The 140,379-nt window shown below is 50.8% G+C and overlaps 5 protein-coding genes across 6 annotated transcripts; 3 read left to right on the forward strand and 2 right to left on the reverse strand.

Moving 5' to 3' along the window:
- Nucleotides 1-1,103: 1,103 nt before the first annotated feature.
- Nucleotides 1,104-28,542, reverse strand: POLD3 (DNA polymerase delta 3, accessory subunit). The gene is made up of 12 exons (XM_035570391.2): nucleotides 28,350-28,542; nucleotides 26,986-27,041; nucleotides 24,711-24,813; nucleotides 22,128-22,167; nucleotides 20,377-20,509; nucleotides 17,349-17,613; nucleotides 15,941-16,013; nucleotides 13,412-13,574; nucleotides 11,989-12,101; nucleotides 6,375-6,475; nucleotides 5,556-5,637; nucleotides 1,104-1,955 (listed from the first exon to the last, which is right to left on the reverse strand). The coding sequence occupies exons 1-12, from the start codon at nucleotides 28,407-28,409 to the stop codon at nucleotides 1,750-1,752; spliced, it is 1,395 nt and encodes a 464-aa protein (XP_035426284.1). The 5' UTR covers nucleotides 28,410-28,542; the 3' UTR covers nucleotides 1,104-1,749.
- Nucleotides 28,543-45,442: 16,900 nt separating this feature from the next.
- Nucleotides 45,443-49,655, forward strand: LIPT2 (lipoyl(octanoyl) transferase 2). The gene is made up of 2 exons (XM_050714896.1): nucleotides 45,443-45,990; nucleotides 48,896-49,655. The coding sequence occupies exons 1-2, from the start codon at nucleotides 45,513-45,515 to the stop codon at nucleotides 49,312-49,314; spliced, it is 897 nt and encodes a 298-aa protein (XP_050570853.1). The 5' UTR covers nucleotides 45,443-45,512; the 3' UTR covers nucleotides 49,315-49,655.
- Nucleotides 49,656-51,759: 2,104 nt separating this feature from the next.
- On the forward strand, nucleotides 51,760-52,444 carry KCNE3 (potassium voltage-gated channel subfamily E regulatory subunit 3). Its single transcript, XM_035571344.2, is given in 2 exon segments — nucleotides 51,760-51,845; nucleotides 51,847-52,444. Coding segments are annotated over 2 exon segments (285 nt in total). The 3' UTR covers nucleotides 52,046-52,444.
- A 7,562-nt stretch (nucleotides 52,445-60,006) lies between these two features.
- PGM2L1 (phosphoglucomutase 2 like 1) lies at nucleotides 60,007-96,984 on the forward strand. 2 transcript variants are annotated; one of them, XM_035571341.2, is made up of 14 exons: nucleotides 60,007-60,327; nucleotides 70,698-70,865; nucleotides 78,459-78,565; nucleotides 80,754-80,838; nucleotides 81,729-81,812; nucleotides 83,411-83,604; nucleotides 84,562-84,751; nucleotides 84,972-85,069; nucleotides 85,867-86,047; nucleotides 88,069-88,162; nucleotides 89,241-89,370; nucleotides 89,903-90,092; nucleotides 90,188-90,321; nucleotides 92,417-96,984. In XM_035571341.2, exons 1-14 carry the CDS (start codon nucleotides 60,229-60,231, stop codon nucleotides 92,517-92,519), a joined length of 1,857 nt encoding a protein of 618 aa, XP_035427234.1. In that variant the 5' UTR covers nucleotides 60,007-60,228; the 3' UTR covers nucleotides 92,520-96,984. The 2 variants fall into 2 exon arrangements, with proteins under 2 accessions (XP_035427234.1, XP_050570862.1); XM_050714905.1 differs by lacking the exon at nucleotides 60,007-60,327 and adding an exon at nucleotides 60,748-60,921.
- Nucleotides 96,985-102,992: 6,008 nt separating this feature from the next.
- Nucleotides 102,993-104,262, reverse strand: TPBGL (trophoblast glycoprotein like; the record flags this gene model as incomplete). Its single annotated transcript, XM_035571348.1, has 1 exon — nucleotides 102,993-104,262. A coding segment is annotated over one exon (1,026 nt), but the record flags the coding sequence as incomplete, so codon positions are not given.
- Nucleotides 104,263-140,379: the final 36,117 nt, after the last annotated feature.

Consider the following 140,379-nt stretch of genomic DNA (forward strand, 5'->3'; position numbering starts at 1 on the left):
AAACACAACCCCACTTCTACCAAGAAAAACCAACACGCTACAGTGCTACAGTTTGGACCGGGCAGTGGTCTTCAGAAAAGTGAAAATAAAGCCCTTCATTATTTTTCCACCACGGCTCTCTGCTGCCCACGTCACTGAAACACACCTTGAGAACATCAAACCTTTTTCAGCGTGTGCAGCAGGCTCTGGCTGAGGATGGCTGTGGGTGCTGGCGCTGATTCTGCCTGCCCTCCCACATCCTCCCATTATTTTTCCTGGGAGCTTCCACTTCAAAGCCCAGAGTTACTCCATCTCTTAGCCTGAATGAGTGTCCATAGAAACAATTAGCTGGCCCTTTTACTGCCCACAGGTCAGAATACTTGCAGCTGGGCGCCTGAAGACATTTCTTCCTTGCTTCACACTTTTCAGACTTGCTCTACCTTTGCGCCAACCACGAACGCTCTCAATACCACTATGTATGCACATCTCAATACATACATTGCTCTAACACCACTCAGAAGTGAGCACCGGTGACAGCAGTTGCCCACATGAAAGCCCTCACCAGGCCAAGCTTCAGAAGTGCTGAGCATCCCTCCTCTGGAAAAAAAAAGGGCCTTTTATAAGATAGTCTATAAAATTTAGCACTAAAAAAGCAGAAGGCATCCAAAACGAGAAGTTATTTCTGACCAACAGGACTGCAGTGCTTTATTCACCTCCAATAACTTTTTTCTCAGAACCATTTGCTGCAACACTTCCTCCAGCAGGCAGCTGACTGGATGTCCTAGAAAACAACTCTTGGAGTGTCTGGTTTATGCCTGTTAAAAAACAAAAAAACAAAAAACACAACAACCTGCAGCAGGGAAACCAAATGAAAAAGCTGCGTGTGGTTCTTCACAGGCAAGGACACCTGACCGGGGTTATCGGAAGAGCCCTCTAAACACTGTCCCCTTTGACTCGTTAACTTTCAAGGTTAAAGAGACAGTTGCTTTCCCAATAACAGCAAAGCCTTCCCCCAGTTACACTGGAGCCAATTGTGTGGGAAGCCTAAGATGTTTTTGCAGAGACAGAGCACCAACAGTGTCCTCGTCTATAATTAGGCATCTGAGCAATTTACAGAGGATATGTTCAAGGAAGAAAAGAGTAAGAGAATTTTATATGCGCTGCTTTGTCCAAAAACAGATTATGAAAGGCAGAGCAAGAACTATTTTACCGGTCTTCGGGGGAAAATTAAATTAATTTCATTCAGTTCAAGCTGAAGCAGATGTTCAATATTTGTGTGTGTGCGCCTGAAGAGCTGCTACATTGCAGCTTCTAACCAACGTGAAGATTTAGATCGATCTGGAGAGCTGGGAGTGTAAAAACAGGGCAAAAAAAAAAAAAAAAAAAGATTCCAGAACTTGACTCCTCATTTAGTCAATCTACCACTCGTGGAACAGGCCTTCAGCACTGAGCTGGTAAAAAGCCCTATTAGAAAATAAAATTTCATGGAAGTAGATGAAGAGCCTTTCAAGAGTTCATTCTAGATTTTACATCTAGCTGGTGATTTTCATACAGCTTAGTAAAGAGGACTGAATTATTGCAGTAACAGATAAAACTTCTTTTTTTTTCAATACAAAATCTAGTCCAGAGGGCTTACTTACACAGTAAGCAAGATATCTTACTTAACACAAGATTGCATGTTGTTCTCCTCCAGTGCAGCAGCTTTCAGTAAGCCACTCGAAAAAGAGCACCACTCGCAAGCTGCCAAAGGGACCAGGGAAAAGACCCAGTTCATTTCTTCTGAAAAAATCCCATGATGGAGACCTGCTTGTTGGCTCTGCTGGCGGTGGCTGCCCCTTTCTTTGGGTTCTTCCTTTCTTCCTTTGGTTCTTTCTTCATAGGCAGCGCAGGCTGTTTGGGCGCAGCTGGTGGCTTGGTCTTGGCGAAGTCGTCCTCGCTATCTGTACAGGATTCGCTCTCGTAAACCTTCTCAGTCACTGATTAAAAGAGAAGAAGAACAGATGGCGATGGTTAAGGCTGCGTATTGAAGAGCAGCGACCTCCCCCCTGCAGCTCTCCCACTGCATTTCTAGGAACAAGAGTTCTGGGTTCAAGGAGTACATGCCAGGTACAGGAACCAAGCACAACGCTCGAGGTTACGCGCTAGATCCAGATGATTGCACTGGTTTTCTGTACATTGAGTCAGACCGCATCCCATCTTTCTTAAGCATAAGAGAGGCTAACGACCTGGGAGTGTTAACATCATCCCGCTCTTTCAAAATGGCCCGTGTCCTTACAGATGTTCATTCACGGGCTGTACGTGCGCCTTACACAGCAGCAGCCCAAGGCTCTGCAATGGGAAGGGCTCGAGAGGACAATTCCTGGTCCAAATCTATTCACGCGTTGCCCTCTTCTAGAAAGAAGGGCTGACTGTGCTGAGAAAACACAGCTAAAGCAGGTCCCTACCAGGGACTGGCCTGCAGCCATCAATTTAACTTCCCACAGGTTGACAAGCAGCTATCCAAGAGTGATGAACCTGAACGAAATCAAAACCCTTAGTATGGCATCCGAGGATGGGACGTCTATGTTACAATCAAAACCCATCATTCTGACTCGGTCTGATCTCAGCAGGAGCCCAAGCAATCAGATAGATTGTCCAGACTTTAGGGCAAGGCAACCCAGAGGAGATCTTGTCCTCCCTCACCAGCACTGCGTGCAGATGGCTGGGGAAAAATAAAGCCAACAAGGTGCACCTCTCAGATGAGAAAAGGAGCACAACGCTCAGGCGGCAGCTCCTTTCTACGCAGACAGGCAACATAAGAAATCCCTTAAAAATAAAACCGAACTCATCACCAAAATCAAGGACCGTTAACGAATGGGACCGCTGGCTCATTACTGTCAGTGTCCCACGATGGAAAGCTAAGAGACAGAAACCAGCACTTGCTGAACCGAAACTGGAGTCGGCTCCACGGATGAAAGCCATTATTAGATACTAGTAAACGTTGTATCAGCCTTCCCAGCAGTGCTCTGGTATTCTTCTAGTAAACCATTCTTCTTTAGCAACTGTACTCTTTTAAACACGTCTTAACTTCTCTTCTTCTGGGAAATTAGCTTTCAGTTGTATTAATGCGTCAAACCACGTACGGTTTTCTACGTAATCGGACGGGAAAGAGGAATGGTATGAAATCCTGCTCCTCGGCGTCAGTGGATGCTCGAACTGGGACTATAAATCTAAGCTAAAACTTCCCTCCAGAGGCAACTGGCTTTTCAGGGAGCAGTTTTAACAGACTGCTGGCCAGTTATTGAGCTTTAAAAAGTTATCGCATTGTCACCCTGGTGGTAACTGCTGGTAACACGAGGCGTGTGCTTAATCCCCTCCAATTACAAAATAACACAGCTTAACTTTCTTTTACTGAGATTGCAACTCAACTTAAAAATTCTGTATTTGCGGCAGCCACAAGCATACAAATGTAAAACAAGTTTGCCTACAACGCAGCAGACGTATTTACTCCAGAGCAGAAGTCCATGTGGACTTCAGCCTTTAGAAGGTGCAAGGTAGAAATGCTTTAGCTTAAACCTCACTAATTCCCCTCCGCAACAGACTAAGAAGATGCACTCACTTGTATCCGTGCTGATGCACGGTGACATGCCTTATGTTAAACTCCACGGATACTTTAATTGCTCAATTTCCCTCGGGGCTAATCCCTAAATTAGTTTTGCTTTTTGACACCAATTTCTTACTATTGCAGCTATTGTGAAAATGATCACTTAAAGTCACGGAGAAATATGAAGTACAGCCTAATCCTAATGTTTAACATTCAATTTACATTTAAGAGCTCTGTAACCTAGCCCTTGTTTAAAATAAAAAGCACAGCAGGGAGAGGAAAAAAAATGTATTTCCAAGAAGAACAACAATTTACATTAGCCTGGGAGATTTGCAAGTTATCTAGCCCTTAGATGATTAGGTTTGTGCACGGAAAGGGTGTGTAGAAGAGGGGAGAAACTGGACAATAACCAGACAGCAATTTCTGCCCAACAGACCACTAAGTGGTAAGTTTTCAGTCCGGAACGCAGCATCTCCTCCCTGCCCAGTCCCTCAGCAGCCCAGCTCCATCCCTCTCACCTTCCCAGGGGTGTCTCCCAGAGGCACAACAGGGGCTTGTGTTTCCCCTTTCAAAAAATGGGAGTGGATATGAACTGTAAAACCAAAGGTCTGGTGTTCACAAGAGACTGCTATATCTCCGGGGGTGGCGGAAGAGAGAGGCAATCCTCCCAAGCTGGGACATTTGGAAAAGGCTGAGCAGAAAGAAAAGCACTCTGCTGGAAGCTGAGCCCAGACCGGTCATTACTGTGAGCTCTGGACGTAGACCTTGTTAAACCCGAGTCCTCTGCTGGTGCTTTGTTGTTCCAGTTTCCTTCCAAGTGTTTTAACGGTTCTAGCAGGGGTGGGAGTGCCAGAGACCCGTAACACAACCAGCCCGGCCAGTCGGTAACTTTGTGCAGGTTCAGTGCTTTGACAAAAACCCAGTACTTGAGATTTCGGTTACTAGCACAGTGGCTTGCTGAGCTCTAGCTTTGTTTCTTTAAAGAAAATGCATGAAACTAAGAGGAAACTTAAGATACAACTATACAGATAGGTGCAAACAGGCTGGCTCACGCAGCTCCAGATCTGGACCAAGCAGGCTGCATCTCTCTACGTTTGTGCACAAGAAACCTGCACAACAGCAACAGATCTTCCAGAACTGGCTGAACTCCCTTGACATTTACTCGGATCATGAAGGCTGGAGAATGTTAAGCATCTCATACAGTTTAGCTGACACCAGCACTGCAAAAAAACACATTTCATCCTCCTAAATTTTTAAAACCTTTAAAAAAAAGGAAAAAAAAAAAGATTCTGAACTCCTACAGCTCTACTTCAGTGTCGGGATAGAGAGGAGGAAAGGAGCACGGTGGTGTTACACAGCTTTCTCCAGGTCACACGAGAAAGCAGTGTCCAGTCAGGCTGGAATTTGAAGCCTCTGGCTCTTGGTACTCTTAAGAACTGTCTTCCCTTCAGAGAGCAGAACCATCCTCATCGCAAACAGAAACCCTCTTCTAGGATTTAAACCCCAGCTTGTTCCTTGTTTATCTGGGATACTTGAAATTTATATTAACATGTTATCAAGCTGTGTTGCACAAGCTCTGTATTTATCCTCAAAAGATAAGTGGGAAAAAAAAAAAAAAAAAAAAAACCAACACACTTATCCCAGATAGAATTTATCCCAAAATTTAGACTTCTCTCTGCATCATTTTTAAAAGCTTTTATCTTTGGAAAGGAGAGCAAATGAAGGAGGTGCTCATGCTGGCAGGAGGGAAAGGAGAACTGAAGGAAAAATCTGTGAATAATCAAAAAAGAATAAGGATTCAACCACAGCCTCATAAACCCCTACCCAGGCCTTCACCAAAATGGTGAGTTACTGAGACTCGGAGCATGAGGTAGAAGCAAAACAAAGTGATGCTGTGAACCTCTTCCTCAGCCTGGGAGAGGCTGACCTGCAAAAACCTTCAACACAACTGCAAGAAAAATTAGTCCCACTGATGTATATGAGACAGTCTTACCCATGCAGCCTTCTTCTTCATCAACAAACATTTTGGATTTCAGCACACGCTTCCGTTTCCTCTTCTTCCCTCCAGCTGAAACCTGAAGGGCATTGCAGTACCGTGAGAAATCAAGAGTTAAAGTCCCGTGCACAGACCCAGGTCATAAAAGTGTCAACCCCAAGGGTCTCTCCAACCAAGCGGTGCATGATTTGTAAGTTCTGTCCCTTCTCTGGATATTCCAGTCTAAGTTTTGTGAATGCCACAATTCCCCCCATCCTACCAGGACAAGTTTTAGGGAGGCAGAACAACTTAAATCAGATAGCAATCTTTCCTGTCTGCCAGCACAAGGGGCACATTCCTCTTCTGGGCCATGTGAGGTTTTGAAATGTGTTTACTTATGTGAGGAGGTGGCACTGGGGTTGTTTCATCATTCCTCTGAATAACGAGGAAATAACAAGGTGTGCAAGATATCAGAACACGTGCTGTGATGAACAGCTGCGCTTCCAGTAACGCTACGTGTAACTTTTCAGCTCAGAGGTTGACTTCTTGCCAACCGCAGCCCACCACCCTTACGCAGCAGCTTCTCTGTGACACAAGGTTGAATGCTGAGGCTCTCTGGTTTCATTTCTGGCCCTGACTTGACTTCTGAGACCAAGATTTGAAAGGAAGGGGGGTTCAAATGTGAGCAACAATTCATAGAACCGTTAGCAGGGTAAAAAGAGAAGAAAACTGAGCTATGTCAGCAGAAAAACTAACCTCTATTTAAAGTTCTGTTCCAGAAAATAAACGAAATCACGAACACGACAGATTCTTTCAAGCTGGATAATATGCTCTTACCTCACTGGACGCAGGCTCCAACTCAGTCTTCAGAGCAGGTGCCGGAGGTGGTGGAGATGGAGCTTTCTCTTCCTCAGGTGTGGGAGACAGTGGGACATTGGCTAAGAAGGACAGAGGAACATCTTGATAGCACACCAGTCCAACATCCCCCTGTGGCTACCACTGCCTCAGATCATCTACCTTAACTCCGAGTAGTTGCTTGCAACCTGTATTTAGCTCGAGGTTTACAACTTGTAACTTAGATTTGTTTAATGCAGGTCAGGACAGTGAGTTCCAAGGCCCCAGCCAGGCAGCTCACCCGGCACAGAGGCGCTTCGTGCTGCGGTTCCTACAGAAAGGATGGCGGAGGGTGGGATAGGATGGAAGAAGGGCGGTTTTGGAAAGCCACGATCAGCTCCGCTAAGAGAAACGTGAAAAATAGGCACAGAAATTGGAATATTTTAACCATGTATTTCACTAATTCATTAAAAATAGGGACCATTACTTGTTTAGAAATTAGAAGAGTTTGGGTTAAGACTACGTATTCCCAAATCCCTGGATGACCTTAGTCTCTCTACCTCTCTGCCACTGGGAGAGCAGAGCCATTGCTTCACAAGCAGGGCTACAAATCCCAAGTGATCGATGCTATTAGCTTGAAACTCCCTTTGCTTCTTAATTCTTAATTCTTGATCCAAGAATGAAGTGCAATACTACCCACCCTAAAAGATTTTAAGGGACACCCCAGCCCCTCATTTGAGGAAAAAAAAAAAAAAAAAACACAACAAAAACGAAAAACCACAGCCAAACCACCCCCAAAAAAGAAGCCCATTTTCTCATCAGCAGGCACCATCTACGTTCCTTTTCATGCTGCAGATTGATGCAGTGACCGAGACCCTGGAATCCTTCCAACACCCAAACTGACCACAATGGTCGAGGCCCCCTTCACAGGTCTGTACGGAGCAAAGCCAGCTCTGGAAGCTCTCAGGGCAGTGTCAGCAGGACCTCGGTGAGTCTAGCAGGGTGTAAGAAAGCTGGGGTCACTCTTCCACGGGGCTGGCAGGAGGACGGAGCTCTGACAGCGAAGCAAACTCGGTGCAGGGCAAGAAGGGGGAAGGAGCAGCACCTTGCACCAAGCGGCAGGCACCATGGCTGATTTAAGCGATTTTAACAAATCCTCTCCGAGTCCAAGCGCGAAATACTGCCATGCGGGCCCTCAGCCGTGGGGGAGAGCTAGGAATGTGGGGGAAGAAACTCCTCATCTGACCTATTGCTTAACAATAACAATGCTGCTGCTGGACGGGAGGACAGAGTGCCTGCTTGGCTTCTCCTCCGGCTCTGCTGGCTGTAGCCCTGCATTCACGCTGTCGTCGTAACACGAATTCTGGATCTGTAGCTGTCCCAGCCGATTAGGTCAGTGTTAAAGAGTTATGACTGTGCCAGGCGTGCGGCCAACTGACCTTCATAGGTTAAGAAGGGCTCAAGTGAAACAGTGGTTGGCTGCCAACGCTAAATAATAAATTACATTCTTCAAACAAGGACTCAGCCTCCTAACTACTTCAGTAAGCGAGGCACAGAAATGCAAACAGAGTGGGATAACATGACTCGGTATTTCACCTTGCTCCGCAGAGCTGGCTCTGGCAGCTCCGCAGAGATAAAACTAAACAACGGATCTGCTCGAAGGTGCGAACTGCTGGGGCAGCCTGCGAGCGCAGCTGAGGAGCTGCAAGGAAACTCAAAATGCTCAATATTTATCCCAGTCTCACAGCAACTGCAGGCTGAAGCGCCCCGAGACTGCGCAGCACCGGACCTGCTTCGCAGACTACCCAAGCCGGTCACAACCTATTTTTAAGAGCGTACGCTAAGAGGGCTGAAAACCAGGCTGGGAAAAATCCTGCCAGCTCTGCCACGCTCGAGCAGAGCCTGCTAAGGGACCTTCAGTGGGTCAACTCGGCTGTTCTTGCTTGGGGGAAATTTGTTTTTTTGTTTGTTAGGTTTTTTTTTAGCCTCCTTAGAATGAGTTGCCCCAGCTTTGGCAGGCAGACGGCACCTTCTTCCCACGGCAGCGTGTTTCAGACCGCCATCGAGCTGCGTCTCTATTACTTTATTATCCTCCCCTAGCCAGCACAGCCCTCTGACATGTGATAACTCCTGAGTCAACCCCGAGCTGCTGCCCACAGTTTACTCAACAGCAACAGCTGCGTGAAATGGATACAAGTTGGGCAATTGGATGTACCAAAGATGTAAATCCCGGCTTTGTTTGGTTTGCTCTGACCCTGCCTGGAAAAACTGTGAGAAGCTTTAGTGCTTCTGCTGCAGCTCGCCGAAACTGATAGAGTTTGTAGGTCACAGTGCCACTGAAATCACCCTCCAAAGTGGCCGTAAAACACTTGTCAACACTACGAAAGTCTGCTTGTGTTGGTATAGCTGGAGCTGCCAAAACCTCCTGTCCTCTGTGGACACACTTGTGTAGTTTATTCTGGCACTGGGAGTAAAACAACCTGCAGTGACTAAGGCACCCTCAAACCAATATAACTTTTTAATGAAAAAAATCATTTAAATGGAGATGATTGTGCCTTGTAGCCTCTCTGTATTTTCACCTCGGTACAATGCGCTGACACTTGGGTAAGAAGAGCTTACTTGGGGCTAATTTCTGCGCATTAATTGCGGGCTAAGATAGAACGACTCAAAAGACTTGCCCTGACATCAGAGAGCTGCGCACCGGTCGTGCAGACCCAGCTTCAAACCCTCAGAGCGTCCCTGCGACCAGAGGAGGTCGGCCGGCTCGGCGTGTCAGTGGCAGCAGCAGCTCGGCTATTAGCCTCTGGTAACTGCCCCGGGGGGTTGGCTTCCCATCTTGCACGTTTAAAACTCACCTCTCAACTGTCTGTGGGTGAATTCTGCGGGTGCTGGATGAACCGTGCCCTGGCTGGCAGCGGTTTCCAAAGGCTGTGCAGCACACGGTGCCTTCCTCCCCGCAGGGATGGAGCGTGGAACATTGTCACTCCATTTCGCTCACTGATGCTGCTGATTTAAACTGCCCCTGCTCTCTGGAGGAACCTCTTTCCAATCCTTCCAAGGGTAAAAGCTCTCAAAGTCCAGCTGCTCTACATTTTTTAAAACTTGTTTTACCCAGCTTACATCTTTACTCTTGATTAGAGGATGTAACATTGCCTACATGATCGATTTGGCTTCAATCTGAGCATTTCAAAGAATCCCAATCTATCTTCTTTCGTCCAGATGGATTTAGGAGGGCAAGCAACAGAACCGAAGCACTGAACGCAGACCTAATCAGGGTGGTTTAGATGGTCATTAGCTTAAAAAGAAAGATGGAAACTCTCATTTCTATTCTTCCCCTTTTGAAAGGGGGAACAGTACAAAGCTAATCTGCGTAATACACAAATCCGCAGACACAAACTATAATTTGCATAAATTTACAATTCTAACGTGTAACACAAAGCCATTTCTCGACATAACGGAAAGAACAAAGAGGACTGTGACGCAGGAGGAGCAAGAGCAGCGACAAGAAAATCCTCCAAATGGAAAGCCAAATTTTCTGCATACATCTCCAATAGGTTATAAACGGGTAAAACAAGAACCAACCCTCCCCACGGAGCGCGTGGGGAAGCCTTCTTGCATTGTTTTTAATGACTAAAGCTACAGAGAGTGAGGTTAGTAAGGTAAGCGGGCCCCCAACCTGGCCAGATCCCTGGCTTCTATTTGCAAAACCAGTTAACTGACGTCTGAAAGCATAAATGAACCAAAGGAGAACGACTAAGAGCGTTTGGTGCGTGCACTGAGGCTAGGAGTAGACGCTAAGATTCTCTGGACCACGCCGTGAAATAAAGGAAAACACAAGGCATTGACTAGTCAGCATATGCTAACGTGACACAGGTATTCAACAAGAGACCGGAGAGCTCAAATACTCAAAACCAAAGGTGGGTGTGCAGCAAGCAGGAGTTTGGAGGACTCTAGAGAAGGTGCTCCTCTGTTTACGAGGGCTTTACGGCACTGCCCGTAGCCCCACGACACTACCAGAGCTCCAACAGAGTGAGAACAGGAAAACAGACTGGGGGGCCGCCCCTCAGCTCGCTGTGTGTTCAGGGCACCGCTGGGGTTCCCCAACTCGTGGCAGCAAAAAGAAAGCCAAACCAACAAGCTTTCACCCTTCAAATAACAGCCTGCCCGCTCGTCCCTACCACGTGCCTGAAACAAAGGCTTCGTTGCTGCCTGCTCGCTAGCAGAGAACTGATGAGCTGAGAGATTCCAGCCCGGCACGGAGCAGCGCTTCAAGTGGCTACGCGGGCTGATTTCAATCTTCCCTCTTCACAGCGAAACAACGCAGCTTGTCAGTAGGCTGGGTGATGAGTAAATGGAAAGACCAGATAACAGCTTACAAACATTTAAAGAAATAAATACCAGAGAGCGTGGGCATACGTATTTTTTTATGGCTAAACAGGGAGCCGCACACAGGAATGTGAAGAAATTAAGACCGATCGTGAAGAACGGCTTCCTGAGAGATTGATCGTTCTGTGGAATAGTTCGAGTAGAAGTGATGGATGCCTGATGACACAGATCACTTGAAATTATGCTGGGCAAGAGAGAAACCATGAAAATAGGCCTAAGGTGGCGTGGAGACTGCTACGACACCCAACAGTATTCGCATCCCTAATTTGTATTACAGATTCTCCCTGATTTGTATTACAGATTCTCTTCATCTCATGGTTATTTCTTGGGCTCGCCATATTTCTCTTGGGCTAGCAAACAGCTTCAGTTCTCCTGCTGGAGTCCCATCTCTTTACTAGTGCAACCTATAAGCTGTTTCACCTTTTTTGCTGAAGCTCTATATACCGTACTGGTGGTTTCAATTATTTGTCCATAATGATCTCCAAATTCTTTTCCCGACCAGCTCGTTGGATGACTGCTCCATTTAGCACGTATTCCCTAGCTCGGCTCCCAGCTTATTTTCCAGTTATCTATATTGAACGGCATTTGTCACCTCAATTATCCAAATTCTTTGGAATCTGGCTCTGCTGTTCCTCATTATAAGCCCAAATTTTGCGACGTTCTGGGCACCCTGCTCCTATCATAGCCAACAGCCACTGAGGAGACGCAGAGTCGCATCGGATACGGCTCAACTGTTTGCCTCCAGTTTCTCTATTATCTTTTTTTTTTTTTTTGGAAGTCTTGCTTCCAATGCTGTCGTCTTCCAAACCATTTCTATAAACAGACAGAATAAAGATACTAAAAATGACCCCGAGAGCAAGGAGGTCACTTTGTAAGTGTTTACTCACTAAATAAACTGGTTACGACCAGTCCTACAACTCTGGAAGGCGTAACAACTTTCACAAGAGATTCGAGAACCTCCTTTGCACACGTCAGTGTGACTGGCAGCACACTTGGTGAGGAGACAGCCAGATCTGAGCTAAGCTAAAACAAAGACTGAATGACTGAGGCATCTCAATGGTATGCTGAAGTGCATGCAGCACAAGAGAAACAGAAGACTCGAGCTACAGCCATTTGCACGGTCTGTAGTGCTCTGAACTCTTCCCTCGGCCACTGACCAGCAGCTTCGGATAGCAATGTTATCGAAATCAGGCCCCTGACCTACGCGTCTGGTTATTTACACTTCTTTTACCTTCCTCATCACTGCTGTCAGACTCAAGTTGTTTGATTCGCTTCCTCCTCTTCTTTTGATTTTCGGGTTCTCTTTCCTCCTCGTTATCTGACTTGTCCAACCTCTTCGTTTTACTGCCACAATGAAATGAAGAAAAAAAGAAAAGGGAATGAAAACATGCTATCCCTCGTGTGTGTGTGAAAATGTTGCACGCATTTATACAAGTATGTTCCTGATAGAAGTACTGCTAGCAAGGCAATCAAACACCTCTGTACCTCTCAGAAACACATGAGCATCACATAAGCTGAAGTATGCTTACCTATACAATCAGACATAGGTGCAAGAGCATTTTCAAGCCTCTCAACCTTACCCCTATCCAGTTCTCCAAAACAAGGAGGACTTCTTTAGCCCCTCTGCAGTTCAGTTTCTGCCCAGCACCTCACCTAGCTTGGCCACAGCAACCTGGCAAGAGCACATTCCCGATCTTGTCTCTCTAGCTCAGGCTCCCAAACACCAGTGTCCCCAACAGCATCGCTCAGAAGCTCTTTTGACAGACTGCTCGCCACTGACTGCCTATGAGGTAGTGTCTCAGAATCCTGGAGCCATTTTTAAAGACTACTGGAAAAATAAAATAGCTTCTTTCTTTTTACTGTTGGCGAGACGCGTCAGACTAACAAGCCTGGAGGCTAAAGGCCCACGTATCCTCACGGAGCTGGTACAGCCCAAGTGGCCTTCCCACCACCACGCTGCCAACACGCAGTTTCCAGGCCCCTTGCTTTTTGAGTAGGACTATCAATAAGCACTAACTGCGATGGTGGGCAGGGCGGCGCGCTTACCTATTCGGTTAAAAACGGATCGAGACCACCAATTAATTACTCACAGGCCACCAGAGAGCCATCAGACTGTAATGATTTTTTGTCCCTGTCAGTTTGGGTTGGATTAAACACAAAAGGGCTGAACTTGAAATTTACTTGGAGTTTCAGCCCAAAGTAAACCAGCGGCATTGAAAGCAGCAGCACATTAGCTATGGAAATCAACAAGCAGAACTTTGTGTGCTGGGAGCTGTGTACATATAAGCTTGGGAATATACTACCTTCCCTGCAGCACAGGTGCTCCTGCCAGCCCCCACAGACCTGTGGGGTCCACGCTAAGCCGGCTCACAGCACGAGGTTGTCTCACGAAACGCCGCCCCCCTCGCACTGAAGAGTACCTGGACCGTGGCCCTCCCCATTTGGGATGGCACAAATGGCCCTGAGGCATCCACGGCACTACGTGGAAAAGAAGTATTGAGAAAGAATTCTAAGAAAGATAATTTTAGGCACATTTAGTGCAATTTAGTAGCTGAAAACAGGAAGTAAGCCAACATCATATGACTAGCCAGCTTCACGCAGGCCATCAACAAACAGGTTAAGAGCTTACAGGGACCCTGAACAGTCTGACCCACCTTTTCTTGTCCTTTTGTTGAGTTTTAGCAGGCTCTGTTTTCCTCCCAGGTTTCTCTGCTACAGCGTTAGGGGATGACTCTGGTTCTGCTACAGGAACTGAAGTCTTGACTACTTCTTTTTCCTCCTTTGGCTGCTCAGGCACGGAGTTGACTTTGAGTTTATCTGTGAACAAACCATTAAAAAAAAAGAACACCGGGCATTCGGTACGAATGACAACTTACAAAGGAGTTGGCTAAACAAAGCGATGCACACCAAGAACACCGACAACACTGCAGATGATGCGTAAAAGCATTAAGGGATCTGCATTGACCAAGCTATGTCATATATACAAAAAGGGCACGTTTAAATTTCCAGCTGATTTACTGGTTTGCTTCCGTTGTTCCTGATGGCACAGCCCGAACGCGCCACGAGCCAGGTGTGCTGCAGCAGCTCATAAATTCTGCAAAGAAGGCTAAGAGGCGATGGCAGAAGCCTGCCTGGTCTCCAGGACCTAAGGCACCACATCACGATCGTGAGCCCATCTTCTACACGTCCCCCTTGGCATACCACCACATCCACCTTTATCGTCAGTTTACCCCTTCCAAATCATAGTTTTAAACAAGCACGAAAAAGTCCAGAAACAGAAGAATCGGGACTGATGAAAAGCAACGAGAGCTGCTTGCAGCCTCCGTAAGATTAGAGCCCACAGTCAGTATTTTTAGTAACGTAGCAGCTTGCCTCTTCCCCAGCTCCAACCTCACCAAGGGCCAGCCTCTTTTGCCTACACAGCACCACACACAAGGACAACTCTGTTGCAAAAGCCTTAATCTAGTACCAGAAAAGACATAGCAGGGAGGAGTGGTCAACAAATAATAGATTTATCAATCTGATAGTCTATGCTGTTAGCACAGGCACGTGCACAGGAAGAGACAATTTAAAAAACTGTATCGTCCCAAGCGTCAGATGCCTGGGTGAAGCATTTATCAGCGAGACCAACTACACTGTCAACAGGAACAGAGGCTGCTGAGAGGGCTAAGAGACTTCTGAGAGGGCTAAGAGACTTCATGCCAACACCTTTCTGACACTGCCTGGCAAACAGGCTGGCTGCTTCACCGAGCGAGGGAAAACAGCTCATAAAGAAGAATTTGAATGACAGCTATCATATTTATGATCAATAGCGTAGAGCTGAAGGACCCAATTACTGTTAAACTCAGGACTTTCTGGCAGCGGTGAAATCTTTGAAGCCAGGAGAGATGTATCAACATGTAGGGAATAAATCTTCCTCCTGGAATCACCCTGTATTTTCTATACGCATAATCATTTCCAGTTCTGCTCAATTTGCTCCCTCCCTGCGGTCACCCCACAAGTTTCAGCTCCCTGACAAGGCTCAGCAGAGGACCTAGCCCCACGGGAAGTCACAGAAACACATCCAAAGTTTTCTTTTGTTGCCACTGCATTATCTTTACCAGGCAATTTCCATTTCCTGGGTTTTTGGAATACGAACTTTGGTCTAGGGCTCTTCTCAGATCTTAAGAATTTAACGGAGCTAATTGCAGTGGCTGCCCTTAGACTTGAATCCTACGCTGAAAGCATCCTCAGTGAGAGAAGTTTCAACAAAGCAGGAACTCGAAGATGTCCGACAGTGCTGCTCACTGTGTGTTCTCTGACAACTGTATCCTGCAGACTTGACCAGTTGGTTCACAGAGAGTGCATTTTGCTGTTTGCTCTCACCTGGTAACTCTTTGAATTCTCCAGTGTTCTTTACAAGAGCATCTTTGAATGATTTCCGTCGTGTACTCAAAAGATTCCGCATCTTTTCCTTAGACTTGGACAATTTCAGCTGGAAGTGGCCTCCAGAGGCCATCTAGTCCAGGCCCTGCTCAGAGGGGAAGCCCACCCCTCACTTTTCTATGCTGATTATGAGCTCTTCAATGTGCAGTAAAGGAATTAACCCTAAATCTAGCTATAGACTCCTCAGTGGTTTGTGATGAAAAGCAAGCATCATTAACATGCTCTGCGTAACAGGTCTTGGCAAACGCTTTACCAATAGCTAATCTTCCAGCCAAAAGTACTCACTTTAAATCAGATTTCTTCTGCACTAAAAATCCTTCCTGGGTTAGTCTGCACAAACACGTCATTTTAATTGATCTCCACCCAGCAAGCTTGTTGTCTGAAAAATTCCACTCACAACTTTTCTCTAATTTTTGCCTTAAGAGCTGCATACAAAAAAAAGAAATTAACCCCTCTGAGTTCAAACAAATGACCTTAAGAAAAGAAGGGATATAAAGGAAATCCAGCAAGCCTCACGTCTTGAAGTTTGGGGGCAACAGAGGGGAAAGAGTTCTAGTCCTTTGTCTCTGTTTATGCCTCCCCATCACAGCTGCATAGCAAGACACCTGATATCACTGATTATTTTTAATTGTTACTTAGTGGAAAAAAATGATTTTCAATGTCCCTCAGGACTTTTTTTTTTTTTTTTTTAAACTACAGATGACTGGTCCCTGACCACAATGGTTTCTGAAAACTGATGCATGTTATAAAGCACTTACTCATGGCAGCTTTTCCAAAGAAGTTGTTCATTATGTTGCCCTTTGCCGGCGGTTTGCTGCTTACTGCAGACACCTGGAAGCAAACAGAGGTGTAACCACAGGAATTATTCATGAAACAGAGCCCTCAAAACGCATAGCACTGCTTCTGGACAAACAAAATAAATACGTATAATTAGCTGACTAGTCGGTGTCTTGGATTTCAACATCTGTTTAGGAGAACTTGAAAATACTAGATAATATGTGGATTGAAAGTTTGAGAGTAAGTTAGTTACCACCCCTTAAGCTAGGCCTTCAAATCTAACCTAGGTCACATTCCCATGTGATGGCTGACAGTGTTACTGAAATAAGTGGTTGGGATTTGGGTCAGTTCCCAGTAAAGAACTGTTCTTTTTACAAAATATCAGTGCCTCAATTCACAGTAACCGACAGGGGAAAGAACACAGATTGGCCAAACCATGAAGACTTTATCCAGCTACTCTGGCACACACGCTGTTCTGCTGAGCAGTTTGCAAAAAAATAAAATAAAATAAAATAAAAATATCACTGCTCTATTCCATTACTATAGCCACCACCAAAATGAAAAATCACACACAAAAAAGAAAGCCTGAAAGCTTGGCCTCCTAATCCCGTTTATTTTCATGCAAAAAACGCAACCAGACACTAAACTTTCCAAAGCATTCAGACCAGCACGTTTCGTCAGTTCTCAATTCACTATAAAAATCAGAAAAATGAACCAAAATGTACTCGATTGTTATAAAAAAAAAAAAGCTAAACCATATACAGAGAACATTACCACTTTAATACCCATTTACTGGCCAATCTGCTTCAAAAACACTTGTACTGATTAAAATTAAAACACAGCCCTATGCTGGAAAAAACCAGCAGCTGAGAAGATAAACATTTTAGTCTTGCACAGGTCAGGCTCTGAAACCTCCCTCGCAGACCAAGTTTAAACACCTTGATACTTTTAAGACCTGGACTTCTCACATTTCACTTATTGCTCAAAACAAATCCTTTTAAGCACAATAGAGAGCGCGAGATCCTCCACTGCTGTATATATTGGCATAAGTGAAGACAATGGAACAATTGTCTCAATGATGCAGCTATGCTGGTTTATACTAGCTGGAGATCTGGCTCAAGGCGGAACGTCAAAGTGTCAAAGTCACAGCAAATACACTTCTGCGGAGAGGTCAGGAGCGTGGCACAACGCGCTCCCCTCTGATGACGGAAGGCACGACTGTACTATACGGTTAAATACTTACAAGAGCGCTGCCTGAGCGCTCCCAGGGGACAGCAAGTTCAGCGCTAGAGGCGCTGGACGAAGCCGCGCTCCGGCTGGTTAAGGTTAGTGAGGTTGAATAAGCACAAAGCCAGAGGCTGTTAACCCAAAGGGTCTGAGGTAACTTACACCTGGGGCCTCCTTAGCCTCTGCTTTGGCTTCTTTACTCGTGTCCTGGGGTTTGGAAGCGGCTTTGGCTGCAAACAGCCCCATGATGCCCTTGGGCTGCTGCGAGGTCTGCTTGGTGGCCGAGGGACCGTGGCCGTTGACCGCGGGCACGCCGGCAGCACCCGTGTCACTCGGCGGCTGGGAACCCGCCTGCGCCGACGTCTGTGCTTGAGAAACTTCGGCGGGCGTCCGGGGGACGGCGGCAGCGCAGCGAATGGCACTAAACCTGTGCGACGGAGTGAGAAATTGAATTAGCCTTTTGACTTCTTAGTTTTCACCTCGGCTTCCTCCCCAGCAGCGCCGTACTCCTCGGGTTCTGCGTTCTCCTGTTATGGGAAAAAAAGAGCAATTTGATTTGTGCACGGGACAAGAAAGAGAGGCTGGCCCTGAGCGAAAGCGATGGAGACCTCGACTGAAAAGATCAGCTGAACCTGTCAGCAAGAGCCAGAGCATTCAAATGCAGAACAAGCTGTTTGCATTTCATGGAGGGGGGCGAGCCCATCTCCACACCCAGGGTGGGGATGGAGAGAACTGCATTTTATTCCTAAACTGGTTACGCTCTCCAAAGCTTACAGCGTAAATAGCGGTGCTGTCTGCTGATCTGAAACATTTACAGCTTTCAGATGCTTTGACGGGGTCCACTCTTGCTGCAGCAAGAAGCTGCAACCTCACCAGCCAGGTAAGTCAATCACAACTGCGACTGAACCACTCACAGGGCTCAGCAGACATCCACGACACTCAGTGACTTAACTATATAAAGGCATTTTCATGGAGTCACTGGTAGGCAGAGACGCATCTCAGCTTGCAGCAGTCTGAAACGTGATTGTTTGGGAATACTGAGATACAAGAATTAAACGATGTGCTCACAGTTACGAGACAATTCACTGAGAGTCAGGAATAGCTGTACCCAAAAATAACTGAATTCTGCTCCCCACTGTGCAAATCACAGGCAAGGCTTTCCAGATTTCCCACAGAAATGCCACAAAAGAGCACAGACTCACGCCTTCCACGCCAGAGAATTGCACGGCGTAATTTTTATTTGCGTAAGAAATAAATCAGTTCTCTGCCAATTAATCGCCGTGCCTCGGCATTAGCAGCTCACATGCAGTCTACTTGTGCACGGGTCAGAAACCGAAATGGATCAGCAAACACCACCTCTACAGCACTTCTGGGCTGCAGCAGCAATCCCTCAACATCCCAACCTTTAACGGAAGGAGAGGAGACATTGAAGGGAAATCTTCCTACTTTCCTTTCTACTTTCAGCCTGTTCTCAACACGGTCAACGCGGCACTCTAGATGGCCCTCGCTTCTACTCCAAACACACTCATGAGCAACACCAACAACTCCTCAGAGTACAACTAACGCCTTATTGTCAATGCCTATACTGACGGTGCAGTGAGCACACGTAAACCTTCCACATCCCAGGCCTCTGGGAAGTCACCTTGCCCTACTGCTGCTGCGCGACTACGGCTTACGGGCTCGATCCAAAATTCACTAAACAATCGCTGAAAAAACAAGCAATGTTTGGACTGTGCTCCGCAAGCAAGGAGCTGCTTCCGCTTGGAAAGCTGACGTGAGTAACATGCATTAAAGCCCGTTGTTTATGTGAGTACATCTCGCCACCTCCTCCGTCTTCACAGCATAAGAGGTCCCATACAGACACAGAAGAGAATAAAGATCCTTGCCCCAGAGCTTAGGAGATACATGGACTGAGAGGGAAACAGAAGAAGCCAGGAGGTTCTGTTTGCTGTAAACATGCACACAGGCAGACCTCTGTCTTGCGCAGGTACTGCAGGGATCTTGTCCCAGCTGTAAGAGGCGACTCACGTAGCTACCAAGTCCAAGGGAGAGGGAGCGTGGTCAGTTTGAATTTAGTTCAGCCAGGCCACAAGCGAAGAAGCTGCCTTCTTCCCAGTTTGCTTGGGAAACACCGCTCCAAATCCAGCCAGAGAATTAAACGTAGGCTTCAGAAAGCGATTTCAGAATCCGAATCGCCTAAACCTTGTACAAATCTGGAAGGCAGGCTCCCCTGAGGCACAAGTGTCACCATGCAGGGGTGCCTTAGCACAAACAGCAAGGAAACTACAGTCAAAGAAACAGCACACATCCTCCCTGAAGCTGGGTTTTCTAGCACGTACTGCGGTATTGACATTCACGTTTGAAATACAGCTTCGAGAACATTATTTTCTCAACCACTCTCTTGTGAGGGCAGCTACGTTTCTACTCTTCTATTCTATACTCTTCCTGTGACACGGCATTCAGGCACCCCGCTTCTAAACCAGATTGGTCACGGCACCGTACGTACTGATTATGTCAAGACGAAGCCGTCAGGGTGGAAACACGCATAAATGAAAAGCCCCAGCAGCCAGGCACCACTCAGAAGGCAAATCTATGTCCTCTGGAGACCAAAGTCCCTCTGAATTCTCTATTTCTTTCTCTATTCTTTCTCTATTTCAACCACGAAGGACACTTGTGCTGCTTGGTCTGTTTACACTCCAGGCTCTTATCTTAGATACGGAGAGCGGGTTTCTGATAGTCATCTTTTAGAGGTGGAAGAGACCAGTGGATGAAGGCACAGTCTCACAAAGCAGAAGGCAGGCTCAGGTTAGTGCTTTCCTGAACGCATCGCTCGTGTCTTTGTACGTCTGTTTCGATTTACTCTCCCTGTGTGACAGAGAACTGGATAAAGATGATCATGATTCAGCGTGGCCTGGAGATAAGAAAAATATTTCTAGCCATCAGACAAGAAAAGTACTGGAACACTGCTGGAGTAACAGAGCAAGTGAACCGACCGTAAGCCGGAGATAGCTCAGTTTATAAAGCAATGATACAATTTATTGTCTAGGGACAGGTCTGGCATGACTTCTTCTAGCTTTCTAAAAATTCAGGCATGTCTGGTAACCGCTGACTTCTGCTGAAGCGCACCGTGTAACAACATCTCAATCTCCAATCACGTAGCGTAAGAAGAAAAAGCAAGACATAAACTCACTTGCTGCAGCTGTGCAGGTTTGTTTTGACAATGTCATAGTCGGTGTTGTAGAGCGGCCCGCTGTCTTTGAGCAAGGCTTTCTGGATGCTGTAAACGTGCACGCTTGCAATCGTGGCGAGCTTAGACTTCATTGCTGAGCGGGGAAAAAGAAGAAAAGTCCTGTTAGCACAGCCTTTAGAGAATCAGGGGGCAACTTTAAGTATTGTGCTCTGCCTCTGACGGCAGAAACACTGACAGACAGTCAGTCGCCGTGACAGCAAGGACCTGCAAATTAAAATATGTAATTGTACCTTCTTCTAATGATCACTAACTGAGAATTCAAGGTAACAGACTCCACGAGCCTGTCAAATGTGTTTTCTACTGTACACACATGGTTTTACACAACTGAATTAAGCTGATCTCTCAGCGTTTACCTTCAAAACATCCAGTGTCTGGGATTCAGATATCCTATACGATTACCCAAGGCTGAGGAAGAAAATAGATGGCGATACCTCAACCCTGCTGCAACTGTTCCCTGCCACTGAAGCAGCACCTGCTGTTAGGACTAGTGTCGCAGTGTTTTCTTTCATAAGCTGCTGAAATCAATGTTTTATCTCCTCTATGCTGTTTAGGCTGCAATCCCCTTGAGACAAGAGCTGTTCTCTTCTTCAAAGCTGTTCTTTAGGAACTCTCTGTTCACTGCTCATATCGCTCTTTCCACACAGCCCTGGTTTGAGACAGAGCTTCTAGGCACTGCAAAAATACACACGGTAATCATTTCTTGGGGCCATTCCTAGACTGTGCAGCCCTGCTCCCATCACAAACCTCAGCCTCTTCCAAATCTAAGTCATACCCCTGGCCTGTCTTCTAATACAAAAAAACATAACAACCCTTTCCTCCACGGCAAAGCAGAACTTCACGCAGCACGCGTAATTCAACGAGCATGACAGGTGGTAGCTGCACTGCTTGACAATCTACTGCCCTGATGAAGACAACTCAGCTAGAAATCCACTTCAGGTTTCAAAAAGGAAAATACCACAGGTCTTTCAAAGTTAGTTCATTAATATCGATATTAAAGGTCACAAGCGCCACACTACGTTCTCAAATGCCAAAGATGTTACTTGAAAGTGATGAGGAGCCTGCAGACGTGTTTCAGTTGCCACAGGTCAGATCTCATTAGCAGGACCAGACGTGGAAAAAGACAGTAAAACGACTGAAAAATACATGGGGAGCAGTTTGGGACGCAGTGTTACAGTGGTGGGTTTTGATGTTGTTTGCTGCTGGTTTTGTTTTGATTTTTTTGAATACTTTTTCCTGCGAAAACAAATACCTCAGGCAAAAGCGGGAATATTCTCAGGGGATATTAAACTAATACCGAGATCTTGCATTTAATCAATGATCAGAATCATCTCCTTCAGTGTCCTCGGAAGCCCGAAGGCTCCCAGTTGGTCTAAAACGCTGTGAGACACTGCTGTGCACTGCTCATTTACTGCTGCCTTTAAGGAGGAGCCGCCTGTCAGCGGCAGGGAGGTGGAAAAGAATCCCTGTCGAGTAAAATGTGCAACCCAGAAATCAGACCCAAATCACAAGTCTGTAAAGTTACCCAGCTGTTGGCTCAGACACTCAAAATTCTGAGAAAAAGCTAGTACAAAAAGTACACACCTGAACCCGACAGCTTGACGAAGCATTTATGTGCAGATGGCAAGTTCTGAGCTTTACTCACTTCGCTGTTCTTTCAAAGAAAAAAAGGATAAGTTTCACGATCTGCTTACCTTCCAGTTTATCCTCTCTCACTACTGCAACCTTGTGGCACTGTAAAACAAATAAAAATACATTGCAATCTTAAAACTTGAAAAGATCTGTTGTAAGACTGGTATTTTCAGTTATCTATTGAATGAGAAAGCCTGCGGACTGTAGGTGCAGCTTCACAGAACTCTGCCAACGCCTTTAAACCATCCTCAGCCGTTAGTTTTCCCAGCTGTATCTTCCTACTTTCCTAGGGCACTGTTCCACAGATAAGAAGAAACGCTCGGTCCTCCGTTCCTGACACCAGGAGATGAGATATGGACGAAACGAGGACAAAACAATTGTGCAGCACAGCTGAGAAAAGCAAAGGAACGCAGCTGAAGACCAACTGCTGGGAAGCTGATGCAGTAGCCACATATATTAAGATTGCCTGTAAACTTTAACGTAGCATTATCTAGCACAGGCAGGGCACCAGAGAAGCAAGATGCAACGAAAAAGATAAGCATTAATTTAACAGCCAGAAACGAATGCTTCCAGAAGCGTGCTCTACAGCCTGTGCTTTTTCCAGTCTTCAAGGACTACACCTGCTCTCTGACATTTGACAGGCTGCAGTTCGTACAGAGAGCATCCAAACTGACAGGCTCGACAAAATCCATCCATTAATTGTGTGTGTAACTGATACCGGGCTATCCAGCAGAAGAACAAGAGACAAGAAAACGTAGGCGACCTGAAAAAGTAAAGACAGATCAGCAGTCTTGGTCCCCCACTGAGGCTGTATAAAGTGGCAAGCACACAGCGTGCAGTGCTCAAGACACGAGGAGAATTCTTTGTGACAGATTTCTAGTCCTGTCTCCTGACAGAGAGCTCTTGTAGCTGAATCCACAGCCTTGTGGCTACCCCTACTGACAGCAGACAGTAGTGCAGGGTGACCAGCAGGCACAGGGTTGGATCTGAAGCACTCTCATCCGTTTCCTCCCAATAACTGACTTGTGCCAGACGTTACCCATCTGCTACTCCAATGCCCGCGCATCTTCTGGAAGTATTTCCCAGATTTTCCAGCTCTGGAGAAGCCTCAGGCACCCAGTCTGGGGAGCACTGAACTCCTTCCGCGTGTCACTGCTGACCTTTGAATTGTTCCACCTCTGCCCCTACAACCCACTGCTGGAGGTCATCTTTATTGGAAGTCACTGGGACTGTAGGGTTCAAACCCAAGATATTTAAAAATGAGGTGGGGAAAAAGAAAAAGTGACCTTTAAGCATTTACCTTAGTAAACTTTTCTTGTTTTAAAAATACTGCGAAGACTGAGTATAAAAAAATAAAAATAAAAAACCAGTACCCTACGTATCCTATGTCAGAATTCACTTATTGCTATTCAGTTTGCCCTAAGGTGTTTAAAACTGTGTGTTTACGAACTTCTCACTAATTCTAGTGAGCCAGGAGCTGCTGCCTCGTTATTTCCAAAAGAAACCAGGGGAAAAAACCTGTTAAACTCAGGCTGTAGGTTGGCCACCACTGATACAGCTCTAAAAAAAAAATAAAATTCATTGTACATTGTACATTCGTTACACAATGAATAATTACCTTCATTTTCAGGCAAATTTGGAGATGCAGAGAGTATCCTATGCCTGTGAATCGGTTATTTAGAAAAACTGAAAAGGGTGGTGGCTGTTTCTCTCCCCAGTCTGCTGACAAAAGCCAGGGCACCCTGAGATGTACTAATCCTAAAAGACAACTACAGATTGCATTTTAAAAGATATTTGGGTATCTAGAGGTATGAATAGACACCTGGTGGAATGCTGAAGGCACTTAGTGTTCAGCTTATTAAACTCTTAGGAGAGCAAAGGGGAACAGGCAACCAATTCACTCATTTTCTTAAAAAAAAAAACCTCTCCTGAGGTACCTACCTGAAATTATAGATGACATTTTTGCAAATCTGACAAGCAGTAACAAGAAACAATAAATACATTGACTACAAGTAGTTAATGTATTTATTTGCTTTGCTTAGCAAGTCAAATTATTTTTAAATACAAAATGTTGTTTTTCTTGTACACCACGATAAATAGTTACCTTATTTAACAAGACAACCTTTAACTGAATTCCAAGCTCTCTCCAAACACTACTTAGCTCACTTCTACTCCACGGCAGATCCTGGAAAATGGATTAGCTGATCTCACAAGGGCCCCTCCAGACTATTTTCTAAAATTTGTCATCCTGTCGTAACTATAGGATAGAGAGATAGGAGTCTTAAGATTGATAAAGTCTTAATTTGATAAATTAAATTGATAAAATTCTTGATAAATCAATTCTTAAATTGATAAATTCTTAAGATTCTTCAGATTGATCAATCTTAAGATTTAAATTAGTTAAAACAAAACCCTGGTTCAGCGCTGTATTACTGAATCACGACCGACTGATCTTTCCTTCCCATCGTTTGTGTGTTGGGACAGAGACGGTGCCTCAGTTTGTACAGGCCCAGAAGACCCAGCACGCGGTTTCTGCTACTGGAAAACCAGAGCAAGTTCAGCTTCTGACCCAAAGATTACAAAAGGTTAGAAAACAAGGCAAGAACAAACAGCTCTTAGACACCTTCGAGAAATAAAACACTCACAACGTGTCCGTTTTGGATGAGGTTTCCTGCTACTAAGTAGGTGACGTGAAGCTGAGCTCCTGAGTTCTCCTTTCGTTTCCTCTCCACATAATCATACAGCATCCTGCACAAAAGAAACCAGTGTTAATCACCTAGACAGGAAAGAGCTCATCACCACCCCGTCTGCGAGGCTTACGTAAAAAGAGCAGAGCTAATCTGACATGGAAACATTTTACATGAACACGCTTATTTCAACCAGGATTAAATTAACCTTATTGGGGCACCTTCCTCCCCTGCCACCCTGAAGAATCTCACGGTCCAACAGCAACGTTAACCAAAGGTGAAACGAATTCGAGCTGTCAAAGCTTTAATACGTGGTTGCAGATCGTCTCAAATCCCCCGGGCAGCTTGTTCTGAAGTTTCCCCTTCAGAAATGCTGTTACGACCCAGCATTAGGAAACGCCCAACAAAGGAGCTGGTAATTTTGGTACTCGAGGACATTGCCAGGTGCATACATCCAATCCCAGCTATAACCGTGGACACAGCGATCAGAAACAAGAGGACAGAGCGTGACTAGTGATGAGGAGATGGAGCTGAGAATCAAGCTTTTAGCTCCTACCTACGCCAGTGATGTACGATGAGTGTCCCAGGTACAGCATCTGATGGAGATACCCGAATATCCTCACTGCTACAGAGTGCCCAAAGCCCCATCCAGCCTGGCCTTAAACACCTCCAGGGATGGGGCACCCCCAGCTCCTCTGAGCAACCTGTGCCACTGCCTCACCACCCTCAGAGGCAAGAATTTATGACTTATGTCTAATCTAAATAACCCCAACTCCCTCAGCCTGTCTCTGCAGGAAGGCTGCTCCAGCCCCTGAGCATCTTTGCGGACTCCTGTGGACTCCTCTGAACCTGATCCCTGACCACTGGGACAACGTCTCTGTATTCTTCCCAGGCTCTCTGTCCTTGCTTCCACCTTCTGCAGGCCTCCTTCTCCTGTCTGAGTTTGGCCAGGAGCTCCTTGCTCATCCATGCAGGCCTCCTGGCATTTTTGCCTGACTCTCTCTTTGTTGGGATGCATCGCTCCTGAGCTTGGAGGAGGTGATCCTTGAATATTAACCAGGTTTCTTGGGCCCTCTGTCCTCCAGGGCTTTGTCTTGTGGTACTCTAACCACGCAGACCCCCTGAGGAAACCAAAGTCTTCTCTCCCAAAGCCCAGGGTAGTGAGCTCGCTGTGCTGTCACCTCGTTGCCCTCAGGATCCTAAAAGGCACCATGTCATGGTCACTGCAGCCCAGGCTGCCCTTGGGTTTCACATTCCCCACCAGCCCCTACTTGCTGGTGAGAATGAACATCTCTTCTCGTTGGATCCTCTAACCTTTGGAGTTGTCATCAGTGCATTCCTGGAACCTCCTGGATTGTCTGTGCCCTGCTGGGCTGTACCTCCAACAGATATTGGGGTGGTTGAAGCCTCCTAATGAGGACCAGAGCTTGTGAACATGAGGCTGTCCATATCTGTCTGTAGAGGGCCTTGCCCCTGCTCTCCCCGTAACCCTGACCCCTCAGCTCTGCCAGCTCACCCGTCCCCAGGCAGAGCTCCAGGCACTCCAGCTGCTCACTGACATCGAGGGGACGCCCCCTCCTCGCCTCCCTGCCCTTGCTTCCCACAGAGTCTGTGTCCTTCCATCCCAACACCCCATCACGGGAACCATCCCACCCCATCCCCAGCTGCTTTGTTTCCAGCAAAGCTCTCCACCCAGGTCTGCACCGGCAGCGAAGCACAGTGAAGCACCCATCACCTAAATTGTTCAACACACACACACACTGAAAAAAGAGACCAAACAATCTTCCAGCACATTAGATGCTCAAGCTGATGTTCAAGCAGTTAGGATGAAACAGTTGAAGCTACACCACAAACGTTCCTTTAGGTCCCAGCTCTGGGTGGGAACAAGGAGAAAAAGTATTTATATTATGGGACCTGACGTGCTCATGCAACCTTCAGATCCTTAACTCTGCTTGGCCCTACCTGGCTGCGTAGAAACAACCCCAGAATCCTTGAGAGCTCGTACTTTGTTTTATGGAATATTTTAAAAGGTTACAGTAATTTTTACTCCTCAAAATATACCCGAAGTTACACATCTAAGCAAAATTTGGAGAAGCAAACAATATTCTGAGGGTACAGCTGATTCCCCATCATCCAGAGAGCTCATTTTCAGACATTAACCACAGACATGAAAACAGTAACGAGCAAGGCTCTGACACAAAAGCAAAGGCTTGCAGGATGCACCAATACCTACTGTTTAGCCTGGTTGACATGAACTCCCAGAGTATAGCTCAGCCATTTGTACGTCACCTGGGAAAGAAAAAAAGAAGAAAAAAACTTTAAGAAAACCTCACTCTTTTGACTGTTAAACCTCACATCCTCCCGAGGGTAAGTCAAACCCTTTAGGACCCCCCTCTCCAGGAAACCCACCACAAAAACCTGTCAGAAGTGAGAGCACGTGGACACCCACCCTCCTTCTGTGCTACACTGAATGGATCTAACCCCCAAGACCTGAATAAACTTCCGACCCAAAAAGGTGTGTTTTTATGAATATATTTTAATAGGTGTGTTTCTACGACTAACTTTTTGAAATGCCACTGCACAAACAAAGCCATTCAGTGCTCAGCTTCACAACAGAGAAGAAAATGAAACAGCGCAACACCTGGCCATGAGAAGCACTCGCCGTTCTCCCAAACCACCGAGGACTTCCCAAATTTCCCCGTCACCCTCTCCTGTCACAAGGGACCGGGGATCTCCGGCTGCGCACCGAGTCCAAGAGCACCACGTGCCAACCCTCCGGAGCCAGCAGCTCTACTGACTTGCTGCAGTGTTTGAGCAGGGCACATCCTCATACCTGCTCCTCCTCCCACACTGCCTTTTTTAAATCGAACCTCAGGCTAGGGCCTCTCCTGCCTCAAGCACGATAGTTAATGAAGTTGTTGTTAGTCTAGCAGTTTATGGAAATAAATTATAATGTCAGAAGCAGCTCGTGTTAGTACAACTACTTTGACAGCCGCAAAGATGCACCAACTTTACTGGGTCGGTTTCCAGGCTAAATTTTTATTTTGAAAGAAAACCAGACACACGTGGTTACTGTGTTTCTGAACCTTCCTAAAAGTAATAAGGGTTCAACATGCTACAGGTGATAAATAATAACTGCTTTTAGGCTGACCCAGCAGTAGCTGAAATGGTGGGCAGGACCGCCTCAATCCCTTCCTGGTTTCAGGCACTTCTGAGTTTTATTTTTTGAGGTAAAATATTACTGTCACCACAGCGATTTTTGTTTATTTGTTGAGGAAAACTAGCTTACGGAAGATAAGGAGTCTGGGGAGAGCTGCTTTTCCTGTGATATGAATAATACCATCACTGATTCCCTTCAGAGACACTAAACTATTATAGGAGGTTGAAAAATCCTGATATAAAAAGCATTTTTGGTCCCGTGGGAGTGGAAATCAGCACTGACGGCAACCTGTGGAGCTGAGACCCGTGGAAAAACTCCGTCACCACCAACTCCACCAGGCGATATTCAGCTTGAGGAGCTGAAACAGCTCCGGCTGGGGAGCACGGCCAGGGCTGGCAGGGCGACGAGGGCCCCCCGCCGCACATATCGGGACTCACCACGCGGTTCTGGTCGGTGACGAACTCGTCGATGTTCTCCAGGTACAGCTCGTCCTCCATGGCGGCCGGATGGGGGCCGGGCCCCGCGCCCTTCCCGCGCACCTCAACGCCGAGGCCGCCAGGCCGCCGCCATGGCAACGCGACGGGAGCCGCGCGGGGACACAAACATGGAGCCGGGCGCGGAGGCGCCGGGAGGGGCTTGGGGCCGTCCCGCCCCGGCGGGTCCCCGCCTCCCGTCCTGATGCTCCCGCGCCCTCTTTTAAAGTCCCCACCGTGTCCCCCACACGTCTCACAGCCTTGTGCTGTCCCCTCACATGTCCCAATTGTATCCCCTCACGTCCCCACAGCCTTGTGCTGTCCCCTCGCATGTCCCCATGCAGTCCCCTCACATCCCAGCTGCTTTGTGCCACCCCCACAGTGTCCCCTTATGGCTCCGTGGCCTTGCACTGTCCCCCGACAGATCCCCACAGTATTCCCTCACATCCCCACAGCCTTACGCTGTCCCCTCACATGTCCCCATGGCGACCCCTCACATCCCAGCTGCCTTGTGCTGGCCCCTCACATGTCCCCACTGTGTCCCCTCACATTCTCACAGCCTTGTAGTGTCCCCTCACACATCCCCATCGTGTCCCCACACGTCCCCACAGCCTTGCACTGTCCCCTTGCACACCCCCACCATGTCCCCTCACATCCCCACTGTCCCCTCACATGTCCCCACTGCTTCCCCTCACGTCCCAGCTGCCTTGTGCCCCCACAGTGTCCCCTTATGGCCCTGTGGCCTTGCACTGTCCCCTGACAGATCCCCACAGCATTCCCTCATATCCCCACAGTCTTGTGCTGTCCCCTCAAACATCCCCATGGTGTCCCCTCATATCTCATCTGCCTCATGCCATCTACACAATGTCCCCTTATGGCCCCAGGGCCTTGCACTGTCCCCCGACAGATCCCAGCAGTATTCCCTCACATCCCCACAGCCTTGCACTGTCCCCTCACATGTCCCCATGGTGTCCCCTTACATCCCAGCTGCCTCGTGTTGTCCCCTCACACATCCCCACTGAGTCCCCTCACATCCCTACAGCCTCGCACTGTCCCCTGACGTATCCCCATGGTGTCTCCCCCCATCCCCACAGACTCAGACTGTCCCCTCACACATCAAAGAATCAGAGAATCCCAGAATCATTAGGCCTGGAAAATCCCTCCAAGACCATCTGGTCCAACCACCCCCCTACCACCACTGTCACCCACCAAACCATGTCCCCAAGCACCACGTCCAACCTTGCCTTGAACACCCTCAGGGACGGGGACTCCACCACCTCCCTGGGCAACCCGTCCCAACGCCTGACCGCTCTTGCTGAGAAGAAATGTCTCCTCATTTCCAACCTGAACCTCCCCTGGCGCATCCATCCCCATGACATCCTCTCATGTCCCCGCAGCCTCACTCTGTCCCCTCACATGTACCCTCACATCCCCATGGTGTCCCCTCCTGTCCCCACAGCTTCATGCTGTCCCCTCATGCATCCCCACCATGTCCCCTCGTGTCCCTGCAGCTTTCCTGTCACCCCTCTCCTTGTCACCCAGCAGTCCCGTCCCCATCCCTGCTCTCAGTCAGGTAGGAGACACCCAGAGCAGGGAAAGATGAACCACAAACTTGTTGGAAATTACCAATTTTCCTTTTTTTTATCAGCCCTGCCTGGGGCCTGCCTGATCCTTGCTGGAATGCCAGAGGGGAACCAAGTGTTGGAGTCCTACCGCTCCCTGCCCCAGGAAAATGTCAGCGCTGAAGGGCAGGGTGAGGTGTTACTTGATGGAGATGCCTCGTGTTGGCGGTTTAAAACTGTTCTTAATCCAGGATAAACCCTCCCCAAATTTCCACTGGGAAATTTTCTTCTAGCTTTGCGTTGATGTCCGGCACTTCTCATAACACGTGCTAAATATTCCTCTGTGGTTTCTTCTATTTTGTTTTGCAATAAATACCAAATGCAGGAATACAAGGTTTCCCATCCCACTGCATTTACACCACTTTTGTAATACACCCTCATAGGAAGCTAAGGACTTTATCGATACATCGATTCCGATTTCCAAAGGCTTCTCCATAGCTGATGCAGTTAATTTAAAAACTCATAAAGTCTACAAGGTGGTTTTGAGGTTTTTTTGTTTTGTTTTGTTTTTTTCCTTTCAATGTGGATTATATTAAATTTTATTTGCTATGTTTCCTATTTACCTGTCCTGGCTGGGTTATAGCGTGGACCCACATGTGGATTAGCTGGGTCAGGGAGATTGCTGCTGCAAAGAAAAGGGATATCTGGCTTCTCTCACCCTCCCTGCATCCCATCTGCCTGAATCCCCCTGTCTCTGGTGCCCTTATCAGCCCATTTCAGCTTCCTGAACCGCTTCTTTTCTATATACCATCTACTTAGGTTAGTAAACTGTTACCAGTAAATTGAGTCTATGATTTAAATAGTCAGGAATAAGCTATAATGCTTCAAATCACCCTGAACCAACTCTATAGACCTTTTGCTGGGAAAACAAAACCATCATGGCTGGGACGCACAGAGTCACAACCTGCAAGGTCTGACACTGCATGCAGGTGGCTTGCTTTTCTTTGTTGTACTGAGAGTTAAAAGCAAGACAAAAGAAAGAACTTCTCAGCATCTAACAGTGCTACGACACCTGTTTCTGTGCGAGAGAAGTGATGCATGTTTCCTTCTGCTCTTAGCATTTTCAGGTGGGCCACAGCGCTGAGCTGAAAAATGTGTTTTTAGGGCCAGAAGCAAGTTCTGATGGAGGGATCACTGAATTATCACCTTTATGAGCACCGGGTCCTTTTCTGATTTATATTTTGTCTCCGGGGATACTGGCTTCAGAAAACTGAGAGGTCCAAGTGGAGTGCCATGTCTCACAGGACTGAACCATGCAGCAGGAGAATCTCAAATTAAATTTGGGTGTGTGAGATCTGTAACTCAAATGCATTCATTTATTGGTACTGAGAGCTGTAACAGAGAAGAAGAGAGATAGACATGGCTGCTTTGGAAGGAAAGATTGCAAAATTAGCCTTAACACTCGAGGAATAATGTTCCTTTGGGTGCCCAGGGTGGTGACACCAGCTCTAATATTAATGACGTTGCAAAGTATACATTTAATCAGCAAGAGCTGAGCAAGGACCTTTAACTCCCTGATGTCAGGCATTTTATTTCTGATTTTAAAAGGAGCAGGAGAAAGGTCAAAATCATTACCCACATATTGCTCTTTGTTATGGAAAGGCAATGATTTTTTGCACATTCTGGGACCAGATGAATATTTGTGTCAGTAGTATGAGAGGTCTCCAGGTCTGCCCAAAGCTGGTAAAGAGGCATTTTGCAATTTCATCTCGTGAATCAAATCATTGTGCAAAACGTTCCTATCCAATGGTGCTTGAAACACAGCAGCTGATCAACAACGAAATTAAAACTACAACCAGAAACCGAAGTACGGAACAGTTGAATATTAATGTCCTTTTACATTTTTCTTAAAGAAAAAAATAATGAAGATGTGACAGAGCCACTGAAACTCCCAAAACAGCACTGCAGAGATGGATGCAAGGAGACTTGGAGTAAGCAATGAGATTTCCCTGGGGATGCACATCAGGTCAGTACTGGAAGCAGGAGAAAGACCAAAGTGTGCTGATCTCATTTGTGACTTTATGCCCTGGATGCCCTGATTCCCCTACAAAGATTGCAGTCAACAGGGGAGATCAAACAGCCTTGTACTTTAAAGGCAGCCTGCATCACAGCTGCATGCTTGTTGTTCTCATAATCCAGCTGAGCTTACCAAAGACATGAAACCCGGCTTCTTGTTTGTGATCATCTCTCCTGTTGTACTTGGCCCTGGCAAATATTGTCCCTTTTCAGGTTGCACATAGTAGACCCAGAGTGTAAACCAGGGACATGTCCCTAATATCATTGTAGACAGCAGCGATCTCAGCTGTAAACTAATTAGGTACCGTCTCAGCCCTGGTGTTTTGGGGAGTCCCAGTTTATCCTCTGAGCATCTGGGTGCTGTTTTTTGTTTGTTTGTTTTATTTTTGTGAAATATCCAGAACAGCAAAGCTTGAAAGAAACGCAGCAGTGGGCACTCACACAAACCTTGCACTGCGCTCCTTGGGTCCCAGCAAATTCTCCTGAGTGTGCAGCAATAATCTTGGTAGTACACAAAACCCCCAGTTTTCAGCGCTAGCATCATCACCTGTAAAAGTACAAAATGACTTTTAAAACATCTCCTTGCAACTTTGATAACTGTTTCTTTTTTTCTTTTTTTTTTTTTCATGATAAATCTACTGAATGCTGCACTGATCTTGGAAACAGCATAAGGACTAGCTGGCAGGGGAGCTGCAGGGATCCTTCTGGTGCACAGCGACTGTTCACACATTAGTTCACACATTACAGGGGAGTTAGTTGCTCTACAAGAGCAGCAGCTCCTACAGACTGGCCCATGGAATTGAACAAGGGGCTGAAGACTCGAACTTACCCTGTCTCCTTGTCCTGGAAAGTAACACTTGTAAATGGTCCTTCACAGATGAAACACGTAAAATAATTTGAAGAGAAGGAAAAATGGGAGCAGGAGAAATATTCTCACTGTACTGCAGCAAACTGATAGATGTTGAAGGGTGTGTTCCTGGAATTCCTGTTGCATAACTGGAGATGTTTGAAGCACTTCCAGGGGGCATTGCTGTGAATCTGTCTAGGACACCTATTTTGGTATTGACCCTGAGAGGAGTCTGTTTTTCTTCAATGCCCAGAAAATGAATCTAGTGTAACCGCGTCAGGTTTAGACATCTAAATTTGTGTTTGCTGAAGGCAAGATGCATCAATCCTAATGCAGGATCTGAAAATACTTTGGGAGCATTCCCTTAAAAGACCTGATAATACTCTTTTGTACAGAATTTGCAATGCTCTCATACAAGGCTCTGACAAATGTAAGTTAAACGCAAGTTCCTCTTCCAAGGAGCAGATGAGGTTTATCCCCATTTCAAAGATGACGATGCTGAGACACAGAGAGGTTATGTGATCTGTCCAAGAATCTTTCAATACTCCCAGGTGTAAAGCCCAAGTATCCTGACTCTCAAACTTTCTTTCTCAGAGCTCTATAAAAGATTCTTTCAAACATTGCTTGTGTGTAACAAAATGTCTTGTACTTAGAGCTTCCCCCAGCCAAAACCACCAGCACCAGCAGAAACCAAGCCCAAAGGCTCATAATAATGGTTGTTTCACAAATGCTTTCCAAAAAGGCAAAAAAGAATGGGCAGAGTCTCTGGAAATTTATTATATATAGTAGCTGGCAAGCATCTGACTGAGGAGGAGTCTGAGTGAAAGGAGTTCTGTTGAAGTTTTAATTAATATCGTATGAGGGGAAACTTGAACAACCGAGCAATGCTGAAGGGAGAACAGGGACACAGAGACCTTAGAGACACAGAGAAGGGTGTCAAAGCACTGTTAATTGAATCTGTCCAAAATTCATCTAGGTACACACACCCGTTTTCCTTTTGGAGCTTATCAACTTACTTCTATCAGAGGCTCCTGAAGATCCAGTGTTCGGCTGGAAATGCATCCCATCTGAAGAGAAGCAGAGGATTTCAGTAATAAAGTAAAATCTGTAAGACATGCATATGGAGATACAGATTTTGATCCTCCTCTTTTCTTATACCAAGCTGCCTTAAAATAGCAGGGTAGAATTAATGGGGTCTTTTTGGTAGGAGTCCCGTGTGGTGGGTGAGCTGGATTATAGCCTCCTTCCTTAACCATACAAAATGCATAATCATAACTGGAGGACTTGGGATTAAACACTGTCAGAAAAGCAATCAGAATTAAGTTGTTTGTAGGGTTGCAAGGGACTGAATCAGTACAGGCAAGTCCATAAACTGGAATGAAAATTGCTCTCGTAGGAGATAGCTGCACTTCAGACAGATGCGTTTGTCTGCATGGCTTCACAGTCTTTTCTGTGTCTGAGACTGCTGAGACCTAAAAGAAGGTGTAGCTCCGTTGAAAGAAGGAAGCCCAGAAGGGTAGGAACACTCTGCCAGGGTGACATTTCTGGGTGCTGCCGGATTTGCAATGCGAACTAAGAAAAAGGATAAAAAGAAATAAATAATAATAATTAAAAAGCTTTTTGCAAAAAGCAAAATGCAGCACATGTAGTGCAAGAGGATCAAACACCCTGCCTATTCACAACCAAAAACCTTGAGATGCTCAAAATGCGAGGCAGCGACAATGCCAACAAGGGAGAGGCACCTGAAAAACTTCTGAGATAAGGCTCAGGGGAATGAAGAATACCTAAACAGGATTGCATCCCCCCTCTGACAACCAGCAGAGAACCATAGCGTGACTGCTGACAGTCGGTTGCTGTCTATCTTTGTTAGTCAAATCACTCCTGGCACCGCCAGCAGTGCTGGCTGCTGTCTCCCCCAGTGGCACAGAGTTTTAGACACCCAGCATAAGTGGAGACACCTACATTTAAGTGTCTTCATCTGGAGCTGGTTCCCAGTCCACTCGCATGTTTTATGGCACATCACAGCATCGCGCATCTTCAGGGGGAGAAATATTTTATGGTTAATGGTACGAACAGATAGATTTCTTTCACTTTCGTACCTTGCACAGCCTTTTGTGCCTAGATTTCTTGCACTTTTGCACAAAGAGTTCCTTCTCGAAAAAATACAAATGTAAGATTTAAGCACTGTAGTTGAAAAAAAAACAACATGTAGCCATCTGGGAATGTGTTGGCAAAAAGAATATAATCTTTCCATACACCAAGTACAAGTTGTCACGTCTTAAAAAAAAAGATGATTTACATGAATGGCTTCAAAAGCATCAGGAGAATTTCCCATATTGAGCCACGTTGGTAGCTGGCATTTCTCACTTCAGGTTATTGACTGATGTCCACATCTCACTCTGAGTGTGTTCTTGGGGCTGTTTGCATGGGGAGATTGATGGAATGCTTCCCCTGTGGACTCCTGTTGTTGATGTCTTTTATTTCAAGGTAATTAGTGTGCCTCAGCATGGATTATTTGACATTTATTCAATAGCAGGATGGGCACAGAAGGAGCTGTGGCAGAACAGCATGTTTTCTAGCAGCTATGCAGATCGGTTTCCCCAGCAGACAGGCTATTAAAGAAGATAAACAAGAGTAGCAGCTAGGAAATAATGACAATTCTCTGAAGAATAACTATGGGTAAAACAGAGATGAGAACGGGCAGGAAAGCATCTCCCCAAAACCAGCATGGTGCACAGCCGCAGCATGCTGAGACCGAGCAGGGAGGGAGATACGGGGAAAAATGTATGCATCAGCTCAGCCACACCACTTTGTGTGTCCAGGGTGGGAAAACTCCTTCCCTCCTCCCTCCTTGGTACCCCAAAGAATGCAACACCAAAGTTTAAGCCGTGCCTTGCGCTGCGAGGTCTGAGCTCTGCGCGTCGGCAGAAGACGGGGTCCTTGGAGGAGGGCCGGCACCTTTACTTAGGTGCTAGCTAGGTTTGACTTTGAAAAAAGGCAGGTTGGTTGATTTGGGGGAAAATAACCCCAAAAGGATTTGGTTAGTGGTAGGAAAAAAAAAAAAAAACAAAAAAAAAACAGTTGTGTAGAAGCCACTGTGGCCGAGCGAGGCGTTCAGCCCCTGCAGCAGAGCTCGCCAAGGTGCAACCACGGTTGCGGCCAGGGAATGAATGCCTGCCCAGGGGCACAGGCACCACGTCTGCAAAACCTTCCCTCTTCGTGCAATTCCCAGCCTCGGTCAGCAGGTGCCAGCTCGGCACCACGCCTGCCGGGAAGCCCCAAGGCTTTAAATCCTGCTGCGGGTGCTGGGGCGAGCAGGGGCAGCGGTGCAAGGCAGAGCTTCTGCTGCGAGCAATGCCCCGCTCTTCCCCCGCTTCCCACCGGCCACAGCCGGCCCCAGGAGCTGGGGGAGCGGTGGTCCCAAGCTTCAACCCCGCAGCAGCCCCTGCAAAAGTGGGGCTGGAGTGGGGCCGCTGCCCTTCGTCCCCATGGCACGCTGCGCCGGCACCGCCGAAACCCACCGAAACCCACCGCGGTGGTTTGGGGAGCAAAGCGGGCCAGAGACTAGCCCAATACCAACAAAAAAATGGGGTTTGGCTGCACAGGGCTCAGGGAGAGCCTTGCTCAGCTCCATCAGGTGCAGAACCCCAAGGATCCCCCATCGGGAGGATGCTGCCAGCCCCATTGAACAGGGGAGCACCTCGCCCCGCGGTGAAGTCACCCGCCCCGTGCAAGCTCCAAGCGGATGCAGATCCTCGCTCGAATGCGTCAATTTTTCACCTGGCAAAGGTCAGGGAAGGAAATTGCACGCATTCGATGTGTTAAAATCAGCTCACGTGACGCACGTGGCCCTGCGGCGTGCGGGGGTGTCTCTCCAGCCGCCACAACAATCGCCTTACTCAGCTGGCATCGTGTTTGTTGGGCTGCTGACAAAGCTGCTCGCATCCTCTTCCTCCTGCGGTCCCGTGCACCTTCTCCCACACTGTTTCTCTCTTTTTATTCATGTCACCGTAGCTATTCTTGTACCGTGACATTTTGCTTTCGGCTTGACATTTGTGTTTGGTTTATGGCAAGGGCAGTGCAGGTCTTAATACATTACTCACCGTTTTGCTTTAAAAACGTCTCTTTTCATCTTTTTGTTTTGTTTTGTTTTGGTTTGGTTTGGTTTGGTTTTGTTTCCTGCCTTGAGCATTCTGGATGATTTCCTGACGTAGGTTGAAGGGCCTGGGAACTGTAAAATCACACTTTTCACCTTCAGAGCACAGTATGTCCTGGTATCACCGACTGGTCTTAGGGTTAGAACGAGCTTGTTGAAGGTCTTCTAGCTGAGGATTTCTTCTCTTTCTACAAAAATGAGGAACGGGGTCTGGTGCTGCTCTCACTCATGCCTGCTTTATACTCCGAGGTAACTAGGTGGGCCTAAGCTGAAACAAGAGAGGTTCAGACCGATATGAGGAGAAGCTTTTTCCTGCAGTGGGCAGGGCTCCAGGCAGGCTGTGTGTCTCCGTTCGTGCAGGTTTTCAAGACCTGACGGGATAAAGCCCTAAGCAACCCGGCCCAGTCTCAGGGCAGACCCTGCTTTGGGCAGGAGGTCAGACCTGAGGCCTCCCGAGGTCCCTTCCAACCTGAACCTTTGTCCCACGAAGTCCCCAGTACCCAAGATGGAGAAGAAAGATGCCTGAAGGTTGGTGCTGTTGATCTTAAAAAGGCCTTGAAGATACTGAGCACTGCTAAACATTTTCACCATGTTAAAGCCCTTTCCATTCAGAATCTCAAAGCCTTTAACAAACAAAGCCTAGCACAATCGTCCCCACCCCACACGCGATTAAAGGAGGCCCACAAAGCCAAATGACTTTTACCAGTTCTCCATTTACTTGCCTCCTGCCCAGACCGGGTCCCAAATTCCGACAGCTCCCCCCCCTCGTGGCTTATTCTCCTCCCTATGTGCAGTTTTCTGATCTCTGAGCCCTGCTTTAGCCCTGGTTTGGCGACCAAGGCAGTGTTTTATCACGCCGATGCAAGCCCCCCTCTCCTTCCAGTGACACTCAGACACGAATTGCGTGGGCAGCATAAACTGAAACCTGCACCTGGAGGGAGCCGAATGCAGCCCCTTTGATATTCTGAAAGAATATTTATTGATTTAGACATAGCTAGAACAGCAGCTGCTGTACATCCATGTGTGCCAGTGAAAATGGAGCGGGTCTGTGCGATGTCTGCTGCAAGAAAAGTTCCCTTCTGGCTGCTGCAGCTCACAGCTCCTGTCCGGAGACTTAAAGGTTCATCTGCCCCTTGTCACAGGAGGCAAAAACACCAGGTCTGACCCCAAAGAGTGGGAATGGATGGTGTTTTTTTGTTGTTTTTTTTCCATTCCGGTGTCTGAAATAAGACCTTTTAGAAGAACCAGCTGCTTCCATCAGAAATAACTCGCTTCTCCTGGGAGATGAGTCTGTGAAAAACATTCCGAACTGGCAGGTTTTTGGCAGCAGCAGGGAAAGACAGAAGGAAAAGCCATTTTTACCATCCCGACTGTCACTTTTCACATTTTTTTTCCATAAAGCACAAAGAGAACAGCATCTAGTCAACAGTTCCCTGAAATTCATGTCAGATAGAGATGAAAGTGAGCAGAGAATTGGGCGTGAAGACCTCTGCGCATCACGACGGTGACACCGAGCCAGGTTCAGGTCCAGGCCCTCTTCTTGGCCCTGGGTTGTTGCAGCACGATTCCTCTCTGCCTCTCCTTTCCCACTGCTGAAATGGATCCTGATCTCCCAGGTAGAGTATTCACAGGTCTGTCAATAGGCAATGCCATGGGCGCTCACCCCACCTTTTTCTTCCTCTGTCGTGCTAAAAACAACGCTTGAGTTCCAGCTCCCCCTGGGTATGAAAAGCAGAGTCAATAAAACAGGGTTTTTGCAGGTGCTTGAAAAGAGCTGAGTCCCTAAAGGTCACACAAGGCTCCTAAAGGGCACACGAGGGCGAGCGGCTCTGCCTCCCGTGGCAGCTGAGCACCCCTCTGAGCCTCTTGAGCACCCCTCGAGCCAGAGGCCCCGTGAAAATGCAGAGAGTTTCGGTCCCAGGGCAGTCTGGGGCTTGGCCTTACACGCAGCGTGTACCGCAGCATTTGGGTCAGGTAGCTGAGACACAAGTTATTTAATGTGGCAGGTGAAATTTGGTGGTGACTTTACATTAGCAGGTCTACGACTGAGTCCCTCGCAGGTGGCACTGCAGCCCCTGAGGGGTGTCCCCAGCGCCCCGTCTGGGGCTGCTGCCTCCAGGGACCTGCCAGCACGCCAGCCTGCTCCCTAACTCGTCTCTTTTAGGGGATTTCTCGTAAAAAGGGTGCTCTGGTGAGTGCTCAGCCTGGCTGGGATGGTTTCAGCGGGACTGGCTGCATGCAAAGCTGTGCCAGCAGGCGAGCTGGCAAGCAGCTGGGGACAAAGCGGACATGGGGACATCTCCACCAGCATCGACGAGGGCCAGGCGGTGCGTCTGAGCTGCATCTCTCCTTCACGAGCACAAACATCAGCTGGAGAGCCTGGAGGAGCAACGCAGACCCCGAGATGGGTCAAAGGATGACTGCAGCTGAGGGAAGGCAGACGGTCACAGGGCCTGGCACCGGCTCCGACCCCGATCCCCAGGCGCGGCGAGGAGCTTCCTTAACTACTTCCTAAATGCACCCCCGGTGCGTGCGGCCCGCAGCACAGCCTCACACGTGCATTTCCTTGTTTTTCTTCCCCTTTGTCACAGCCTCGGGAGCGTTTCTTTGAGTCACTGGATACATAAGCGGGGCAGGAGCGGTTCTGGCTGTGGGTCACGTCCCCCCGAGATCCTGCCTGAATGAGCCGGGGACATCAGCTCGAGTGAGAGGTTTATTATGGAATGAGCCGGAGCGAAAATGTTCATCCTTCAGACAACTGCAGGGCTGGTGGGCTGTGCTTGCAGCACGTGCGTGATGCCGGGGTCCTGTGTGGGGACCTGGCTGGCCCTTCTGAGCTGCCACATGGGGACCTGCGGGCACACAGCTGGTGTGGGTATGAAGGAAGAATGAACCCGTGGCTTATGGCTTGCCAGAACCACCACCTTACGCACCAAGCCAGGAGGCCTCTTCACCTCTGGAGGTCTCTGAGACCCATCTGGATGCCAAGATCGATCCCCCCGGGGTGAGGAGGTGATCTCTGGGCTCCTTCCAGGCCGATGGATGAACAGAGGCACATGGTGACGGGTCCAGAAGCAAGCCCAGGATGTTCCGATTTTCTTCGGGGTGGGATTTTTCTTCTGAGCTTGTGCAGCCCCGAGCAGAGCCGGGCTCCAGCCCATGCGCCAAACTCCTGCACGCTTCAAAAAATTCATATCATTACTTAATGTGAACAGTTAGCACCCGTGCTGGTGTGGCCCTCGACACAAACCTCAGGAAGAGGAGCCAGTTTGGTACAACCTGCCTGAAAAAAATGGGGATTTGCTTGGGGAGGGGTCTCCATAGCCGGCGGTGTGAGGGGCACCCCAGGCCGGGCACTTGGCTCCTGGCTCTGCCCTTGACACCGGGACAGCTCCGTCACCTCTCCGTGACATCCTGGCCTTGCCAAAGTCAACAGGAATTTTGTCACGGGCTCGCCCGGAGCCAAGACGCTGCCCTTTGCATCCGCCCGTGGCTCGCTGCGGGCTGCGCGCGGCCCCCCTCCTGCCAGGCACCTGTCTCACAGCCCCCACCTTTGTCCTCCCCTCCCCTTCCTGCCATTAAAGCCGGCTTGCCTTAGCTCCAGAGCTCCCCGAGGGGTAATGTCCTTCAGCCTCCTGCCAGAAGGACGGGCCCTGCCTGCTCCTGCAATCAGAGGAGTCGGGGAGGGTTCAAAAAGCTCGGCTGCGGCGAAAGGTGTCCCGGGGAAAAGGTTAACACAGAACAGTGTCACGAACAAAAAGCCTTTAACAGTGATAAGAGGATAAAACCTGAGCCACGTGCGGCTCCTTTCCACGCAAATTTCTCCGTATCCTCCCCGCTCCCAAGGCAGGATGCTGGCAGGGAATGCCCCGCGCTCCTTTCTGTTGTCCTGTTTCCGAGGATCGCAGACCGACCGCACACGCTTCTCCCCGTCTTACGCAGGCAGCGCCGCTGCCCGCCAGAAATGAAGAGCGTTTGGCTTTGATGTCCCAGCGGGAGCTCGAAGCTCAATCACACGAAAAGGAAATAGCCGGATCCGCACACAATGTTGGTGCCGAGCGCCAGCCTCCCCTGCCAAGGGCGGGCGCCGGCAGCAGCGGCAGAGCCCCGAGCGGCTCTCCCCGACTCGGCGCGGCGATCCTGCCCGAAAGGAGCTGGTAGACAAAGGAAACGCACCCACGAGGCGCTGACACAATGCCCTGGAGGGTTTTATGGTGCTGTTTCCCAGGCTGTCCGCGTTTTACAAGCCATCGTGGCGCTCGCTCCTTTGCATCGAGCGAGCGAGTGAACAGGGGAGCGCGCCTTGCAACGCCGCCGTCGGCTGGCAGCCAAACTGTCAGGGACTACAAAGGGCGGCCTCCCAGCCAGGTGCGTTTTTGATAAAAAAAAACGGGTTTATTAGCACAGCCGATTGCTCTATAAAATCGAAACGCACGTATCAAGACTTTCACACGCTTGATCTCGCCGACAACCTGCGCCGGCGGCGCTCCGGGAACGGATTGCTCGGTGGGAGCGGTCGGCTCGGGGGCGCTCCGGCAGGACCCGCGTTATTTTCCACGTTTGTCATAAAAAAAATTAAATAAAAAGCGAAGGTGGGGAGGTTTTGTCGCTCTCAAAGCCGCGGCGTGATTAATCTCAGCAGGCTGTGCGCAGCCTCCTTTCCCGAGGCTTTATTCCCGAGGCCTGACCTTGCGGTGCCACCCCGGTGTCCCGGTTTGTCACCAGCGCTCCCAGCAGGTCCGGGGGAGCAAACTGGGGCAGGATCCCCCCAGGGCTGGGTACGGCGAGCACGGAGCCGTCTGCTTTATCCGACAAAACAACCACAAGGAACGTGTTTAGAACAGGAACTGTGCATTTCCCCCGTGTTCCCCACCCTATAGGTGCTGTACCCCATAGCCCTGGGCCCTACCGGCCACCCCCATGCCCCATTCCCCGTCCCCGTGCCTTATCCCCCATCCCCAGACCCTTTTCCCGACCCCTGCCCCCTATCTCCTAGGCCCTGTCCCCTGTCTTGGGATTCTCTCCCCCCGGTCCTTGGCCTGTCCCCTGTCCCTATTTCCCTGTCAGCACAGGACCCCAACCCACCATCCCCTATCCCAAGACCCTGTCCCCGATGCCTGTCCCCTGTCCCGTCCTCTGTCCCTCCTGCCTGCCCCTTACCTCCCCATTCCATCCCTGGGTCTGCCCCTGGCCCCTGTCTCCCGTTGCTGACCCTATTCCCTGTACCTTGTCCCAGGCCACGTCCCGTGTCCCCAGCCCCAACCCGCCACCCTCCATCCCCCCGTTCCTGGCCCCTGTCCTCCACCCCTGTCCCCTACCCTTGTCCCCGGGCCCTGTCCTTTATCCCCAACCCCCCAACCCCAGCTCCTATGCCCTGTTTCTGCCCCGTTATCCTCCATCTCTGTCCCCTAACCCCTGTCCCACGTCCCCAGGCCCTGTCCTCCACCCCTAACCCCATCTGCTATCCCGTCCCTGTCCCCTATCCTCCACCTCTATCCCCTGTACCCTATTCCTAGGCCCCGTCCCCTGTTCTTGATCCTCTGTCCCCAAGCCTGTCCCCTATCTCCCTGTCCTGTTCTCTGTCGTGCACGGCCCCTGTCCCCTGTCCCCGTCCCTTATCCTCTACTCCCAGGTCCTATCCCCTGTCCCCACGCCTGGCTCATGGCCCTATTCCTGGTCCCCTACCCACATATACCTGGGCCCCGTCCACTATCCCCGGGCCCTATTCCCTGTCCTCGATCCCCTGTCCCCCTGCCTGGCCCCATGCCAGGCCCTATTCCCTGTCCCCGTGCCTGGCCCCTAGGTCCTATTCTAGGTCCCCTTTCCCCTGTCCCCGTGCCTGTCCCCTGTCCACATATAACTGTCACCTGAGCCCTGTAGCCCTATATCCTATTCCCAGGCCCTGTTTGCTGTCCTTGATCCCCTGTCCCCATGCCTGTCCCTTTTCCCTGGCCCCTTGTCCCCTGTCCCTGTGCCTGTCCCCTTCCCACAAACACCTGTCCCTCGTCACCTACCCCCTATTCTCAGGCCCTACTCCCCGTGCCTGTCCCCATGTCCATCCCCTGTCCCCATATACCTGTCCCCTCTGCCGTATTCCCAGCCCCTATCCCTGGTCCCCTGTCCCCGTGCCTGTACGCTGTCCCCGTGTCCATCTCCCGTCCCCATGTACCTGTCCCCTTTACCCTATCCCCATCCCCTGTTCCTGGTCCCCTGTCCCTATGTCCGTCCCCTGTCCCCATGTACCTGTCCCCTCTGCCTTATTCTCAGCCCCTATTCCTGGTCTCCTGTCCCTGTCCCTGTCCCCATGTGTGTCCCCTGACCCCATGTCCATCCCCTGTCCCCAAATACCCGGCCCCTCTCCCCTATCCCCAGCCCCTATTTCTCATCCCCTGTCCCCACGTATGTCCTCATGTCTGTCCCCTGGCCCCATATTCATCCCCGTCCCCATATACCTGTCCCCTCTGCCCTATTCCCAGCCCCTAACCCTGGTCCCCCATCCCCTGTCCCCATGTCTGTCCCCTACCTCATATACCCGTCCCCTCTCCCCTGTACCCACCCCTATTCCTGGTCCCCTGTCCCCGTGCCTGTCCCCTGTCCCCATGTCTGTCCCCTATCCCCATATACCTGTCTCCTGTCCTATATACCCGTCCCCTCTTCCTGTCCCCTGTCCATCCCCTATCTCCATATACCTGTCCCCTCTGCCCTATTCCCACCCCCCGATTCCTGGTCCCCTGTCCCCATGTCTGTCCCTTGTCCCCGGGTCTGTCCCCTGTCCCCATATACCCGTCCCCTCTTCATGTCCCCATGTCTGTCCCCTGTCCCCATACACCTGTCCACATATACCTGTCCCCTGTCCCCTATCCTCACCCCCTATTCCTGGTCCCCTGTCCCTATGTCTGTTCCCTGTCCCCATGTCTGTCCCCTGTCCCTGTATAACTGTCCCCTCTTCCTGTCCCCACGTCTGTCCCCTGTCCCCACGTCCATCCCCTGTCCCCATATACACATCCCCTCTACTCTATCCCCACCCCCTATTCCTGGTCCCTGCCCGTCCCCGGTCCCCATATACCTGTCCCCTCTCCCCTCTCCCCACCCCCTATTCCTGGTCCCCTGTCCCCGTGCCTGTCCCCTGTCCCCACATCTGTCCCCTGTCCCCATAACCCCTTCCCTCTTCCTGTCCCCATGTCTGTCCCCTGTCCCCATATACCCGTTCCCTCTTCCTGTCCCCATGTCTGTCCCCTGTCCCCCTGCCTGTCCCCTGTCCCCACGTCTGTCCCCTGTCCCCATAACCCCTTCCCTCTTCCTGTCCCCATGTCCGTTCCCTGTCCTCATATACCCGTCCCCTCTTCCTGTCCCCATGTGTGTCCCCTGTCCCCTATCTCCATGTCCGTCCCCTGTCCCCATACACCCGTCCCTTCTCCCCTATCCTCACCCCCTATTCCTGGTCCCCTGTCCCCACGTCTGTCCCCTGTCCCCGTATACCCGTCCCCTCTTCATATCCCCATGTCCGGCCCCTGTCCTCCTGCCTGTCTCCTGCCCCCTGTACCCTGTCCCCACGTCTGTCCCCTGTCCCCATGTCCGTCCCCTGTCCCCATGTCCGTCCCCTGTCCCCTGTCCTCATGCCTGTCCCCTGTCCCCACGTCTGTCCCCTGTCCCCATGCCCGTCCCCTGTCCCCTGTCCCCATGTCTGTCCCCTGTCCCCACGTCTGTCCCCTGTCCCCATGTCCGTCCCCTGTCCCCATGTCCGTCCCCTGTCCCCTGTCCCCATGCCTGTCCCCTGTCCCCACGTCCATCCCGTCCCCATGCCTGTCCCCTGTGCCCTGTCCCCATGCCTGTCCCCTGTCCCCACGTCCGTCCCCTGTCCCCATGCCTGTCCCCTGTGCCCTGTCCCCATGTCTGTCCCCTGTCCCCACGTCCGTCCCCTGTCCCCATGTCCGTCCCCTGTCCCCTGTCCCCATGTCTGTCCCCTGTCCCCACGTCCGTCCCCTGTCCCCATGTCCGTCCCCTGTCCCCTGTCCCCACGTCTGTCCCCTGTCCCCACGTCCGTCCCCTGTCCCCATGCCTGTCCCCTGTGCCCTGTCCCCATGCCTGTCCCCTGTCCCCACGTCCGTCCCCTGTCCCCATGCCTGTCCCCTGTGCCCTGTCCCCATGTCTGTCCCCTGTCCCCACGTCCGTCCCGTCCCCATGCCTGTCCCCTTTCCCCACGTCCGTCCCCTGTCCCCACATCTGTCCCCTGTCCCCATGCCTGTCCCCCATCCCCATGTCCGTCCCCTCCCCACACACCCGCCCCCTGTCCCCCTGTCCCCCTGCCCGTCCCCTGTCCCCACGTCCCCCCCCCCCCCTTTCCCCCGGCCCCCCCCCGGTGCCCGCCCCGCGGCGCTCAGCGCCCGCCCCTCGCGGCTCCTCCCAGCGGCGGCGGCCTAACGCGGCCTCCGCAGCCGAGCCGAGCCGGGCCAAACCGAGCCGGGCCGAGCCTCCCGGCGGCGGCCATGTCGCGGGGCGCCGTGCGGGTGCTGCGCCTGGGCCCGCTGCCTTACGCCGAGGCGCTGCGGGTGCAGGAGCGCTGCGTGGGGGCGGCCCGGGCCTCATCCTGCCGCGGTGCGGAGCCCCGTCCCCACCTTCCCCCGGCGGCGGAGAGCGTGGTGCTGAGCGAACCGGCCGGCCCCGTCTACGCCTGGGGGCTGCGGGGAGCCCCGGCGGCGGAGCTGGCGGCGAGGCTGCGGGAGAAAGGAGCGGGGCTGGCGGCGGTGCGGCGGGGGGGCCACGTTACCTTCCACGGCCCCGGGCAGCTGCTCGCCTTCCCGGTGCTCGACCTCCGGCGCCGCCGCTTGGGGCTGCGGGGCTACGTGGGGAGCTTGGCGGAGGTGGGGGTGAGGCTGTGCCGCCGCCTCGGGCTGCCCGCAGCCCGCGCCCTGCCGCCGCCGCTCACCGGGGTGTGGCTGGGGGACGGCAAGGTGGGCGCCATCGGTGAGCGGGGGGGGGGGGGGCACCTGGGGGGGGGGCAAGGGGGAAGTATGGGGGGGGGGCACCGGGTTTGTTGCAAGGGGGGGGTGCAAGGGGGGGGCACCTGGGGGGGGTGCAAGGGGGGGGGGCAAGGGGGGGGGCACCGGGTTTGTGTGTAATGGGGGTGGTATGGGGGAGTGTGCAAGGGGGGTGTGCAAGGGGGGGGCACCTGGGGGGGGGTGCAAGGGGGGAGTATGGGGGGGGGCACAGGGTTTGTGTGTAATGGGGGGGGTATGGGGGAGTGTGCAAGGGGGGGGGTGCAAGGGGGGGGCACCTGGGGGGGGTGCAAAGGGGGGGGTGCAAGGGGGGGGGGCACCGGGTTTGTGTGTAATGGGGGGGGGTATGGGGGAGTGTGCAAGGGGGGGTGTGCAAGGGGGGGGCACCTGGGGTGTGTGCAAGGGGGGAGTATGGGGGGGGGCACCGGGTTTGTGTGTAATGGGGGTGGTATGGGGGAGTGTGCAAGGGGGGGCACTGGGGGTGTGAAAGGGGGGTGGGGGGGGGAGTATTGGGGGGGCACAGGGGGTGTGGGCAAAGGGGGGAGTATGGGGGGTGGTGGCACACGGGGGGGGTGTGTAATGGGGGGGGGTTACAGGGGGTGTGTGCAAGGGGGGGTTTGCAAGGGGGGGGGGCAAGGGCACCGGGTTTGTGTGTAATGGGGGGGTGTATGGGGTTTTTAGGACTGTGTGCAAGGGGGGGTGTGCAAGGGGGGGGGGCCGGGCACCCTGGGGTGTGTGTGCAAGGGGGAGTATGGGGGGGGGGGGCACCGGGTTTGTGTGTAATGGGGGGGTATGGTATGGGGGGGGAGTGTGCAAGGGGGGGGAACTGGGGGTGTGCAAGTGGGGGAAAAAACAAAAAAAAAAAAAGGGGGGGGGTTGTGCAATGGGGGGGGGGGGAGTGTGCAAGGGGGGGCACTGGGGGTGGTGAAAGGGGGTGTGCAAGGGGGGGTGTGAAGGGGAGGGCAAAGGGGGGGGGGGTGTGTGCAAGGGGGGGCACTGGGGGTGTGAAAGGGGGGTGTGAAAGGGGGGCACATGGGGGGGGGCACGGGGGGCGTGTGCAAGGGGTGTGTGCAGGGGGGGCACAGAGGGGTGTGCAAAAGGGGGGGCACAGAGGGGTGTGTAATGGGGGGGGCCAAGCGGGGGTGTGCAAGGCGGGGGGTATGGGGGGTGTGTGCAAGGGGGGTTGTGCAAGGGGGTGTGCAAGGGGGGGGGTTGGTGGGGGCACCGGGGGTGTGCAAGGGGGGGGGGGGCAAAGGGGGTGGCACCGGGGGGGTGTGAAAGGGGGGGCGTGGCTGCAAGGGGGTGCACCGGGGGTGTGAAGGGGGGGCGCAGGGGTGTGTGTAATGGGGGGGGGAAACGGGGGTTGTGGGGCAAGGGGGGGGCAAGGGGGGGGTGCAAGGGGGGGTCACGGGGTGTGGGTAATGGTGGGTATGGGGGGGGTGCAAGGGGGGGTGTGCAACGGGGGTGTGTGTGTAATGGGGGGGGTGAAAGGTGGGCCACGGGGGTATTGTGTGGTCAATGGAGGGGCACGGGGCAGAATAAAAGGGTGGTTGTTTGCAATGGGGGGAACACCGGAGGTGTGGGTATAATGGGGGGGCATCGGGAGGGAAAATACAACTGGGGGTGGGGCACAACGGGGGTGTGTTGCAAGACAATGGGGGGGGGCAACGGGGGGGCACTGGGACATGGGGGAGGGGATGCGCACGGGTGGTGTGCAAAGGGGGGGAGGGGGTAACGGGGGGGGGGTGGTGTAAATGGGGGGGGAGAATGGGGGGGTGTGTGTGCATGGGGGGGGGCGGGGGGGCATGGGGGTGGGTGTAATGGGGGGGGGCCACCGGGGACGTGGTAAGGGGGGGGGCGCTGGGGGGTGGGGGGGGGGCACCGGGGTGTGGGTAAAATGGGGGGGGGGGACCGGGGGGGGCACTGGGGTGTGTGTGTAATGAGGGGGGATATGGAGGGTGTGCGTAATGGGGGGGGGGGGGGGATCTGGGGGGCACCCGGGGGGTGTGGCAAGGGGGAGGGCACGGGGGTGGGCACCGGGAGCGGGATGCATGGGGGTGTGCAATGGGGGGGGGCCAGCAGGGGGTCGTGTGCAATGAGGGGGGACGGACGGGGGTGTGCAATGCAGGGGGAAAGGGGGAGTGCACAGTGGGGGGGGCGCCGGGGATGAACACTGGGAGGGGAATTTACATAGGCGGTCTCCATGTGTGCTGGGGGGGGGCACGGGGAGGAGGTTTCATAGGGGTGTGTGCAATGGGGGGGCCCTGGAGATAGCAGGGGTGTGTGGCAATCTGTTATGGGGGGGGGGCACCAGTGGGGGGGTGGCCATGGGGGGGGGTGGCGTGTTGATGGGGGTGGGGGGCACCGAGAGGGGGGATGTATGGGGGGGGGGGGGTGGGGGGGACACACACGGGGGGAAGAAGGGGGGGGTGTGATGATGGATGGTGGAAAACACAGGGGGGGACGGGGCTCCCAGGGGTAGAGGGGGGGGGGGGGGGGGGGGGGGGGGAGGTGTGTCGCCGGTAAGGGAATGCATGGTGGGGGGGGAATCAGGGCGGGAGGGGGGATTCGGGGGGGGTGGGGGGAGAAGGGGGGGGGAGGGAGTGGCAGCCAAAGCCACGTGCACACTGTGGGGGGGGGGACACGGCACAGGGGGGGAAGCATATGAATTTTTGGGGGGGGGGGGGGGGGGGGGGGGGGATGCACCAGGGGTTGCACGCAGCAGAGGGGAGGGGGTTGTGCGTGGGGGTGGGGGGGGGGGGCATGCAGGGAGCACCGGGGTGTGTGTGTGTGGGGGGGGTCATACGGCCCACCAAGCAGCACCTTTGGGGTGCTGACAGGTGCCTGGTGTTGGTCCCCCCCCCCCACCCCAGGGGTGCACTGCGGGCACTACATCACCTCGCACGGGCTGGCGCTGAAATACTGCTGCACCGACCTCGCCTGGTTCGAGCACATCGTGCCCTGCGGGCTGGAGGGGAAAGGCGTCACCTCGCTGAGCGCGAGCTGGCCGCCACGTCCCCGTCGACGAAACGTCCTCGAGCCCTTCCTCGACTGCTTCCAGGAGGTCTTCGACTGCGCCTTGGTGTTTTCGGAGGAACCGAGGACTAGGAGGGCGCCCGGGGCTGGGGGGGCGGCGGGGGGGGTCCCAGCTGCGAGCTGGGGGCTCGGCGGCGGCGAACGCCGCATCCCGACGGGGCTGCCCCGTGCTCTGGTTTTGGGACAGGAGGCCTGGCTTTTGGGGCTGCTGGACGGCCCGAAGTGCTGTGGGGGCTGCCCGACCCCGGCCCTATAGCTTCTCAGGCACCCGGGGGTGCTGTGGGGCGTGCCGATGCTGTGAGGCCCCCGTGGTCTGGGGGGGTCCGGCTCCTGCTTGAGACGCTGTGAAAATAATGCTGCTTTTTGGTCGGGGGCCGGATCCTGCGCGCCTCAGCCAGGGGCCGGTTAGCGCCGCGGGAAGTGCCCCAATGACAACTTTTGTGGTGGCTCTTCCTCTCTTCCCCCAAAAATCCAGAGCTGGGGTGGGTGCTTGCTCACCCCCGGGACAAGAGGGAGAGGCTGGGGTTGCTGAAGCGTCCTTCCTTGCTGCCACCGCACAAAAACCGGCAGATTCTATATAAAGAGAGTGTCTGGGAATGGTTGCTGCTCCTTCTGTGTGCTGTCCCCACGGCGGTGTGGGACCGAGCGGGCTGAGAAACCGCTGATGAGGGGCTGAAGGCTGCCGGGATGGTGCTGATGTGGTGGGGAAGAGCAGGGAGAGGGGACAGAGGGCGCCCCGCGGCACCTGCGGCCTTCGTCACCTCCGAAACCGCTGCCCTGCCTGCAGCATCTGTCCCAGGGCCCCGACGGCCTTGGGCTTGTGGTGGCCTCCTGAGGGACGTGGCCGGGCTGGGGAAGGGGCTGCAGGAGCCGGGGGGGGGGGCGGTCCTGCCCCGGGGGAGCTCCCCCGCGGCTGCCGGGGCCTGCGGGGAGCTGCGCAGAGGCCGGAGCCGGGCTCTCGCCAGGGGTGCCCAGGGCCAGGAGCAGAGGCCCCGGGCCCAGCCTGGAGCCCGGGAGGTGCCCTCTGGGCCCCAGGCAGCACTGCTGTGCCGGGCGGGCGCCGGAGCCCTGGCACAGGCTGCCCGGAGAGGGGCTGGGGGCTCCTCCGCGGGGTCTCCAGCAGCCGCCGGGACGTGGGGCTGGGCGAGCGGCTCCGCGGGGCCCCGCTGGGGCAAGGGGGCGAGCGGCGGCACCCAGGGGTGCCCCCCGGTTGCTGATTTCTGAAAAACCCATTTCGCAGCGGCCGGCTGAGCTCCAGTGGTTGGGGACGGGAGCATCCCGGGCAGGCTCGGTGCCCGCTCTGAGGGCTCGGGGACGGCGGGGATGTCCGGAGGAGGGACAGGAAAGCGTGACCGGCAGCGTGCGGGGAGGGAAGCGCAGGATCCGGCTGGGTGGCTCTCCCGGCCCCATAAAACCTCTTGCATCCGGGCTCGGGGGCCACGGCGGGACCTGAGGGGCTGGGGACAGGCTGGTGGCCCTGTCGGGGCTGGGTGGCTTTGGCAGGTGGCTCTGCCCCGGGAAGGGGAGGAGGCTGCGGCACTCCCAGCCCGGCTGGCGGCCGCGATGCTCCAGTCCCGGCTCAGCCTGGCAGCCGTGCAGGCACCGAGAGCACCCGGTGAGTGCGACCCCCCCGCCCCTTGCCTCCCACCCCTACACCCCCTGTAATATGGGGACCCCCAGTGCTGCACCCTTCTGTAGCGCTCTGTGGGTGAGAAACCCTATTTTTATGCTCGAAATCCCCCAAATTCAGGCTTCCCCTTGATTTACAGGTGGTTGTAAAGACAATGGGGTCCAAGGGTGCCCCCCCCATCCCCTTCCACTTCACAGCTGTCCCAGGGGATGCACCCCACATTTGGGGGAGCCTTTTTTTAGGGGGGGGCAGCTGCCTGTGCAGGCAGAGGGCGCACGGGGGTGTGGGTTGGGTTGGAAGAGGGGCCCCGTGTCCTGGGGGGGCTGGAGCGGGGTCCGAGACCCAGCTTGTGTGTGGGGATGGAAATTCCAGGGGGTTTGGGGCAGCAACCTCTCAGGATGGGTCCACTGGGGACATGCAGGGATCTGTGCCCCCCTGGCTAGGGCTGGTTGGGTGATTGGTGTCGGTGTGTGGCAGGATCAGTCCCAAAGCTGTTTTTTAGGGTGGGGGACCCCAGGCAGGTCCTGGCAAGGGCTGCAGCTGGGGCTGGGGGGACCCCAGGACATCCCTTGGGCATGAAGGTGATGCCAGCCCACGAAGGTCTCGGGTCGGGACCTATTTCTGCAGGGGAAGTGCCTGGCTGGGTCTCGTCCGTCTGTCTGTCCGTCAGAGGATGTCCGACAGGCATCCGTGCACGTGCACCGGGTGCTTAATCCAGATTGCCTTCAAGTGGCTTTGATCAAAAGCATTAAATGCCCTTACTCAGATTTTGGGGGGATTTATCTCAAAGGGACCAGCACCGAATTAATGCTGCTTTCTGTCTTGGGAGGGCATGGGTGGACCCGAGCTGAAGGTGTGCTGGGTGCCCCCAGCTCCCGTGGGTGCCAGCTCTGCCGATGGGGACGGGGCCGGATTTGGGTTTTCTTCCTCCACCAAAATATTGCTGGTCCCCTGCTCCTTGCGCTTCAAGGACCATTTTGGGGCTCACCCCTGGGTCCATCCCCGGCGCCATCCCAGGGCATCCCCACCGCGGGGGCTGACAGCTCCCACTCGCGCAGGCTCGGCGAGGAGATGGAGGATGACAACCGGACGGAGCCGTGGCACCGGAGCCTCCAAGCGATGCTGGATGCCTTGAACCAGACGCTGCACGGGGCCATCCTGCGCCCCGCCGCCCCGCGCGACGACAGCGCCCGCGCCGGCCGGGACTGACAACGCCTACATGTACATCCTCTTCGTCATGACGCTCTTCGCCGCCACCGTGGGCAGCCTCATCCTGGGCTACACCCGCTCCCGCAAGGTGGACAAGCGCAGCGACCCGTACCACGTCTACATCAAGAACAGGGTCTCCATGATCTGAGCCTGGCCCCGACGCCGCCTGCAAAGCCCCGCGGTGCCCAAGGGGTGCTGAGCCCCCCGGTGCGGGGCAGGAGCTGGGCTCCTTGTGCCTGGCACGACCCACAGGCAGGTCCCGGTGCCGCAGAGCCATCCCGGCTGGGGACATGGGGACACGGGGAGGGCAGAGGCAGCTCCTTTCCCACCATTCCCATGCCCTGCTGAGTTTGGCAGGGGCTGTGAAGAAGGAAAATTTGCCGCTTCCCTGCTCGGACCAGCCAGCATCGCCCTCCAAAGCGTGCCGTGGGGTGCCAGGAGCTTAGTGACGTGGGCTCGTGGGTTTTCCTGGTGCTAAAAGCTGTCATTTTAGAACGGCGTTGGGCCACCCTTTGCTGGCGGGGAATTAAAGGAGATGCTGGTTCCCGAGGGCTTGCGTCTGCTGCTTCTCCGAGCGTGGTGCTCCTGGTGCCCCTCGGTGGCTCTGCGGCAGGCCAAAATTGCTTTGTGGTGGGACTTGCGGGGTGATTTGGCACTGCAGCCCGATCCCACACCCAAGATGCTTTCTCCCCAGCCGGCCAGCGTCGCTCCAGCCTCGGGTGCACGCTGCGAGCCCGGCCGGAGGCACCCGGCTTCATGCGCCCCCGAGGGTCCGGCCGGGCTCTGGCCGATGATGCCGGAGCTTTTCCTGCTTCCTTCCTGCGGGGTGCTGCCGGCTGTAGCTTTGGCCTTTTGTACCGCAGCTCCCAAATGTGTTTTCCAAGGGGCAAGCGCGTAGTGGCAAACGGGAAGGGGATGGACTTGGGCCCTCCTGGGCTCCTTGGCTTCGTCCCCTGCTGTTGAAGCGGCCGGGTTTGGGGCTGGCCCACGGGGTGGCCGGTGGCCAGGAGGGCGAATGTCCCCGTCCTTCCAAACAGGCTGCCTGCCAGGGCCGGCGTGGGGCAGCACCAGCCACCCAGCCCCGGCGCCCGGAGCGGTCCCTCGGACATCTTAATCTGCTTATTATGGCTTAATTAATGTCTAATTGCTGCCAGACCGGCTGGCCCGTAGGGCACCTTCCTCCGGCACTCAAACACCGCCGCGGCGCCTGCGCCCACGCCCACGCCGCCAAACCCTGACCCAAACCACAGCGTTTCAGGGAGGGCCGGCAACCTTGGCACCCGGGAATTTGGGATTTCCCGTGCCTTCAGCCCTGCTCTGGGCATGAAACCCGATGCAGGGGTTTCGGGGGTCCCTGGTGGGCTGCGTTTTGGGGGCGGTTGCCGTTTCTGGGCTGGGCACGTGGTGCAGGAAGGGTTTCTGCTGGAGCAAATGCCACTGCTGTCCCTTGGCACCGGGTGCCCAGCCTAGGCAGGAGGGGGCTCGAGAGGCTCGGCCGTGTTTGCCTTGTGGTTACAGTGTTGGGAAAGGCAAATAAGCCCTTTATCTGCAAATAACTCAGGGGAAGCAGACCGGGCGGGCACAGCCGGGATGAGATCCTCCTCCTCCGGGTGGATTTGTGCTCTGTTTTTCTCCACCTCCACGGTGTTTATCCTCCCCTAACACTCAGAGCACGCCTTGTGCCAGGGCTGGCATGGGGTCCCCGGGATGGGACAGCCTGGTGGGCACCCCGAAACCCCCCAGGATGTGGCCTTCCCAATGAAGGGAGGACGCTACAAGGGGAAAAACCCTCCTGAAAGAGCAAACTCCTACAGAGGTTGTTATCCTCCCGATTTCCCCTCCGTTGGCAGTTCCTCCACCTGTCCCCATAATTATATTCGGACCAGGGCCTGTGGAAGGCCAAGGGGGGGCCCTGGGTGCCCCCACCAGCCACTGTCGGGCTGGGTGACAAGGTGCCAGTGCCACCTGGTGGCAGTGGCCTTGGGGCCCTGCTGCAGCCGGGCACGTCCCCATGGGACCCACGGCTCGTCCTCGGTGTAGGTTGTGATGGGCTTTGGGGGATGCTCGGAGGGGTACGGGGACGTGGGGATACAGGGGAAGGTTCCCCAAATGGGTTTGTTTCAGCTGCCAGGGGGAGGATTTGGGGGCTAATTAGGGGCTCGTGATTATGGGTAATGCTTATGGGGTTTGACAGCACAGAGGTGCACTCGCCTGGGCACAGAGCAGAGCTGGGGCAGTGCTGGCTGTGGTGAATTACTAAATCAAACTGCAAATTGCAGCTGACTACATTAGGGTTTGCAGCCAGAAAGACACGGGGCTCGTGTGAGGCCAATATATTTAGTTGCTTGTTTATTTTATTTTATTTTTATTTTGTTTTTCTCAGCACGCAGAAATGAATCACAGGTGAGATGACGTCTGCAGCAGTCTGCCTGGTCCTTGGGAAAGGTTGTGGAAACATTACGTGCATGGGAAGCTGAGGCTGACCTTGTTTTAAGGCAGCTTGGGGTGCGGTGATATGGTTGTGGGCATCGTGTAGGTGAGAATTCGATGAGAATTGCACCGGTGAAACGGGAGGGATCGACAGCGATGGCATCTGATGTCCTCCTGCGAGGTGACTCAGCCCTGCCCAGAGACAGGGGTTTGGCCACAGCCAGCGCTGCCCTGCGGAGATTTCTGGGGGGTGGTGAGGTGGTTATTGTGGGAACGGGGCTCCTGGACTCTTCCCTCAGTGTCCACAGCATCCATTTCTCCTAAATACATCGGTTCATCCCAATAAAGACACAGCCCGTTCCTCCAGCTGGTGGCCCGGTGGCAGCATGGCTGGGTTGACACTCTGGTTTAGAGGGATGAGAGAAACTAAAGTGACCTAAATAAGAGAAACTGACCCATTAGGAAGCTGCACAGGGATCACCACGCAGGATCGGAGCAGCTGAGGGTGAGCTGGGAATCCTCTTGTACCCCGCTGTGGGTGGGCACGGCTGCAGGGCAGTGTCTGGCAGTGACAGTCAACAAAACGCTGGCTTTGTCCCCCAGGGTCTCCCACCCCCGGGGATTTTCAGGAGAAAATTAACCGCACACCTGTAAGGATGAGCGAAATTCAGCTGAGCTTGCTTCAAGTCCTCCGTGGACCTATTTTCACCATGACCCAGATGTGTTGGATATCCATGTGTAGACGTGGGAATCCAAACATTTCGCCCACCCACCTCAATTTTCTATGGCTGAGCTGGCCCCCCCCCTCCCTTGTGAGGCTGAATTTTCATTCTTAAAACCCGCCCCGACGTTTCCCTCTTCTCGAAAGCAGATCCCGTGCTTTCGCCTTTTGCTGCTGCAGCGTTTTCTGGAGTTGCAGAGTGCTTGACAAGCACCGGACCCAGCCCAAAGAAGCCATTTTACGAGTTTGTTTTAAATTCCCTGATGGAAAACGCCGCTTTCCACCAGGAAAGCCACCCAAGAACACTTGGTTGCGCTGGGGTGAGTCCCGGCTGGATAATCTGCATGGGCTGGTGATAAGCTGCCGTGAACTTATCACAAGCCTGGCCATAAAACCAACCGTTGGGACTGCGATCGCGGGGCAGTTCAGCTCAGGTTGCCTACCACACGGGTACCTGCGGGATCTGCACCGGGGGGTTAAAAAAAAACCAGCATTTCTTAATAAAGCTCAAGGCAGCATTTATTCTTACAGACAGCTGGGAAATCCCAGGCACCTGGGATCTCGTGTTCTCCCCTTACAGGAAGTTTTCTGTACAAATTTTCTCAGTTCCACGCCATTTATGCCGTAGTTCGAGATTAAATGAAGGGATAAACTGGGGTGAAAAGCCTGACCCACGCTCCTGTTCTTGCTCTCCCATCGGAGGGGATGGGCCCGGCACATCTTTTCCACAGATGGATGTGGCTGAACCGTTCAGCAGAGCACGCATGTGGGCTATTAATACCTAGCGGGGAGGATTAAAAATAACCAGGTCTGGTTTGGAAAGGACAAGCTTTGATATACGAGGGGACTGGCGTCTGAAGCCAGCCTCCCTGGGGTGCTGAGACCTGAGCGAGCAGGAGGTGCCGAAATTTCCCCCACGCTCGCCGCGGCTTTGCCACCTCCTTCACCGAGTCTATAAAATGCGCTTTATCAGATCGGACGACAGGTTGGGGTGGGGAGAGGAGACGAGCCTGAATTTCTTTGTGTTTGCTGATCAGACAGGTGCCTGCGGGCAGAACCGGACCTGTCGTGTGTTTTCTGCACCGCGCTGCGCAGTACAAAACGTGTCACACATGGGGGGGCTGTGGCAGGGACTGTCACCCCAGGATCCCAGCCCTGCTGTTGGGCTGAGAGCAGAGGCTTCTGGCAGCTCTGAGCTGCACGGTTCTGGTTATTTAGGGCATTTAAGCCTTCAGCAAACCAAAGAGGACGTTGTCCATGCTGGAGGGTGCAGGATCAGGCCCCCCGAGGGCTCACATCGTGAAGCACCAAGCCGCGGACTGCTTCCCAGCCTCGGTGGTTCCTGCTGTGTCCTTCCCTCCTGCCAGCCTGTGCTTCTTCAGGACAAAGACTTCAGCTGCTTGGACCCCAGGTCAGGTTAAAAGTGGCATTCGGGCCCGGAGAGGCACGTCCCCACGCAGCACCCTATCAACTGGCAGGGGTGTTACCGCTGCCTGGGTTTAGGGTTGCGCTGACTGCCTGGCAATAGGGTGCTCCGAGAGAGGCAAATAAAAGGATGGGAGTTGCTGCATTATTACCAGGTAACCCAAGAGGCACAGGGTGTTCAGGATACATAAATAATAAAACAAAAGCCGTGCTACAGAGCAAGGGCATGTGGAGTGCCCGCCGAGCGAGCTGGAAGGACGCGCTGGGTTCATCCCGCGTGACTCGTCTCACTGCAGGAACCGGGGGCAGAAAAAACAGCCTGGAATATCATTGGAAGGAGCCGTGGGCCCTTCGGAGGCTATTTGGAATAAACTACGTGCAGCAAAATTGCCATGGAAACACCGCACCTTCTGGGTTCAGCCCTGAGGCTCTCTGGCGCGGGGCTGGGCAGCTCTGTGTAATCAACAGAGCTAATCCGGGTTGTTGCGGGCGAGGATTTGGTCTGCGGTACCAGGTCACTGAGGATGCTAACACGACCGTACAGATGGGTTTTATTTCTGCTTTGCAGTGACATCACCCTGTGCTCAGCCATTCTTCTGCTGAAAAACACGGAACGCGTTGGCAGGAGCGAAATATGCGCACCATTGTTCGGGGGTACGCTACTGAGACGCTGCAGACCCAGCCCTGCTGGGCTGACGGGTACATTTAACCGTCTCTACCCCTGCACTGCGTAAAAGCAAACCCCAAACAGGAGCTGTGTGTTATTAGCAAGTCTCTTTTAACTTGCATTAATTTGTACGTGTTAAAAGAAGACTCTCATTCTGGGGGACACGGGCAGTTATCTGCCATTCCGTAGCTGCAGTTATGCTACGTGGGGGCACTCTGGGTGTCAGAGCAGTACGGGGAGCAGTGCCTTTCTCTGAAAACACACACACAGAGCTGCACATATGCACATGTAGATGTGCATTTTGGCTAGGATGAAGTCATTCCCTCCAGCTGAGCTCCACCACGGTCCCTGCTGGCGCTGGCAGCTCCCAGCACAGGAGATCCTGCAGAGAAGTTTCAACCCCTCCACACCATGGTTATTCCCACAAAAGAATTAACACGCAAATATTCTTATCTTCTATGAGGCTGCTTTATCTTTCTTCAGGGAAATAATCACGGAGGATCACCAATAACTGAAGGACTGATAATTCTCCTATTTAAGTATCAGTGATTAAGGTCAAATCCTGCTTTTAATTGTGGCTAGGAAGCTGAGCACTGATAACGTGAGGTGCGGGCATGGCTGTCACTGTCTTGTGTGAAACTGCTTTACGAGATTCAGGGTGCCATATAAAGAAACAGCCTGCTTGCTCTGATGGCAGAAAACTACTCTTCAGAATAATTTAAAGCTCTCATTAAGAGTATAAGGAAAAAAAAATGTAGCCACGAATGGAAGCATTTGAAATACGAAGTTTAATTTTAACAGTCTCTCTTACTGCCTTTCCAAAGAGCTACAGAGTTCTTGTAAGAAACGTTACTGTTTGGCAGGCTTTAGAGAGGCATTTAACGTAGGCATTGTCCTTTTTGTGGGAAAATGAAGTTTTTATAGACTGGAGCTTCTGTTGTGCTGGGCTCTGGCCTTTCCTTGAAAATAAAACACAAAGGAGCAGAAAAGAGCAGCAAAGATATGAAGAGCAGAAGCTGTGCCTCGTGTTGACTATCATGTGCAAATTCCCTGAAGGAGCCACCCTTGTCAGCTATTCTGAGATCTGGAAAAATGTGCCAGCATCTGGCTGCTTGGGACACTGCTTTAACTGGGCTCAGGATCACATCAGAGCTGCTAAGGATGCCATCTTTTTATGCGGAGATATGCAGAGAGAGAGAAAAGGGGAAAATGAGAAGGGGAGAGGAAATAACATGAAGAAGTGGGTGGCATGGGGTACATAAGCCTGCAGGGTGATGCCGAAGCTGGTGGGAAGCATGGTGCTGAGCAGTCTGCTCTCAGGTTGGGCTGGCAGGCTCACCTGTGGCTCATCGTGTGGCAGCTCTGGTCGCAGAGCCCTTTCCTACTGCCGCACAGGCTGCCTCCTTCTCCGTGCATCAGTACCAACAGATGGATTCCCCACATCCATCCAGAGAAGGACTACCTCACCCACTGACTGTTGGATTCATCTGTTATGTGTGATTTCCTCGCTCTATCTTCTTCTCCTTCTACACCGTAAACAGCCGTAGGACAGCCCTTCAGTGATAACAGGTTGATTTATTTCTGTCTTCTTTGTATCTTCTGCTGCTTACCAGCAGCCCCGTGTAACAGACCAGTTTACAGGTTCATCTCCCCATACCAAGTCCGTCCTCCGGACCAGAGGATTTGTTTGTGTCTGCAGCCAGGAACCAGGTCCCTTCAAGACACACCTGAGAGCTTCAAAAGGGAGGGATATTACAATCAGATTTCTAAGCTTTTATAATGGACTGTTCCCTTCTATAGCTTACAAGAGCTATGCCGTGCTGCTTCAGTACCCCAGGCTGCGTCCCTGCATCTTTTCATCCCTCCATTGCATCCTCCTCACCCATCAGGTGTGGGGTGGCCCACCTCCCCAGGGGCCTGTGCTGCTCCCAGCCTTGAAGCCCCATTGTTTCACACCTCCCTTCGCTTCCAGCATCCCCTGGGCAGCGGTCCTATTCCCCTACGGACCCCAAAGCCTCGCATCGTGGTCCCATCGCCCTGCGGACCCCGAAGCCTCACGTCAGGCCGCAGTGCCTGCGATCACTATGGCAACCTCAGCAGAGCTGCTGGGGATGGCAGCAGGGCTGAGCACAGATGGGGACAACCCGATTACAACTGGGGCTGACCAGGAGGGGGGTGAGGGTTGTTATTTCCCTCCTCATGACAATTTAACTGCTGCTGGAGCCCGTCTGGGAACACCTCAGACTGAGGGGCTCATTGCCCAAGGACGGGCTGATGCCATTTTCCTTCCAGAGGGAGAAGCGAGAAGCTTGGAAGCTGGCTTGGGGCTGACAGAGGCACAACCAAGGAGATTTTTAGGTTTTTAGGTTTTTGCTCCTATGCATCACCCTGGTGGATTGGTGCATCTCTTCAGTGGGGCAGTACGGGATACCCTAAATACACACACACACACACACTTATTGATATATTTTATTTTATTTGTAAGTGAAATTTATTTTTATTTATTTATTTATTTATTTATATTTATTTTTATATAAGTGGAAACAAGGAACACCAAAGGTGCCTCTTCTGTCCCCGATGCTCCATCGCTGTGTGACACCAAGGGACGCCTGGAGGCGAGGCCGGGCCCTCAGCGGCGCCGCTGCCCCCTCAGGCCGTTCCACCCCCTGAGGCACAAGGCGGCGCTCCGCGAGGGCTGCCGGGACTTGTAGTTCCGCACCTCCCACCAACCCCTCCCCTTTGCTGCGCGCTCTGCGCGGACCGGACTACATTTCCCGACAGGAAGGTGGAGGGCGGGAGAGCATTTCCCCGCCCCCCCAGCGGCAATCCCGTGCTTTGATTGGCGGGTGGGCGGCGCGGGGGCGGGGCCGCGCTGTGGAGAAGCAGCGGTGGGGCTGGGTGGGGGGGGCGCCGCGGCGCTGAGGGGAGCGGGCGGCAGCGGGCGGCGGCTGGGGCTCGGCAGCTGCTGTGGCCCCCTCAGGTCCCTGCGGCGCCCTCCCGGCGATGCCCGGTGCCGCGGAGTGAAGCCGCCGCCGCCGCTGCTGCTGCCGCCGCTGCTGCCGCCGCCGCGGCTCTCCCCTTCCCCGAGATGGGCGACGTGAACTCCAACGTGCCGCTGACGGCCGCCCGCAGCACCGGGGACGCGCAGCTGGACCGGGCGGTGTGGCAGTGGCTGAGCTGGGACAAGGTGCGGGGACGGGACCGGGACCGGGACCGGGATGGGACCGGGACGGGGCTGCTGAGGGCCGGGGGCACGATGCTGGCAGCCCCCCCGGTACCCCCTGGCCGAGCCGAGGCACCCACGGCCCGGCGGCGTGAGGTGCCCCCGGAGCCGGCGTTTTGACCGTTTTCACCTTTATTTCCCCCAAAACCTCCCGGTTTTAGCCCCCCTCAGGGGCTACGAGGGGCCGAGAGCCCACCCGGCGGGCTGCGGGTTGGGTTAGCGCGGTGCGAGCCTCCCCTGAGGAATCGGGTCTCTGATAACGCCTTTTTTTTTTTTTTTTTTTGCGTTATTTTCCCCAACCCGCTGCCGAAAGGCTTATTTATTTATTTATTTATTTTTTGCTGCTTTGCCAAAACGTCACGGGCTGGGCTTAAAAACAACGCCTGGGGGTGGGGAGGGATGCAAACACCCCCGCACGCTGCTGCGCCTCGCTCCTGGTGGCTTCGTTTTGTTCCTGCCCCAGCCAGCTGCGTGACACAGGGAATGTTTTGGGGCTCTTCTCCTCCCTTGCTATCTGCCCGTCCTGCAGCCGGAGCCGTGTCTGGGAGCAGCGAGGAGGTGAGGAGTGCAGGAAGGAAATAATATCTGCGGTAACGCACCCGATAAGCCAGGCCGAGCTCCAGCACCGAGGGGTTTTGGAACCTGGCTTTGGGTTAGCGTGGTGAAAGGCTCTTCTTAAACAGCTCAGTATGTGCTGATCCCAAAAGGGTATGAACTAGGAAGATTTACGCCTTTTAAACTTAAGGCTACCACGGGAAAAAATATTTTGGTTTAACCCAGCAATGGCAAAATATTATTGTTTCTACAAACCGAAATTAGCCAGCCAAATAGCAGCTGAAGAGGCACCTGTTTACCCCAGCTTCCCTAGGTGACAATCATGACGCTTCCTACAGGGCTTGAACTTGATAATTAGAGAGGTCTCGAAGGAGCCCTGTGAATTTTGGGGGCTCCAAACCGGCTGGAGGAGGGCTCAGAGCAGGGCCGCTGCAGCAGGAGGAGGCTGGGCACGGGCAGCGCGGCGGCACCCGAAGTAAACAAAGGAGGGGACGGAGGGAAAGCTGCGAGGAGAAACTCCTCGTTTCATCGTGGACCCAGGAGATGAGGCCTCTGGAGGCTTGCTGTTATCACACAACGTGACAAGGTCTCTGTCTCACCCCCAGCTTCCTTAGCCCTGGGGACTTTCACTGCCTCCGATCAAAGCAAAATGCGTGTGCTATTTTTCCCCGCTCTATTTAGCTGTGGGGAGCTTTTGTCCTCAGACTTAACTGAAAATTGCTCGCTGTAATTAATTAGAGCCGCGCTCGCCGTCCTCTTTGGTTTGGGTGCGCGTGCTAACCTCCTCTAAAACTGGAACTGTGATTAAGGGCTGGGGCGTGGGTGGAGGAGAACTGCCTGCGTGACGACCGCTCTGCTGCTCTCCTGTCTCACCACTGCTGTGCATCTTCCTTAATGCTGCTAGCGACTGGCTCAGAGGAGCCTCGCTAACTAAATCTCCCTTCTCTCCCCTTGATCGCTGCCTTTACTTTTTGCTTTGAGACACCAGGCACGTGCTTTTGTTCCCACGGCTTACGAGTGAGGGCTGAAGGATTAGTCGTTGTTCTCTATTTTCTCCCTTTAATCCCTCTTCATTCACTCTCTAACTTTGTTATTGTCCTTCCGTAACTGTCTCGAGCCTCCTAAAGGCGTCTGTCGTGTATGGAAAGCTGTGTCAGAGCGGCTGTCTCCAAGAAAACCGCTTCGGTTTAGAGCAGTTTTGGAAATCGGACCTCGATTGTAGTAATAGGCAGCTTTAAAGTGGCCAGCACATGCCGCACGTAGAGCGGCACCGAAATGAGGCGTGCTCGGCGCAGGAGCTGAGCGTTTGTCGTGCACAGCAGAGGAAGCTTTCAGGGCAAGTCTGAGGATCGGATCCCGGCTTAGCAGCTGGTGGGGTTTCACAGGGAGGGCCGTGTGATTAAATAGATCAGGCTCTTAATCAAATACCGCGGTCTCAGGCATAGATCCGCAGCTGTGCCCACACGATCGCACTGACACGCGGGGGCGGAGTGGATAACGGGTGCCCTCTTGCTTTCCCTCGGTCACTCCTCGCGCTGTGAAGACGAAGCTGAAGCTGCTGCCTCCTAAATTCCCTCTGCAGGATCAACAGGAGCTGTTCGTGTGCCCTGAGCGCGCTCAGCGTCGCCTGGCTTTGCCTACAGGCACTGAAGTCAGGGAGGAATGCTTGTGCAAAACTGTTTGTGGGCTGTGCTGGTCGTGCTGGAGCTGATTTGGGGGAATGGGAATGGGGATGGTCTGTGGTTATCACAGCAGGGGGTGTGTAACGGGAATTGGTCCTCTCAGCTCGGTCCTGCTTGCTAGCAAGGTGGCTTGGTTAGGGGCTTTTTTGCAGTGCTCCTGGCTGCTGCTACGTAATTTTTGTGGCTTTTGAGATGTTTGAAGAGGAAATGGACTTGGTCATTACAGACCAATGACCTGCTCCCGTCATTCAGCTCGCAGTTTTTATTTTTATAAAGCCGTCACCGTGAATTTCGAAGAATAAAACTGCGGAGAGTAAAGTCTAGGAAGTGGCCACGAATGAAAAGAGAAGCTCTTCAAAACTACTTGCATTCATTACAAGCTCTAACGTTAAAACCTGTCGGGTGAAATCGCGAGCTATGGGAACAGCTGATTCCGGGTGGATGGGTTTTGTGCCAGCACGTTAATTGGGGCGCTTTGGGATGAAGGCGAGAACTCCCCCTTCAGCAGCAGTGGGTTATATAGTGCACGGAAACTTATTCTGTGGGTAATGCCCTTCATAACGTGCTTTGACTCCTGGTTAGGTCTTCGTGGGTCCCTTGCGACTGAACTATTCTAATATATTTAGAAAGACTTGCCGGAAAGACGTGTAAAGGAGCACTTCTAAAAGTATTTTTGCTTTATTTTATGTTGGGCCAGCGCAAAAGAGGTGGCTTCCCCGCTGGGCTGTGCAGCTGGCTCCTGGGGAGCCCTGCAGCGCCCAGCCCCGGGGCTGCCTGCCTCTAAAGAGGCTAAAAGAGAACGACAACAGCAGGTCCTGTTCCCTTGCCCCTTCTTAGATTTGCCCTGCTGCTTGCTGCTGAGGTTTGTGGGTTTGAAGGGCAGACTCCGGAAGAAAGATGCTCGTGGAGCTGACTGAAGGGGCTGTTTCAGACCTTGGGAATTAAAGGCATGCCCAGAAGGTGACCCTGCGTCCCCCAGCTGCTGACACGCTGGCGATGGCTCGGTGTGAGCTGCAGCGCTCGTGTCTTGTGCTGTTCAGCGGGGAAAAGCCTGGCTGGGTGGCCGCGGATGGCCTTCGATCCGCTCAGCGGCCGGTCGCCCTGTGGTGTTCCCCAGGGCCCGCTTCTGGGGCCTGTTTTGTTTGGGATTTTTGTCGATGGGATCGAGCGTGCCCTCAGCAGGCTCACAGATGACGCCAAGCTGGGCGGGAGCGTTGATGTGCTCGAGGGTGGGAAGGTTTTGTGGACGTGGTGCTCTGGGCTGTGGTTCAGCAGTGGGCTTGTGTCAGGCGGGTGGTTGGATTTGATGATCTTACGGGTCTCTTCCATCCCAGGTGAAGCTCTGATTCTGCAGTCTGTCCGTCCCTGGTGTGAACCAGAGATTTCGCCAGGAGCTGTCAGGGACTGTGGCACAAATTACGAGTTTCCGGGTGTTAGGGTGCCGTGAAGAGAGGGGCTGATGGCTGGGATGCGGCACATCAGCAGCACGGCCTGCCTGTGCTTCCAGCAGCCTGGCGTGGCTGTTTTCAAGCTGCCTGTGCCCTGGTACCCTCCTCTGGGGTGAATCGGCACTATTTATGCTGGGTAGCGCTTGTCTGAGGTCATGGAATCATTTATCTTGGGGAAAAAAGCTTGGGGACAGCGTTGGAGGGTTGGGTTTTGGTACCAAGCCTACCTAAAAGCCTACCAAAAGAAGCCTGCTTGTCCAGAGGGGTTGCAGTTTATTGTGGGACCAGGATTTAGGAACGAAGCAGAAAAAGGCAAACCAGGGGTGTAAGTGTACCCCGCTGTGCTGGCACAGACTACCCTGAGCATCATGTCTACAGTCACCCAGCCGATTTTCACGTCAAAATGTTGGTGCCATCGCTGGCTAGTAAGCAAACGTTTCCTGCGGAAGGAGAGGAAACGAGAGCCTGAAATTTTTAAGGGAAACTGTAAATGAGAACTTGCTGCAAGTGCCTTAAGTTACGTCTGTGCGGTGATCGGCTACGCCACAGGCAGCGCAGCACCTGTGTTGGGAAGGGGTTCCTCCAAAGACGTGCTCCAGTGGGTTTGGATCTAAGGGGCTGACCCTGATTTCATTTGGGAAAAAAAAAAAAAAGCTTAAACTAATTGCTGATCCAAAAGCAGAGACTGGCTGGCAATGCTTGGTGCACTTCGTTTGTGGCTGTCAGCTTTCTGACTGCGAAGCAAATCTGACTTCTCTCTCTTTTTTTTTTTTTTGCCCCTTTTTCCAGGCAAAGAGTGCCTGCAACGCCGAGATTGCTCGGAGGGAGAGCTGTAAACTGCAGCTATTTTGACAGGACCTTCGCCTTGAAATCTAACCCTGGCAGCAAACGCATTATTTACGTGATTGGGAGTGAAACAAATCAGTAAGAAATACTCAGCTAGTGCCCCTGCACCTTAATTCTGCAGTTGTTTCAGATTGTGTCCCACTGAGCTACAGAACGGGGGTGCGGTTCTCTTTCAGTAGGCAGTTGTGCTGTACAGGGAAGCTGAAGATAAAGGAGGATAACGATGACTTCAGCAGAAAATATGCTTTTTTTTTATTTTAAGTAAAACTCCCAGCCTTTCTTAAACGTGACGTGGCAGAGCGTCGACTGCTGTGGGACTTGACCCCAAAAGTTCTGTCGTACGTACGATTCAGGCAGAAAATGTTCGTAGGAGGCTGTTGAAGCTGTACCTCGCGTCCCCAGCAGGCTCATCCCCTTCCCTCTTAAAATCCACTGCAGCCACTTTCAGTCTTGGCTCCGTGGGACTCGCAGTGGAGGTTATGAGAAGTTCCTGACTTGGAACTAAAGTCAAAAGCAGATAACTTGCAAAAAAGAAAAAACGTTTTATGAGGAAGTAGCCCTGACTTTCTGGAGATGGCACCTCTGTATGTTAGTATAATGATTTTGTAGGAAAACATAACGCAGAACTTATTTTTTTTTTTCTGATGCTCACGCGGGTGCAGAACTGTGTTCAGGCCCTTACCATAGTATGGCCTGTCTGCCTCTGTCCTAAATCCTTCTCGTTTCCACTTCTGTGACAATCTGAAATACTGACAGAGCTCCTGACAGCCCCGTTCTCCTTAGTTTTAGTTTCTCTTTTAGTTTTGCCTGCTGGTAACGCAAAGCCTGTGAGAACGAGATAATTCCCTGAGCGTCCTTGGCGGTCTGCTTGAGGTGGGATAAGAAAACAGTGCCTGGCTCCGGTCGCTCCTCGCTTCCCACGTGTCAAATTGCAAGGCTCCAAGCCGCTTACAGACTAAGACTTCACAAGTTCCCATCTTAGAGGGGCGGATTAGCGCGTCTGAGGGCGCTCACACCGCGGTTTTGGCTGCTGTGGCTGAGGGCAGAGCTGCGGGGGGAGCGGAGCAGCGGGGAGGTGGCACTTAGCAATGGGAAGCTGCGCTCGGGCAGCAGGGAGCCCTTCAAACTGGCACCAAGATGGTCTGGGGGCTGGAGCGCTTGCCCTGCGAGCTGGTGCTGTTTCTCCTGCCTGGCCTCTCCGCCCCTCCGTGGCAGGGCACCTGGTGCCCCTGTGCTTGCCCCTGTGGGGCAAGGCTGGGAAATACAGGGCAGGAAGGACCAAGGGGGGAGAAGGGGAGGAAAAAAAAACACGAAGAAAGGTAAGAGGCACACTCAGAAACCCAGCTGTAGCCCTGTCACCAGCCGGAGGCTCCTCTTCCCTTCCCTGGCCTTCTTTCAGTGCATTTTCAGCCTCTTCCCTCCGGGGCCCTCCAGGCTGCTCTGCCCTTATCTGCCGCCTCCTTGTGCCACCTTATCTGGTGCTGCTGGGTCCTGAGCACCTGCCCTCTGCCCCTGGCACGTCCAAAAAGCTGTGGAGGCTTTGGAGGTGAATTAAGGGTTGGTTTTTGTGAAACAGCATAGCTTATTTCTGCTTCAATGGCAGGAGGGGGCTTCAGGCAGTCTGGTGGTGGTGTTACGGGGTTTGGTTTGTTTTTTTTTTTTTTTTAAAGGATATTTAGAGAAGTCCAAAGGCAGCGCCTGCTAATTGTGAAGGAACTTCTCTGCGCTGGGACTAACGGAGCTCGCAGACACCGATCCAGGCAGCGGCTAAGAGGGGGCGCTTCAGGTGTTGAGTTTGTGTTTCTAAAATGATTGAATTTGCTGCCAGCGCTGTGCTGCCTCCCTGCTTGGCTTCCGAAGCTCGAGGAAAGCCTTTTCTAAGCAGGGGTTTATTGCAGTTATTTTCACGCACCTCGGTGAGCTGCTGAGAGCTGCTGGTAAGCCTCACACTTAGCGTCGCGTCACGGCATCCTGGGACTGATGGCGTTTCTGTGACGCTTAGAAACGCCCCGGGATGCTGAATAGCTTGGTTTTAGCCTGATGTGCTCTCCTGGTGCCCCCTGCTTCACGTGGCAGGCGAGAAATATTAGAAATATTAATATTTCCGTTCTGTGTTTCCACCTCGCGACAGTTCTGCTTTGGAAAATGAACCTTTGTAGGAGCTGCTGTGAAACTTCCCGGCGCCTTGCTTTATTGCATAGCTGTCAAGCAAACCAGCAAAAAAAAAAAAAACAACTTTTTTTTTTGTTGTTGAGAATTTGCAGTAGAATTAAACTTCAACCAGGGCACCTTCGGGAAGCAGGAACCGATGGAAAGCTGTCAGGATCCTGCCACGCAGCCGTGATAACGGCTGGCCGGAGGTCACACTGCTAGTGCCACTGCACGCGCAGCACGAAGCACGTCGTCACCGAGTCTGAATTTACATCAGCTCTTGTAAATTTTTGCCTTCCTGCTGCCCGGGGAGTTTCAGGTCCTCTCTTGAAAGCTTTAGGATCTTTTTTCTTTACCTCGTAGCTTTTCCTCCCCCTTCTTTTCTTTTCTGACTGCAGGAAATTTTAGCTACCCGATGTTCGGGTGCTGTTTTTGGCTGACTCATTTTTGTTCCCCGGGGAATCAACGAGGCAGCTTCCGTCAAAAAAAAAAAATTAATCTATTTGTAACGTGAACGTTGGTGGTACGGCTTCAGGGAAGCCTTGCCTCAGCCTCGCGGAGCTCAGGGCCGTGAAACGTGTGGTGTCGCCTCCTCTTCTTGGAGGTGAGCAATACGGTGTATCCTAAAAAGCTATTAAGGATGCTGAATAACCTTATTTTAAGGCAGAACCGTGTATTGAATTGTGGTGGCGTGAAATGAGGCTTTCAAGCACTCTTGCCTCAAACTCTTTCCGTGTTAGTCATTTGTTTTCTGGCTGGCTGCCTCCGAGCAGCTAAAAGAGGCTTTCACTTCTGGGATCTCACAGTAGTTGTGCCCCATTGTTTTTGTTTTGGGGCCTGTTTTAGCAGTGCTGTGAGTAATGGCTCGTTCTGGTTGCGGAGCCCTCCGAGAGCCCGACCAGTAGTGGCTTGCCTTTTATTTTAAGGCACCAATACGTTAAAAGCTAACTTAAGCTCACGTATCTCATTTTGCTAGGATTCGAGACCTGTTGTCCAGCAGTGGAGATAGTTTTGCGTTTGTGTACCAGCCTCACAGAAGCTTTTCTTCCCCAGAAGAGGCGGTGTGGGTGATACCAGCAGGCTTTTCCCAGCGCTTCCAAACCCTCCCGAAGATCTTCTCTCCGTGCGGAGCAGGTTCCCCAGCGCCGCAGAGGCAGGGTGGGAGCTGCCGCTGGCTGACCTCTACTTTAAATGTCAGGGGTGTTTCACCCTCGCCTTCCAGATTCCGTTTGCCTTCTTTAACCCTTGTGTAGGGCTCTGCTCGAAGCAGGAGGTTTTAGAGAAGCTCTCATGCAACCAGAGCTGTCCCGCAACCACGGCTGCCACAGGGGTTGTTTTATGCTCCGCGTTGATCGCTCTGCCCGGGCTGTGTTCTCAGCAAGCCCCCCCCGGGTTGCAGAGTGCTTACGGGGGCTGTGTCCTGGCCAAACTGGGTGCCAGGAGACGGGACTGAGTTTCTTGATGCCCAAATGAATTCGTAGAGCCCTCAGAATCCCCCCAAATTCTCCTACTTATTTATCCACTGCTTCAAGACAGCAGCCGATGGGTGAGTTGCTTCCAACAGCAAGCAACTACTAAAAGGATGCTCCAACAGGTTCGTCTTGTAAAAGGACAGGCACCAGTGAGTACTCTTCTGTCCTTGTTCTCTTCGTCCCAGGGGACTTCCTCCTCTCCTAGGCATGCCCAGGGCACTGGGATTCGTGTTACTGTGGCTGTCTAATTCTCATGACCACAGGTAATTAATATTAAAGCTTCCCTCCTTGTCCCCCTAGCCTCGGTGTTAGCTGAGGGTGCAGGTTAACTACGAAGAACAAACGGAGTGTGTGTGCGCGCGCGCTTTGTGCCCTTGGAAGTTCGTAGCTGTGATAACGCGAGGTAAGAACGGTTCTGTAGGAACCGAGGGAGATCTCAACAATGGGCATTTTGTATCCCGCCCTGCCCCGTGACGTACCGGGAGCTGCATGTGGCTGACTTCAAAGCGTTTGTAGGATTGTAGCCTTCCCTACTGTGTGGACCTGAAGGTAAATATTTGAAGTCAGCCTTTCGGAGAAATATCTGATCGCTCCTTCAGCTGGACTACGAGCAGCAGTAAATGTACTTCCTATACGTGAACCAACAAAAGCTGCCGTTCCTTGTGAATGCAATAAATGTTGAACGATGAGTAGGTGTCAGATCAGAAGAATTGCTTCCTACTGTTTTATTTAGCCAACCTTTTTCCTTCTCAGGTGCCCGTTCCTTTCAGTCTTGGGTTTTAGATGCTGAAGGCACGGGATGACAACTTTCCTAGTGTTCAGTCCTGACTCGGGTGGTGTTTGTATCCCCTTTGTTGGTACAAGAGGCCCTCTTTGCAGGTCAGGAGCTCCCTCCGTAGGAAATAGTTCTCCCTCGAATCTTCCTTGAGCTTCCTGCTGTCGTTGTGCCATCCCTGTGCCTCTTTCCAGGCTCCTCCTGTGTCACGGCCCTTGAAGGTACCCGCAGAGCAGCTGACAAACAGCCCCTGTCGCGATACCCCGTACCGACAGCACGGAGCTGTTAGCGAGCAGAGGTGAAGTGCAGTGATGCTCGGAGAGCGATGAGAGGAGAGAATTGCTCTCTTCTCTCCGAACCCTGAGGCTGCTTATAGGTTTTTCTACGTGAAACGAACTGATGCACGTATTTTGTTTTTAAACTCTTCCTTTGAGCAGGTTAGCAGGTTGTACGTGTTACTGGTTTTGGTCAAATCATAAAGAAATTGCTGTTTTTATGTTCTCTAAGATGAAAAAAAGGTTCCCCTTCACTGATAGGAGTACTGCTTTGGGGGGTAGAATTGGTTTTTCTTCAGAAAGACGCTAGCTCTTAAACCCCATGACTTCTCTGCTTAGTGGCTGTATCATGTACTGTGTGCTAAATGTGTTTTTTTCTGAGCTTTTAAGTAATTGTAGAAGTTTGTGGAGTTGTTTTAATTCTGTTTAACTGACAAAATTGAGACCCTCCTAAATATAGTTGAAAAACCAAGTTTGGGGAGTAGCAGAAGTCGCTGTTACAGCGATGCATTGGGGCATTTACCTTCTGATGGAGCAGCACTCAGCTTTCCGCAGCCCCATCGAAAATGGCTGGGCTTTTCTGGCAGGGAAAACGCACAACTTTTTAAAGAGTTTGTGACAAATGGAGGCTTTGACTCTCTTGTGCCTGCCTCGCTAAATGTTAATGTAATTGAGAAGAAGACGAGCTTTATTTTACAATGTCAGCTTTATTCTGCTGTGCTTGTTTGCAGACCTTTCCTGCAGGTGGGGAGGAAGGAAATAGGGCTTCGAAATCAGGATTTTTGTCTGTCTTCCAGCAGCACGGATTGCTAGTTAACTTGTGCTGCCTGCCTTGGAAAAACCTGCTCTAAAGTCTGTGCGCCCCACTTAGAGGCTTGATGCGGCTGGAAGGTGTATTGATAACTGAACATCAGCACACCGATGGCTGCACGTTTTATAAACAAGGATGAAATAGAAAAAAATAGAAATAGAAAACACATGATGGAAATGAGAGTTACAATGTAAGTTCATGCAGACAGGGTTTTTATAGGGTAGGAAGGACTTGTCTAAGAACTCGTTAAAAACAATACGCGTATAGTTTTGATCCTGACTTCAAGTACTAAACGAAGACCTTGAATCTTCTTTTGCAGAACCAAAAAACTAAAGAACAGATCGAGAACCTGTTACAGAATGGGAAGCATAAAGAGTTACGGGATCGTCTCTGCTGCCGGCTGACCTTTGGGACTGCCGGGCTCCGCTCTGCCATGGGAGCGGGCTTCTGCTACATTAACGACCTTACGGTGATCCAGTCAACGCAGGTAAGTCGGGTAGGTGCATAGCAGAGAACTGAACAAGTTCACAGGAAGCTTTTGGGTCGTGTAATGTTGCCCTGAAACACAAGCTGGAGCCGAAACACAGCAGCCATAGTGATAGCGTGGAATGTTTTAGGGCTGGAAGGAAATAAAATAGCTGGAACAGGTTTAACTGGACATCCTAGTAGGCAGAGTGTAATCCCTTCGGCTGGAATTTGGCCAGTAGCTAAAGTCTGTTACGCTGCTCTGAAGGTGGAAATCATTAGCTGTCATGAGAACCTTTAGTGTTCTGCAAAAAATACCCCAGCACACAAAAAAAAAGAGGGGGGGGGGAAAAAAACGACCCCAAAAGCATAACCACCCCCGACCAAACAACCCTTTTCTTCTATTTTTAGCCAAATTTGTGATTAAGTATGCAAAACCAACAGGCTTTGCTAGAGAAATGAGTAAGAAGTAAGACGAAAAAGCAAATGTAGGCTGACTGAAGAACGTGTGTTGTATATTGCTTCTGGGATAGCCTTTTCTTAGCAGTGGTTGGTAGTGTTACTTACAGTGGGTTTGAGTAGCTGTAGAGGAGTATTGTGGTGAAGTGCACCTCCGTTTCTGTGGCTCTTGGAAAACTTTAAAAGGGAGAAGTAGGAAATTAATTTGAATCGCAGAACGAACTGAACCTCAAATTGCAAATCTTACGTTACGTACTACTTCAAGGAAGTTGATGTTTCATGGTTTATCTATGATCTAATACTTATTTGGATTAGATTTATCACTATAGAATTATTTGCTAAGAAAACATTGCAAACAGATGTTGATCTTCCAAAGTTTGGAGCAGAGTGTGTTGGGATGGACTTCTTGATATCAGGTATCAGGGACAGGGAGATCTTGGAACTCGACTGCCATTTTGATAGGTGTGTGTTGGGTTCAAGGAATGCAGTGCTGTTGGAAAAGGTCTTATAGGATGGGCATGTATATGGGGTAAAGTTTTGGCCATGGAGGCTTTAGTCCTAATTTCCTCTTCCTCTGCTAGAGATTAAGCTCAGTAATGGAGCTGGGAGTGTGTTTAGAAGGGCACAAAAGCTGATGCGTGGAGTTGAGGAGCTGCCTAGAGGCTGCCATGGAGTTGTGGATGATAGGAGTGCTGTGGTGGTGAAGACTGGTGGCAGAGACTCCTCGCTTCTAGAGCATCTTGTCCTTGAACCGGTTTTAGGTTGTTTTGACTAGCAGTACAGGTGTACAACTTCTAGACTTGTTCCTTCAGTGTCTTGTACCATTTTTTGTGTTGATTTTGGTCTTGCATGCCAGAAGAGGGATGGATAATGATCAGACTCCTCATTTCCATCCCTGCTTCTCTTTCAAGCAGTGTTTGAGTTGTATGCATTGATTGTCGAAATACATTAATCAATAGGTTGATTTAAGGTTTAACCATCTTTGCCGTTCTTTGCAGCACTGTTTTGTCCAAGAGCAGATGAAATATTCTTTCTCAATGAACTTGTTTCCCTGTTGTCTGTCTCCTGGAAGGAACAGCTGATGTTGTTTTAGTTATTGATCAAAAGTGCTGTGCTCCTTTTCCTTATTGCTGTCTCATAGTGACTTTATTCTTAAATGAGCTCGTCGTCCAGTACCAGGACCATTCTCAGCTGATGTGTTCCCCTGTCAGGTTTTTCCTCCAAACAGGTAGATGAAATATTTAATCTTCACAACTAAGCTACATAAATAATTGAGAATACGTTTCAAATCGATCTGCCGTCGTGCTGATTTCAAGCTTGTATAAGACAAGTCTGAACACTGATTTATCAAGAGCTGTAGTCGTGCTAAATTCCTGGCTTTGACAGTCATACTTTTGCACATTCTTTATGGTGTTAATATTAAACAAAAAGCACTTGGATTCTTAACCTGCAAAACCTTGCTTTCTGGCACCCACTGAAGGTGGTAGGAGGCAAGGAAAGAGAAGTACTGAATCTTCTTGAAAACAAATAACATGAGTCAGAAAATGGATGGTCCATATTTCCTTTCCTTATGAAAATATAAAACGAGTAGGTTTGGACTGCGTGTATTAAATATGCTTAAATGTCTTAGCTGTCCCTGCCTTTACTCGTGAGTACTGAACATGAAATGAACTGATGCGTTTGTCGCCATTTGTTGTTCTCAGAACATCAGTAACAAGTTTTGTTACGAGAAGCCTGTTGAAACTTGTCTACTTTGACTGCTTTTCGTAAATGGTGCTTCAGCCGTAGGATAACAGGTATTTTATTACCTGATTTACAGAGGGTTCCTAAATTCTCCCATTGTAATACTGTGTACTCAAACATTTTCAAGTAGCCCTCTCTTTGCAAGCTAATTCTCAGACACACGTCCCTCAGCAGCAGACATGACTGAAATCACTTTGTCTGTTGGCTCAGGGCAAAGTGAAAGTGCTTAAAGCTTGGAAAGCTGGGGCTCGCTTGAACATACTGCTGATGTCCCACTTGTGCAGCTGGAGCCTGAACTTTTGTGGGGAAATCCATTCTAATGGCTCATCATACAGGCTTTTAAAAGCACGGAAGTAGCATGTTGGAGCTTATCTCTGGGGCTCGAAGCCTGACCTTATATCTGATGGTTTTTCCTTTTCAGTTTCATTTTTCAGTTTTCATCTTAGGCTCAGAAAGCTTGCTTTAGGTCTCTAAGCTCGAAACGGGACACAGCTTAGGATGGTGCTTCCTTCAGTTCTGGCGTCCTGTATGCCCAAGTGGTGAGCTGTAAGTGCTGTAATGGGGTGAACAGAGCTGTATGGTGGGAGTGAGCTGAAGAGATGAAGAAAATAGTAGTTAAAAACCTAGTAATGTGTTGTCAGTGATGAAAATGATAAGACTAGTTAAGCTGTTTAAACAATCCCCTTTTTTTTTTGAAGCAGGGTAACCACCTAAATAGTGCAGAGGAAGTTAATAAAAGTCACCTTACTTCTTGGCCAGTGCACTGTGTTGAATTTGGAGTCGGTCATGCTCCAAGCGCCTGAGAATTGCATGCTGCCTTTGTGTTTTGAGCCTCGTGAAAGCGTGACTGAGCTCCGATCGGCTAGCTGATGCACATTGTTGGCAGAAAGTGGAAAGTTTTGTGTTGGTCAGCAGGGAGTCTGTTTGCGAGTTCAGTTTCAGGGGCCTTACGCCTTTCTGAAGAAACTGGCCAGTAGTCATTTGCTCCCTCAGCTCAGCTTCCATTTTCGGTTATTCATCAAAGCCACGTATCGAGTTAGAAAAAAACATCCTGAGAATCAGGTGAAAACTTATTTCTGAAGTAAATTGCATCATGTTTAATCTGTTCATCTGAGTACTTCCAGTGGTCTTGCTCCAGAAGCTACCGGCGTTAACAGAGGTTTGCTGAACCTCACCAGAAACGGGCAGCCCCCTCTCTCTAAATCCGTCCTTACGTGCTACTACAGGCTGTCCAAAGGAGACCTCAGTGTAATTCATTCATGACTTCACTTACTTGATTGTATTGGTGTCATCAACAGCCAGCTACAAAAGGGCATAGATATCCAGGAGTTTCTTTTGACTCTTCTGAAGGTCATTGGTACTTAACTTGTGCATAAAGCCTACATTTTCCTGCTCAAATATTGCTACCGTCCTTTCGAATCGATTGCTTTTATTACTCACTGTCACTGACCTCAACAGGGACAAAAATAGTGTCACCTTTGCATCATTGTTCTGAGTTTCCTCCTGCTGTGTAAGAAAAGCTAAATATAAGAGCTGAAAGGCTTAAATAGTGGACTTCATAAAGCCGTTACTATGTCGTGAATCATCAACCCAAAATTTTTTCCTTCCTGTTCTTGGTACCATCACTTTTCCCTCACTTTTTATGAAATTGATCATAGGGAATTGGACAAGCAAGAGGATTATTTAAAGCATGGCAGCGGAAGCAGACTAAACCCATCCTCATAAAAGGGAATCACCTGAACCATGTAGCTATAGAAATTGTAGTATTTAGTGCGTCCAAAGAGAATTTGTCAGGTCCACAGGGAAGGTTATACATTCCTATGTTGATGCTTGCTAATGAGTTATTAATTATCACCAGGTGTGTAATGGCAAGGTGTTGACTCGGATGTCTTTAATTTGGTGGCAGCAGCAACTATTCAGATAGCCCAGGAGAAGGTAGATGAGGACACCATCAAAACCTGAGTCTGGTAAAAAGGAGATAGAAATTCTTTAAATTGGGAAACTTGCTAAAGAAAGGACTTATCCCAAGAGGTTTTGGACTTGCTAATTGCCTCTGAAGAAGGGAGAATCAGATGTGGAAGAAAATGTGTGAACTTGAGTAGAGAGGGAGAGTTTCCAGCAGGACAGCTGGCTGCCCAGTATAACAACTGGTGAGGAGCCACGGTGTGCTGGTAGGTACGGGGAGGTGGGCTCTCACTTGTAACTGACAGTGCTAGGGTGCAGCTGTGTGGGCTCAAAGGGGAATCCCTGCTCTGAGAGCCCATAAAGCCCTCGCGTCCCTGTTGGAGTTCTTGGTGTGATGTTGGACTTGTTGTGGGGCTGGCAACCAGAGGCCACAAATGTCCCAAGGGGAGGACGCAGGAGTCTGCCTTGTCCAGATGCTGAAGGAGCAGCAGAAGGTTTGTGTGGCCACTAATGTGTGGGCTGAATGCAGAGTGGGGAGGTCCAGGGCAGGGTAAAAGTGAAATTCCTGGAGTTCAGACTCTGCATTCACTACTTCTTGCCGTCTTCCCCCCCCCCCCCCCCCCATTTATTTATTTGCTGTAATTCTAGCAAGGTATTTGGACAGTAACAAGTCTGGTAGGAGAGCTCAGCCGATACAAATTTCCCCTGAAGGATCTTTGGCTAAGTTTAAAGTATTTTGTTCTAATTACTGCATGTCATTTAGTGTCTTAATTTTAAGTAAAACTTCTTCAGGGAAAAAATGTAAAGACATAAGACACAAAAAATCTTTGATCTCTGTCAAAACATGAAGCTGGTTTAAGAGGTTCTAGGAAAAATTCTGCCTCGCCCCTGAGAGGGGTGTTATTTAGATTGCAGCGGCACCAGTAGCTACCCGAAATGCTCAGGCAGAAGTAGCTGGCTTGAGGCACAGGGGAGAAAGTGCAGAAGATCTAACCTCTGAAAGATCGATAGAGGCCCTTGCTCTGCAATAAAAATAAATCAGCTTCTCCGTTTGAGGAGTGAGGGATGTACAACGGGGAGACAAGCACGGGTGCTGGCATTAGAGGCTGCCGTGTACTCAAAAAGCCAAGAGATCTGTGGTGTTGGTCACTTGGAAGGAGAAATTTGATGTGTGGGGTCCTAGAACTGCCAGAAGAGAAGGTTCGGGGGGTGCAGGAGGGAGAGGGAAAGCTGCTGTGGGGGTTAAGTATGAAACAGAAACACTACCAGATGGTTTTACATTTGTAAACAGTGCTTTGGGCTTTGTAGCATCACGCTTTCCTATGTGCATAAAAGTAGCAGTTGTTCTGTCGGAGCTTATCTTGATGAAAGAGTTTACATGCCCTGTTTGTTTCCTGTTCCTAACCAGCACCGCTTTGTCTAATGTGCTGCTGCTTCGTTTGTAAATCTTGGCTTCGTTGTGCAACTTCCTGGTGCTTGAGGAACTAGTTCAGAATAAACCCTGCGGCGTGCTCTGACCTCAGGATAGATTCCGCTAGCCTGAATGAGGATATCTCGATAAGAAACCTGCCATTCATCTCCTTAAATGTTACTCAGTCTGTTCACGTCGTGAACAAGTTTTTCCCATTCCTCCGTCTCATATCTGCTTACAACTGGGAGTGAAAGTTCCTGAAGTTATCAGGGCAGCGTGTTTGATACACGTGTTTGTGTATCAACGCATCGGCCTGCTGGGAAGGTGACTTCAGCTGGCGACCGTGCCGTCAGCCGGCTTCTGGCTCCAGCGGCATGCCAAGAATTGATCCAAGTGTTTCTCTCTCTCCGTGAATCCCTCTATGGAAACACTGCAGCTGTGGCTGAAACGGTTCTCTTCAGAGAACCCTGTGTTCCTTGCTGCAAAGGGCTGTTCATTAATGCTTTTATTTAAAGAATTCAGCTAAGCCGAGTTTCACAGGTAGGAGTCAGACCGGCTTTCCCATCAAGAGCTTGCTCCTTGGTGAGAATGAGTCAGATCCAGGTAAGGGCGTAGCAAAGAACTGCGCTTTGTAGTGGGGAAAAATCCATTTGAGTCTAGTTCGACGTCCCCCCTTTCTCCCCCACGGAGAGGGAGCTTGTCCTAATAAGAGGTAGCTCTGTCAAGATAAGCTTGGCTAAGATATGCTCACGGCCATGTGTTTGCTTCAGTGAAGGCTGCCCTCTGATTGTAATGAGCTGTAGCACACGGAAATTCTCGCAGATAACCGGTGATAGGACGAGAGGGAATGGCCTCAAGTTGTGCCAGGGGAGGTTCAGGCTGGAAATGAGGAGACATTTCTTCTCAGCAAGAGCGGTCAGGCGTTGGGACGGGTTGCCCAGGGAGGTGGTGGGGTCCCCGTCCCTGGGGGTGTTCAAGGCAAGGTTGGACGTGGTGCTTGGGGACATGGTTTGGTGGGTGACAGTGGTGGTAGGGGGGTGGTTGGACCAGGTGATCCTGGGGGGCTTTTCCAACCTTAATGATTCTATGAAACTTGTGCTAACAGCAGTGCTTCCATCTTCTTGTCTAAAACTGCTGCTCAGAGAAGGTTTGGATATCCTCCCTTGTTTCTGTGGTGGAGACTCAAAGTGGGAAGGGAACGAATGTGAAGGTCCCATGGAAGGTGAAGCTGGAACTAATTCAGAGAGCACCCATACCTTCTTGTTTTGGAAAAGAAAGAGCTGCTGGCTGAGAGGCTGTTCGTTTTCCTCCTGTGTATGTTCCAGGGCATATTTCTTCTCACCACCGATTTTTAAGAACTTGAAAAATGTTCAACACACTCAGGTTAAAACAAAGAAACTTGCTTCCTTCATCTATTCCCCGTTCTTCTCCCCACACCTGGGTCTTCTCTGTTATCTTGCCATTGGAAATGTTCTGCTGTGATGTACAGGAGACAAGACAGCCTGTATTTGTGCTGCACTATCCGCATATAAATGGGCGATTTTAGTCGAGTGGAGCAGGTCACAAGCCAAAAACTTCCTTTTGAAAATGTGGGTAAGGATGAAACATCCATTTAATGCAAATTTAGGACATAGACTTTAGAATCAGCGCTGAAAGATGCGTGACTTGTATTGTGAACAAAAGGATAAAGGCAAACACAGACTAACGCTGTCCCTGTATTGTCTGAGTGGATGGATTTTCAAAAACTGGATTTTTTTTTTTCTATTGGGCCTTTAAAAAGGTAGTTTGGAACCAAAAAAAAAAAAAAAGCATGCTACAGAGTGAAAGCAAGCGTTTGCTGCTTGAGGATTTTACTGGCTATTTCTGAGGTTTGGTCACTTACTGCACTGCTTGTATTCCCACAACTGTTTGGTTGCTTTCTTTGTGTGAACGCTTTTTTTTTTTTTGAGGGGGAAGAAATGCGTTGCTTTTGTGACTGCAGTTTTTGCTGAGCCATATTTTGACTACTGACAACGTACATCGTATGTGAAAGATCATCTTTAATGTTTGTGTACGCTACTCTACAGCTAATTCTTCCCATCTCTTTTCTCTTTCCAGGGGATCTACAAGTATCTCGAGAGGAGTTTTTCAGACTTTAAGCAGAGAGGCTTTGTTGTTGGATATGACACACGAGGTCAGGTGACCAGCAACTGCAGCAGTAAGAAGTATGAGTATTGATTACATTCGCAAGACTAGAAATTAAACTGTGGCTTTGAATGCGTTCCGTTCTGTCAGAACATTTTAATGTCGTGAACTGTGCACGCTTCCCCCTCCCCTAGCCCATGTAAATAGTAAGGAAGAGAGGCATGGACTAAAGCCTTTTGTAATACCAGTTGCTGTGCACATGTGGGATCTCAGGCTAGTCGCCTCGCCAAAGAATTTACGGTCTAAATGCACAAGAACATTAGGCAGACATAAAGAAGTTGATAAGCCTGAAGAGAAATTTAAATGTGAAGGTAAATTCAGAGTACTAACATCTGGCTTGAAGTCACTAAATGTTAATGCGCTGTTGTTAAAACTGTCTCTCTCTTGCATTACACATCTGATTTAAACTGGTTTGGGGAAGAAGAGTTCTATCTTCAGCCTGCTGTAGCCCTCTATTTTGCTGCCCTTTTGCTGCTCTGTGATCTCACTATTTCCACACTGGGTCTACCTTACACGGGATGATTAAATATAAACTTCTAGTGATGTCCAATTGAGCTGTTTGCAGGGAAAGGGGAGGGATGATGCCTAAAAACTGCCTTCTAAATTCAATAAGGAATCATAGTCCCTTGTCATTAGGGCAACAAAGCATGTAATGGCATGGTTTACGAAAGAAAACAACGCTGTAGTTAATTACTATTTAGTTATAGTTTGTTATTGTAGTTCATGTGGTTACTGTGGTTAATTGTTTTAACTATTACGGTTATTTCTGTCCACATTTAACATTCTAGGAATGTAAAAGTTCTTGGTATAACAGGGCACAGAAACTAGTGACTCTTCAGAGAAGCAGCCATCTTCTAAGAGTTTTCCATTCCCATGAAACCTGCATCTCCACACCTTTCTGTCTGACACGGAGACGTGACATTGGCATTAGGGTTTTCAATTGACCTGTTACCTAATTTGCCTCTATTGTACACAATTTAAAAATGTGGAAGTGTAAGGAAAACGTTCTTTTTCAGCCACGTAGAGCTTGGAATTTGGACTTGATGGCGGCACAGTCTTAATGTTTCATGTGTCAAAGGAGCAAATCAATTCTCAGTTATGTTTCCTTTGTCCCCTTGAACTGTCTCGTAGCTACAATCATTCTAAAATCAAATTAAACCTCCCCAAAAGGGTGTTTTCAATCCAATCAACGTGCTCATCTGGCGCTACGTGAGCAGTAGTGCACCTTTCTTTGCATCAGTTCCAGCATCGAGGGGGGTGGCAGGAGTTCTGATGGTATCTTGTAATTAAGTTGATGGACGTTATTGTGTTACAGGAGCAAAAGTTCAGTGGCTTGAACTACATGTTTAGCTCTCAAACTTTTAAATGGTATCAGGTTATTATCAGTGGAATTCTGAGTACCTGAAACAGGCTTACAGTATACCCACCATGGGAAGATAAGGAAGCAAGTGTTAGTGCTTGTTTGTAAATAAATAAATAAGTGAGCAAAGACAATGTGTTATTTAATCTCTCGTTGGTTTTGACTCAGAGCAGGACTTCCCATTGTTAATTGTTGAGCTGTGTGTACCTGCCTCGAAAAGAACAGCTTCATATCAAACTCTGCTTCGTGAAAGAGAATGAGTTTCCCTGCTTTTTGAAAGGAAAAGTTTAGTATAAAGGCAAAGCGTAAAAACACAGGTTCATTTACTTTCTAACTTCCTTGAGTAAGAGCATGCTGGTTTGCAGAATTATGTTTTAGGAATAGGTCTAGTTTGTGGAAATAATCTGGAAGTGCTGAACAAGGCTGGCAAACCAGCTTTACTGTGTGGGTTACTGAGTTCTTTTCTTCAGAATTTGCTGTTGCTGACATTTGGCACTTTGTTTCTGGGGGATTGGTTCAATCCTTGAATTAAGGAAAAGTGTCACTCCTCCAGTAGGCTCTGTATTTTTTTTTTGGAGGGGATATCACTGTTTTATTTACATGGTTGACAAAAGTGCCTAGCACTCTTCAAGCAATAAATAAAAGTGCTCTCTTGGATTCTACAGCCTGAAAACTGTATGACATCGATTGTACGAACTGTAGGATGCAACTATTTGTGTAAGCAAAGGACAAACAGTAGAGGGTTTCTTAAATAGAAACAAGTGAAATGAAAAACACAATAATGCCCTATAGCTATTGGTTGTCATGGGGACTTGAGTTGACTGACTATTTTATTTTTATGTTGGTAGGCTTGCAAAGCTCACTGCAGCTGTCCTCCTGGCTAAAGATGTACCTGTATACTTCTTCTCAACATACGTCCCTACACCTTTTGTGGTGAGTCATGTCCTTCATTTTGTTGAACCCTGCAGTTAAGGGAGTATTTAAGTTTACTGAAAACGTGAACTAGCAATTATCTTCTCAAATTCCAGCACTTAAATGGAAAAACAGAGGATGCTCGGTACACTTGGCTCTTCAGGGAGACTGTAAAAAAAAAAAATGTTGCTGAATTCTGAGTGCAGATAGTCGCAGTCACATCTCGCCCTAGGCTGCTATAGGTGAAGCATTCGGCTGTTCTCTCACTCTGTGCTTAAACATCTGAGCGTGGTTAGGGATCCAACATATTTGTGTGTGTGTGACTATATACACATGCATAGGGACTGTATGCTTAAAAACATAAGACTTCCACTGCTTAGAGCAGAAGAAATGGACTGTCTTCACTTCTAATATCTCAAAAAATGAAGCTTTCTGTTCTAGTCAGAGAAGCTTTCTCTTACAGAGTTCTAAATCTTTTTGTTTTGCAAGCTCTTCTAGTCTGCTATGGATGCTGTTGATCTAGTTTCTAGCTCCAAATACTTGTTTTTCAGCAAGTTCTTTGGTGAATTCCTTCATTCTATTTCAAACTTCTTTTCTTTCGCAATACTAATGTAATCTAAGTGTAGACTTTCTTCAGTTGGCCAGTTAACAACTGTGTTTGTGGAGTTGGGAAATAGAATCACATTGTTGTGCAACAGCATAGAAATATTCTGAACAATCTTTCTCTCTGTTGCTAGCTGCAGAGAACAGAATGGTGAGCATTTGTTTACATACTTTTCAAATAAGCTGGTGAAACATGAAAAGCTATTTCTCCTGTAGCATCCTTTTGCATAACTCTCCTAACACTACAATGTTTTTGTGCCAGCTGCAGAATTCTTGGGTAAGTCGACATTTCTGGCTGTCTTTTTCAGCCCTATGCTGTTCAGCAGCTGAAAGCTGTTGCTGGTGTGATGATCACAGCATCCCACAACCGTAAGGAGGACAATGGATATAAGGTAAGGCTTAACCCTGAAGTTTGTAGCACATCACACTTAGCTGCTTTCCAGTAGTACCTGGAAAGTAGTACCTGTGTGCCTTAGGTGCACTGGGAGGCATTCTGGCTTCTTCTGAAGCACGTGTACTTGTGCATTAAAAGGAAAAACAATTTCAAGTAACTCATCCTTCTCTACCCTTCCGAATTATGTGCATTTTCTTCTGAGACTAGAGCCAAAGACCTCACTGCTTACGTGTCTTGAGCACAGGTGTGTTGTGGCATTGTGTAGAGTCAAGTCAGCAGCTGAGGGAATGCCTAAACAGCTTGTTATCAGTCCCCCTCTCAGGTTTAAAAATGAACTTAAAACTGAGCTAGAACTTAGGTGAATTAGTTAATGCAGTAGGTAACTATGCTGAAGTTGGGGACGGTTTAATATTTGATTAATTAATAACGCTGTAGTAGTTTGTGCTCCCTGCAAGGTTGTTTTACTGGGCAGTGAGACAGATGGCTTCATTTTGAAAGCTTAGAACAGCATAACAATCGTAATAGAAAGTCTGCTTATACAGTATTGTAACACGTTACTTCCTTTCTTCACTTTATAAGAATCTAAACTTTAAGATTAGCCTTCTGGGAGCTCAGTAGCAGCTCAGTGAGTAATGACAACGATAGCAAAAGCAGTGTTACTGTGCGCAGAGAACTCTCGGAGGTGATTGTACTGCACTTGTCCTCTGCGGAACAAGCTGCAAAGTACTTCAGCCTTTACTTGTGCTTAGTTCTGCCAGTGAATAAGAAAATAAGTCTCATTGCTTTTCTGAGTGGTTAGTATATCAAGAAGCTATTACATTTCTGTCTTCTGATACAAAGTATTTTATTTTTCAGCAGTGTTTTTTCTAGTCCGTCACAATTTTTTTTTCTTCCCATGTTTCTCCTGTCAATTCAAGCAACTTCTGAAGGTTTTGGGCAGTTTTTAACCAAACTTGATAAAACAGTAGTTTTGGAGATGCTGAGTACCTATGGGCTTCATGAAAGCCAGTGAACAAGAAAAGAGACAGATTGGTCTGAATAGAAAGTCTACACAGTGAATCCAACCATGCTGTTGGAAAAACTACAGGAAAACAGTCAGCTATATAATTCTTTGACAGAGCCTTTCTTTTAGTTCATGGTTTGATAGTCTTTCTAGCTGGAAAGATTACAGTTGCTCAGTTATGGGAAGAACAGGTACCTTGACACAGTGCTTATCTGTTTTTAGTTTGAAAACAAGCTGTTTTTTCAAAAGGAATGCCAGGCTATGCAGAAGATAACATTTGTTTTTCTGTTCCACTTAGTACAACAGTATTAAATGTAGGCTTCCCAGTTTTGTTTTTCCACATCGTGAAGATTTCAGTCATAATAGCTGAATAACTTCTTTGGAAAACAGGTCGTTTGCTTAGAAACAATCGTTACATAAATGCGGTCATAAACTGTGTGATCCAAAATGACTTGAGAATTGGATGAGTCTGATTCTACGTTTTTATCCGTGATTTCAAGACACAAAATATGTGGAATGCTATAGATAAGAGAACTTACGAAGTTAATAATATTTGTAAACAAACTGTCTTGTTTTCTTTAAACTCGTACCAGGTTTATTGGGAAAATGGAGCACAGATCACGTCTCCTCATGATAAAGAAATTATAAAATGTATAGAAGAGTGCGTAGAACCATGGAATGGCTCTTGGAATGACAATCTAGTGGATACCAGTCCTCTTAGACAGGATCCTCTGAAGAAAATTTGCGACTGTTACATGGAAGATCTGAAAAAGATCTGTTATCATAGGTATTGTATAAGAATAAAATATACTTAAATTATGTTTTTAAGTAAGCTCTGGATTACCATGTGGAAAATTGAGCGCTGACAGGTACGACTCATACTTAATGATATAACATGGGCTGCTGCCATACATAAACATTTTTTAGTGGGGAGATGTGTAGGGCATGGACTGTCTTCCAAAATTTTAATGGTTTTGGACTTGGAAGTAGCAATTGTTATTGTTGTAGATCAGTAGCTTGATTTCTGCCTTTATGGTTCGCAGAAATTGGGTGTTCCACTCTGCCACAGACATCCCTGCCTGCTTGAGGCCACTGTCCCGTGCTTTTCATGGTGGAAAGAATTTTATCTCTGCATTTGTGTCTCATCCAGTCCCTTCTACAATATGTCACTAAATTAGGTGATCATGATTAGAACAGAATCATGTAAAGCAGCTAGCTTCAGACACGAGTCCGGTCACTGCCTTTGAACACTAGGCTACAATAATACACTCTCATGTGAGCCATTTTATTTCATGCTCAAAGAATGCTGAAGAAAACACAGTAATTCAGAGTAAAGAAGTGTACGTGTGTGAAATGGAATAAGGTGATTAAGTTTAAAGGTTAGGTGGGACAGAAGATGAGTAAAAGGAGGAGGATGAGTAACCTAGGTGAAGTAGAGCTGGAGTAAGATCTTCAGGATGGTGGAAGGGTTCGAGTTTGATGTAGAAACGAATGGTTCAGCCTTAGGAGATTTTCAGCCAACTCAGCAGTAGGTAAATATCTTAACTTTCCAGGAGGGGGGGAGCTTTAAACCAACAATTTTTAGAGAAAGTCCAAATGGGCACTTTTTACTCTCTTTAAAATTAATGCAGAAATCAGTGGAATAGGATAAAGCGTAATTGTATTTTCTTGTGTTCTTGCTTTGACATGAAAGTGGTCTTGTAAAATAACTGCAATCTTACTGAATTTCGTTTTTCCTTACTAGGGAACTAAACATGCAAACAAATTTGAAGTTTGTTCATACCTCGTTTCATGGAGTTGGACATGACTACGTGCAATTGGCTTTTAAGGCCTTTGGCTTTCAACCCCCCATTCCAGTACCTGAACAAAAAGATCCAGATCCAGACTTCTCTACTGTCAAATGCCCAAATCCTGAAGAAGGAGAATCTGTGCTGGTATTTCAGTTTCTACTTCATCAGATTGATGTATTTCTGGGGATTTTCCTTCATTTAGATGAAAAATGAATTGGGGAAGGAACAGGGAGTACCTGGCTTTCAACTGTGTTTACGGACTGGGTGATCTGTATGATTTTCTTTTTTATGTGTTATGTGTAAATTAACTAAGACTGCATTTATTTCATTTCCTGCCCCCCCCCCCCCACCTTTCTCCCACTAGGAGTTGTCACTGAGGCTTGCAGAGAAAGAAAGTGCTAAAGTAGTAGTGGCCACCGACCCAGATGCAGATAGACTAGCAGTGGCAGAACAGCAGGAGAAGTAAGTAATGGGACCTTTTATTTCTCTTAGTGAGGTACAGGTAGTGAATGTTGCAGAATGACCCAATGTGGTAGACACATACCTTAAACCCACCCTTTCCAGTTGTGCCTTAGCTATGTGGGTATTTTTCATGCTAGCTTCATGTTCTAGTATAACTCTACCTCCAATAATGTATTTTAAATAAAATCGGTTAATACAGGAAAAAAATTAGGTGAAATACTAGTGTTACAGCAAAAAGGCCAAGTAAAACTTAAGTGAAAAGTTGAGTGGTTGCTAAAGATAGAATCCGAACTGGAAAAAGTAGTTTCTGCTTTTTCATTTCTAGTAGGCGAATAAATGTTACCTTGGGACAGTTAGCTGTTTTTTTTTTTTTTTCCTGGCTTCTTTATATTGAATATAAATTATTTTTCTTCCACTAACAGGCCAAAATGCCAATAATTGTGTAAGTAGTAACTGTCTATAGTGCACAGCTGTGCAGGCATTGCCTGACTGCAGTGCGTAGACTGTATAGATTGCTATACTTCCGTCCAATAAATTATAAGGTGTTTGCAAGTTGATAGTAAGGAAACTTAATTGATATCTTTTGCTTGCAAAATAGAATGTACTGTGCTTGTAAATCATTGAGATGTGATAAATGTGGAGTCCTGTTTAGTACGGTGGCTTTGTGTAGAGCAGCTAGTCAGTAGTGTGCTCAGATTCTGGTTGATCCAGTGACTGCAGAAAACATCTTCCCCGGAGTGCGTGCTTCTAGGAAACTTGAAACAACACTTATTTTCTATTTTCTGTTCTGTTTGCAGTGGCTGCTGGAAGGTGTTCACTGGCAACGAGCTGGCAGCTTTGTTTGGGTGGTGGATGTTTTCATGCTGGAAGGAAAACTGCTCCAAAGATGCTGATGTGAAGAATGTTTACATGTTAGCGACCACAGTTTCCTCAAAAATTTTGAGGGCAATTGCACTTAAAGAAGGATTTCACTTTGAAGTACGTGTGGGTTTTACTGATGCCATTTTGCAGAGTAAAATCTGATTGCTGTACAACCTCTCTCTCTCTCTAGCCCTTCACTACGATTTTATGAAATGAAAAATAGAAAAATAACTTCCAGCCTCTTGGCTGGGAGTATTTATGCATCCCAATATGCAGAGAATAATGTCTTTACCTAGACAAGTCTGATTTCAGTATTAGGTACACTAGCACCTGCAGTTTGTTTCTCAATGCCCCTTACAGTGAACGCAGGCTATGGTATCAACTTCTGCTAATCTGCAAGTAGGCTGTAACAGGCAACGCAAAACTTTAATTACATATAATGAAATGGTTTTTCTCTTGGTTCTTGTCCTATATATCTGGACCTATCCAGACCTAATCACCTTGCACTGATTCATAGAATCTCAGAATCGTTAGGCCTGGAAAAGCCCTCCAAGATCACCTGGTCCAACCACCCCCCTACCACCACTGTCACCCACCAAACCATGTCCCCAAGCACCACATCCAACCTTGCCTTGAACACCCCCAGGGACGGGGACTCCACCACCTCCCTGGGCAACCCGTCCCAACGCCTGACCGCTCTTGCTGAGAAGAAATGTCTCCTCATTTCCAGCCTGAACCTCCCCTGGCACAACTTGAGGCCGTTCCCTCTGGTCCTATCAGTGGTTACCTGTGAGCAGAGGCCGACCCCCAGCTCCCCACCCCTTCCTTTCAGGCAGTTGCAGAGAGCCATAAGGTCTGCCCTGAGCCTCCTCTTCCCCAGCCCAAACCCCCCCAGGTCCCTCAGCCGCTCCTCACAGGACTTGTGTCCCAGGCCCTTCCCCAGCTTCGGGGCCCTTCTCTGGACACGCTCCAGGGCCTCGATGTCCTTCTGGTAGTGAGGGGCCCAAAGCTGAACCCAGCACTCGAGGTGCGGCCTCACCAGAGCAGAGCCCAGGGGGGATGATCACTCCTCTGGCCCTGCTGGCCGCACTACTCCTGACACAAGCTAAAAAAGAAAATGAGGGCTGCTCCTGCTGAATGACAGTTATTATTTTAGTTCCTGCATTCAAAGTAAGTACTTGTTTTGATTACTGAGGCTGTTGGATGTTAGCCACGAGATGCAAATACTCTAAAGTTTAGCACAAACATACTAAGATTCAGGTCTTATTTAATACACATGTTGAAATTAAACCTGTTAGGAAAAAATGTTTTGCCAAACAATGTGGAATTAAAAACTAAAACAATGCTGGAAGCTATTTTGTTTGACTTTCCAGATAAGATTAATCTGGATGAGTATCACTGCCTTGAAGAGGATCTCATTATCTCACTAAATACTGTTCATACTATTTTTCTAGCAAGGAACAGATTTGTCTGGAAAACAGCTGGGAATTTATAGAACCCCTTGATGTCCTCTGAGAGCTTCCTTTCTATGTACTTTCCTTTTCTTTGAGATCAGTTTCTAAAATTTTCACTGCTTTTGCTTGATTTGAGGAACATAAGTGCTTTTCCCTTCCACTACCCCCAGGCTGCTGTAAGTTTTCCTTTACGTGGTTGTCTCATATTATAAGATCTTCCTTCCTGTAGCACTTATCAGATCTCAGAGATAACAGCAGTCTCTTAAGCACGCTTATTCCTTGACTTAGTATTCAGATCCCAGTTGAGTATTTACTAGTGAAATAATGCTATCTGGTGTCACTTTGCCTTAGATTCGTAAGCTAAATGGAAGGTCTGACCTGTGTGCCGTCCCTATTCTGTTGATCAGTTAATGAGGTTTAAATTCAGGAAAACTATTCATTAAAGTAGGAAAAATGTCTTCTAGCTTTAGCATATTGACTCAGCAGACTTCCCCATTGACTCTAAAATCCTGAATGCATCCACTTTTTTTCTCCGCTTCTCTGAACTTCCAGGTCTGACACGCAGGATTGCAATTCAAGGAAGTATCTTGGAGGTGAAGGGACCAGTGGTTACACTTGCTTGTTTGACTTGAAACTAAGTAGAGAGTTTGTACACAGTGCAATCTTTTTTCCCCTCTGTTTCAGGAAACACTCCCTGGTTTTAAGTGGATTGGAAGTAGAGTAAAAGATCTCCTAGATAATGGAAAAGAAGTTCTCTTTGCCTTTGAAGAGTCTATCGGTATGTATATGACCATCACTCTAAAATGTCAAGGACTGTGCAGCAGAAATGTAACTAAAAAGGAGTGGTCTTAGTTGTGAAAACAAACACACGAGTACTGCTTGTTGTCTGTTCTTCTTGTTACTAGTATTGGTATTTTGCTCTCATCAAATCAACTTGACAACTATCATAGTAAATGCTGTTAAATACTTATGATCCCATCGGATCTCTGGTCCTGATTACTGTTCTTGTGCAGTTCCCTGACGCACACCTGTTCTAATAAAGGTCCCAAGAGCCAAACTACTGCTGCTTCATAGCATTTTAGCCAAAGTTAATTTATTTCCTACTTCAGAAACAGCCTGTAGGAAATCTAGCCATGGGCAGTAATGGCGTTAGCTGCCTTATGGAGCTGTGTGAATATTCCTGCTGACCTTGCCTTGCTCTATTTGCCTTGGTAAGCTTGCTGACACCACTCATCAGTACAGAACTGCACCGTGAACGTTTCAGCTGTAGGGATTCTCCACTTCTTAGGACGAATGGCAGCTTTTTAGGATAGCATATTCACATGCAGTAAGTCATTTGAAAAGGAAGCCTTTCCTGAAGGGAGTGTGTATTCCGTATCGGTTTCCTCCACTAGTCATAAAACTCCAGAAGCTTTTAACAATGAGGGGTTAAGATCTTGCTCATGAAGCCCTTCAGAAAGAAGACAGACTGGCAGTACTGTGGAGCACTGTTTTTTAGGTTACCAAATCTGTATCAATAGGGATTCCTTTGATTCACATTACTGGCGAGACTGTTTGCAATATTGCTGGGCTTGCACAGAACAAGGAAATTGATATGTTTAGCACTGTACTCTGAGAGATCCCCTCAGACAACAGATGTTATCAGTCCGGATTCAATTGATTATAGTACATATCTTTCTATCCCTTTAACCCTAAGTTAACTGGATTTCTTGGAGGAGGGCAACAATATGCAGTAATAAAAAGCTTACATATATTGGCCAATATTCATTTATGTGAAACAGGGTTAAAATTTCACTCGGTAAATCAGAATAATAGTATGTCAACTTAGTTTTCCACAATCAGGTTTTTATTTCTAGGCTTCATGTGTGGCACATCAGTGTTGGATAAAGACGGTGTAAGTGCAGCTGTGGTGATAGCTGAAATGGCAACCTACCTGGAAAGCAAGAACCTGTCACTGGCGCAGAAACTCATTGAGGTATATGAAACGTAAGTTGTGTTTTTCATTAATATGTTTTATCTAGCTATTCTGGACGTGGTGGCATGAGGGGAGGTTCAGATTGGACACTAGGAAAAAATTCTTTACTGTGGTGGCGCTCGAACAGCGGAATGGGCTTCCTGGTGAGGTGGTTCATGCCCCATGCTCGTCATTGTTCAAGAGGATGATTTGGATAATGCCCTTCGTAGTATGCTCTAACTTATGGTTAGCCCTGAAGTGGTCAGGCACTTGGACTTGATGTTTTTAGTTCAGTTGAAAGGGACCCACAGTTCTGTCTTAAACCGTTGGCTTTTACTTCTTTGTAACTGAAATCTGTACTGGAATTTAAAAATACCTTGAGATGTTCTGAGTAATGCAAAAAATCTGCTTCAGAGGCCAAATATTTCCCTATAAATATGTGTTCCCACAGCTGTGAGAGCTGAATTCTTTTTCTGTTGTTTTTCCACACAGGGACTGACTTTAGATACCAAACATGCAGGAAACTTCTGAGTCTTTTAACTGAAAAAAATCATTTTCTTGTAGGTATGGCTATCACATATCAAAGACTTCCTATTTCTTGTGCTATGATCCTCCTACTATCAAAAGGATATTTGAGAAGCTTCGGAACTTTGATGCCCCTCAGTCTTACCCAAAGTTTTGTGGTATTTACAATATATTACACGTACGAGATATTACCACTGGCTATGATAGCAGCCAGCCGAATAAGAAATCGGTGAGTTACAAAGTATTTTTGCAGGAGAGGTTCTGTTTTTGAAGGGATTGGAAGTTAAATACACCCAAAGTAATACAGTTTTGTTGTTCGTGTAGGTGCTGCCGGTGAGTAAAAGCAGTCAGATGATCACTTTTACATTTCAAAATGGTTGTGTTGCCACCCTTCGGACAAGTGGAACAGAACCAAAGATCAAGTACTACGCAGAGATGTGTGCGCTGCCTGAGCAGAGGTCAGTAGCAGGACTGTGTGCGTGTGTTTCAAGGTGCCTTCGGGCTGAAAGGACAGCACTGAGGTATCAATTCCTCTGTGGAGAGGGATTCTTCTGCTGCTGCTGCTTCCTTAGAGGCCTTAGCTGGCTGTTCCAGCCTCTTAACTGGCCAGTGATGCACGTTCCTGCTCATAAGAGATCCCCTCCATCTATAGTGGATAAGCCAAAAATTGAATTTTAAGCATCTGCTACTGTAGGAGACTTCTTTTATTAAGCCAGTTGCTCATTCTCTTGGAATTAAAATGTAAGGAAGTTGTGCTGCTGCTGACAAGTATACTTAAACCCAGGTGGATTCCTGTTGCATTTGGGAATCTGCTGTGTTGCTTCAAGGTACTGGATAGTAATTAGAGGTCTGTCCCCTTTTGATAACCACATGGCTTTAGCTTCTTCGGTTAAAAAAATGTTTTTGAAATCATACTTTTTTTGAAATGCTGTGAACAGAGGTGCAGATAAGTATCCTAGGTTCTCAGTCTAGCTGAGATGGAGCAGAGAACTTGAAAATAGCACAAAGGAGCCTCTAATTCAGTATTTGTTTCTACTTATGGGCAGGAATTCAGGATGAACGTATTTTTATCACTGCGTGTTTTGGTCAGATAGAGGCAGGCAGTGGATAATGGAAGTTTGGCTTTGCTTGTAAAAATATGGATGTGAGTGGATGCACAGGTCCATGCCTAGACAGGTTTCCAGAGGATGCTGAATTATCCTGTAAAAAAAAAAAAAAAAAACCTGTTGATTGCTACATGAAGTGTCTAACACAGCTAGAGCCCATCTTCTGAATCATCTTTTTGAACTGAGTATGGAATAACAGCAGAAGTGGTAGTTCTACACCCCAGTTTTCTGAATGGCAGCTCTTACCCAATAAACACAAGCTTCTGGTAAGAGCTTGCTGATCGTCTGCTCTAGGAATGCGCTTTGTTTGTGTGAGCAGGGAGACTCTCAATGCAGTTGGAACATGCTTCCATAAACCTGGAAGCAGGCAAGGTACTATCTGATGTCAGTTGCTGAAGAAAAGGTAAGATATGGTTGAGGCAAACAGCTGCACCAACAAGGAAGAAATGAAGGCTGGAAATACTGCCCCTAACCTAACAGAGGGCCAGGTAAGTAGGAGTAGTGGATAGAGAACCAAAGTGTTCGTGGTGCTTTGATGCATCTATTGGGCTTTTGCTGTTAGTTCTGGTAAGTCAGCAAAATACAACGACCTCTAATTTCAGTAGTGCTGCTGGTTAATGGCAATCGTGACCTGGAATGTGGAATTGAAAAGCTTTCAAGCTTCCCCGGTTCAAGGCATAAAATGTTCTTTAGGTGCTTCAAAACGTACTTCTCTCCGTAATTGCTTTGCAAGTGTTTCTGAGTTTCTGTTTATCGATTATTCCTAAAAGCTGAGCATCAGGAAAGTCAGTTTTGTTGCAGCATTTGGGGTGTATTTTTAAAAGGAGGTGGTGACCCGAAGGGCATTGATATATTGCAAGTTCTGTATGTGAGCAAAGCCCATGTAAATAAAAAGCCTGTTTTGCCTCTTTAAAAACAGGCTGAGTTCCCCTTCTTCCTGTGAGACTTCCAGGGTAGGAAAGGGAGTATACAGCTTTAAATTGGGAAAGTATCAGTGTGGTAGGGTGTTGTATTGTGAGCAGTGACACTTCACCTGAGTACTCTATCCCCTTAATTTGAATTTCAGTCAAAATACAACCACATATCCGTGAAGGGTAGCTGAACTCTGTAGAGAAGAATATAGGGCACCTACCTCTTCTATTAGTAGCTCGTTCTGACTTTTTAATCAGTGGATAATCAGTGTCTTAGCAGTTTTGCATGGGCTTTGCAGCAGTTAGTTCCTGTGCTCTCTTGGCTGGGAAAATTATCACCCTCTAGTGGCGATTGTCAGAAATCCACCAGATTTACCAAGCTACCGGAAAGTAGCTTGTTAAAGCAAGCAGGTTGGAGTCTTTCCGTGTAGGAAACATAAGAAAACTACTCCATCACCGTCAGATCTTGCTATTTTTTAATTTATATTTTAAATAGATGCTTGATGTTAACCTTTGACGTCTTATTCCCTTTCTAGTGACAGAACCGTGCTGGAAGAAGAACTTCAGAAGCTTATTGGGGCTTTGATTGAGCATTTTCTTGAGCCTGATAAGAACGGACTGATCTGGCGCTCCGCTTAGGTCTCCTGGTTAAAGACGTGACTGCTTGCACTGCGTTATGTCAAACAAAGGAACCAAGAACAGGACTTGATTGAATACGTGTGCGTGTGTGTGTGTGTGTTTAAACAAGCAGCTACACTTTTATTCTATAACGAAGAAGCATCCTTTTGTCAGAACTCTGGGCTAGCAAACTAGGATAAACAGAGAAAGTGAAAGAGAGGGATGGAATTTATTACCTAGACTTTCCTCTTCTTTTGACCAAAAGACTAATTGACCTGCACCAATGCAAATGAACTGCTGCAGCAGCTTTAAAACAGTTGTCTGTAGTTGTCGGGGTCTTGTCTTAAACTAATTTCAGGTATCCAGTACCTCTTGCGTGAAAAGGCTTTAAAATGGAATAGTTGTAGTGTTTGAAGGAAGCGATCACCCCAAGCTGACAAAAAAAAAAAAAAAGCCTGCTTCTTCCTAGCTGTTCTGCGTGGATGTTGGTGGCGTTTTTATAGGTCTTAATTTCCAAATCTGTTGAAGTAGAATTCAGTGCTTAGCATATCTTGTTTAGACAAGTTGTTCCGATACAACATTTTTCAACAACATTTTTCAGCTACTTAAGTATCCTTCTGTTGTTAAAGGTGCTCTTGGTGTGGTGTTTCTTTCCTGTGTGCATCTTAAAATATTTACCAGAGAGTGAAACAATAGTGGCAACACATGCAGTTCCACTTGCAGTCTGTTTTTTGAGTTCCGTGGTGCCTTTCCAAGGCTTCTAAAGGAGTAGAAACTTGTTCGTTTCTTGGTTAAATTGCCTGTTCTAACTACTACAGGCTTTATAGCTGTTTTTGTTTTTTTTTGTCCCATATCTTTGAAGGGATTTAACTTTTTTTTTAATAAAGGTTTCAGAAATTCAGTAACTTTGTATGAAAATTCCGGTTAGTGACTTTTTTGGGACTTTTTTGGTTTTGACGGCTTGAAGTCATAATGTCTATGTATTTAAAGAAATAAAAGAGGGGGGAGAATGGAGGTGAGACTTTTTTTTTTTGCTAAATCTTGTTTTTTAAATCTTATTTTTTGCCACATCTTATAAACTACCTTCTGTATTCTTTTAAGGCACAATTTTTACTTCTCACTATTTTCTATCTTTGAGCAGAAAGTGATCCTCTTAATCACTTTTTTCTAAAAAAAAAAAAAAAAGATAAAACAGTAATACTGATACAGAAGCACGTAGATGTCTACCAATTCAAAATACAAAAGCCATCTTTTGGCATAGGAAAGTTCTTGAAGATGCTTCAACTGAAACAACACTGAGGAAAAACTGGATATTGATTAACTGAGAATAATACTCATTGACATTTGCTACCAAGTTGCTAACAGCCTTCAGAATAAAGTCAGTGATCTTGTGGGCATCTGTCCACTCTCTTTACGGTAATTAAAGAAAAGAAATAGATTAAAAACTGAACACTTGAGCTCTGTATTGAAGGTTACGTGAGAAGAACCTAAGATGCACTTAAGGTAAAGCCATCGCTTTGCCCCTGTTAAATATCTAAACTTGTCCTCCATCTTCTTGTCCCTTGCAGCTTGATGCCGTAGGACCGTGCAGAGTGGTTTTGTATGTGTTGCACCTAGATGGCTTTAAAAGAGCACCAAGGTTTCTCTGTCTGTGCGGGTATTGGGTATTTCATGCTGATAGAAGCTTTGCACTATAACCGTGGATAAGTATTTTTGCTGTATGTGAATGTACATGTACCGCAGAAAGTCTGTGTTGCACAAATTCTTATTTACCACCCATATTTATTTATTTTTTATTTTAAGAGAAAACGTTTCCAAAATGTTCTGCAATTGAGTGAAATGTATCTAATGCCAAAAACCTCTTTTTTTTTTTCCTGATTGTACGTGTGACTGATGTGGTGAGGAAAATGGGTGAAAGCATTTACACTTGGAGTATACTTATTGTATTGTACAGCTCTGGGTAGGTATCAGAAGGAGTGAAGGCATAACTTTGATGCTTTGCCTTCAGTTTTCACAAAAAGGTTCGAACCTGGCTCCTGCTCTGACTGCACTGAATTCGAAGGAGGTCTTGCCATTTCTTCGCCCGGCAGCAGAATCAAAACCTTGGATGGTTTGGATTTTGCTGTTAAATACCCTACTAGTAGCTCAAAGAGAACAAGTCACTTGGAATACGAGTAAAGGTTAAAGCTGTAAAAAAGCATAACGTGTGAGATGAGGCCAGCCGTGTGTGTATTGTAGCAGTTAGCGATAGGAGTTGTCTTGTGAGTTAACAATTGTGTTCCTACAAAGCGCAGGAATCTGCAGTTTCCCAGAGGTCTGCTTTATCAGTAGGCAAGAGTTATAAATGCAGTATGGAAGAGGATTGTGAGTATATTTTCAAATCGTCGCTCTTAGAAGTTGGCTACTGTTCATGATCTAAATATCTTTAGTAAAAAGACGAACACAGGGAGTTAAGGATCTAGGTTTCTCCTCATCGATAGATTTGAGCAGTAAGTTATAGATGTAATAGTGCTCTTGGAATGACAGCAACAGGCACAACATATTGAATGTATTTTAAGGATATAGTAACTTGCTGTTCTTAAACTGCTGCTACCCTTGTTTTCCTACCATATTTGAACCGTTTGATATATTTATACTGTTCCATTTGAGGAACTATTTTCCCTTATCTCCTCCCATTTGCCTTGTCTCCCTTACTTTTACTGTGAAGGACTGTAATTCTCTTATTTCAGTGTCCTGTAACTTTCTTGTACAGCGTGTCAGTTTGTTGGGCTTGTGCACAATCTTCTTCAGTTCCTGGCTGTCCTTTCTTACTTTTCAGGCAAGAACAAAAGCTTTTCAAACTTGAGTAGGAAGCAGGTGATGGATCAAATACATTCTGGATGTTGTTTACTAGGTGCTTCCAGTTTAAATGCAGCTCTTTAAAAGTTTGTCTACAGCAAGTCATCAGCCTAAACTGCAATCATACTGCTGATTGTTTTTTAGCGTTTAGGGGGGATTGTTTCTGTGTTTTCTCTTTTTGATGTGACAGGCTTAATCCCTGTCTCACTCAGATGTGTGGTAAAATTGTATTTCCAAGGGCCTAGGAGAGGAACTTTATAAGTACAGGGAACTTGCCAGGCAAAGTTGGATGTCCGTGAGCTTCTAGCCAGCTTTTTTATTCTAGTTGTGATAGTGTGCAGTCTGACTTGAATAGCTTCACGTGGTACTCATGTCTTTCCTTCTGCAACTCTAAAGGATGCTTCCATGGCATGAGTCAAACAGGCTTGTGTAGAAGAGAAGGAAGGAACGTGTTTAACACTGGAGAGTTCAACTGGAAGGTCCACATAAAGCTTGAGGTGGTGTAGCCCCCATTTTGCATTTGCGGTTGATGCAGAGCCCTGTTTAAATGGGGGGCCAGCCTGCTTCGCTTGCCCTCTCCACAGCCTGGACCCCAGCAGCACGCAACTCGAAGGGAGCCTTGGCTTTCCTTAGGCTGAATGGGAACTGGCATCTTGCTTGAGGAGGTCCCCTAATGTCCTACATTTTAAATGCCTAACTTTTTTTCTAAAGAGGGGAAGTACTTAATTTACACCGCAAATGATGCAAATAAGAATTAAAATTCGGTGGTTTTCTGTTTCAGACCTAGAGGTGACTTACAACATGCAGTGCCCGCTGCCTGGAGGCCTTTTACCCACCTTGGGCAGTTGTTGACCGACCTCAAGCAGTTGCGGGGATCCTCCAACTAAAGATAAGCAAGTTGAAATCTATGGCCTTGCTCCCCGGTGTAGCAGTACTCAGGTAGCACTTGGTGTCTCCTCTTTGGCTCCTGAGGCATTAGGGAGTTTGGTTTCTGTTTTTAAATACCGTGGTGATGCTGAGCTCTGCACTGAGGCTTTAAATGTGGGCTCCTGTATCTGAGAAACAGATGAAGCCCTTTGCAAATAACCTGGCGTGGTCACGCCTGGCTTCAGGACACCTCAGAACCAGGCTTCGCTGGGCTGTGAAGGGCTGGGCCCAGTGCCTGCAGAGATGAGATGTTTCCTGCGACCGGTGAGCCCTGGTGAATAAAGTTGAAGACTGAAGTGGATGTTCTCTTTAATCTTAAAATCTTTGTCATTATTTCATCTTTCCCCTCTTTTTTCCCATCTGTTCTTCCCCACCTAAGCAAGGGGCGCTGTTTGCATGGTGACACTTGGATGACTGAAGTCCGTCTTGCCACCAGCTTCCTGGTGCACAGGACGCTTGCTCTCCTTCCCCACCCTCTGCGTGCTCAGTAGTAGCTTTGTACGAGGTGGTTGAAGTATCCAAAGTCGCATTGTTCCCTTGCCTAGAGTCCTGGGGAGTTCTGGATCTGTGCTCTTGTTTACCCAGTGTCTGTTCTTCTGTAAAACTAGGGCATATTACAAATAGAGTGAGAATTTGCACTTTTCTGAAGTATTTCTGTGTGTATTGCTATGTGGACTTAGCTGAATGAAGTGTTATAAGTAATAAAAAATATTCTCTTCGTAGTAGCAATCCTTCCTGTTTCCTCTGTGTTTTTTAGTCAAACGCTGTTGCCCCCAAAACAGCTAACAGGTAACTGTTCCCACCTTGGAATAGGAACACGGACCGTGTGCCACCTGGAGGACTTTATTTGTGCAATATGTTGGTGGGAAATCCTCGCACCCAGCTGCAGGTGGGTCCCTGCCACCCGAAGCCCCGCGGACGCCAGCGTTTCCTAAAGCTGTTGGGAGATTTCCCCCTCCTGACGATGTAGGATCTGTAAACCGCGACGCCATTCCCCAGGGGCTCAGCACTGCCCCAGGCAGAGCACCGGGGACTGATGCTGCCCCTTACCCCTGACGCCACCCACAGCAGGCAGGAGGAGAACCGAGCTCAGGACCAAGCTGTGGGTGGCTTCGGGGCAGCCCAAGGATGGGGGAGAGGCTCTGGTGGGTGCCGTGTATATAAACGTGAGGGTTTGGGTTTTTTTTTTTTTTCCCCTCCTTTTTTAGGCAGGAATCAAGAGGAAGAAACAGTGCCCCGTGTCTGCAGCTCCTGATTACTCAGGATAATTTAAGGCACTGTCTTCATAAATGTGGGAGAGAAAAAGGCTGGGATATATGACACAAAGAGGAGACCAAGGGGACCATGATTCAGGAAAGATGCAAATTGATCGCGTGCGGGCTTAGGAGAACATTTGGGGCCACAGCAGTTGGAGAAGCTGATGTTTTGGGGCGAGTTTGTTCTAGGAACCTTAACAGCCCAGCAGGGAGCTGGTGAGGGGAGGGAGAGGCTGTTTGTGAGCCTGCAGGCTACAGGTACGTATTGTACAAATACAAATCCTGTATTTTTAAAAAACGAAGGTTGGTATGAAATAGGGGCACAGCATCACACCCAGGAGCGTTCCTGCATCCCTTCAGGGATGGCTGCAGACCTCATCCCCGAGACGTCTGCTCAGAATCGTTCCTTTTCCCCGCTTCCCAAGGCTTGAACCCCCTCTGCTCCCTGCTCTGGCCCCCCGTCCTCCCCCCAGCTCACCAAAATTAGCCCCGAATTATCCGCCGTGCTGACAGTGCAGCCTTCTAGGGAGAGACTTCAGGACCCCTCCGAGAGCTTCGGGGCTATAAAAAAAAAAAAAAGTGTTTATGGGGTGCGCAGACAGAGGGGTCAGATGGGTGGGGGGGAAAGGGGAGCCCCCCTGGCTGCGGGTTGCAGGGCAGGGACCAGGACAGGAGCTGGCAGGATGGGGCTGAGCCTCTGCGGGTTTCCTTCCCTCTTCCCTCCCTCCACCCCTCTGTAGCTGCGGGAGCAGGCGCTGGATGTCCCCAGCAGCCTGTGCCGAGGGACTGGGGCCCCGCTGGGTGCTGCAGCCGGGTGCTGAACCCTCCTTGGGGTGCGGGGACAGCTGGGGCCTGGCCGGGGTTTTGGGGTACGGAGAGGCCAGGCACGGTTCAGCAGGGAGGGGAGGACCCCGGGCTCTTCTGTCCTAATTCCTGCTGAATAAGTCTGTCCTTTTCCAGGAACAGCACCAGCCCCGTGCCCCAGCCCTCACCGCAACGCTTTGCTGGGCGAGGAGATGGAGAGCCTGGAAATTTTGGCACCAGCACAGCCCCGAGAGGTAAATGCTCCGTGTCCTGCTGCCAGCTCCTGCCTCCTCCTCCAGGTCCGGCTGATGGGGGCCCAAACTCCTCCTGGTGTCCTCCTACCCAGGCACAAGGCGCTGCTGAAGCAACCTGCCTGCTAGGGCTCCGCACCACTCAGGATGTGCTCCCTGGAGAGCCCCAGGGTCCCGGGTCAAATCCTGAGCTGGGCCGGGGCAGTGCCTGGCGGGGTGCTGAGCCCCCACCGCTGCCTCCCCCAGCACCTGTCCGCTTTGGGTGGCCAAAAGCTTGGTTTAGCTGATGAAATAATCCTCTTCCTGCGCCAGCTCCCTTCAAACAGCGGAGGGAAATCTGCTTTGGTGCTGGACGGGTCTGTTCACAACGGGGTCGGGGTCAGAGCGGGGCTCATCCTGCCCGTGCCCAGCAGCATCTCCAGGGCTTTGGGACACAGGGGCTGATCCTGAGAACCTCCCCTGCCTGCAGCGTGCCCGTGGCCCTGTCCCAACCCCATGAGCAGGGCCCCGTGCTGCCCAAACCCCCTTGAAGCTGCTCTTCCCTGCTCTGCAAGCGACCGGGGGGAGCCTGGTGGCACGGGGACACCCGGCAGCCAGGTTATAGCCCCTGCATCGCCTCCATCCCATCAGCTTCTCCCCATCCCCAGCATCCCACCTGTCCCCCGTGTGCCAAGAACAAGCTCGAGACAACCTGAAACTCAGGTGATTTTTTGGAAGGTGAGCCAGACTGGGGGAGGTTACTGGAAACCCGTCCTTGTACTCAGCCAGGATTAGGTGAAAGCCCCTGGGGTGCACGAGCACCCCCGAGGAGCCGATCTCCAGCTGCAGGAGGGACCTGGCTGCACTGAAAGCAGTGGGGTAGGGCAGCCCACCTATTTTTAGGGTTTTAGGGCTTTTTATGGGTGAAATGTAGGAAATTTCCGTCCTTGGCACTGGTTCGTGTTGGGCATGCAGGGGATGAAGTGGCCCCGCGCTGGGGACCCTTGGGCCAGGGGGAGCCACGAGGCCGTGGGGCTGGGGGCACCCTAGGGTGCAGAGGGAGTCCCCAGGGTTCAGGCTCCTGGGGGGGGGGGTGGGAGCTGCCCCCTCAACCCAGCTCCCGCTGCTCCTGGGTGCCCAAGGGACAAATCCTGCCTGTCCCCACCACCCCGTGGTGCCTACTAACAGGGTCTATCGCTGTGCTGAGCGTGTCGGTGCTCGGCAGGAGCCTCCATCCCCAGCTGTACCCAGTCCTACTAATTAAAAGTGCCAGGTCCCGGGAATGCGGCTACGAACGACCCTCTGGAGCAAGCTCAGCAGCACCAGTCAGTGCAGTTTTCATCCAGTTTGCCACCATTCCTCTTCTCCCTTCCCCAGGGTGATTTTCCTCACTGCCCTGGACCCTGAGAGCAGCATCAGGGCTGCGCCGACCTTGGACACACGGTAACAGCCCTGATCTATCCTGTCCTGCACAGCCCCTTGGGTCCCATCCTGGATTCATTCAGGCAGCTCCGAAAACACTGTTTTTGCCCCATTTCAGGGCCCTGCCTTGCAGCCAGCCAGCAAGGGAAAACTGACGGTACTGTGTACAAACCAGATGGATCTCGGGGCAGGGATTCTGCCAAACCACGCAGCCCCGAGCACCGACAACACACCAGGATGTGTGGGGAGGGAAAAAAGGGAGGAAAACCAAATCTGGGAGCCCGTGCTGGGTCTTGGAGCACTGCTGGCTTATAAACAGCTGGGGCTGGAGCCTCGGGGTGCTGAGAGCCACGGGGAGGTTTCATCAGCCTCGCAGAGCCCTCGGCAGAAAGGCCCCGTGCAGAAACGTCGCGGCAATCCCAGCCCCCTCAGCGCACCTCTGGGTTTATGCAACCAAAAAGCACGTTTTGAGCCTCGCTTGGCCGACAAGTCTTCATCTCCCTAATCCAGAGATCTGCCAGCAGGCCCCGGCCATGGGTTAATCCTCCTGGATTGTCACCCGCGGGCTATGAGCTGTGCAGAACAACGTTTATGTTAACAAGCCATGAGAATTACGCTCCTCCAGCTGGTTAATTACCCAACCGCTTGCACCCCGTGTTCGCCCACTTGCCTCCCTGGGCTTAAGGGGCTCTGCCTCTCTGGGGGGCATTGCACGCACCCCAAGGGCTCTGCACGCTCAGGGATGGGGGGGCACAGTGCTCCGGACAGCCTTTGCCAACGGGTTTTGGGGCCAGGAGTCACCCCCCTCGTGAGACATCCCCGTGCCCTCTCCACGAAGCCAACCGGGGACATTGGCACCGCGCGCACGGTCCGAGGGTTGTTCGGCCGCCTGCATCGCCTCCCCCGTGTCCCCAGCAGTAAAAACAGTCGAAGTTCCCCCCCCCCCCCGTGCCCTGCTGTGCAAAAGCAGGGGGGGGACCAGGTCATTGCTGCCCTGGAGGGTTTGCGGCCAGGTGTGCAAATCCACCCGCTCGCCCCTTTTATTGCTCGGGCACTGTGTTTTGGCTGCACGGGGGATTTGCAGGGGTGGGAAAACAGGGGATGAGGTGGGAAAGAGGACAAGGAACGGGGAGGGGGCTGGGATTTCTCCTCTCCAAATATCCCCGGTAATTCATCGCATGGGGTGGTGGGACGGGGCCAGAGCCCGCAGGGTCCTGGGATAGAAAGAAATCTCCTCTGGAAAGATCCCTGAAAAGTGACAGGTTTCTGCAGGAGCAACTCATCCCAGATGGGCTGAGCTGCGCAGGCACCAAACTGGGGTTTTCCTCGGGATCAGCGCAGAGCCAGGACCCTCTGCAGAGCCCCGGCTCTAGTGTGGGACCAGCTCCTGCTCTGCAGGACCAGCCCAAAGCCCCCAGTAAGCTCGGTTTGACCCGCAGCGCCTTTTCCCTGCATGAACGCAGCCAGGACACCCGGCTCAGCACTCATCCGCCTCTCTGCACCAGCTCTCCTGTCCCTACCGGCTCACCTGCCTCAGCACCGGGCTTACAAAAGGGGAAAATACAAGGGGAGAAAATGCAAAGGGAGGAAATGCAAAGCACCGTGCACCAGATCCTGTCCTTCCCGGGGCTCTGGGCACAGAGAGGTTGTGCTGCCCCTTGGCAGAGTTCCGCTGGATGAACCGCCCGGCGCAGGAGCCAAGTACACACACACACACACACACACACACACATGCACGCTCAGGGGACCAGAAAGCCCCCAGAACACCCCAGCAGCTTCCTTTTCTTATTTACAAGCCCGACACACTGCGTACCTGCTGCTCCCTGCAAAACCAGCAGTGGTGCCCAGCACCCCGAAGCAGCCGGCAGTACGGGCACTGCTCCCGGCGCGGCACCGAGGACGCGCCGAGGATGTCCCCAGCCCTCCGAGGATGCTGAGCCTCCGGGCACAGCATTTTAAGGAGCCACTTTGCACGAGCTACACCTTCATTTGGAAACCCTGCGAGCCGCAGCCCCGTGCTGGTTCTCCCTGCAGCAGACCCGGGTGGCTCATGAATTATGGAACAAATACTCGAGCGCAAAATTGCTTTGGAAAGCTGCTATCTGGGTGATTTAGCAAGCCCCTGCCTCCCTAACCAGGAAGGGCAGAGACTGAGCTCCGTGCACAAACCCCACAAAAGCACTCTGCCTCCCCGAAGCAGCCCAGGAAAAGAAGTAAGTTTGTGAGCACCAGCAAAACTCTGTGCTTCCAGGGAGCCCGCAGCTGCCTGCCTGCCTCTGGAGAACCAACTGCAATAACCAGCGGATATCCGGAACCCCCTGCAAGAAGCTTTAGACGATAGATAGACGATACAAGGGATGCAGCTTTCAATATATTTGCTGTAGGATATAGTAACAGGCACGGTTCTAAAGCAAACACGGGCAGGTGCACTAGAGCTGGAGCTTTTGCTTCATTCATTTTAAATTACGAAGTGCTGAGACAGCCTAGTCTAGGAGATGGGTTAGAGTCCAAAAAGAGCTGCCCCCGCGTGCCCCGGGGAACATGCACGCAGCCCGCAGAGGCGATTCCCACACGGCTGCATTGTTTTGTGCCTGGAAAGAAATGGAAGTGGTGTCAAACAAAGGAAAATCGGTCAATGGGCTCGGAAAAGCACGTTGTTACTCGGGGAGAGCAGCTGGCCCGTGCTTTTTCCTCCAGGTGTGGAGCAAGAAACAAAAAGGGGGGAAAAAAAAAAAAAGGAGCAATCAAGCCAAGTTTCGCCTTAGTCAAATACAAATCTAATAGGAAAGAGCTGTACATGGTCAAAGTTGAGTCCGGGCTCCAGGAACGTCCAGGACAGTTTCAGGTATGGCCCGCAGCTCCCCGGGACGTGCCCAACACTCACGTGTGCGCTGCGAGTCCGACACGGGGACCGGCGTGGGGAAGACGTGCGGGGAGCGGCTCCTAATCCACGGTGCCACCGGGGCTCTGTCCCAGCCCTCACTTTGCCCGCACGTGCATGGGGACAGGGGAGAGGATCTGTCCCATTGGGATGGGATGGAGCAGGGTGTGGGGGCGAGCCAGTCCGGAGCCCTCCGAGGGGCGATGCTGCCCGCTTGGACGCATCCCAACATGGGCACGCGCAGCATCCCCAGGGGTGGCTCTGCCTCCGGAGCGGTGCCGTGGCACCAGGATGGGGTCGGGGAGGATGCCGGGGATGGAGGCGTCGAGGGGCAGCGTGATGGGTGGATTTTGGGGTGCTGTCAGAGGCCGGGGGTGCCGTCAGAGGCCGGGGGTGCCGGCGGCGCTGGCGCAGCGTGGATCGGCGTCCTGCTCGTAGCGGTAGTGGTAGCCCTCCATCTGGTCGCGGCAGGCTTCCCGCAGGTTGTGCAGCCAGCGCTTGATGCCGCGGCGGTTCAGGTAGAGCACCATGAGGAAGACGATGCCGATGAGGGCCAGCACGATGCCGAAGAAGACGTAGGAGGCCGTCTCCAGCCTCCCGGCCTCGCCGCCCTCGGAGGCCGCGCAGCCCAACCCTTCGGGCCGCAGGCGCAGCAGCGAGGCCCCGCGCAGCGCAGGAGGCCCGGCGCAGCGCAGGCTTCGAGCGTCGGGCACGCGGGCGGCGGCGGAGCGCAGCCAAGCCAGCAGCGGGCGCAGGGCGCAGTCGCAGCGCAGCGGGTTGGCTCCCAGGGACACCCGCAGCCCCCGCAGCCCCGGCGCCTCCAAGCTACGCAGCTCGGCGGCCGCCAGCCGCTGCAGCGAGTTGTTGCGGAGGTCCAGCTCCTCCAGGCCGGCGGGCAGCAGGGTGGTCGGCAGCGCCCGCAGCTCGTTGCCCGCCAGCTCCAGGCGCCGCAGGCTGAGGTTGCGCAGCGCCGAGGCGAGCTGCTCCTCCAGCGGGGCGGCCAGCAGCGCCTGGTTGAGCTGCAGCGTGCGCAGCAGCGGGGCGCCCGCGAAGGCGCCCGAAGCCACCGAGAGCAAAGGGTTGTGGCTCAGGTCGAGGGTCCGCAAGGCCGGCAGCCCCTGCAGGGCCATGTCCTCGATGGCCTGGATGTTGTCGTGGTGCAGGCGGAGCAGGCGGAGGTCGGGCAGCGGGCGGGCGGCGAAGGCGGCTCTGCGCAGCACGCTCAGGTTGCTGCCGGCGATGCTCAGGTTGTGCACGGAGGCCGGCAGCTCCCTCGGCGGCTCGTCCAGCCGCTCGTAGCGGCACTGCACCAGCTCGGGGGTGGCCACGCAGTAGCAGGGGGACGGGCAGCCCCCGGGGGCGGCGGCGGGGGGCACGGCCAGGGGCAGCAGGGCGAGCCCCAGCCAGGGCAGCCAGCGCCCGCCCGCCGCCCGCGCCTGCCTGCGGGCCATGCTCGGCACCCGGGCATGCAGGGGTGGTGGGGGGGGTCCGGGCCGGGCCGGGCCGGGGGGGCCGCCGAGCTGCCTCCCTTCCTGCCCCCCCCGGGGCCGAGCAGGCTCCGCAGCTCTCTGCCCGCAGCCGGCGGCTCTGCTGGAAGCGCCGGGCGCGCCGCTGCCCAAAACGGGCTGGGGGCGGGAGGAGGAGGAGGAGGAGGAGGGGAGGAAGGAGAGGGGGAGGAGGAGGAGGGGAGGAGGGGGAGGAGAAGAGGAGGAGGAGGAGGGGGAGGACGGGGGGGCTGCCGGAGCGCTGCGGGCTGGGCGGAGGAGAGCGGCGGGCAGCTGCCGTCGGGGGTGCGGTGCCGCTGCTGCCCGGCTCGGCTCAGCCCGGTTCCGTTCAGCCCGACTCAGTTCAACGTGGCTTGGTTCAGCTCGGCTCGGCTCAGCTCGGCTTGGTTCAGCCTGGTTCGGTTCAGCCCGGCTCGGTTCGACATGTCTCGGCTCAGCCGATTCGGCTCAGCCCGGCTCGGTTCAACATATCTCGGATCAGCCTGGCTCGACTCAGCCCGGCTCGGTTCAGCCCGGCTCGTTTCAACGTGTCTCGGCTCAGCCCGGCTCGGCTCGGTAAAGGGGCTGCTCGCAGATCCCTCCCAGCTCGGGGAGCGTCCCGGGGCTGTCCCGGTCCCCTTCCACCGCGGGCAGGGTTGGGGCTGTCCCGGCTTTTCGCAGCCCAGGGAATTGCCGGGGGCTGTCCCGGCCCCCTTCAAGCCGGGGGGGGGCGGTTCGGGGCCATCCCGGTCCCTCCGTCCCGGGGGTGTCCCCAGCTCCCCGCAGCATCCCCGAGCCCCGCAGCCCGGAGAGCGGCGGCTGCTACCGGGCACTCAAAATAAAACAGCTGGCATTGGGCTCCGTTATCTCCTCCCGGCTTTTTATTTTTTTATTTTATTTATTTTATTTTATTTTCCCCTTCCTTATTGTACCAGCTGGTCTAATAAGAGCTCCTACCTGCAAAGCCTGCCTCAGTCTTGCCAGGGCTGGGGGCTGCTGAGGCTGGGGAAGGGGGACACAAGCCACTGGCCATGGGGCACGGCTCTGGGATCGACACTGGGTATTTCGGGTGCAGAGCCAGGAGCTGGCTGCTCACCGAGCATCCCAGGGAGCAGGGGGTGGGTGCTGGACCCCTTTAGGTGCCTACAAACCTCCAGGGACCTGAGTTGGGGTCGCAGTAATAACCCCCAGTTTGGGCAGATTTGGATTTTTCTCTCGCATCTTGGCTTTTCTGCTCTTCCCTGCCCTGATCTCACACCCTGTGCTTTTCAATTCTTTTTCCCCATAGGACTTTTCCCCATAGGGATTCCCTCTCCCTGAATGTCCCCTGGATTCTGCAGGGACCGGGTGCATTTTGGATGCTGGTGTGAGCGGGTGGCTTGCGCCTGCTCCAGCTGCTCCCGGCCACCTATATCGGGCTGTCAGGAAGGACAAATCCTATATTTAAAGTGACAGCAAACAACGGCAGCCAGACAAAGCCAGTGAGCTCGCGGGAGGGGTAGCAGGGGAGGAATAGGTTCAGGAATACATCAAATAATTTTATGCTGTGAATTATTTAAGCACAAGAAAGTCTGCTCTCGCACTGAAGGACGGGGAGCCCGACGTGTGCAGCCAGCGTGCTCTGCTCCGTGCTCCCACCTGGTCCAGCCCCAAACCATCTCAGGACCCAGCTGCGGGTGTGGAATTCACCCTTTCCCCTTTCCTTTTGCAGCTGCTGTTCCCTGGCCTCCCTCCAGCTGGGGCGTAGCTTTCCCGAGGTGCAAAGCCCAAAGCTGAGCCTCCGGCACCCCGAGGACACCCCCGTCTTCCTCCATCCCCCAGGCGGATGGGGCACTTTGGGGTGGATGATCTGCCTGGCCGTCCCGTTGGCCGCGCATGTGTACTGTCATGTCCTTTTTCACAGCATCCCCGTGTCCTTGCGATGAGATTTAGGTTGGGGTTGATGCAAGGTGCTCCCAACAAATCGATCCGGACCATCTCATTCTCTTCCCAAGGCTTCCAAAGAGAATTGAAGGCTTGTGCCACCAGCTCTGTGGCATTGCCTCCCCTTCCCCACCTTGACAATGCCCATGGTACTTTGGGGGCTGCATCCCAGGGATGTGGGTCCAGCCCTGGAGCCCTCTGACGCCCATTTTTTGCCACCACTGTTGCTTTTTTTTTTGGCTTTTTAGTAAGGGCATCCAGTGCTTCGGCTCATGCTCGCAGCGAGGGCATCGCTCACTGCCCCACGTGCCCACAGGAGGCTCAGCGTCCCCCTCTTTCCCTGCCTGCTGCTGCTGCCAAACGAGGCTGAAGGCTCTCCTCCTCCTCCCCACATGCCCCAGGCCTCCAGCTCTAACTTTCCACGGGGTTTTCTTGCATTTTCCTCATGGTTTGTGGGCAGCACTTTTGGGCTGAGGTTTCTATGACCGGAGGTGTCGTAGAAACGCTTTCAGTGCTGGCCAGCCTTAAACAGGCCATCAGCAACGTACGTTGCCCCTTGTCTCTTACAGGGGAAGATCCAAAGACATAAAAGGTGATTTAAAAAAAATATCATCTTATGGCCTCTGTGCTGCTCCTGGGCACATTTTCAAGTCTTGCTCCGTGAGTGCAATGAGGAAATTGTTTTTGCACTGGGGAAGGTGCAGAGCCTCGTGCAAGGCTTGGGAGGTGGAGAAGAGCTGAAGTGACAGTCGCGATAGCGGTGTGAGCTGGGTCATTTTAATGCCACTGAAATTCACACCCATGACACTGGAATTGCTCCTTTCCCTGCAGAAGGCTCCTTAAAAGAATGCTGGAAAATGAGGAGTGAGAAAAATGCTGGAAAATGAGTGTTTTGCTGTGACCTCTCCAGGTGAAGCCGTTGCTAACAACCCACCTTTCACTTCGAAAAACCCTTCCACCTGTGTTTGCAAAAGGCTGGCACTGAAATGAAAATTTTGTTTCAGGTTTGGCTTCATCCTAGCTGACTTCCCTTCCTTTCTTGCTTGGATCACAAAAACTTTTGTAAAATTCTGCTTTTAGCCCAGCTCAGGAGGCAGGAGAAGAAGGTTTTGAGGCTTTGTGCTTTGCTCTGGTGTGGTGCAGGGACCCGATGGGCGCTGGGGCTGGCTCCGACCCTGGGCCATGCCCATGGCCAAGCGGTGTCCCTGAGGAGCCTTCCCCTGGCTCAGCGGGAGCAGATAAGAAGCGGGGAACAAAAGGCAGCGGGGATGGGGAGACAAAACACGTGGCCAGCATGTCCCGGTGGCTGATCTCCACTTATCACTGCAGGCACGAGCTCGTCCCAGGCACGGCGGTCACCCGGGACCTCCTCGCATCGCCAGCAGCACCAGCATCCCTTCACCACTGGGTTCGAGGAGGGTGAGGGTCGTTATGGGGGCACGGCCACTGCCCATCCCTCTGGGTATCGCTCCCAGCCCACGGTGCTTCTGCTCTTTGATTCATCAGCGCCTGGGTGGGGTTGGATGTGTTGTGCTAAGGGGTGCATATTTTAGGATGGTATCGAAGATTTTGCGTGTAAATATTCCGGGCTTGCAGAGCCACTTGCAGGCAGGCTGGGGCAGTCCCATGCAGTCCATTTGCAGGGCTGGGGAGACGGAGAGGTGCCGAGGGCAGAGGCACTGGAGCAACTTGGGAGCAACTTGGGACCTGCAAACTGCACGGAGCAGCCGGGTGCGGGCCCTGGGAGCACCACCGTGGCTTTTCATGCCGAATAAATGAAATCCTGGTCCTGCCCATGATGTTTTGCTGTGTTGCAGCCCCTGCTTCGAGAACAAGGCTGCGGCTCGATGGGTGCCGGGAGCGGGTGTTTTGGGTGCCCGCAGCCAGGCTTGGCTTTGGCGCGTGTCCTGGACATCGCATGCATGCTTTTTGCTGCAGCAAGCCAGCAGCAAAAAGGCACCTCTGGAAATGTCACAAAGCCCAGGAGGGAGAGGAGGCTCCTCCATCTCAGGGCAAAAGCAGCAGGGCTTTGGTACAAAGACAACGGGTCAGCAGAGCCGGGGCTTTGTTTAACCACGCCGTTTGTGCCGCGAGAGCCGAGGGAGGGAGTACCTTTCCCCCAGATGTCTGCAAAGCACCGTGCGTGCTAGTAATGCTCTATAAATACATTAGCAATAAATAATGAATTACCTGCATGGGCATTAAAGTGTAAACAGGAGGTGAAGGGCTCTCTCCCATTACCGGTCCCCCGGGACTCGCGCTGCCCTCTTTCCAACTCCTGTTTGATGCGATTCCAACTGCAGAGCCCTTAGTCACAGCAGCGACAATATCATAGATCAGTGGCTCCATAGTTAAGAAAAACAAGCCAAAAATAGTCCGGAGGGCACAGTCTTCCTCCCAACGGTGCGCTGGATTTACCTGCATCAGCATTTTTCCCTGCTGACCCTCCCAAGGAGTCGCAGTCCTCTCCATCGTGCCCTCCATCGCAGGAGCCGCGCAATTTGGGAGGTTTTATTCCCCTCGGGCACAGGGGCAATGGGAATCTGTCATGTGTCACCCACCCCACGGCTCCAGGGTGGCCCCAGTGCTGTGGGGATGTGGACCCAGAGGGATGGGGTCAAACGGGGCTGGTCCCACAGGTAGTCCCAGGGATGACAGGGATGGATGGGGAGAGCCGGGCACAGCGGAGACACCCACCCGAGGGGCCGAGAGGGAAGAGATGGTTTCATTATGGTGCTGCAGGGGATTGTTCACGGGGGGGACACTCCATTACTGAGGTTACAGGATAATTGTGGGCTGGGGTCAGTCAGAGCTCTCCAGCCTGGGTCTGCACATAGGGGGCTTGCCCTGCACTAAAAGGAGCAATGTGATCCCAAAGAAAAGGCAATGGCGCCCTGCAGGTGCTGGGCACAGGACGTTGGCCACCTGCAAACAGCTCAGAAGTCGATCTGCTTCTGCAGGGAGGATGGGGAGGATGGCATCATCCATCTGGCTTTAATGGGCTCTGCGCACTGAGGCACAGGGATGGGATTTGGGAGGCTTGCAGGGTTGGGCACCCGCAAACCCAACGCAGTAACAGTAGCCATGGGGTAATCGTGTGGTTTTGCCCCTTGCAAAGAGGTGATGCTCAAGGTCTGACCAGTGCCTGGACATGCAGATGTGATGCATCTCAGGGCATCGCGTAAATTCTCCACAGAGCTGTAGGAAGCTGGAGGATTGATGCAGGGCGCTGGGTTGGAGCTGTGGGGGACCACAGGGCAGTGTGTCCCAGTGTGAAATAGTTTTGGTAGCACTTCTGCTGCCCAGTTGTTGTCTTTGCCTCTCCCCATGCCTTGCAGACCCCCAGGACGCAGTGGTGCTGGAGAAGGCAACACCCAGTTGGGATGTGGATGGGAGGATGGGGTTGTCCAGAAGAAAACTTGGTTATGGACACTGAGGGGATGGGAGATGCAAGGAGCTGGGATGGACGTGTCCAGTGGGGATAGGGGCATGTGGTGGGGTCTGGGTGGACCTTTTTGCCCTGAGGTGGTTGGGTGGTTGGACTGTATGGTCTTCGAAGGTCCTTTCCAACTGAACTCTCCTCTTCTCTTCTCTTCTCTTCTCTTCTCTTCTCTTCTCTTCTCTTCTCTTCTCTTCTCTTCTCTTCTCTTCTCTTCTCTTCTCTTCTCTTTTCTCTTCTCTTCTCTTCTCTTCTCTTCTCTTCTCTTCTCTTCTCTTTTCTCTTCTCTTCTCTTCTCTTCTCTTCTCTTCTCTTCTCTTCTCTTCTCTTCTCTTCTCTTCTCTTCTCTTCTCTTCTCTTCTCTTCTCTTCTCTTCTCTTTTCTCTTCTCAACTCTCCTCTGAGCCATGGAACATCCTAACGGCTCCTGCTTGTGTGTTCAAGCTGCCAAAAGGTGGTGGTGGGGGAGAAACCTCCTCGTGAATTTTCATGTGCATTTAATCTGCTGGAGCTCTCCCACCTATCACCAAGCCCGTGCTGATCTGTATCGCCAGGAGTGCCTGTGTATAATAAAGTGGCGTGGGCCATTAGCATATACACAAAATAGGTAACACAAAGGATGAAAAAAGCTGATTTCTGAGCAGCGGCTTGGTGCAAGCTGCACCTCACAGGGTGTTCTTTTCCCTTCAAGGTTTTAAGATTAAAGTCAGTTTTATTGAAGTTGTCCACAGAGGAGAATTATCTGCCCGACACTGTGGGACGGGTAATTAGGCGAAGGGCTCAGAGTGGCCTCGTGCCTCTCCTTGCTGCAGAAACACCCCCAGGGCCTGTTTGTCTTTTTACACCACTGCAGAAAAAATATAAAAATATTTCATGCTTTTCAGGGTGTCAAATCCATTTCCAGAATTGGGTTGGAAAGCACGTTAATTATGTGGTCTGGAGGAGGGGGTGAGCAGCATCCTGCCTCTCTGTGCTGCTCGATGCCAGGCTCTGCACCCAGGGCAGGAGGATGCGTAGCTGCTCGCAGCCTCCCGAGGCACAGAGGCACAAGCCCAGGGTAAACGAGGCAGCCAGCAGCTGACGGCCACCACGCTTCTGGCTTGTGCTGCCCCTGGATCCTTTTCCTCGCCAGGCAGCTGAGCTCCCACGACTGTGCCAAGCAAACAAAAAGCCATAAATTTTCCTGAGCCTGGGACTGGGGGGCTGAAATTACCCATATCGGCGCCGACAATTAATAACAGAGACATGACAAATTACACTCTCGCCCACAGCAGCGTGCGGCACCTTGAGAATATTTAATTAAAGCTTGGGTCTGCAGCTTCTGGGCATGGAGCTGGGGAGTCCTGGTTTTGATGTCCAATAGCAGGGGCAAACTTGGAGCTCCTCCTGCGGACATGGTGAGGGCAGGTGGAGGGACAGGCATCCTTGGGATGGGGCTGTCAGCTGGGGACGGTGTTATGGGGACACCTGCTTGGTGCCACTTGCTCCTGGGGGCTTCCCTCCCCATCCCTGCAGGCTGGGGGGTGGTGTGGAGGAGGCTGCCCAGGCTGTGGTGGTGGTGGTGGTGATAGTGGTGATGGTGGTGATGGTGATGGTGGTGTTGGTGGTGATGGTGGTGATGATGATGGTGATGGTGGTGGTGATGGTGGTGGTGGTGCTGGTGCTGGTGGTGCTGGTGGTGGTGATGATGATAATGGTGGTGGTGAAGATGGTGGTGATGGTGGTGGTGGTGAAGATGGTGGTGATGGTGGTGGTGGTGATGGTGGTGGTGATGATGATGGTGGTGGTGATGATGATGGTGGTGGTGATGGTGGTGGTGGTGATGGTGGTGGTGGTGGTGATGGTGGTAGTGGTGGTGGTGATGGTGGTGGTGGTGGTGGTGGTGATGGTGGTGGTGATGGTGGTGATGGTGATAGTGATGTTGGGGATGGTGATGATGGACAGGCTCATGCATGTCACAAGTGTAGGGGCATTAAAATTAGCACTCAGCACTGTGAGTGGAGATGGGCAGGAAGCTGTTGCAAATCCATTTCCTTCCTTCTATGGGAAGTTAAAAAGAAAATCAGGGAGGGCAGAGAGAGGTGGGGACACAGGGACGTCCCCTGTCCCTGCCTGAACCTCTTCTGCTGTGCCATGGGGCTGGGGATCAGCATGGGTGGGGATGGAGATGTTGCGTAGTCCCAGCAGGGCTTGCCCAGAGTGCTCGGTGTTAGCCACCCAAATTTAGTGTCCCTGGAGTGCAACATATATGGAAAAACCTTTTGCCACCCCCCTGCTGCATCTCACTGCACAGATGGGAATGTTCCTGCCCAGCTCTGCTCCAGGGCAGAAGTCTCCCTGATCATCCCCCAGGGAGCAGTGATGGAGACCGAGCTGATGTGGCCAGGTCACCCCTGGGTATTGCTGTCTTCCAGCTGCTCAGGCACTATGGTAAGACCCAGATTTTATTATTTAGGTGGCATAAATGGTCTCCTGAGTCTAAAGGGGAAAAAATAGGCAGTGTAAAATGCACACGTGGCCATGGCCGTGCTGATGGATGGGAAACGTGGCTCCTCGGAGACAAGGGGAACCCGATGAGAGCACAAGACCTAAGTGTCCTGCAGTCCCCAGAGACCCTAAGGGATAGCTGAGATGTTGGGCCGTGATTTGTTCCTATTCTCCTGTGCACAACAGGATTTTGGGGCTATTTGAGGCTACCTTGGTTTTGGGATGAATAATGGCTATATAGCAACCAGCGGCTCGCCTGTGACGAACCGGAGCTCCGCAGACAACGTTTATGGTGAATTCTTCCTGAGGGACACTCGATGATGATTTCGGAGCAAGAAGTGACAATGGAGCCAATTGTGTGCTTGAAAACTCCTGCCTCCAGCCTCCGAAAGAGGTGCTCGGGGGAAAAGCGGAGGCCAATGATCAGCAAGATTATAAATAACTCGCCGTGGGGACCTTCCCCTTTCCTTTCTGTGGCGCGTTCATAAACAGTTTGCTTTGGGAAGCACCGCTGCATTAGTGAGAGCTGTAAAACACCAAGGGCTTTGGCTTGGCACTGCGGACTGAAAGCCCAGCAAAAAAAAAAAAACAAAAAAAAATAAACAGGGAGACAAATGAATCCCATTTCCTTTTATGAACCGCAGGGATCTGCCAGCTTGAAATGTGTTCTAGGGGACTCACAGACTGAAGCCAGCAAGGACAGACCTGCCCCTGCCTCCCACCCAGGGGACAAGCTGCTTGGGTGAAGGCAATGTCAGAAGGGGATCAAGGTGCGTTGGGGATGCTTTTCAGGAGCTTCTCCCCAGGGGACCACTCAGGATAATGGTGCTGTGTGCGGGTGGAAACAGGAGGTGTTGCACTTGCGTGGTCATGGGCAGGGGTCAGCCCAGCAATGCAGACTCTCTGGGGGGATCAATCCTGCCCCAGAGGGGTGCTTGGTGTCCCGGGAACTCTTTGGAGGGATCAATCCTGTCCTACAGGATAGGTTGGTGGCCTGGGTGGGTCACCAAGTGGTTGCACAGAGTGTTGGGTGGGCACGGGCTGGACAAGCAGCCTCAGCAGCCCAGCATGGGAAGGTCTCATGGAGCTGTGCTTACCTCTATCCATCCCTGGTACCTTCTCCAAGTCACCTTCCAGTCCTTCCTTGACCTTTCTGTGCTGTCCTTGGCCAACGTCTTTGTGATTTAGCACTGAGAAATCCCATTTGTGAGGTCTAGGGGAGAGCGAGGTGTCAGTGCCAGCCCTTGTACAGGAGGCTAGAAGGTTGTGTTGGATGGAGGCTGGTGCACCCCTGCCCGTGTTGAAGGGAGGATGGACCCATGGAGAGCTGGGGGGCTCTGGGTTTGGCCACCAAAGCCAGGTCCCCCCCGCACTGATCTGGCCTCCCGCTGGGCTAGGAAGGTGCTTTCAGGGAGGGATTGCTGTCAAAAGCCAAGGAGTGACTCAGCAGCGGGATATTTCCCGCAGGAGCATCTCCAGCACCATGAATCAAAGTCACAAACAAGCCACAAAGCAACCTCCCTCCAGAGCATCCCCAGCCTGGGCTGGGGCAGCCCCTGGGATGGTTCCCCCCAGTGTGAGCAGGAGATGGGGAGGCTGTAGGGGACACGGGGAGCCCCCCCCCAGCTCATCGGCGGCCTCCGGGGTGAGGGCACCCCCCAGGAGGCAATGCCTGAGCAAAATGCTGCAGCCAGAAGGTTTTGCAGGAGAAAATGCAGACGAGGGTGGCAATAACATCTGGCAAACGATCCCTCTGTTATTGCTGTTTTATTTTTGTTTAATGGTTGGCGTATAAAAAACCCCAAGCTTCATCAAGGTTGCGGCGAAACCTTCCGACAATCAGAGCAAGGGCTGCTCTGAGACCACTGCGTGGGAGGGAGCGGGGGGAGCCCCCGAGTTCTGACATCTCAAAGTTTTTTTCTGGGTCACGTCCCCACGGGGGCTCTGCCCATGGCGTGGGAGATGTCATCTCCACGGGGTCCCCGTACCGGAGGGCAGATACTTCCAAGCACCCCCTAAATAGCTTAGAACAGAGGTCTAAAAAAGTCCTGCTGCACAGAGAAGATGTTAGGGATGAGCAAGCCTGATGCGATCGCATCCAGAGTTATTATTATCTTCAGAGCTGCTGGAATCGCTTGGCTCTGGTGGTGCACCAAGGGCATGGGACCTGGCTGGCTCGGGAGCAGAGCCAGGTCTGGTTACCAGGATCTGGCCTCACCTGGGGGCTGCATGCAGGGAATGGGAGCAGGGAAGGTCCCTGTGTCAACCCTGGGGGGACATGGGTGTCCCCGGCTGGGCAGGGGGGCTCATTTAGCCTGTGGCAGCCCTGCTCCCCTCCCAGACACGGTCATCTCTCTAGGAGGAAAGATGCTCCTTGGCATCTTCTCTGTGGGCTGCTGTGGGATGGAAGGAGGGGTGTGGGAAGTGGGTATTTCCACAAGAGGGATCTGCCCACCCCTCTATGACAAGGGTTTCTCCATCCACCCACCCTCTGAGGGTCTTTCTCCAGATACCATCAAGGCTCAAGGTACTCCCCGAAGCAGCGATCTCCATCATCTCAAGGCTCCAAGCCCTTCGGCACTGCCCATCGTGGTCTCTGACCTCTCTCCAGATCAACCCCCTGGGACCTCGCCATGGTCCCCAGGGTTGGAAGGAGCCACTCGGTGCTGAGGACCCCTGGATGTGGTCCCTGGAGGCAGGGTCTCATGGAGAGCTGGTGGGTTGTCTGCAAGCGATGGTCCTGCCATGGTGGTTGCTGTTTGCTGGTCTGAAGCCTGCAAAGGATTAGGAGAAAACAGATGGCTCCTAATTGGCAGGCCCAGCTTACTTCCTGCTCTCCAGATAAACCATTAAATTAAGGCTTAAATCTAACCTTGTACAAGTTAGGAGGCTGCAAGTAATTATTTCAAAGCCTAGGCAGACTCAAAGGCCTGGATCACGGCTCTATTTACTGGAACGGATGGAAATCACAAGCCCTTTCCTGTAAGGCTGAGCAGCAAGGAGTTAACACGATGGAGATGGGATTGGTGAACTCCACAGCCTGTGACTCCCAAAGTTTTGGGGGAAGAGCAGGAGGCCATGGACTTTTGGTCATGCAGGCCCATGGGGACCTGCAATAGGACCACAAACGATGGGATTTTGTGGTTGCTTTGGGAAACCTGTGAGAACTTAACTATCCTAATCTTCAGAGCTTCTGCAACATCTACCCTAAATCTCCCTGGGGTTGTCTAAACCTCCTCTTTCTTCCCCTATTTCCCGGGTGCACGAAGGAGAGTCAGTGCTCTTCTTCTTCCTGGCCTGACTTCGGGTGTGTTTTAATTTCAGAAAACCCGTATTCAAAACATACAGCACAGCTTAGACGATGTTCCCAGGTGTTGTAGGACTGCCTGAAACTTCAGGCTCTGCTGGGCCAGGCCTTCAGCTCCTCAGGATTTCAGCTCCGTACCTGCAGGCACACGTAGATGTTCACAGCATTTGCAGGGATTCATGAGTCAGCCATGAGCGTGGCTCTCTTCCAGACAAAAATTAAAAATAAATAAATTAAAAAAAAATGCAGCATCTTACTGAAAAACACCAATTCTTCCCCAGAGTCTGCAGGAAGTCAGATTTGGTTCTTTCTCCAAGAAGAGCCAGCGTGCCTGCAACACTGGCAAAGAGATTTCTGAAGCTTCTCCCTTTCTCAGCCCATCCAAGCAGGGAAAACACCCTCTTTCCTCCACAAAATAAATAAATAAATAAATAAAATGCTGGAGAGCTTCATTCTATTCCTAAAATTTAATTTGAGTGCCAAAACTCAACCTCTGCAGGTGTCTTCTTGTCTCGTTAGCACTAAGGGCAAAGCACCAACCTCCAGAAACCAGGAGAGAGGGGAAACATCTGGAGAGCTCTGAGACCCGTGGAGCACAAGGACCCATCCTTCAGGTATTAAGGCAGCGGATGCACCCCAAAACAAGGTTATTCCTTCAAGAACTGGACCTAAAAACCTTGTCTGGTGGCTCAGCCAGAAATGAAGCCCTCCTCTGCTGAGGCCCAGCATCTGTTGGGATGCCACCACTTTTGGGTGGGATTTGAATACAAAAAAGCCCTTTTTGGGGGGGGTGGGGAAAGCGTTTTACTTGAGCATGGTGCAAAATTTGTACCTTGAGCATCTTCTGCTCGCCCTCCTCTGTTATCCACCAGCATTCGAAGACAGATTGGGGCTGCGATTTGTGCAGCCCAGCTCCTCCTCCCTCTGCTGTACAGGATCACCCACACTGCGATGTCCTGCTCTGCTCTGTGATGTCCTGTGAAGAAGTTTCCTTTAATCCCAGCTGCTGCTCCACCCATAGGGATGGCTTCCCACAGGAGCTGGCACCACGGTGGATCCCGCTCTTGTCCCCCCTGTGTCTCCCTCACTCCCTCCCATGTCCCAGTCCCCATCCTTCCTCCCCTCTTGCTCCCATGTGGGCTTTTCCCCAGGGCAGAGTGGAGCTTGGTTGTGTTTTTTTTTTTTTAATTTATTTATTTTTATTTTTTTTTGGCATCCGTCTGTCAGCTTGCTGCAGCACTGCTCATCGCTCCGAACAGCATTTGGATTTGTTGTGTGCAGAGCACAAGCAGCCACATTCAGCATCCTCTGCAGCTTTGCAGCCACCCACAGCTGCTCTGCTCTACCTTCAGTAGCCGTGCTGTGCCCAGGCAGGGAGCAGAAAGGGTTGCAGCTGCACCGAAATGTAGGGCTGCTTTCCAGGAAGGTGAGACCCCAGGGGGTTTCTTGCTAAGGGTCTTCTCGGGCTCCCCCACTCTGCAGCATCCAGCCAGGGGGAGACCTCCGGTGGGAATCCCCATACCCCTTGCACTGATTTGTTATTTTCTGGGTCCCGGTGAAGATAGGAAAAATATAACGAGAGATGCTAAGGTGCCGCCTCGGTGCCTACCCATGACAGCAGTGGGAGCTTCCACGCCACCGCCTGAGAGCCTGGATGTGATGGATGCCCTTCTAGTTGGAAGGGTGAAAATGTGGTCGCTGGGTCCTTAGAGGTAGGCAGGTCCAGCAGAGGAAGGACACTGAGGCATTGCCCTGCTCGGGGAACTCCTGCCTCTGCATGGCAGGGCACGGAGAGATGTCTCAGGCTTAATGAAATTGGGATCCTGCAAGGAAATATCACCAATATCGGCCAAGGGATTTTGGTGCTGTGCTATAGCCTCACACCAATGTCCTTCCTGGTGCCTTGGAGGGCAATTGCAGGTAGAAGCTTCCAAATGAGACTTCTTTATTCTTTATTCCCCAGAAATTGACATCTTTCCAAGCTGCTGCTGGGATCTTGTCATTCCTATACATGCTTTTCCTTCAGGATCTTAAATCCAGGAGCTGCTGGCTCTTAAAATCTTGAAGATTTTGCAGATGGACTGCAAATGCAGCATGTGCCCAGGACAGCGGTGGCCACACCGCGGTGCCTCCAAACCCTACAAAATCACCCCCAGACCTGCAACACAGTGCAGGAAACTGATTGCAGCGAGGGAATCTTGCCTGCTGCATTGTTTTAGGTTTTTTCTTTCAAGAGTTTCATTTTTTAAAGTTTTTCCCCATGCTGTGCAGATTAAAGGGAGAGAACAGGTATGACCCCATCAGTGGCCATCCCTCTGGAAAGAGGCTGGGAGGAGGGAAGAAGCTGTCTGTTGTGGCACTTGGGATGGGAAACAAAGTGGCAATGCTGGATGTGAGAAAAGGCTCCTGTAAAATCTCGTGAACAACCCCCACAGGGACTGCACTAACCTCTCAGTGTGAATGATGGTTATTGTTAATTAAACCTTCATTTAGAGCAAAAAAATCCTGACAGTGAGGGCACCTCACCTCACTGCCTGGCTCCCCCAGCGTGGTGCCAGAGCCCCTTGGAGCCACGGGCAAGGCTCCTGCAGCAGAGGCAGGAGGGGGAGATGTTGCCAGCCCCATGCTGCACTGTGCCATCACACCCCCATGCTGGGGTCCTCTCTGCTGACCCCACGCCGGCTTCCTCCAAATTATTTCCATGTGAAAGAAAGGCTGTGCAGGAGCCATCTCCATCCCATGTCTCCTCCTGCTGCGGGCTGTGTCCCTCCCAGGTTTGCTGGGCACAGTGTGCAGAGGGAAAGGTCTGAGCAAGCAAGGAGCCCAGGGCTGAAACTGGGCAGGGCGTAGAGTAAAAGTGACAAAGGGACTGGGAAGAAACAGAGGGCACAAGGAGACGCTGGACAAGCAGCTCTGGTGTCACTGCTTGAGCAGGGCGTTGGACTGGGTGCCCTTAGGAGGTCCCTACCAGCCCCAGCCAGCTTGTGATGGATGCTGGGCTCGCCAAGGGATGCTCCAGGGGTTTTTAAGCTCACGGCATCCCTCTGAGCTGAGTTCTTCTGCATCCAGACCCGGGGACTTGTATGTAGCAGGTTACAAAGGGACAAAGGGTGGTATTGCTCCGGGCTGTGCTGTGCTGGCAGCGATGTGGCCTTGGCCCTCGGGAGCATCTCCTGGGCCAGGCTCTGCCAGCTGCCCTGGTGCACTCTGCTCCTGCCCTGGCTTTAAGAGGAGGGTGATTAAAGCCAGATAACAGGTGGATATCTTCCCCCAAACCACCTCTGCTTCATCCCCAAGCCACACGGGAATGCGGAGGAGTGGGATGGGCACAGTGGCACTGCTCTGACCTCCTCCACGGGGATGTGGTGCTGGGAACGCCATCTGCAGAGCTGGTGCACAGGCAACAGGGGCACAAAGAACTCCAATGGCCAACTATTAAGGGCTCATTTATTTTTATTTTTTTAATCTACACACTAAATAGCAGGGACTTGTTTGTGCATTTAGCCTGTTTCCTACCCATTTGGTGGCCAAGCACCAAGCCCATCCTGCTGTGCATCTCCCGATGTTGGGGTCACCAGCTCGGGACAATGACCTGCAGTGGAACCTGCTCCCAATAACACAAATCAATAAATTTTAGAAACCCCAAGGTTTGGTCCTCCATCACTTTTGACAAACACGTTGCTGAGCTTCCCTGCTGATGGGGAGCGTGGTGGATGCTTACGGGCACCAGTGCCACCAGGCACTGGACCAGCTGCCATGGAGCCATTCATCACCAGGCTTGGAGACCTGGCAGAGCTGTCACACACACCCAGGTGACAGCAGACGTGACCTGGGGAGGTGTCTGCCCTCCTCCCTGCCTTGCCCATTGAGATGCTGCAGGCACCAGAGGCTTGCAGTAGCGGGTGCAGGACGATCCTTGGCGGTGCCTTGCTGCTCGGGGCTATGGGGAGGAGAAAGCACCAGGAGGAAACTTTGACTTGTGGCTGTGTGAGGAAGGAAGGAGCCAGGGCAGTGCCAGGGACAGCCACGGCAGAGCTGAGGTTCCTTTAGCTGCAGGTGTTTGGGAGGATGCTGGTTGTCAGTTTGTAGTGCTGAGTCTATTATATTCCTGTACTAATTATCCATACTATGATATAATGTGATTTTCCACCTGTCCATACCCTTCTCTCTTTCCTCTCTCCCATTTATTTTTTCTTTTCTAGTGTTCACCCCTAGGCAATATCTGCAATCTAAGGGTGTTAGAGATGATCCCTTGAAAAGAAATTTGCCTGAAACAGGGAATTTTCCATAGCACAAGCAAAGAGAGACCACATAAAATCCATTTGCATTCGATCCTTGTATGGAAACTGCAGGAAAGTGATGAGTAAATATGAGAAGGAAAAGATGCCTTCATTTAAAAGAAAAGGTTATTACAAAGAGGCCCGACAAGGAGTTAACCTGCTCAGAGGTAAAATCTGAGCATCTGCAAGTGGGAGATTATGCACGAAATTGGGTTCAGAGCTGCAGGAAGGCTAAGCCCAGCTTCTCCCTCACCTCTGTTATGAATCATCTTAAGGTTTACAAGGCAGCCAGGTACCTCTGCACATCTTCCTTGGATCCAAGCAAGGTGGAAATGATCCCTGTCATGTGGCCGAGCAGGTTCTCTGACTCTCTGCCTCTCACTTAGGATGTTCCCAGTAACAGCATCTCCCATTGATCTATCAAAAGCTACTTTGAGATAAACTCCCAGAAAAGTTAGTAAACCACTGCTCATATTCTCACTTCATGCGGGTTTTAATGGTTATCGAGTTGTGCTTCCAGTATTACACTGGACACAGCACTTAGGCTTATTGAGAGAATTGGGAAAAAATGAGAGGTTTTCAGCCTTGGTTTGCTGATTGGGAATCCAGATGTGCCGTCATGATGGGGTGGCAGGGAGCCGTGCTGGAACAACAGCAGCACAATTTTGGGAGGGATAAGGGTCTTGCTGGGTCTGGAATGGCATACACAGAGGTGTTTTTGCAGGCAGGGAGGTGTCACCTTTTATCCCCAGCCTATTTCCCATGCTGATCCATGGATGCTCTACTCCAGGGGAAGAGTTGATGTATTTCTGCGTGTTGCCCAAGAGAGGTGATAACACTCCACACACGGGTTCTGCAGCCCCAATAATTTCCCAGCAATCTAGAAAAGTATTGATTGTGCCAAGCAGCGCATCCATGCTTCATCCCAGAGTGAAAAATTCGGTCCTGCCATGCAGTAAATTCAGCAAGCATTCACAATTAATGCGCAGTTCCTGGCCATGCCTCTCGGATAGGCTGCCACGGACTGATTGATAATAGGAATTTTGCTAACTGCTTTAAGAGCAAATTAAGGAACAAGTTAAAATATCTGCTCTTTGGGCACTGAAAAACAACCTCAATGAGTAAGCTTTAAGGTCTAATTAATCTAGATGGGCCTCTCAGCTGTCCCTGTAGGATCTCCCTCTCCTTCCAGCCCTCCTGTCAGCCCCACCAAAAACCAACAACATCCATGGGCATGTGCAAGGGCAGACACAGGGCTCAGTTCTCACCCCCACAGGGAGTTTCTAAATTCGGGCTCAGTTTATGTAGGTGGGAGGAGAGCACAGGAGCTGCAGCTCCCCACAGACCAGCAGGGACCAGCACCCACCCGCAGGGCCGTGGGTGAGTTTGCCAGGGCAGGGAAGATGCAATCACTAAAAAAAAAAAAAAACAAAAATGTGATGATGAAGGGACTCAAATGCTATTTCTTGTATTAGCAGGTGGATGTGCACCAGGCCTCAGAGGACCAGCTAAGTGCTTGGAAAGCAAACACCAGTATCAGCATTCACTAGAGAGCTCGTGATCGCGTCTTCCTTGTCATCCAGGAAAGGGATTCAGGCAGAAGTCCTGATTCAAATGGAAGAGCAGAGGCTTAACAAACACGATCCCTTCAGAAAACACCTCTGGGAGAGGGAAGATGAGCAGGACTTGCCACAGAGCAGACACACAGGGCAGGAGATGCCTCGTGTGGGTCCAAACAGCAATGGGCAGCACAGGAAGGGTTTGTGCAAGCAGGATTTGGCCAGCCCGATCTTGTAAGACCCCACTCCCAAACCAGGAGGCTGAGGGGCTCTTAAGTCTGCCACTCACTCCCCTCATTGCTTCTCATACCGGTGCACTGTAAAATTAAATGGTGTTGAGTTTTACTGCGAAGCCCCTGGAAGGGGAAAAGCAATTTCAGGCCGGCTGAAGCTGATGGGAGCTCAGCACCGGTGCTTGATAAGCACTGAAGACCAATTTCCCTCCTTGGTGTATGCACCAACCAACACAAAGAGGTTGAAGGACTCAGCTTGGCATTTTTATGTATTTCAAAGGCTTTGTTGCTGTTCTCATTTCACTCTGAGAACGGCCACGTTCAGCTGGATGGGGATGCCGACAGAAGCTGTGTAACCCCAGCACGGTTAGATGTCTCTGCAGGAAATGCAGACAGAGGTTGTTTAAAGAACAGAGGAGCGCTGAGAAGCCTAATAGCATTGCAGACTATGCACAGGCGAGGGCTGTAAGAGCCCATTGAAAATCAAGTGCCATTAAGGTATGAATAAGCAACCGAGGGGAAATGAAAAAAAGCCTCTGTATTACAAAGAGGGATGAGGAAGAAGGCAGCAATTCACCGTAGGGAATGGAAGTGCTGCATCAGCCTGGTGGCTCCATCCACAGCCAGAGGGGCTGATCCCTCTGTACCTTGTGTTAGGACACCTGGGAAACACGCCACCACCCCAAAATACATCTCCCAAGCGCTGTCCCTGCGGCAGCCTCTCCTGGGAATGCTGCTGGGAGGGGACCCCTTGCAGAAAGGACACGCAGGTGCCGGGGGGAGGTTGTGCATTGGCCGCGTCCCAGCCTGGATTTCCTGCTTGACTTTGAGCTCTATTTCTGTGCTCCAGACTTCATGTGCATGGTACCGAGCTGTTCTAGGTGTGCGTCGTGGTAGCAGAGCAGCCCAACGAGCACCTTTCAGCTCTGATCCAGGAGGGACGGAGCACGTGTCCCGTGGAGCAATGAGGCCATCGTGCAGCTGGTGGGCGACCAGTCCCTGCTGATTGCATCCACGAGGCAGTCGACAGCCTCAGAGCACAGAGGTTTACGTCACCAATGAGGACACCAATCTGCAAGTTAGGGTCTTGCCTTGGCCAAAGCACCCCTTTAATGCCGGATTTCCTTTGGGTGCACACTTGAGCAGACACGAAGTATAATTCTAGTCCTGACTCCTCCATCAGTTTGGAGCAAAACTGTTGGCAAGCCACCGTAAGCCAAGAATTCAATTGCTGAGCTCAAGGGGTGGATATCAAATAAATATTCAGACACTTGGAGGTAGGGTAATTGCATATAAAGCTCTGCCTGGAGGCTCAGGAGGTACGATTTCCATTCCCAGCTGTCAGTGGGTACGTGGTGGTCAAGGTCTGGACCCAGTTCCTAACCTATAAAATGGGAATAATTCTGCCGTCATTTCTCAACTGTCTTGGATAGACTGGGAAGGCTTTGGGGTTGGTGTCATAACAAAGCCTCATTCATTGTGTTCCCTACAGCATGCACAGTGAAAGAGGAGCACCAGGAGGACACAGCTGCATTCGAGAGATACCCAAGGGTCACCTTTGTGCTAAGATCCCCACGTAAAAGTACAGCACTGCAAATTTCATGGCACTGAGTTAAGCTTGGTTGTGGTCCATCTCTTTGTCTTTTGCTGAATTATTCCCATCCATCCCACCCCCGCTTTGTGCTGGCCATCTTCTCAGTGATTGCTGCTCCTTGTGAGGACGCTGTTGGACTCTGACAAGAGGCAATGACGGTGAGGAGAGCGTTTGAGCACTGAAGGAGAGGCACGGAGTGCGATGCCGGTGGGTCTCAGGGGAGGAGAGCCAGAAGTGCCACGGGTGATGGATGGCTGCGATGCCAGGAGCACGCCTGGATGTCCTCCTGCTGCAGGCAGCCGGGGTTGCACGAGGGAGGGATAATGAAGGGGAGGAAGAAGCAGATAAGTGGATTGAAAGGATTTATGGCTCCTGCACACAAGGACGGGGGGCAAACTCTTTGGGACCACAAGGGAAAAGGCAGGGATGATTCCACTTGGGCTTGCAGCTGTGTTGTGGGAAGGTGACCCAGCTGCCAGGCATGGCAGGGTTAAACAAATTCCCTTACTGCTCGCTGGCTGCTGACATAGAAATGTGATTTATGCGGGGGAAAGCCATATTTTTACAACCTTACATAACGCTGTGACATTCTGGACCTTCAGTATTCCCCTGGAAAAACGCTGGGTGAATGCCATTGCTGCTAAAATCTAACGACCTCTCTGGAAAGCAAGGGGCAGTTGTATAGCTGTCACTTGGAGCTAGATTTAAGGGGCTTCACCTAGGCAGCAGAAAACTTAATACAGACCACAACATATTGAAAAATAAATGTCCCGTGTCCTCAGGAATGCCCGGCGCCACCGGCTGAGCGCTGCGAGCCCCCGCAGGCTGTGGCTGGAGAACAGCAGCAGGGCTGCGTGGCCACGGTCTGCTGCTCTACAGACAACGTGGTGCAGCAAGGAACAGCTGAGAAGAGTGCTTCGACCTGGAAAAAAAAAGTGAATAAAATTGATAAATGCCTAGTGTGCATGTGGAGAGATTCAGAGCATGCCCCCGGTCCTAGGGAAGTTATTTGTAAGCAGCCTTGAGCTGCTCAATGAATTTCCCTACATTATCTGTCAGAGAAGTGCAGAGGAGCTGACTGCAGCTTTGTCATCTTTGCTCGTGACATAGGATTATTGCCAAATTATTTGTTGTTCTGTTGATGGCTCCCAAGCTGTCAGGGCTTTGCAAATGATCGCAAACGCAAGGTTGGAAGATGCTTTCAGCGAACCCTGGTTCCTCCCTGGCTAATTGACAGGAGGGGGACACGGAAGGGACAGCCACGTAGCAGAGGGGATTACTGATTATGGACCTGAACAAAGAGCACAGCAATTTTTTTATTATTATTTTTTATTTATTTTTTTAATTCTGTGCAGTTTCATTGCTGAGACAGATGCACTGGGGACTGTTTAAGGATACTGTCTAGGATGCAAAGATTAATGGCACAGCAAAACAGAAGGAGGTTTGAAAGTGTCTTTGGAATGGATCTGCCCATCTCCATTGCTTGGAAATGCTCACGTACGCAGTCCCAAAAGAATTTGTTGCAAGACTTCGACCTCTCCTCCAAGTGAGGGTCCTTGTTCCTGCTCAGAGCCCCTCGCCCTTTGGTGCACGCAGCCAGAGATGGTGCGGGGCTGCTGATGGGGCCCCTCGCCGTGAGCTGCGCTGGGTTTTGGGAGGAACAAGAGATGCTCACCACGGCTGAGCTCTCACCTCCTCGCGGGAGCCTCACAGCTCTTGTCCCCTTGATTCTGCTCTGCTCGAGTCCACAGCCATCATTAATCACACCCCAACCAGCTGCCGGAGGGGTTGTTTTAAATCTCCCCAGATGGCTCTGCAGAAAGTTCATTAAACATGAACACTTGCCATCCTGGGAGGGAATTAAATGAGAGTTAACACCTCGTAATGAGGGACTTAAATGCTGGGTAATAGAAATAACAGCTGAACACCATGTATCTCGAGGCACGGATGGGAAACAGGGGACTCGTCGTGGAGTCCCCAGCAATCCTCTTTTTCTGGCAGGTGCCCTGATGGAAACCATCCCAGAAATGTCCAAAAATCACTTAAGAGCTGCCCATGGTGGCCCTTCTGGGGATTAATACAAACCTCAGAAGGGAAGATGCTGGGCTTTGGAAGAACTGTGGGTGAGTACTTTTACAGCTAAAGGTGGAAATCCGAGCTAAATCCCCCCAAAACAACTTTTATACCTCTATCGTGAGCTCAGCCTCTGAAGGGGACTCTCCAGGAGCAGGTGGCTCAGCTAATCAGCTAATTGGCTTTGTGTGTTGCAAGGGGGCCCCTTGAAATTAAAACCCCTCTGAATAGGACCCCAAGGACCTGTGCTTGGGTCTGGGTGGGATCAGCCCTTCCTCTGCTCTGCAGCAGTACAGACACATGAGCAGTGCTGAAAGATGGCATAAAAATGCAAAGAAAAGGAGCTTTAAAATGGTAATGTCTTTTTTTTTTTTTTTTTCCTGGTGCCTATAAATCTGGGGGCTGATAAATATTTGCATTTTCCTCTGATAAAAGCTAGTGTGTTAGAACTGTAATGGAAAGTGGGTCTGCTTTGTGGCGAAGTATAGATCTCGACAAATTCTAATCACCCGCTCAGGAATAGACACAGGGGAGTGGGGAATTGATAGATAAAGCATCAGCTATTAAAAGAAACACTGTACAGCTCCTCCTGGCTGGATAAATCAAGGAGCCCTTCATATTCACGTTCACGTGCAGCTCAGGAAGGCAAATTGATGAGGACTTGAGGTGTACTCTTGTGTCAGATTAAACTGTGATTTATGGCCAGGAAGATTACATTTAAATGTACCTGCTGTGGAAAGTTCTCGTTGCTGTTTCTGGATGTGCTTCTCCCCTACCAGCCAGGTAGGCAAGAAAGTCCTAGCAAAGCCGAAGAGCCAAGTGCATGTTTCAGATGGACACATAAGGGCTAAATTCTGCTCTCTGCTATGCTCGTGTGACCTCAGAGGTTGTTCTGGAAGCAGCACGTGCTCGTACCTGCAGAGGTATCTGTTCTTCCTGCTCTGACCCAAAGCCTTGGTGCTGCCACCCCTCCTTCGCCCCTGGGTCCTGGTGTGTGAGGATTGATGTGGCTGGAGGAAATCCATGCGATGATGGAACATCAGAGGGTTTTTCTCATTAGCACGTTGACCCAGCTGTGACAGGGTTACCTGTATGTTTTCCATCTCAGAATGGACCAGATCTATTTGTCTCAGCCCAATTTCACACCCACGCCACCTGCAGTGCTGGGAACAACCAGGGGATGCTCTGCGGGGCTTCAGTGCTCCAAGGATGCTCAACAGCACCCAGCCTGAGCTCGTGGTGGTGGTGCCTCTTGCTGCCTTACCTAGTGGGGAGCTAGGAGGCATGGAAAGAGGCTGCTGGAGGAGCTCCTCCTTGTCAGGAGGGAGCTGGCAGCACTTCAGGGATCCCAGGTGAAAAAACTCTTGGTGCATCTCAGGGGCTTTGCCAGGCTCCCTCCGGGGGGTACAAGGAGGGAGCTGGGTGAGAAGTAAGGATATTTTACTCGTGGTCATTTCAGATGTGGTTGTGAGTGGCTAGTGATGCTCTGGGGCTGGCTGGGGGGTTCTGTCCTGGGCAGAAGGGTCAGGATTTGGGGTGGCTGCTTGTAAAAACTGAAAATAAAGCAAATTTCAACCTGGCACTCACCATTGATCTGTTCCTGGTTTTGTTTCTCACTTCATTTCAAGGTTTATTTTGAGTCCTTCAGCTGCAGCAAGCCCAGAGCAGGGCCTCTCCCTTGCTCTGCTGCAGACCATCAACCTGGATAAAAAAAAAAAAACCTTGCAATTCCCAAACAGAAGGGAGAGGAGAAAATGGCACATCATTGATTGGGCTAGGGAAATACAAAGAAAGAAGAGGTGGACTGGATATTGTGCGGAGCAGGGACTCTCTTTTTTCCCTTGTGAAATGCTGGGGAACGTCTCGTACATCCAGAGGCACAGCGACATGCCACAGCCGTCCCAGGAGCTGATAGCGGTGGTGGGAGAAGGGGAGCAAGGAGATGGGGGTCCCCATCCTCCACCCTGTGTTTGCTTTGCACATCCTGGTGAAGGCAGCATCCTTTCTGGTGCTGGCTTCAGCAGGACACCGTGCTGGATCCTGCTCTGCCTCCTCCAGGCTGAACACCCCTTGGTCCAGTCCCACCAGTTTGCTTTGCACTTCTCAGTGAGAGCAGTGTCTGGATGAGGCCAGCTTTCCTTCCTGCACCTCCTCCTGAGGCTCCCACCCTCTCCTGGACCTTGGCAGGCTGCTGACAAAGGAAGAGGTGGGCGAAGCATCCAACCCACACTTGGTCCTCGGAAACAACCCTGCGTAGTTCCTGGTGCTGAACAAGCCTGGCGTGCTCCTGAGGCAGCATGAGGGGAACTCTTCAGGAGCTATTTAGAGTTATTGATAACCTGGAGAGGAAATCCTCGTCATCTGATGGAGTGCCAGCAGCCTCCGCGGGGCTGGAGGAGCGCTACGTGGGCCGGCCGCATGATGCCTCACATCCCAGGGCAGATCAAATACATCAGCTCCGGAGGATTCGGGAGGCAGAGGAAAGAAAGATGCATGCTTTGGAAGATGCAGTGGCAATAAATCCGTGTCCTGCGTTGTGTCTGCTAAATGCCCGCGGCGTTTAGCTCCTCAGAACTCTGGTTTTTGAGCCCCTGAGTAAAGGCTGGCCGTCACGGTGGCAGCATCCATACAGATGGGAGCCACCAGCCCCAGATAAAGCCAGCACATCCCATCATGTGCTCCCAGCTCCCCCAGTACCCCTCAGTCATCTTCTGCAGGGTAAACTGGTCTGGGATGGGCGGGAGCAGCCCCATGATGGGAACATGGCCAGGTAATTCCACCCACGGCAGCAGCCTTGCTCAGGAATTAGGAGCCTTGTGACCGCGGGGGGAAGCTGCTTGGCTGACTGCTGATAGAGAGCTCTCATTTCCACCTCCGTTGGTGTGCAAATAGCTATCAGCAAGGGGAGCTGGCTCAGGGAGGGACATTAACCATTCCCCCTCCTTTCCAGTGCCGGTAACCGATCCTTCAAGGCACCTGCTGCATGCAGAATGGATTTTCTTGCTGGGTTCCAGGCCAGGCTCTGTCCCTGAGACTTGCTGCGGTATCAAAAAGTGCTGTCTGTGCTCAGGGCCTGTGGGGCAGGGGAAAACACGAAGAAACCAGCTTCTCTTCCTTGAGCTAGGACCTTTAGGTCACGTTGTATGGCAGGGCAGGAGAGGAGCACTGAGTGCTTCACCTGAAAGGGGCAGCAACTGCTTCTGGGTTCAATGAAGTTCTTGCGGTGGAAGAGAAAACCCCGCTGTGGTTCCCCCAGCCCCATCCAGCACCAGGCAGAGAAACGATCTCACAAACCTGCCAGGAGATGATGGAAACCAGAAATAACTTTCCTCCCAGCTCACAGGAGCTTGGTTTGGTCTTCCCTCCGCTTGTCTCCTCCAAGGGAAACCTACAGAGGTCCCCTCTGACGGCCGGGGCTGCAGCGTGCTGCAAACACTTGGGTCCCACCTGCACCCAGGTCTTTGGCACCACCATCTGCGGGCAAGGGGGCATGGATCCTGGTGGAAATATCCCTCAAATAAGTGAGGCTAGGACAATGCAGGGCCAGCTGTCAGCTTGCTCAGGGCCTTCTCCTACCCAGGTATGAATGTCTCCAGGGATGGGGAGGCCACAAGCCTGGACTGCTTGGACTTCAGCCGCTCCTGCTTGCCCAGAAGGCACTTTCCTGGGTACATCCAGGATATACAGCTCCCTTTTTATTAAAAAAAAAAATAAATGATTATTAGTTTTGGTTGATTTTGAATGATTTTGAATCATTGCCATCTGCAGAGGGCTAGAAGAGGAGCTGCCAGCAGACATCCCCACTGCCAGGAGGCACAGGAGAGCTCTCCCTGCTCCACCACTGCCAGCAGCAGAGCTGAGAGAAGCCCTCATTCCTTCTCTCCCCTTAACAATGTATCACAAGATCACTTTTCCTCGAAAAAAGCTCAGAAAGGTGAGAAGCGCTGGCTGCTCCATCAGGAGGTGGAGTGGAGAGAGGGGTCCCTGGGACACTGGAGGAGGGGAAGAGGTGTCCCCAAATCTGGGTGCTCTGAAAGCAAAGAGAAGCCCCAAATAGTTTTGAAGCACCTGAGTTTCCATTCCTGTGACTTGCTGGAGCAGGCAGGCACCCTTCTTTCTGTACCGAAGAAGCAAATAACAAACTTTCTGATATTGCTTAATATTTTCTCTTTGCCCTCCTCCTTCATGGAGAGTTTCACTATTTTGACATCTCCATTAGGGGTGAAGATGGGTGTTGGGATTTCCCAAGGGGCGGAAATTCTCATTTTCCTTCAGGTCAGCCCAAGTAATAAATCTGCAGCCAATTAAACCTCCCACTTGTCCCCATTCCACAAACCACGGCCTCCTGGAAGTTCATGGCCACAGCTGAGATGAACTCCTCCAGTCCTCCCACCGCATGGGCAGAATATATTGCTCCCAGGGGACCCGTTTTCCTGCCTTTTGGTGATATTATTCCAGGCATTTACCTGGTCTAGTTGTACTGCCTCTCGTTTCTTTCTTTAAAAGGCTGCCAGCAAACATTTGGGATTATTCATGCATGTTTTGCTGCAAACACCAGTTTATTTGGTCACAGGGAGTCCCTTGTAATCATTATTCTTGCACAGAACAGAAGCTTTTCGTCTGGTTTATTTATTTCTTTTCTTAAATGTCAGAAGAAATCAGTGGAGTTTGCAAACACAGACGGGGAAAAGGTGATGCAAATGGCCCGTCCTGATGCTGGAGCCAGGAACTGGGAGTACATCTGGAGGGGTTCACAGAGAGGGTTGCGATGAAAAGAGGATGAGAGGGGAGAAATGGTGGTGGTGTTGGATAGAGATATGGAGATGCTTTCCTGCAACAGCCTACAATGCAGACAATTGCTAGGTCTGACAGTCCCCTGGCTGCTCGAGAAGGATCCTTATGATCTTTGCTCTTGGTGAGGGATTTTCCTAACAGCAAGTTCCGAACAAATCCGCACCAATGCTTTGCTCCTGGACAACAGGGAGGTGAGAACTGCATCAAAATGCCCCAAAGCACCAAATGTCTGAGCTGGAACATAGAAACACCCGTGAAGGTGGCAAATGCAGATGTGAAGCATGCGGGTGGTGAGGGTCCTGCCATTGCTTTGTGCCCCTCGGTGCTGGGGGTGTCCCCCATCGGGATGGAGCTTACAGGAGAGTTTGGAGAGCTATTGACAAAAAGAGGCACAACCAAATGGGGAAATAATTCATGAAAAAGGGGTTGTGAGGTGCCACTGCTGAGCACCTCTGCACATGCACCACCTCTGCAGTTAAACCTGGGACCCCTCTCAGGACCAAAGCACCAGGGGGCTTGTTATGGGTAAATATCTTATGTCAGGGTCATCGCCTGGGGGAGAAAAGCCACATGTAATTCTTGCAGAGAAGCAGGAACGGAGACGTGTCGCAGCAGAGATCTGTCATTATTTTGGGGCTGTGCCATCCCAGAGCAGCGTGTGGCTGCCCCAGGGCTGAGAAATGAGTGGGGGGGAAGGGGCTGGACCTGCCCCTGGCAGCCGGAGCCCAGCAGGGCTGCTCACAGATGGAGAGGGGCTGGCGAGGCAGCCAGCTGGGTCTGGGACTGTTAGGAAGATGGATGGGGACCATATGCTGCATTAGCATCAGGGCACGAGCGAGCAGGTTGGAAGCAAGGGATGGCTGTCAGCGCTGTCGCCGTGTCAGGTAGTCTCACACTGGAATGATTTCAAACCCGTCCTTCACTGCAGAGCAAGCAGATGGATGCCCTCACCCTGCCTCACCATCCGCCACCAGATCCAGGGACACGTTGTGCAAGCTGTCCCCTCGTGAGATGCCAGCAGGAGATCTCAGCCCCTTCTGGCATTTGGTTTGCACGGGGCGAGGCTGGGGATGGACCTACAGGAGCAACCAGGGGTGAAGGCTGCAGTGGGAGCTTGGGGGGATAGATGGGGATGGTGCTTGCTTTTAAATTCTCTCTCTTTTTTTTTCCTTTTTTTTTCTTTTTTTTTTTTTTTTTCATTTGAAGTCATATTCCTACCATGAAAGGTCTCTGGGGAATTGCTGCTGTGGCTTGAATTCGCTTAGATTTCATCTGGGATTTGCTGTTCCCGGAGTGAGGGACCTGGAGTCCCCCAGGGCAGCTGGGGAGTGAGAAAGGTGCAGCTGGTCCCGCTGGGAGAAGGAACCTCTCCTGGGGGAGCGACAGCCACAGCCACGGGGATTTTACCAGCACAAAATTCCCCTTCCGAGATGGCACTGGGCTGCGGGGGGCTGCTGGATGAGGGAGGTCTTGGGTGGCTTCTTGAAGGGCTTTGTCACCAGGGAGAAGGAGGAGCAGGTCCCTTGCATATACCACCAGTGCTGACCTTGGTCATCAGTCACAAGCTTCAGTAGCTCCTGGGTTTCCACCAGTAAACCTCATTGCCTCTAAAAACTTTAGTCGTTAGTCCACATTAAATGATACTACAAAATGTGGCTGCCCCAAATCCCGGCAGTGCTGCACGGCAGAGGGAGCGCTGGTGGGGGTCACGGTGCTGCCTGACTTTGGGTTTATCAGCTCAAGGTGCTGCATCACGAGTGGCTTGTTCTTAATAAAAGAGGTGGCAGAGGATGTGCAGGTAACAGGGGCAAGGTGAGGGTGTGAGATGGGGTGGGGAAGGGACCCTGCAGGGTGCCCAGCCTGCAAGCAAGGGGCCCCACATGGCCTTCAGGGCCAGGAACACTTTGCACCCCAAAGCCGCCCATCCCAGACTTGTTTACGCAGGCAAGACCCAAAGGAATGGATCTGGGCCTCAGAAAATTGAAATTAAGGTTGCAGGCTGTTCTCATTTTTATGGCTTTTTTTTCTCCCAATCTTTAATCAAATGTTGCTTCAGCTTTTTATGTAGTTTCTATCAAAAAAGAAATCTGTAGAACAATTTTTCCCTCATTTCTAGTTTAATTTTTTTTCCTGTGAGTGGCAAAATGTTCTTGTCTGAGACATGTTTAATGAATTTTCCACTGTCGCTTGCCTTTATTAGCCGCAATTTCCTATTTCTGGCGATGCGCTCTGCCATTCCCATGTTCCGGAGCGCACTAAATTATTCAGCCCTTTTATTTCTGACTTTGGGTATTGTTCGGATCCACCAGCACGCGCTGCTCAGGTGCTGATGGAAGCTTTTCCTCGTCGAGCAGGGGATTCAGCACAGGCAGCCTCAGTTGCTCCCCACCACGCTCAGTTTTAGCAGCTCCTCTGCAAAGTCCCACCCGCGCGAGGTGTCGTGCTCATGGGTGGCAAGCAATAGTCCTGTCCCCTCATCATCCGTGGTCCTGCTACCCCACAGACAGAGGAAGCTCATCTGATATTCATGTGCTTACCCAGGGCATGGATGTTTGTGGGAACAGGTTGGTTTTAATGGCCTCCTGCTCAGGAATAGCTCCTTAAGGACATCTCCGCAGGGCACTGGCTTGTGCCATCAAGAAATCCTTTCTGCCTCCATTTTCCCATAAATACGATGTTGTACCTGCCCCAAAAGTGGACTGGGCTGTTAGTATTTACGAGGTGCAGCTGTTCCTAACAAAGGCAGGTGGGAAGGGAAGCAGCCCACATGCAGGAAAGCTGTGCTTTCTTGCGGTGCTTTCCTGATGCTTGTTTGCCAGAAAAGAAATAAACCTCCAGGCATGAAACAAATTGGTCCTATTTATGTTCCCTCCACCCATAAAGCCATCATTTGCTGCCTGAAATCTCCACACTGCTGGAGAAAAGAGCTTTAGGATTTTTGAAAGCAGGGCTTCAGGGAGGAGATCATTATCAGAATTTAAGGGCTGGATGTAGGCTCATCCATTCCTAAAAGGCTGGTATTAAGTGGGCTTCTGTTTACTGACATTCATGCTTTTCACCTGGCATAAAAGACCTTGATTTAACAAAGAACATCGGTACAAAATATAAACCTGCCAGTAAGATTTCTAGCTGCGTGCTGCATTTACCCAGCACCAAACCTTTCATTAAGCATACATTACTGCAAGCAGGCGACTGAGGTGGAATAAGCTGGGAGAAGCTGGGAGACGGGATGTCACTGGCCCCACTTTTGCACTAAAGCCAAGAACTACATTAATAATTCCAGGTATTATTCACAGAAAGTGTCACTCAGGGGCTTGTGGCCCCAGATCACAGAAGAGTTGAGTTCCCAGCCCCAGGGACACTTGCTCCCCCACACTCATTCTCTGCAACTTCTTTCCCCACCACTGGGAGACGTATCCAGACCTGATCACCTTGCACTGACTCATAACAGTGATTAGGGCACGTCGTGCCTGATCCAGCCCCAGGCACTGCTGCAACATTCCCAAAGCTCTGATTCAATTGCTTGACCTTGCCGAAGCACCATGAGCTGCTCCTTCTTGGTGTAAGGTCCTTTGTTGTCTACCCCTGCTCTCCGTATCAGTGTTTTTCCAGCATGGAAAGCCTGTCTCGGCTTGACCTGGGAGCTAGTGGGCAAGGATGAGTTTCTGGAGAACACACTTTGGGTTTTCTTCCATGTTTTCCTTCACTTTTCTGCAAAAACAACAGTGCAGACACTTCCTTGGTTTCTTCTGAGTCCCCCCCTTGGACGAATCCCAGGCTGTGATGTCTCCTGAAGTCCTGACAGCAGCTGGGTTCTCAAGGATACACGACCAGAGCTCCTACCACTCACCAAACCTGTCTCCATCTGGCCGCAGGTCTGTCTGGGGCATTGCCTGTCCCTGAAACCAGCGCTGCTTTTCCATGCAGCATGTGCACAACACCCGGCGGTGGGATGAAGTCCCGAGGAACCTCTTCAGCACTGCAACAACAGAAGTAGCTCTAACACAGCTGACCCTCTCTGGTCCACGGCAGCTCTTCTTGGTGGGGCTAAACCCTGCAGATCCTTTTGTTTGCATGATGCAGCATTTGAGGTAATAAATCCCCTGGGAACAGAGCATGCTGCAGAATGCACCAGCGAATGCCCAGGCAGGGTCTGGAAGCAGCAGGGCTTGTATTATCTAGGTTTTTCCTGTTATTTGCACAATGCAGTCTCCAGTTACCCTAGATGAGAGACAAACTATTGTAATCATAATTAAATGTCACATATATTTAACAGAGTGCAAGTCTATTCCACGCTCCCTCTTCCATCTGGCTCCAGCGCAGATGCGACCTGACTCCTCGCAGCCTGTGCAATGATATTAGGGCAGTTTCTGTTTATCAGAGCCGTGATTGATGCCCACAGTCAACCCACGATATACTGAAGGGAGTTCAGGCAGTACAATGGGGGTGTATATTTAGAAGATGAAATAGTACCTTGTGAGCTGTTAAGTGTGACAACATTAGCACTGGGGAGTGTAAATAAAAAGTGTAACATAAGGGCTGGTGAGTCACCATATCAGGGCGCTGCTCTGCAGCCAGTAAAGTACCTATTCTCTCTTAAGAGAGAGGGGTTGGAGCTGGCTGACACTTTCTATGAGTCCTTCTGTGCTGCAAGCCTCCTGCACCTTCTCTCCTGCAAGCCCATGGCTGCACGATGGGCTCTGCATATGGCTTGTATGAGCAGCAATTTCATTGACCCCCCACCAGATGGGAGAATGGCTCCGTGCTCATGGGTGTGGGGTGGTTTGTCCCCCAGAATTGCCAGTGGTAATGTTCTCTGCACACTGCTAACTGTATCTGCCAAGGGGAGGTGGGTGCATCTCACTGAACGGAGCCTTCCAGGATGCCCCTACTCATGCTGGATGGCTGCTGCCGCTGCGAGCCATCACACCAGGTAGAAGGACAGGGTTTTCAGTGCATAAATGAAATGGGAGAATGGGACTGAGGAAGGCACTACGCACCCTGGCTGTGCCATGGGCAGCAGCTAGTTCTGGTAGCACCTACCTCCAGGGAAGCAAGCCTGGCAGAGAAACCTGGGGAGGTTTAACTTCTCCGGGGGGATTACAATAGTAGCAAAAAAAAATAAAAATAAAAAAAAATAATTTTTTTCATCATTTTCTTTTAAATACAGAGCTATCCAGCAAGGCTGAAATGATAGACGTGATTGTGTTCTACATACAGAGAGCACACTTACATCTCAGACGTGTGCTGAGCTCCCTGGCTGGAGCTCTGCTCTTCCCCATGTGTGTCTGCCCAGGGAAGTGGTTGAGTCACCATCCCTGGAGGTCTTTAAAAGACGTTTAGATGTAGAGCTTAGTGATAGGGTTTAGTGGAGGACTTGTTAGTGTTAGGTCAGAGGTTGGACTCGGTGATCTTGGGGGTCTCTTCCAACCTAGATGATTCTGTGATTCTGTGATTCTGTCCTCTCCTGTGCAAGCACTTGTCTGGTGACAGAGTGATTTGTGCAGTCCTGGCTTCTTTGGGCTGAGACCTGTCCTAATGATGGTATCACAATTAACTCCATCTTTGCTTCCGTCTGCACCCTTTAGATATTTTCCCACTGGTTATGGCAGCAGTCTCTTCTCAGCAGACCATTACGTGTTGCTCCGTAATCCTCCAGAGGTAGATGTGTTTGAGTAGCACCGACAGTACAGATTTTTGTTGCACAGCAGTGTCAGAGAGTTTGCTAACTCATGGAGATAAGGTAGGGTGCTGGCCCAAGGTGATGCACCACCCAGGAAAAGACTGCTCTTGTGGGAGCTGCAGTCCTGCCTCGAGTCAGCACAGCAGTGGAGCCAGGCGTGCAGCCCTCACCCTGCACACTTCCACCTTCCCACTGTTCTGCCTGGACAAGGAGACATTTGTATAGAGGAACTGGCGCAAAAGGAGGTAAGAAAGTGTCTCAGCCCACCTTACCCCATCACTGCAACCTCATCCCACATCATTTTCATTGCACTTGCAATTTCTCTCAAATTTCCAAGTCCTCCAGGAGGATTCACACCAGTGCATTAATGCCAAAGGCTTGGACTTAGCATGGAATCAAGCACCTGCAGGAGAAGGCAGAAACTGGTAGCACAGCACGTTAGGTGGTCAGAAGGGCTTAGGATTTTCTTAAATATCACAGGCCATCCTGGCATCATGTTGGGAAATCAGAGCTCTGTGCTTCACCCAACATCCCAGGTACGTGCTAAGCATGATAGAGATATCCCAGAGTAAAAGTAGAGGCAAGCTTTGCTTCATTTCTTCTTCTCAGTCTTCCTGGATGGAAAAAGGCAAGAAGAAATATTCCAAGGGCTTGACCTCCTGCAGAGCTTGCACCAAACCCCTCGCATTGCCAACTGAAAGCCACCAGCACTGGCCCAGCCCTGTGTTTGCCCAGGACCTGGAAATGACATCTTCCACGGGGCCTTCTGCAGTCCTCAGCAACCTGGTGTCCCCTCATCCCAGAGAGCTTGCTGGCACTTCTGCGCACCCGCCTGTTTCCTTGTTCCTGCCAGCAGCCTTGTTCAAAACATGTTAGATCAGGTTTACAATTAAGTTCAGCAGGGGCTGGTTTATGACAGGTAATCACTGGGCTGCTGCTCATAGGTAGTGACAGACCTCACAGATCACAAATAATTCTGATGTCTATCTTACCGCATGCCAGTTTGCATCTTCATTTCAGCTGCGATTTCCCAATTTGAGCTGACAGCAGCTCTCGCCATCTGGAGAGAGGTGTGCTTCTCCTTGGCGGAGCTGTTTGGCACGGAGCTGCCAGGGTATCATTAGCAAACATCAGAAGCTGGGAAGTGTCAGGTGTTTATTTCCCCACAAGCTCTTGTGGGATGTCTATAAATAGGAAGAAGCATGCTCCTAAGTGGCCTGGGAGCAAAAGCATGGGAGATGTCCATGGTGGTGGGTCTCAGAATAAAACAGGGCTAAAGCTGAGAGCCTGGCCCAAGGACAGTCACAAAATCATGGAACCATAAAACATCTTGGGTTGGAAGGGACCTTAAAGATCACCCAGTTCCAACCCCCCTGCCATGGCAGGGATGTCACCCACTAGATCAGGTTGCCCAAGGCCTCGTCCAGCCTGGCCTTGAACACCTCTAGGGATGGGGCATCCTTTTTCTCTTTGTCGTGAGTCTTGCAACAAGCCCTTGGTTTCCAGGTGAGGTTTCACACTCAGCTTGAGCTAATGGTGAGCTACGGACTCTGGTACTGGAAAATCTCCTCTCCAAGCACATCCTGGCCATGCTGCCCACCCTGTCCCTGGTGCAGCGCAGGGGTTGGTTTGGTTGCATAACCCGATTTGGCCAGAGACTGCTTTTGTTCCCAGACGGTGTTTTCAGCCACAGCTCTGTGGTGTAGGTCCCCGGGCAGCCGTGTGGAGAGGAGCAGGGTGGAACGGGAAGAGGATGGGACTCCTCTCTTTGGGCTTCAGCTTGGCTTGGAAATAGCAACCTGCAGAGCCCATACACAGCGTCTACCCTTGAGTATCATGGACCCAGAAGAACCTTCTATTCGGCTGTCCACCTGGGATGAATGCCACTGACCTGTCCAAGGCCAGGTAGCTTTAGAAAGTGTCTTTGCCTTGCAAAAGTCCAGGCCAGAGTAAAGATATCCCCTAAAAGACACCTTCTGGTTGGGAAAAAGCTGTTAAGTCTGCCCACCTTGGAGGTGACCGAGAGACTGCAGAATGCAAACGTCCCCACATTGCCTCTGTGCAGGAGGACAAGGTCCCAAAAGGTGGAGATGGGGACAAGGTGACCCAGTGGACCTTTGCCATTGCTGGTAGGAAACATTCCAGGGCCTATTTCCATGATAATGCCAGCTACTTCTAAAACCAGCAATTTGACAGAGCTAATCAGCAATGTTCATAAGGATCTTGTGCCTGTAGGGGAATTCGGGCTCATTCAATGAGCAGCATTTTACAGATATGTTTAGTTTCAGCAAATGGTTGTTTCAGGAAAAGTCCCCAGAGTGGAATCTTCTTACAAAGCTGAAATAGAACAGGCTTATTTTCCCTTTTGGAACTGCTTTTGGGGGTTTTAATTTAAGCATGTTTTAACCAAAAAAAAAGAAAAAAAAAGAAAAAAAAAGTCCCAAACCAGAACAGCTTATTGTCCTCTCTAAATCAAAAGCAGAACAAGATCATTTGGCTTCCCGACAAATTTTCAAAAATGTTTCTGGACAGGAAAAACTACAGACATACAGAACTGCAGAAGAGAAAGGAAATAATTTTTGTCCAGGTCTGGGGTTCTGCATGACTCTGTGCTGGGGAGAATGGAGAAATCTTCTGGCACCAGCCACGACAACACACAGATATTTCCACGGTGTGGATCACTATCCGATTCAGTGCTGAAGAGTGAATTATCTCAAGACATCTGCGTCCTTCTGGTTTCATTAAAGGCATCAAGCAAGGAACCGGCCTTGCTGAACTACTTTGTCAGAGAGAAGAAAACCTCCTAGAGCAGGAATATTGACAGAGTTTATAACCTCTGTCCTGACCTTACTTCCTTCACATAAACTTGCTGGCTGAGTCAGGCCAATAAATTTGCTGCATCTCACTCGGAGGGAAATGATTATCCTTCTCTCCTTAATGGGGAAGATTTTATTCCAAAGCCTGCAGTGTTGGTGATTTGCAGGAGGGATTTGGGTGGTGATGATGCTTCTGGCCATGGGAAAGCGAGATGAGCAATAAGAAGAATCTCAGCTGAGATTCAGATGGGATATCAATGAGGCATGGAGAGAGAAAGTGGAAGCATGCTGGCCCCAGAGGAAGAGCTGGAGAAAGAGGGATTTTGCACCAATGCAAATAACCAAACAAAATAATAAACGAAGGACAGAGAAACAGTCTCTATGTGGATATTACCAAACCCCAGTAAATAAAATGTGCATCTTTTGCAAAGGTTTTCCTGCCAGAACCTGTTGGAAGTGCAGCAGAGGCTGGAAGAGCCTCGTACAGCTGCTGAATGTGAGGACTCCAGCCTAGGAGTGGACACAGCCTTTGTGCAGAAAAGAGGTAGAAGCAGGGTTAATTTTCTTCTTGAGAGCAAGAACCAAGAGCTTATTTATGATGGACAGCAGCTTAGTGGAGCCATGTTTAAACAGTCTTATAAAGAGCAGAAATGGTTTGAAAGCTCTGAATGAAAGCCAGTCAACCTGCTTTTTTTTTTTTTTTTTTTTTAAAGCCTCAGCAGGCTCTAAGCAGAGTTTGGCTTTGGTGCATGGCAGATGGCTCAGGAGATGTTCCTCTGCTCTATACATAGCAATTTTTGACCTAAATCTACTCTAGCCTCTCCTATGGGAAGCACATATATTTTTGATGGTGTGGAAGATCTTCAGAGGTCTTCCAGGACAATTCTTCTGGAAAAGGAGGGGACAAAGCCCATTCCCTATCCCTGGGAGGACAATGACCCTTCCCAGAGAGCAGGCTGCATCTTGAGGACATGAGCACAACTTGGCCAGACTTATTACACCACTGGAACATCTTCTTGCACTGCTCTGGTGTTTTGGTGGCCATTTCCAGGGTGCAGCTCAAGGCTGTGGGGACAAAATGAACCTGGAACTCAGCTTGCCAGAAATACTTGAACTGAAGCTTTGTTTGTCCCTGTGTGTCCACCTCTGTAGCAGTGTCAATGACAGATGTGTCATGATGTGACAGTGCCTTTGCTTGATAAGAGAAACTCAGACCAGTACCTGGCAAAGGGGCTGCTTAGAAGACATGTATAAAGAAGGTGAATCCCAGCCTCAGTGAAGCTGTATCCCAGATGAGCAAATCCGTGATCTCACAGGAACTTCTAAAACCTATTTAAAACACAATGCTTCCCTTCTGCAAGCGCTGCCAGTTGGGCAGGTACCTCGAAGGGATATTTCCAGTGCTGGTTGCTCATCCACAAGGCCACGAGGAGCCTTGGAGGTGGGACAGCATCCAAGGCCACCTGTATATAATCATAGAATGACAGAATCACAGAACCCCTGAATGGTGTGGGTTGGAAGGGACATTAAAGCCCACTTAATTCCAACATGTCATGGTCAGGGACACCTCGCATTAGACCAGGCTGGCCCCAGCCCCATCCAACCTGGCCTTGGGCACTGCCAGGGCTGGGGCACCCCCAGCTCCTCTGGGCAGCCTGGGCCAGGGCCTCAGCGCCCTCAGAGGGAAGAATTTCTTCCCAACGCGTCCCTGAAGCCTCCCCCCTGCCAGGCTCCAGCCGGTGCCCCTCGTCCTGTCCCCCCAGCCCTGACCAAGAGTCCCTCCCCAGCTTTCCTGCCCCCCCTGCAGGCCCTGGCAGGCCGCTGGCAGCTCTCCCCGGGGCCTTCTCTTCCC

This window comes from Cygnus atratus, chromosome 1, assembly GCF_013377495.2.
Source record: "Cygnus atratus isolate AKBS03 ecotype Queensland, Australia chromosome 1, CAtr_DNAZoo_HiC_assembly, whole genome shotgun sequence".
NCBI classification, from domain to species: domain Eukaryota; kingdom Metazoa; phylum Chordata; class Aves; order Anseriformes; family Anatidae; genus Cygnus; species Cygnus atratus.

Bases quoted from the DNA above. Each gene is read 5' to 3' on its own strand.
- LIPT2 (XM_050714896.1), top strand. From the start codon at position 45,513: ATGTCGCGGGGCGCCGTGCGGGTGCTGCGCCTGGGCCCGCTGCCTTAC. The intron at 45,991-48,895 runs GTGAGCGGGGGG...CCCCCACCCCAG, and splicing joins CGGCAAGGTGGGCGCCATCG to GGGTGCACTGCGGGCACTAC.
- POLD3 (XM_035570391.2), bottom strand. From the start codon at position 28,409: ATGGAGGACGAGCTGTACCTGGAGAACATCGACGAGTTCGTCACCGAC. The intron at 17,614-20,376 runs GTGAGTTTATGT...TCCGTCGCACAG, and splicing joins AACCTGCACAGCTGCAGCAA to GTTTAGTGCCATTCGCTGCG. The intron at 12,102-13,411 runs GTGGGTCAGACT...TCATTGTGGCAG, and splicing joins CAACAAAAGGACAAGAAAAG to TAAAACGAAGAGGTTGGACA.
- PGM2L1 (XM_050714905.1), top strand. From the start codon at position 60,763: ATGCAAACACCCCCGCACGCTGCTGCGCCTCGCTCCTGGTGGCTTCGT. The intron at 60,922-70,697 runs GTGAGGAGTGCA...CTTCTTTTGCAG, and splicing joins TGTCTGGGAGCAGCGAGGAG to AACCAAAAAACTAAAGAACA. The intron at 78,566-80,753 runs GTATGAGTATTG...TTATGTTGGTAG, and splicing joins AGCAACTGCAGCAGTAAGAA to GCTTGCAAAGCTCACTGCAG.